At 41.9% G+C, this 144179-nt stretch overlaps 2 protein-coding genes across 2 annotated transcripts; both read right to left on the minus strand.

Moving 5' to 3' along the window:
- Positions 1-3428: 3428 nt before the first annotated feature.
- Positions 3429-6194, minus strand: LOC126412354 (myogenesis-regulating glycosidase-like). Its single transcript, XM_050081909.1, has 2 exons — positions 6069-6194; positions 3429-3653 (listed from the first exon to the last, which is right to left on the minus strand). The coding sequence occupies exons 1-2, from the start codon at positions 6169-6171 to the stop codon at positions 3457-3459; spliced, it is 300 nt and encodes a 99-aa protein (XP_049937866.1). The 5' UTR covers positions 6172-6194; the 3' UTR covers positions 3429-3456.
- A 356-nt stretch (positions 6195-6550) lies between these two features.
- On the minus strand, positions 6551-63347 carry LOC126413198 (myogenesis-regulating glycosidase-like). The gene is made up of 6 exons (XM_050083094.1): positions 63276-63347; positions 62026-62035; positions 24310-24441; positions 15807-16777; positions 8220-8654; positions 6551-6613 (listed from the first exon to the last, which is right to left on the minus strand). Exons 1-6 carry the CDS (start codon positions 63345-63347, stop codon positions 6551-6553), a joined length of 1683 nt encoding a protein of 560 aa, XP_049939051.1.
- Between the last annotated feature and the right edge of the window lie 80832 nt (positions 63348-144179).

The raw sequence follows: 144179 nt of genomic DNA on the forward strand, positions 1-144179 counted from the left end.
TTTTCATGTCCAAAGGAAATACATTGATGGTACTATAGTTCAATTCTTTTATCTTGGCGGTTCGCGCATGCCCGCCCAGACGCGGGAGATTGCTGCGTTGCCAGTTGTACGCGCCAAGAGATGCAGCGCCATAGTATAGTTCGCAGACTTACGTTTAGTGAGGAGCGCGCAGTTTACGAAGTAAAGCCACCACGGCCGCATTAACCCTTTCGCTGTTACAGAGACGTGCTCCCCGCATTCCGCGCTGTGCGCGATTTTGTCATCACTGCACTGCTCGCCTGTGCAGATACATGGTGTTTCGACTGCTTTCACACATTTTATCAATCGATTTTACAAACACTATTTGGCCCAAAAATTTGATTTTTACACATCTTCTTGACTGATACCTTCCCCCCATAAATGACTTAATTTTGTTTCGATGTTCAACGCAGTTATTGTGCAGCATTAGATGTAGTAAACCATTGCACGAAATTTTGAAGAGTTTGCAGAGATAAAAGTCCATAGCATATACTTTCCCTATAGTCGATTGTAGTTGCCACTAGTTGACTTTAAAATATCACGCAAAATACCGGCAAACACTGTTGGTATGACTATAAGTTACTCACGTTTCGTCGAAGTACAATAGGAAATAAACAATTACCGCTGTTCTTTATTGCGAAAAAGCTATTAGTGAGAATGATACAAACACCTTTCCTCGCTATCGCCTGAATTAGGAGACTTATTGCTTGTTTGGTTTAATTAATTAATAGAACATGAACAACTGGTATAAGGAATGCTTTTGTTCAATTACTTTATTTATGACTGAACGCTTCTAAAACTGAAGACACTCGTCCGTGCTCTGCACTGCAATCGAGCTCTGGTAACGTCGTTCTCTGTTCATCGGCTGGCTGTGTTTTGTGACCTCAGATGCGCAGAACGAACCTAAACTCGGCTGCTGTCGTAAATGACGCGCACTTTAGTTACAAAATGGGCTATGAGTTTTTTGTTGCAATGTTAGGTCGATCTTACGCACAGGCAATTTTTTTCTGGGTATTGTTAGGATATACGTTTCAGTCTGCATACACAGTGGTACATTTCTATCAGTCATTTTTAAGTTTTTCTATTCGTACTGAGACATGTTAAGATTTCTAGAGTGTAGAACAATTGTGTTCATGGCGAAACAGATAATTTTATTCTTTGAACAAATCATTCATATGTAAACATCGCGCCACTGTGGTAAGTAATTGGAAACAGGAGCAAATAAATTAGGAATGACAACACTGCATAGCGACACTTCTAAGAACGGAGAGAAAAACATGAAATATGTAACTAGCTTCAGTATTGTGAAAAGTTTCCCGATCCATGGGAACTGATTAAATAAACGATGTATATTCCTTTCTGGGGACAGAAAGGCCACCGCCTGTCCTAACTTATTTTCGGGTGAGGTACTTCTGTTTGTGGATTTTGGCACCTGTGCGCCGATGTTGGACGCGGTCCTGTCAGGCTGGTTGGGCCGCTGTTCTCCGTCACTTCGTACTCAAGCCAGTAAATTCGCCGTCCCCCACTCTGTGCGAATTACCCTTATGTGTAATATATTTGAATGTATTTAAACTTCCAACACTTCTCTGGAAAGAAGTAATTTATTGTTTTATTGTTGTATATCTTATTACTACTGTGATCTCGTGCTTAGGTCTCAGAGCTTAAGCATTCCGTCTTACTTTTAAGCCTACTTAAGTGAATTTGTTTCTTTGAGGGGTCTTTTTCTGTTAAACGATTAACTGATTAATCTTTGTATTAATTATACAGTCATTGTAACACTTAAACTGTCGCTGGTGTCCGGGGTGGGGTTCGCATTTATTACTCTAGTGTCGGTGCTTGGGAATTTACTTATTTGATGATCAGTCTTGAATGAATTATACGTCTGCGTGTTTTCCCTCGGCTTCCCGAGTTGGCTGTAGCGCAGGTGCCGTTGGCAGGACCGTGCTATTCATTATCGGCCGACGCAGCGGGCGTGCTCAGTGCGCGTCGCCTGCGTACGGGTGTGCGGCTTGGTGTTTCGCCTCCCGCCTCCTGCCTCTTTACAAGTTATTAGTCTTGTGGCATTCGCACTTAAGGCGAAATCGAGATGTCCGGTACTGTAAGCTATCGCGTCTGGCAGCCCAGCCCTGTCTTCTATTCCTACTTCATTTGAAGATCTTTCAAATCGTAATTGTGGATTACCGTATGATTTTAAAAGCTTTGTTAGCTTTGTTTCAAAATTGTTAGTGCCCAAAGAGCGTTCCAAATCTTTGTTGTAATCCTGGAACTGTAAATTTTAAGATATTGTCAAATGCTGAACTTGTAAAATTTTGAATAATGTTCCTGTTTGGAAAGTTGCTAAATTGCTAGCGCCAAAAGCGCCCTGAAGTTATTTGAATGGTAATCCTGAACTTGTAAATTTTTTTCTAAATAAGGACCTCCTTCCTTGCTCGAAGTTTATTATCTAAAAAGTGGTTTTAATATTGTTTGGATACTGTTCTTTCTACAATTTTAGTGAAGTCAGATAGGCCTGGTTGCAATCTTGCGGATGTCTAAAGGGCTCTCGAGCTGTATTTTTATGAATGTTAAACTTGATATTTTTTATGGGTCATTACTCGACCTGAAAGAGAAAAAAAAAGTTATTGTAAGTTTGGTCTTTTTGGTTCGCCGTCCTGAAATCAGTCTGACAGTTACTATTGATTTAGATTTTACTGATGTTTTTAAGTGTATCTTGTTAAATAAAGGATAGTTAACTATTGTGATGCACAACAAATGGCATTCGTCAAACTCAGCCTGCACCTTCCTCTTGCCTGTTAAGTTGTTGTAGTATCCTGGAGAGTCCACTGAGATTTCACAAGTGATTCTGGTAGATTATACTAAACAAAGCGAGTAAAACATTTGAAGAAACACAGTAGAATGTGAACTGGTACTCACTTTTGCTGAAATGAAATATGGAGGTAATCATGTGATGTTTTCCCCACACTTTCAGTCATATGTGTCTTCATTGTGTGATGTTGCACAAGAACTCGAATAAATACATGTGATAAACGTGGTTTTGATACAACGAACTGCTACCTACCATTCTAGTGGCCTACAACAATGTTTAACACTCCACTATCGTTGGCACGTGTGACACTGCTTGTGTAACATGCAAAAAACTTTAAAGATGAGCAAGAGAACTGTGCCCTGCAAGAACGATCAACCACTGTTAATGGGCGACACTTTTGTAAATACACATAGCTGACAGCTGGATTCCACGCTACAAGATAACAGACTCTTCATTTGGACCGAGTGGCAGCCTGAAAGTGGGTTGCATGGGTACATTTTATGAATAATCTGAACACATATATTAACCTAACATTCATTTCCAGCAGCCGTTATACAGGTTTATGGTAGCACAGTCCCGTCACAGAAATGACCAGCAGCGCTCATACTGCCTTCATATTACGCCAGCGCGAGCTAGGCGCTGACCCTGGTGAAGTAGGGCAGAGTGTTGAGCGGCACGGGGTAGCTGTGTAGCCAGGCCGGACCCTGAATGGTGGGGTGCTCGGGGTCCGCCTCATCGCGCCACATGCCCTTCGGCAGGTAGATGTCGCGGCTGAAGTTGTCGTGCCACACCACTGGCGCCACCAGAATGTCGTCGCCCAGCAGGAACTCTGCACGCAAAGGAAACACAGCGTCACCGCACAGCATATGCCTGTTGTCTAGCGTCTACGTTATGTACTGGATCTCTTCTTGTGCAACCCTAAACATTCTCGAGGATCTCATCTCCGCTGGTTGTATTTTTGTTGTCTTTTTTTACGCAACTATCGTTTCCATACAACAGTAATGTTATAGCCATAGTTTCATAAAATTTAATTTTTGTACCTTTTCAGGACGTATACACTACTGGCCATTACAATTGCTATACCAAGAACAAATGCAGATGATAAACGGGTATTCATTGGACAAATATATTATACTAGAACTCACATGTGATTACATTTTCACGCAATTCGGGTGCATAGATCCTGAGAAATAGGTACCCAGAACAACCACCTCTGGCCGGAATAACGGCCTTGATACGCCTGGGCATTGAGTCAAACAGAGCTTGGATGGCGTGTACAGGTACAGCTGCCCATGCAGCTTCAACACGATACCACAGTTCATCGAGAGTAGTGACTGGCGTATTGTGACGAGCCAGTTGCTGGGCCACCATTGACCAGACGTTTTCAATTGGTGAGAGATCTGGAGAATGTGCTGGCCAGGGCAGCAGTCGAACATTTTCTGTATCCAGAAAGGCCCGTACAGAACATGCAACAAGCGGTCGTACGTTATCCTGCTGAAATGTAGGGTTTCGCAGGGATAGAATGAAGGGTAGAGCCACGGGTCGTAACACATCTGAAATGTAACGTCCACTGTTCAAAGTGCCGTCAATGCGAACAAGAGGTGACCGAGACGTGTAACCAATGGCACCCCATACCATCACGCCGGGTGATACGCCAGTATGGCGATGACGAATACACACTTCCAATGTGCGTTCACTGCGATGACGCCAAACACGGATCCGACCATCATGATACTGTAAACAGAACCTGGATTCATTTGAATAAATGACATTTTGACATTCGTGCACCCAGGTTCGTCACTGAGTACACCATCGCAGGCGCTCGTGTCTGTGATGCAGCGTCAAGGGTAACCGCAGCCACGGTCTCCGAGCTGATAGTCCATGCTGCTGCAAACGTCGTCGAACTGTTCATGCACATGGTTGTTGTCTTGCAAACGTCCCCATTTGTTAACTGAGGGATCGAGACGTGGCTGCACGATCCAGTACATCCATGCGGATAAGATGTCTGTCATCTCGACTGCTAGTGATACGAGGCCGTAGGGATCAAGCACGGCGTTCCTATTACCCTCCTGTACCCACCGATTCCATATTCTGCTAACAGTCATTGGATCTCGAACAACGCGAGCAGCAATGTCGCCATACGATAAACCGCAGTCGCTATAGGCTACAATCCGACCTTTATCAAAGTTGGAAACGTGAAGGTACGCATTTCTCCTCCTTACACGAGGCATCACAACAACGTTTCACCAGGCAACGCAGGGCCAACTGCTGTTTGTGTATGAGAAATCGGTTGGAAAGTTTCCTCATGTCAGCAAGTTGTAGGTGTCGCCACCGGCGCCAACCTTCTGTGAATGCTCTGAAAAGCTAATCATTCGCATATCACAGCATCTTCTTCCTGTCAGTTAAATTTCGCGTCTGTAGCATGTCATCTTCGTGGTGTAGCAATTTTAATGGCCAGTAGTGTACTTAAGAGTTTCGTTCATTGTTTCACACACTGTTTGAAATTTGTACATTAATTTGGAAGGTGTAACTTTTTTTTAGACAACGAAATTTGAAGACTAGATTCTGTACGTATAGGCTTGTGCCAAGTTATTGCTAACTGGATATTGTCTTTCACTCAGTACTGGGCTGAGCCCAAGAAGCAAGTAGTCCAATCTCCAAAGAAAAAGTGAACATGGAATGACTCAAGTGGTCCAATGTGACCAATCAAGTTAATATTACATTATCATCTGAGAATTGCATAGATTAGTTTGTTTATCTAATTTAACTCCTGAATAATGGATAATTACATGATTACCAGTTTTTATGGGCATTCTCAGTACAAACGGTAGAATGGTTGTCACTAAATAGCAGCTCATTCGCGGTATGACGGTTTCGAAGCTAGGCCAATCTTGAGGAAATTGACTGAAAAGACTAGTCTCGCGGTGGGTTACGGAATATGCGGTGTGCGTAATAACCGGATCACCTCGCGAGAGTGTGAGCGGTCTCTGTTGCTGTACTGTATCCTGAGTACTGTTGAAGTTTTCCGCTAAAAAACATCTTTTCAAAGATAGTCTTCAATTCAGATTTAGAGTTATCTCAATTATGCACTAGTTTTTGGAGGAAACACGCTCTAATGGTTAGTTCTGAGACAGACCGTAACGCAGAGAGTCGAAAGTGGATTACTGACTGAACATGGTAAGATACGAACAAGTGTGCAAAATAAATGTATAGTAGGAACTGCACAGCAATCTGTCGGTCATACCTGAGTCGATTGTGAGTGCCGTGGGGTCCGTTGGGTCGATCCACCAGATTGGCCTGTTGACGGGAGTGCCGTCCTCAACGGCTTTCTTCATCAGCTCAACCATGAGCGGTGCGTACTGGATGTGCAGGTTGGTCAGGTTGCGGCAGATGTCCAGCGTCTGTAACGTAATCCACCATTACACTGTTACAGGGGGGAGCTACCCTGCTGAAATTAAATCCAATAGAGTGTTAATGAATGAGTAAACAACTTTTTGAAGATAATCGTGTACTGAACATATCTCTTGGGATAAAGAATCAGAATGCATAAATTACTCAGTGCAGAGAATATTATAATGACACTGTTTTCTTGAATCATACTGGAATTTGGATTCCCGTAACATGAACGTAGGCCTCGACGCAAAACATCTCTCTCGACATGTATCTAACTGTAATTTTAAGATTTCTGTGATTCTCTTGCACTGACTGTCCGAGAAATAATTTTTATCAACAAAGGGAGTCCACCAGCATTGATGAATGGTTGCTGAAGCAGATACACGACGTCCTGTGCTAAAAAACAAGAAGTGAGACATAAACGCAATGAGAACTAAAGGGAATCCGTTAGATTTCTGGTACAAATAAATCATACAAACATATAGGGTGACAATTCAACACCAAACCTAGGGATTACAGCTACGAACAACTGGAATTGGTACGATCACAAAGAAAATGTTGTTTGAAAGGCGAACCAGAGGTTGCGTTTCATTGGCAAAATACTTAGAAAATGTAACACACCTGCGTTTGTCTGTCCTCTTAGGGAATACTGCTGCGTGATATGGGATCTTTACCAGGCACAGTTCACGGAGGATATCAAAAAAGTTCAAAGAAGGGCAGCTTGCTTTCTGTTATCGCGAAATAGGGGAAAGAGTGTCACGGATATGCTACGCGTGTTAGGTGGCAAACATCAGTACAGAGGCGTTTTTCGTTGCGCACAGTTCGTTTCACACAGTTAAATCACGAACTTTCTCTCCTGAATGCGGAAATATTTTGTTGACTCTCAGATACATAGGAAGAAATGTTCATCTTCAGAAAATAACAGAAATCAAAGACCGAGTGGAAAGATTTTAGTGTTCCTCTTTCCCACGCACTTTGCTTGACTGGAACCTTAGGGAAAGAGTCTGAAGGTGATCTGATGATCGCCGTGCAAAGCACCCAAGTGTAGACTGCACAGAAGTGAGACGTACTTGTAGAGAGAGATGTAGATGTGTGGGTGGGCAGTTCGAAGACAGAACTACCAGGTATGAACTGCGTAGAAGACATACTTTTTAATAATAAACGATCTTCCCTTCTAATCTTAAGTTGTTATTATTTGATGAAGTGTTGCTTCGTGATAAAAAAAAGTAAACATGCTGTTTTCTCGCACGAATAAGTCGATAAACCGACTAATAAAACTATGCCGACGATTTCTGCTAATATCATTGCTGTCGCCAAGTTTCAGAGTATAAGAACCCTGACAATGGGAGCGTAGTTACAGGGACAGCTCCAAATCAAAACACTGTGCATCTGCACAGATATCTGTCTGACAGATAATCTTTTGTTGCAGGCAGTCCGTTAGCTTTGTCTTAATTCACGAGCTAATAAATGATTGTCTCCGCTATTTCGTGGATGAGTATCAGTCTACTTGAGAAAACGCAACTCTTTTTTTTTTTTTTAAAGACCTACAGGTAAGTTTAATACGATCACGCTAATTGAGATTACACGAGAAATTAAAAAGTACAAATGCTAACCGACCTCTTTGTTACGTTACGCCATTACTAATTAGAAAACGAATTACATCCGTAAATAGAAAATTATCAGCTACCTTCACCTGGCGCTGGTTTCCTGATAATCCCACACCTGACACGGACTATTTGTTTCCACAACTCGTAGTTTATGAGTGATCTCAGTCAATTGTATATTTATTGTCTCTTGCAAATTTTCTCTAAAAGAGGAATATCATTTTTCCATATATTGAAGCATATTGTTTGACTACTTGTAGATTTAGAATTCGTTTTGAAATACATGTCGATTAATTCTGCAGCTTAATGGGTAAATTCTTTGCAGGCTTCACATTGTATCAATGCTGTGAACATATATTTACTTTTCATGTGAATCGCGTAGATAGGAAGTTACTCACCTCGTTGTCGAAGTCCCAAGGCTTGACGTGGAAGCGTAAGGCAGGCATGAAGGTGACCACCTGCAGCCAGCGGATGTACAGGTCGTAGGTGGGGTAGCCGCCGTGGTTCTCGGCGCCGCCCACCTGCTCCGGCATCACGAAGGGGTGGCCGACCATGTTGAGCTGCAGCAGCTTGGGCACCAGCGTCTTGAAGCCGTTCTGGCTGCTCCACGCGGTGTCGACGACGTCCATGAGGAAGAAGTTGGGGAGGGGCTGGCTCTCCACGCTGGAGCGCAGCGTCACCATGGACCCGAACTGGGAGCCGGCGCTCGAGTACTCGTCCGAGAAGACCACGGGGCTCTTCTCCAGTGGAGTGATGTCTGCCGGCTGCGGCAGGTAGCTGGACTCGCCGTAGTCGAACATGAACGTGTCCACCCCTGTCTCATTGCGAAGTGCCTGAAAAGAGTTTAGGAATAAAATGCCGTACCTGGACAGATGGAGGAAATGGCACCTCTTGGTCCAAATAGAATTTAGGACTCCAAGTTAACATCCAGCAGTGGAGTAACAACTCTTTTTTATCAATAAAGGACATACGCTGATCACCCAGAACATAGTGACCACCAACGTACTGTCAGGCGATAGCAGCGGCACCTGGGGAGGAATGATTGCTAGTCAGACGCAGGCACAGTGCACGTAGCATCCATGAGCGCGCTGTGTGTGTGGAATGGGGAAGTTTGACCAAGGACAGATTCAGATTGTCTGGAGGCTCACCACGAGCGTTTCGGAAACTGCACAACGTGTCGGGTGTTCGAGGAGTGCAGCGGTGAGTATCTTCAACAAGTGGCGAAACCACGTCCAGGCGACGTGAAGCTGAGCAGCTACTGCTCTTTACAAGTTCCGGACATCATGAGCTGAGCAGATTGGTAAAACAGGATGGAAGTGAACTTTGGTGGAACTAACATCAGACTTAAATGCTGGGCAGAATGTAAATATTTCGGAATATACTCCTAAGATGGGCCTCCGCAGCCGACGACCGGCTCTTGTGCCACTGTTAACAGCACGACATCGGCAAGGGGCTGTCGGCACTGGAGGTTAACGCAGTAACAGAGCCTTGCATGGTCTGATGAATCCCGAAGCCTTCTGCATCATGCCGATGGCAGAGGCGAATCCGTCATCTTCCAGAGGAACAACTCCTAGACACCTGTACTGCGGGACAGAGACAAGGATGCGGCGGCTCCATTATGCTCTGGGGAACATTCACGTGGGTATCAGTTGGTGCAGTGGAACTCGTGCAAGGCGCCATGACGGCTGAGGAGTATAGTATGATGGTTGCAGACCACGTACACCCCTTGTTGATGATCATGTTTCGCGATAGCAGCGACATTTTTCAACCTGATAATGCGCCATATCACAAGGCCAGGAGTGACATGGAGTGATTCGAAGAACACAGTTGATGTGCTGGCCCTCCAACTCGCCATAAATGAATTCGATCGATCTTGGATGTGACTCGGCGTCAGAATTCATCTCCCCGCCCCCGGAATTTACGGAACTTGGCTGACTTGTGTATGTCGATGCGGTGTCAACTCCCTCCAGCTACTTACCGAGGCTTCATTTCTTCCATGCCATGGCGCGTTGCCGTTGGCATACGTTGGCTATTGGGAAGGTGGTCAAAATGTTCGGGGTGAACAGTGAACAAGGCACATATTATCTGCCGGCCGGAGTGGCCGAGAGGTTCTAGGCACTACAGTATGGAACCGCGCTACCGCTACGGTCGAAGGTTCGAATCCTTCCTCGGGCATGGATGTCCTTAGGTTAGTTAGGTTTAAGTAGTTCTAAGTTCTAGGGGACTGATGTCCTCAGCAGTTATGTCCCATAGTGCTCAGAGCCATTTGAACCGTTTGAACATGTTATCTGCAAATGCATAAGGCTTCTCACTGAAAGTAAAAACAGAATTTAGGTACCGATAACTGTTCTGTTCTAATCACAACCGCTCAACTGTTGATATATGTGGATGGAGTGCTGTACAGTAAATGTGTCTCTAAAATCGGAAAAGTGTCTCCTCTGACGTATTTTTCGCAATAATCGGAACCAGTGTAAAAAAAAAAAAAAAAAAAATGGTTCAAATGGCTCTGAGCACTATGTGACTTAACTTCTGAGGTCATCAGTCACCTAGAACTTAGAACTACTTAAACCTAACTAACCTAAGCACGCCATACACATCCATGCCCGAGGCAGGATTCGAACCTGCGACCGCAGCGGTCTCGCGGTTCCAGACTGTAGCTCCTAGAACCGCACGTCCACTCCGGCCGGCGAACCGCTGTAAAAAATACGAAAAAAACAGGATTTGCAACGGCACCGACATTCCTAGGAACGTCAGTCGCAGCTGGAAACAGGTGATAGTGCCAGTGCTCGCTCACCAAAGAAAAATCTCTATAAAAATATCTTAATTCTATGCGGTTTTATTGCGTGGTAATACCCGCTGTCTTGCAATGAAACAGAATTTAGAATATTCCGCACGATGTCGAAAAAAGTATCGCAACACAAAATAATCGCAATTAAATCACATAAAGATACAACAAATGAAGGCAGGAGTTCAAACTTAATGTATCAATAAATCTACATAGGACTCCACTTAGCTCACTAGTAGCTAGATTTTGGCTACTACGAGAGTATATGTTAACTTCTTGTGGTAACGGCTGGTTAAGTGTTTTATTGGACAATATAATTATTGTTGTTGACCATGTCCTCCAAAATACCATCTCTTTCCGATTATGAAGTCTTCTCGGGTTATCAGCTGAGTCAAGGCGCCGTTCTGCGGCAACGCTTCCACAAGTTTCCTACTTATGATCCTAAGGTGAAGTGTCGGGTTCGTGTCCTATCCAGGTCTTTCTAGCCGCTGGACCGCGGTTCCTCTGCCTCGTCTGCGTCGGCGCGCCTCTGGTAGGAGTTCAGCGCCACGTCGTGGTGGCGGTGAGGGTGGGGGAGGAAAATAGCGCCCGGTGGGGGTGGGGGCTCCCTGCCTGCCGACAGGTCCGGGCATAGCGTCCTGATGAGACTTGTTCATTCCATCCGCTGCCTTCCCTGTTTCACCTTGGAGAGTTCGCGTTGTATTTTTGTTGTCGCTGCCTCCCATGTGGTGGTAATCTGGAAACCGCTAATCTCGATTGACAAGATTATCCTAGACTCTTATCTCCACACCCTCATTAAATATCGAATCCCAGTACACGTTCGCCCTGCTCAGCTTTGTTTGTTCGAAATCAAACATATGGTTTTCGTTGAGACTGTATTCCTCCGCTGCAGATTTCTCCGTTTGGCTTAGGCGAACGTTCCTTACGTTTTCTGTGCAGCGCTGCGATATACATCGCTGCTTCTGGCCGATGCACTGTTTGCCACACTCCAAGCTGACTACGGCTATATGTATTCCTAGTTTGTGCTTCACTGAGCACAGCATGTTCTTCATTCTGGCCGATGAGCGAAGAACAATTTTTTAATTCCTGGCAATATTTGCCGTGGGTGTCCCAGGATATTGAAGGAATGGCAAGCACTTAGTGTCTTAGATACACACAGTGGCTACGGTCACTGCACCGACTTTTAGCCAGCGAAAACTTGTTATAAGGTGGCTTAACTTGCTGACAGAATTAGAGCTAACCTTGTGCAAGGAAACATTACACCACACAGTCCTGAAGGAGCGAACCAACAAGAATCATGAATTTACTCATAACACACGACAGAATAGCGAAACAATTAAACTGACAAAACTACACCCGCCATCGGGCAGTACGAGAGGAGGAGGAAAGATCACTGTCTTCAATACACCGGTGCCGGGGACAGGAAACCCGATCGCCGGAGGCCACAAGGCAGAAGAGACACTGGTTACGCAAACTTATTACTTAATGATTAAACCTTCCACTAACTTAACTTGCAATCATGCTCGAACAGGCAGTACACGACCTTCGATGGCAAGGATCCACACATCCGACCACGAACGCGTCGCCAGCGTACTCAACACGCCACGGTCACGCGGCAACACGCTCTGTCACCGGAGTTCACGTCTTCTCTGCAGCGTTGACGGGTAGTGACCGCTCCTTCATGTTAGGTGTTAGTGTTGAAACGGAGGACTTAAAGAAGCTTGTTAACGTCCCACCAAGGTGAAATGAACAGCAACTACTCGTGGGGCGATTCTGTATGCAACCAACCTGCGGGGAGCTCTCCCGTCAACTCGACCCGCTCGTTACACACAACCGACATACATCACGTGGCGACTCGGTACAACCGACCACGCCTGGTCCGCGCTGGCGAGCCACACTGCCCTCCCGTGTCCACCAGACTCTCTGCGCGCACCACACGATGTTACCACCGGTCAAAGATCTCACTTCCGCCATAGCAGTTTCCCGGAAGCAAAAACGCAGATATAGATAGCAGAGAGAAAAGACAACCAAGCATCCACTTAATGACAGAAAACATATCAAACAAACATGTCATGGGAAGGAAAACCAATGCAATCTAAACACAAGGTGTAGCACGAGTCGATATACGGCTCAGACTTCTTCACGAATTTCATCTCTCTTCTTCTCGCCAAAGAAGGCCAAACGAAGAAATCTGCGGAACACAGTCTCAAAGAAAACCAAATGTTTGAATTTGAACAAACAAAGCTGCTCTGTACGGCGAAAGTGTTCTGGGAATCTATCTTTAAGGCGGTTGTGGAGATAGGAGTCCATGATAACTTTGCCAACTGAGATAGCGGTTTCCAACCTCACGGGAGGCAGCGATACCAAAAATACGATAAGAACGCTCCGATGCGAAACAGGTGAAGCGAGCAGATGCACTGGACAGACCTCACCAGGACGCGACACCCAGACCCGCCAGCATGCAGGGAGCCCCAGCAACACCGGCCGCGACTCTCCCCTCCCCCCCACACACCCCCGCGACTCCCATACCAGAGGGGCGCCATTGACACTGCTGACGCAGACGAGGCTGAGGAACCTGCGGCCCAGTGGGTATAAAGACCACGACAGGGCACGAACCCGATACTTCGCCTGAAGATGACAAATAGGAAACATGTTGAAACGCTGCCGGCCGAGTTGGCCGAGCGGTTCTAGGCGCTACAGTCTGGGACCGCGAGACCGTTACGGTCGCAGGTTCGAATCCTCGGGCATGGATGTGTGTGATGTCCCTAGGTTAGCTAGGTTTAAGTAGTTGTAAGTTCTAGGGGACTGATGACCTCAGATGTTAAGTGCCATAGTGCTCAGAGCCATTTGAACCATTTTTTTTGTTGAAACGCTGCCACAGAACGACGCTTTGACTTGGCTGATAAGCAGAGAAAATTTCATCGTCGAGATTCGCCCAGAAAGTCTAATTTCGCATATAATCTCTTTTCAATTCGTAATTGCGGATTCGTTGGGTACAGTAACAAACAATTATCACGTCGTACAGTAAGACACGTAATTGTACCTGTGCTGTAGGAGTTGCATCTTCTACTGGCAGTCAAAATGCGTTAGGCCCCTGGATTAATCTCAGTTGCTGCTCAAATTGTGAATCAAAATCAGCAGTAACGTCGGACAAAGACTGCCGGTATAAGGATGCGCTCTCGTTCTTTCAATTGTCTTGTCAAACAGGTCGGAAGAGAGCAGATAGAATTCCGTGGTAATCCCTTGCTTTTGCGGAGGGAATCTACGCTTAAAAGGTGGAGGAATCAGCCCTGCTGAACGGCATGAGGATGCAGAACACAATGGGAAACACTGCATTAAAGACAGATAATGTATGTCCACAGGACATCTGGCCTGTAATTAAAAAAGTATTATGACGGGCGCTCCATTCGTGATTCCAAATTAGTCCGCCATTCATATCTCCGGGAGACGACTACCAAGGAAAAGGTAACCACGGGAAAAAGACTGAATAATCAACGAACAGGTAACAGTACAACTCTGAGCGTGGAATGTCCGGAATTGAACGTGGTGAGGAAACTAGAACACCTGAACAGCAAAATTCAAAGGCTCGGTCTGTATAAAATAGAGATCAGTGTAGTGTAACGGAGAATGAATGATGAGTTATGGATTGTGGGAACATTAGGAAAAGATGAGAACTGAAACGTTTGACATGTGGTGCCACATAAGGATGTTGAAAATTAGGCGGACTGCTAAGATAAGGGATGTTGAGGTTCTCCGCGGAATCGGCGAAGAAAGGACAAAAAGGACAAGGATAAGGGAAAGGACGACATGTATTAAGAGATCATGGAATAATTCCCCGTGGTACTAGAATGAGCTGTAGAGGGAGAACACTGTAGAGGAAGACAGACAGGGCCGCATCTCGCAAACATCTAAGGACGTAGGGCGCAGGCGTTATTCCTAGATGAAATTGGCACAAGAGACGAATTCACGGCGGGCCTCATCAAACCAGTAAGAAGACTGATGACAAAAATAACCACAACAGCGAGTCATATTGGGATGAAGACAGAGTTTATATAAATGAAGAAACAAAAAAAACAAATCTAAACGGCCCGCCACAGATTTCTTTAGAAGGATGATTTAACTCTCCACTACTAGAATCGTATTTTAGACTGCCCAAAATGGCAGCAGCGGTTCCTTAACATTCAAACTTTTCTCTAAATTATTTGCCTTTTTATCAGAATGCTTACACACAATGTTTCATTCAGCGTTTCTTGTATCTCTTTCGTTCAGTGCAGTAAACAACACACCTTTGTAGCAGTGTCAATTGTCTACTGCAGCGGAGTTGTCGACAATTCGGCCGTCTCCCCTCCACCAGGTAGTGGCCGTGCTGCCATGTTTGTTGCCGACCAGGTACCCGTCGGTACGTGAAGTAAAGGTATAAATAGAAGTGAACAGGAAAATTATGCAAACAAGAGCTATGAGTTAAGAGGCGAAACAAAGGTCTCCTGCACCAGTTGCTTCATAATTTTAAATATATACACACGTGTATGTATCTGGTTTCATTTGAAGTTTTATAACGCGCCAGAAAATGTACCTAAGTAACTAAAACGCATACTAAGCAATACTTGACTGATAATTTTCATTCATTTCTCCTTTTATATTGTATTCCAGATTGCTTAAGGTTCAGATCTTGAGGTACAAATCAAATTGCTGAGTGCCTGTTGCGAGTATTAAATTCCAGATATTGTAAATTCTCCTCATATGGAATATCGCCGATCGAAGTGGCCGAGCGATTCTAGGCGCTTCAGTCTGGAACCGCGCGACCGCTACGGTCGCAGGTTCGAATCCTGCTTCGGGCATGGACGTGTGTGATGTCCTTAGTTAGGTTTAAGTAGTTCTAAGTTCTAGGGGACTGATGACCTCAGAAGTTAAGTCCCATAGTGCTCAGAGCCATTTGAACCATTTCTTATGGAATATCACTCTATGCTAGCTAACTATATGAAGACCACATATTCTCAGTAGATGATCGTTTGTAGGACAGGACTGCTCTGAAGTACGATTTCTATAGAGTGTATGTCTAGACATTCTGAACAGTGAACTTTGTGATTGTATTTAAGGAACGGCAACAAGCTCCCCATATGATTGGTTGTATTCCAGGAGAGGCGTACACTGTAGCTCAATTCTATACCTTAGACAGTGGATTTAATACGAGTGTACTTACCGATAGTCGGCCCGTCCACCAAGCTACTGCATCTGGGTTGGTGAAGTCGACAATGCCGGCGTCGCCCTTCCACCAGGTAGTGGCCGTGCTGCCATTTTTGTTGCGGACCAGGTACCCGTTGGCTAGTGCCTCAGAGTAAAATGGCTCGCAGTCTTGGTTTACAAATGGGTGTATCCACAGCGAGACGGCCCATCCCAGTGCGTGCAGGTCATCCGTAAGCGCACGCATGTCGGGAAAGTTGGCCGTGTCGACTGTCAGACTGCCGTGGCAGGTCTCCCATATGCCGTTTATTTGGATGACACTGTATTCGAATCCGTGATCCATTATGTCGGCCACCCTGTCCCTCACGTTCTGCTCAGGTGACGACACTGTCCAGGTGGGATTTGTCACCACGCGTTCGTCTGGGATCGCCGTCGGTTTGCCCAGGTACTTCTGGACGGCGAACTCGTGCGCCTGCCTCACGTCGTCGAACCAGCACAGCTCGTACTCCAGCACGTTGTCGGGTCGATCCTCCGCATAGGGAGACTTGTTCTCGGCAACGAAGCACAACTGATTCTGCGTCTGATCGGTGTTCTGGTCGATGAAGAGAGGACTGTTCGAATGGACACGCACGAGTCTGCCGTCGGAGAAGAGCCAGTAGCGAGCGGCGATGGCGGCGTGGTCTCTCTTGTTGGTGACGTACGGGTAGCGGTCGATCACATTCTGCTCGATGGGCCACTTCTGGTAGGTCGATTCGATACCTCCGTAGACGTGGCTTCCTAGGTGGTACTGACACATGGTTTCCGCCGCTGCCGAAGAGTTGATCCACTGCTGGGCAGTGAGACACCGGCCCGTTCTGTCTTGGCGCCGAAAGACGATCTTTGAGCTCCGGAAGTGGAAAGAATCCCCATCGATTTGACTCTCGTGACGTGGAGCTGGAGACTGCTTGTCGCCGGTAGCTTCGGCGTATCCCACTTCCACCTCGCGGCCACCTACAAGATGCAAGTAACTAGTTCTTCAAATGGTTCAAATGGCTCTGAGCACTATGGGACTTAACATCTATGGTCATCAGTCCCCTAGAACTTAGAACTACTTAAACCTAACTAACCTAAGGACAGCACACAACACCCAGCCATCACGAGGCAGAGAAAATCCCTGACCCCGCCGGGAATCGAACCCGGGAACCCGGGCGTGGGAAGCGAGAACGCCACCGCACGACCACGAGATGCGGGCAAACTAGTTCTTATGAGTGAATTTAAGACAATAGTAGATATTTGAAAAACATTTCATAAATACCAAAGGTGTCCAAACACAGGAAATATGTAGCATGCTACATCACAAAAATTATTATAAAGTTATCTTCATCTTACTAGGAACAGAAACGTCAGTCAAAAGTTCTCAGTGTCAATATAGATGTGTACGTCAGCGTAATATCTTTGAATGATGACATGGTTGCGATAACCTCAGCAGACATTTCTCTATATCGTTGTTGGACTAACGTTCGAGCTACCACTGTCGTTCTCAAACATGCCATGTGTACTTATCAGTCACATGCCCATATTATATACTATTATAGTATCTGTACGCCCGTCCTTCGCATCAGCACTTAGAGTTGGTCCTTGGCATACTATCGCTACTTTGTGTTCCGTATTTCAATCGGTAGAAGCAGAGCCCTTAAAGGATCCATTTACCAATAAATTCGATTTTCCTACCCAGGAACTCAAATATAAATGAAACTTATCGAAAGGAGAGAAATTTCCTTAAGTTTTTAATACACTAATCAAAAACAGTAAATCTGTATATCATAAGCTGCGACATGGTCGAGGATTAAAACAATGATGCAGGAAGTTTCCGTGAATGATAACAAAACATTTGGTCCCTAGACTACCAGTTTCGGTCAGCAATGACCATCTTCAGATCTGCAGCTAAAATGGGAAGTGAAGTACTAGTCGGCAGAATGCATGTTAAAACAATAAAATAAGTCATAATTAAAAATGCTGCTTTCTTGGATGTGGAAATAAGCACTTTAAATATGATGAGGCATAACCGTTTTATAACATATCCTAATACAACAAAGGCATAGTGACATCGTCGCAAAATATACACAAAATCAGCTTTGCATCGCCACACATACTTAAAATATAGTGTAAACCAGGCCACAGTACCGGTGGAGTCACCTTGTTCACAGCCTACTGTTCATAAACAAACTGCATTACAATAGCCACAATATATACGAGGATTGTCCAGAAACTAAGTTGCGATCGGTCGGTAAATGGAAAACACAACGAAAATCAGAAACATTTTATTTGCAAGAGTTATCTACACTTTCCAGATACATCTGTACATAGCCGCCGCTACGACTTAGGCATTTGTCGGAGCGTCATTGAAGGCAACCGCCTGTACTTTTCCGATAGTTCTCTGCGCTGGTCTATAGTGGGTAGCCTGCGCCAAAGTCTTGTCTTCGTATCTAGCGTTTCATTTCAACAGAGATCATACACAGGACGATCCAATTAGGAGTGTGTTGTGGGTGATTGAACACTTCCCATCGAAAAGGCTGCAGCAGCCTCTTCACTGCCCCTGCAGAGTGCGGCTGAGAACCACCGTGAAGAAGGAAGTGCGTGGCAATTGTGTTAGGTGGGTTGCGAAGACTCTCAGCGGGCCCTCCTACTTGGCGGGAGACATCGTTGTTCTGGGCACCTTTACTCGTTCATAGTGCGCTCAAAACTGAAAAGAGCGTCTCGATGCAATCGACGGTCATACTAGAGACACTACCCGAAACATCCGTGCAAAGCTTCATCAGGTTTTCACTATGGTGTCCCTTTCGCGACCGATCGGAACCTAGTTTCTGGACAACCTTCGTATTTGTGTCTAAGCTGGTCAGATGATGCTGCTGTAAGTCTACACATACTCATGAGGTATAAATTTGTACGGAACGCAGAAAGGGTGTACAGTGGACTAGGCAAATTTGTAACTTATTACAGTGATAAACTGTAATAATTAAAAAGACGAATAAAGCTAAATTTAAAATTGTTAAAAGGAAATGGTTAAATGATAAAATATGATTCTGAGGCTCTCTTGTGGTCATTTTAGATACAAATAATGAGATAAACAAGAACAAACGTATGAGGATAGTAAAATAGTATAAAGTTGATAGATTAGCTACGGAAAAAATCGAAAAGGATGAAAATAAAAGAAGTCGGAAGAAAGTAACCACCATTATCCTAAAATCCGTATTTCCTAGCGATGTAAGTTCAATGTTAATTTGTGCTAGTAAAGATAAGATTGCAGCGCTTAATTTTTTCACTGACGTATGTCTGAAAATTCTTGTGACACTGAGGTAAAAAAAAAATTAACAGCGCCATGTATTGGTTCCCAGGCGTACTATGCTGTCAGAAAGTAAACATCCGAAACCACCAAGCTCTCCTCTCCGAACAGCTCAATTCCCGTCGCTCCCTCTCCCTCGACCTCGAACGCGCCTATGACCATGTGTGACATTCCGGTCTCCTCTTCAAGCTCCACACCTTCGCCCTTCCTCTTAACTACGTCCGTCTGATCGGGTCCTTTCTTTCCCAACGTCCTTCCTACGTCACCATCCGTAACACGGATTCCTACACATCCTTCCCCTCCGCCGGTGTGCCTCAAGGTGCCGCCGTCCTCATCCCCCATCCACCTTCTCGAGTACGCCAATGATACTGCCTTCCTTGCCCTCGCCCCCACCCTGCAACGCTTCCAACACCATCTCCAATCTCATTTTGACTGGTTCACCACTTGGTGCAACCAGTGGTTGCTCAAGGTCAATCCTTCCAAAACCCAGGGGGCAAAACCACCCCTTCCTTCCGGCTCCTATGTCACAATCTATGGCCGTCCTATCACCCTCACCCCCACGCTTGAGTACCTTGGCGTCACCCTTGACCGTCGCCTCTCCTGGACCACCCATCTCACGACAATCCAAGCCAAGGCACGCTCCCAACTCCATCTCCTCAAGCTCCTTTCTGGCTGTACATGGGGTCTGGAACCGTCCACCATCCTCCACACCTATAAATCCCTCATCAGCCCTACCCTCTGCTACGCCCACCCTGCCTGGATCTCCACTCCTCCCACCTTTTACAAATCCCTTCAAATCCTCGAACACCATGCTCTTCGCCTCGCCTATTGCATCCATCTCCCCTCCCCCACGCGGATCCTGTTGGACCTTATTCCGTTCCCCCACCTCCTCCTTTTCGTCGAATGGATACGGATCCTCTACACCTCCGGTAAACTCTATCCTCCTCAGCCACTTGTCTCTCCCATCCTCTCCTACCCCCACCTGCTGCCGCGCCTGTATTTCCACGTCCTGCTTGCTCTCCATCTCTCCACTCTCCTTACCCACTCCCAAGGTGGCTTCCGCCAGCTCCCCCTCCCTGATGATGCCCTCCTCCCATCCATTTACCCCTCCTATCAACTTTGATCCTCCTCTCCCACATCCTGTGTTTTTTTCCTCAGGGCACCCTCTCTCCCTTCTCTCTCCCTTCCTTCCCTCCTCCCTTCCTCCCCCACCTACTCCCCCCGGGCTTCCTGTACCCCCGTACCTTCATTCTTCCCCCCACCTCCCCTCCCAGTGGCATCTCTGTTCACCCCTCTCACGCCCCCTCCACTTTCTTCCCCTCTTGGCAGGTCCCCTGACTCGCACACGTTAAGTGGACATTCGCGCGCCGGAGATCATCGCCATCGGTTTCTTATGTGTGCCATTGTGTTTGTGCCTCAGTGTTTTTCGCCACCCACGCTCCATCGTTCACGTGTCGTCTCCATCATCAATGTCTGTGTTCAGACTTAACAGTTGCTTTGGTTGTCTTCGCGTGTGAACGGCTTCGTGTTTTTCGTTACTGTGTCTACTGTTTTTTGTCCCCCACTATGTTCTGTATATTTTGTGTCTCCATTATATTTCTTTTGAAAAACCTGTGGCTGAAGAGCAGCCTACTGTGCTGCTGCCAGCCCATCTTATTTAAGGTGTTAAATGAAAATAAAGGGGGAAAAAATCTGTCACTACTACACGACAGATGTAACACTCATCGTACATTATTTAAAACTGAATTTTAAAATGGGACGGTGTGTAGTTTACGCGAATTCAAGTTCCAACGGCCGATTTGAGACAGATAAACATTTGATCCAGCAGGTGGAATACACCCAGCTGTTGTTGGGGATGAATGTCGCAAAATATTTAAAATATTTCCCGAACGTAAGCAGGAAGAAAAAATACATTCGTGCGGTAAAACAGGTATCAGCTGGCTATGCACGAGGATTGGTGATTAGGCCATTGGAAACACTGTACGACTTTTGACGGATCGTTACAAAATTTATGGCCAAATACATGTCAAAAGGAAGGGAAAGAGATGTTATGCCTTAGTTGACCCCTTTCCAAATAATAGCCTAAGCTGGTAGTAGTGCCGTCGCGAGGCGTAAACCGAATCATCGGCGTGCAGGTTTTTATTTGCGGGGCAGCGAGGGGGACGCGGAGAGAGAGTGGAGCGAGGACGAGTGGACCATCACCGGATGGTGGACGATTGCGCCTTCTGCCTCGTGAAAGCGCTGTCAGCAGCTGGTCTGGCGACTTGCACGAAGTTTGACAACCGGCAAAGTGTATATCCTCTGTCAGGGCCTGTGGTACGGAAGAGTGTGCAGATGTGTTGTGTGAAGCCACCCTGGGTTACTCAAGCTCTTCGTGTTATGAGGTACCTTTGTACTTTCTGGATTCTGTGGTGGATGGCAACTAGGTGTATTGGGCCCACTGCCATACTGTATTCTTGTGCTTAAAGCACATGGAATGTTTCTATTTACTCTGACATCTCTACACATATTTTCTGAATCCAAATTCGGCTCACGTAATTGACGGATAGTTACTTGGATATGTACTTGTATGTTCACGGGGCCGCATTTCTAGTGAACAAGACAAGCACTGAACGGCCTTTATTATAGGAAAAGCTGTTGTGAGATATTAGTTACAGTACGTTTCAGATTTGATTCCCTTGTACATGCAGAATGAAGGAGGGCTATGCCATTGGAACACGCAGTGAACAAGGGAAGCTAACGTTGTTTACATTCTTATGTCTACGTTTACATCTACATCTACAACTATACTCTGTAAACCAATGTGAAGTGCATGGCAGAGGGAAGTCCGATTGTAACAGTTATAAGAGTTTCCTCCGATACCATTCACGTATGGAGTGCGGCAACAATTATTGTTTAAATGCCTCTATGCACGCTGTAATTTATCTAATTTTGTCCTCGCAATCCCTATATGAGCAACACATAGAGAGTTTTAGTATACTCCTAGAGTCATCATTTAAATCGGGTTCTTGGAACTCTGTAGTTTATATTATGAATACACAGTCAAACGTCTTAGATAGGTAATAGGGAACGCCAACCAACGTTAACCAAAATGTACTGTCTCTCTTCAAATCGTAATTTACTCACGTTTGTACGGAGCGTAGCCATGTATGGAAGTGAAACATGGACAACAACTAGTTTGGACAAGAAGAGAATAGAAGCTTTCGAAATGTGGTGCTACAGAAGAATGCTGAAGATTAGATGGGTACATCATATAACTAATGAGGAGGTATTGAATAGGATTGGGGAGAAGTTTGTGGCACAACTTGACTAGAAGAAGGGATCGGTTGGTAGGACATGTTCTGAGGCATCAAGGGATCACCAATTTAGTATTGGAGGGCAGCGTGGAGGGTAAAAATCGTAGAGGGAGACCAAGAGATGAATACACTAAACAGATTCAGAAGGATGTAGGTTGCAGTAGGTACTGGGAGATGAAGAAGTTTGCACAGGATAGAGTAGCATGGAGAGCTGCATCAAACCAGTCTCAGGACTGAAGACCACAACAACAACAAAAGTTGGATGTGTTGACAAGACAGTTTTTCATGGCTATCGTATCAATCACTGAGCAATTACATTCCCTGTATTTCGCTAGTTATCATAACAAAGGGAACTACATGACAAAAGTATTTTTTTCTTATTGCTCAAAATCGTCGTTTTTAATATAGGCTGATTTTTGCACTTAACCTTTCCCATCGAAGTATGATTTGCCAGCCTGTTTTAAACATCGAAAGTATACTGTTGCATCAGTTTCGTGCTTGCGAATGTGCTAGTATAACTAAAGAACATGTTAGCTGATACATATCATCTAAGTCAAGGAGGCTGGCAACTTGCGGCCCGTGGAAAATTTAAATTTTATTGCACGTAAAATCCGCAAAGGGGCATTCCATTAAGCGTCTTTCGTATCATATCCAATTACAGTAGGACTATCTCACTTCATTGATTCAACTATCTTTAGATTTTCATCTACACTCCCGTAAAGAAAAAAATTGTATGTTGGTCATACAATGTAAGCTTTCACGGCAGTTACTGACATCACTTAAAACTTTCGGGCTAATAGATCGTGGTCGATGTATAAAATTTCCTCCTAACGTTTCCTCTCAAAATGCAGGAGACTTCTTCGAGGTAAAGTGGCCAGTTTGTTTTATTTTCTTTAAAAAATATATTACAATTTCTTGCTTTTTTGGTTCACAAAACAAAAATTGGTCATGTGACATAAGGTAAAATTCTCTTTCAAAAATTCATTTCGCCTGCCGAAAAGGTTGGCCACTCCTGATCTAAGAGTTGCTTCATAGTCTGTTTCAAAGACATAAAGCACAACTGTAGTTTCTAATTTCGTCTTATGTGCTACCCTATTTGCTAGCAAACCTTTTTGAATAACTGAAAGATATATTGGCTAATGCTGTCTTACTGAATGTTACTCGCTGGGCTGTTGAATAACTAGAGATTAATGTTTTCTTAATTGAGTGTTAGTCATCAACTTACTGAAACAACTCTAGGATTAAGATTTGTTAAACAGTCAGCATCGTGATTGGAACACTGACTGTTTTGTTAGTCTGCCCTCCTCATTGTGACCTGTGAGTCCATGCCGAAATGGATTTTCTTCTGTTGAATTATGGTGATGTCAAATTTTGCTTGAAGCTTTCAGTAAATGTGATTATGGAAAATGTGAAACCCTAACTCAGTCAATTGCCCCAGCCTTTTATTCTAATGCCCCAGTATCCATGTACTATGTGAAAGAGAGTTTTTAAACGCGCCCAGTTATCGTACTACTCGTGTGAGGACGATGAACGAATTCTGAGAACGTTTACCTTACTTTCATTCCAAAATTTTGTATTTTGATGTTTAGCCACTTAATAAGTCATATTGGTGGGTTCATTCCGCCAGCCAGTTGCTTGATTAGAAAAAAAGTAGTATAAACTTCAGATCGTTCAACGCTGAATACTATGCACATTAATCAGAAGGACAGCAGTAATTATAGCAAAGAATTCCACTGGTACTAGACGCACACTGCTACTTTTGCCTCTTCTTCTAGTGGTTGATTACAGCACTGATCGTGTACTGTGAACGTCCTGTGTAGAAACTTTGACATATAACGGTAGCTAAGGATGGCTGCTCCGAGCAGGTGGCAAGACAGTCATCTGTTGGCGCGCCGCACACTCACCCCTGTGGCCCAGTATCAGGATTCGTCCGGTGGCCTCGTCGTAGCGGGTGCTGAGTCCAGTGGAGGATGCGGCTGGCGCCACCAGCAAAACACCCAGCAGCAGCAGCAGCAGCGTCGGGGTCGACCACATTGCTGCAGCAGACGAGCATACAGGCTAATTAACTGGTAGTCCCGCACCACTTCAACTGGCGACGACAAAACAGATGGCGCTGTAGGCACAGTCATAAATGCTATGGGGAAATAGTGCATTGCTTTTACTGTCAATGAGGAACAGTCTTGCGCTCTGACATAAGCTTTAACCTGTTTTATTCGTTTGCGGAATAAATTATTGCCAAATTTTAGATTAATCAACTTACGTTGAATCCGTAAAAACGTTCTTATATTTTTGCCCCAGTCTGCTTCTGATGCGCATAGATTGGCCTGATAACCTGCTACAACATTTTTAAATGCTAAGAACGCCTTATTTATCTTGGAAGCGTATTGGTATCAGACGCAGCGGTAAACACGACTTCTGATAGTAACTTATCTGTGCTGACTCCTTCAATGAAAGTTTACTCGGACAGCATGAAGTCTGTTAAAAGTGAAGTTAACGTTTCGAATGAGACGCTCGTGTATTTTTATTTGTTTCTATAAACGTCTATAGTACAATTAACAACACTAGTAAATCTTCATGTAAATACTGTTTCTCTTCCTTAATTTCTGCAGCGTTTTGCACACCTCATTAAGACACAGAGCAAGAAGGAAAGCAAACTCTACTGAGAAAACGTAATGTGCCACGAAAATTTGAAACTCTCACGGCTTTTGACAACAGCAAATAATCGAAAAAAGGGTTTTGCTTATTGAATTCTTCGGTAATCTGACAACCGTATGAGGTTAGTAACTCGCATATCGTTAATACTAATGTTTCAGTGTTTAGGTTCTTTTGAAATACCGTAATGCCAGATACCAAATGTGTGCTCCACAGTTGCAGAAAACCTTCGAATGCTGTTCTAGGTCAACAAACAATAATTTTGGTGTCTTGTCTAACATCTAAGTAGCCTACAATACTGTACAATGGAGATAATCGTCTGCTGTAGTTATCAGCTATAGTTTGGTAACATATACAATTTTCTAATCGCGTCCTCAGGTGTCACTACCTGCAAACAACCTTTTGACATTCGAAATCTAAAATTTTTTTGGTTGCTTCCTCAAAAAATGCATAGCAATCTTCAATGAAAGAATGGAGTAATCTTCGAACATTCAACTTTTAAATTTCATTGAAAAGTTTTCTGAAAAATTTGTTACAATGACGGAGGCAAATAAACTGATTTATGTAGTCTTCATTTACCTTGACCCTAACAACTACCAGGTTGGTTCAAATGGCTCTGAGCACTATGCGACTTAACTTCTGAGGTCATCAGTCGCTTAGAACTTAGAACTAATTAAACCTAACTAACCTAAGGACATCACACACATCCATGCCCGAGGCAGGACTCGAACCTGCGACCGTAGCGGTCGCGCGGTTGCAGACTGAAGCGCCCAGAACCGCAAGGTAAATACCAGGAAGAAACAGTTTCCAGTACATCTCTTCTCCGGAGGAATTGTGTTCAGTTATAAAATGTGCTTTACACCCTGTTGACTCTATTGGTTGCAAATATTTTGTGACATCTCCTGATGAAAATAGCAATTAGTAATGCACGCATTTTACTTTCACACAGAGTAATTTTTTTTCGTTGTACCTTTCTTCAGCCTTTCAGCTGCGTCGTCCAGAAGACTCATCCCGGCTTGCACCCGCCATTCGCCTAAAGGTATTGGTAACACCCCAGACACTGAAGCACCACCGGCCACCAATTCGGATGTGAACAAGGCTTTGCTTACCCGGACTACGTGGGTCACGACAAGGACGACAGACGGCAGTACAAGCGCCACCAGAGGTCCTCCGTGCCAGGGACCTATTTGCTCCACCGTGTCACGCGTGCGGAATTGGACCGGCACGAATTCCTCCGCGCTACGGCTATATAGAGCGACGCAAGCTTACACTTCGCCAGTTCGCTCCACCGGAGTTCTGGGCCACTGCATGCTCTTAGCAGCCCACCAGTCTGAGCCCGGTCGGTAGACACCACGGCGGGACCTGTGACTTTCCTGTGATATCCCAATACGTACCTGTCACCCAACTACGCCGAATGCTCAGTCTCCGTCTCACCGTTGGAGATTAGTAAATCAGAATGAGATTTTCATTCTGCAACGGAGAGTGCGCTGATATGAAACTTCCTGGCAGATTAAAACTGTGTGCCGCTCCGAGACTCGAACTCGGGACTTTTGCCTTTCGCGAGCAAGTGCTCTACCAACTGAGTTACCCAAGCACGACTCACGCCCCGTCCCGTGAAAATCTCATTTTGGAAACATCCCCCACGCTGTGGCTACGCCATGTCTCCGCAATATCCTTTTTTTCAGGAGTGCTAGTTCTGCAAGGTTCGCAGGAGAGCTTCTGTAAAGTTTGGAGGATAAGGGACGAGGTACTGGCAGAAGTAAAGCTGTGAGGAAGGGGCGTGAGTCGTGCTTGGCTAGCTCAGTTGGTAGAGCACTTGCCCGCGAAAGGCAAAGGTCCCGAGTTCGAGTCTCGGTCCGGCATACAGTTTTAATCTGCCAGGAAGTTTCATAGCACACCCTTCCAGTAAACGTGGATATAAACTAACAATATCACAGGATAGTACCTCCAGACAGTGCCTGGGGGCTTATCTGGAACCGCCACCAAGAAGAGTCAAAATGGACCCTACACGAGTGATATTAGTCATCGTTCACTGGATCTGGAACTGCAGCGAAGATTCCTGAGCAAGACAAGTAAACACTGCTCTTTATTGTCACAAACAGTCTTCGTACTCCTCGTAAGTAGAGTAAGTATCGTAAAACCCCTTTCAATAGATCATTGTAAATTGTTGCTACTATGTTTTACGAGCAATTTTTGGAATAGTTGTTGCGTAGCGTGTTTCGCTCTGTGGTGTGGCAGTACAGTTTCTGTGGGCAAGCAAACCACCACATAACGGCAATTATTTTCGTTGGTAGGGAATTCTTTTCCTGCCGCTTTTGTATGTTGGACGTCAAGTGAATTTGGTGAATACAGCACTTTCAGTATAGTCTCACAGCTTCTCAGTCTCCGGCATTCAACGTCTTGGGAGTATTACACTTCCGGTGATGACAATCGTTTTCTTCTGTCGAATATCCCGGCAGTGGGCGCAGTATTCTCTCAATGATTAGGAGAACGATGTCGGCGTGTAGCCCGCTTTTAACAACTGGGAACACATCGGCGACATGCAGAGTTGCGTCTTCACAATAGGAGAATGGAACTTCCTGCCTACCGAGCGAGGTGGCGCAGTGGGTAGACACTGGACTCGCATTCGGTAGGACGACGGTTCAATCCCGGGTCCGGCCATCCTGATTTAGGTTTTCCGTGATTTCCCTAAATCACTCCAGGCAAATCCTGGGATGGTTCCTCTAAAAGGGCTAGGCCGACTTCCTTCCCCATCCTTCCCTAATCCGATGAGACCGATGACCACGCTGTCTGGTCTCCTTCCCCAAACAACCAACCAACCAACTTCCTGCTGGGCTATTCCAGTGTGCAGGTGAGCGTTACTTGACAGTGAGCGAACAAACCTAGAACAACTGAGGTCGTATTTTGTTCAGGTTTCTGCGCAGTTATTGAACGAAGCTATCTCATATAACTGTGGTGACATTTTTTCCACTTGGATGTCCGTCCTTCATGATGTACCCTTTGAGCCGTGGCTGGCTCAGGCTATACGCTGGATTAAACCTCTATTGCGATCCTGTCTTAAGTCTCTCGTGGTTATCGCGATTATGCTGTTATCCCCTCTTTCCGCTGGTGGCAGCAGCGGTGTGTATCGATATTCGCACCTTGGTCTATCTTTGATGTGGCACTTATAGTTTCCGGCTAGGCGGTGTGCGATCAGTCGGTCGGTTGGCGTGGAGCTGGAGCGTGGAGCTGCTGGCGGTGTCTACGCGCTATCGGAGAGTGTAGTGCTGTTCACATTGCTACGAGGTCCGTGGCTCACAAATTCTGGACATGAAAGTTCAGTTTTGATTTAACCTACCAGCAAATCATGACTGTTCACATTGTGTCGTTTGGAGTTCGTTGTCGGCTGTTGGGATTTTCCCGCGAGCAACAATGTGGTTTTCAAGTTGGAAAATTCTAGCCATCATCCAGTGGATGGAGTATCACTGTATTTGGTTCATTGGATTGAAGTGAACCAGCGGGATCTTCTGCCTTGTGGCCGTGAACGTTCCGGTTACCTGCCCTGGGCGTTGTAAATTTCAGGCAGTGCAGTTTCCTCATCGTGTTGTTGCTGTCGAGCACGGTGTGTAGTTTGACAACTCCATGTATGATTGGTTGTGGGCGCCAATATCTTCTACGTTGTTCCGTTGAACTCCCTGTTGTGCCCTCGTCGGGTGAAGTGGAAGTTATCTTGTCGGTGGGTCCGCTGACTGTCGGTCGGTTGGGTTGTCGTCGGATCGTGAATGGTCGGCCCGGCTGCCTGTCTCATCGAAGCGAGAGTCAGTGTTTGAATTACAGGTCGACCCTTCTGTGTACTGCCGTATTTTTTTAAATTTGTTCTTGTTGTTGGTACTTGTATGGCTTCTAGCCGGTTTTGTGTTTTAAATTAGAGTTGTTTTGCTCTTAAGGCCTTCAGCCTCGTTTAAAGTACTGTTTCACATAAGCCCTTTGGCATTTAAAAAAATTGAAATCTTAAGTCTTTCACCTTCAGCCAATTCGAATTTAACTTGTTTACTTCAACCAATTGAATTTTTAAGTCTTCGGCCTTCAGCCGGTTTGAGTTTCAGTTGTTTGTTCTTAGGGCCGTCAGCCTAAATTAAAGAACTGTTTCACATAAGGACTTTAGTATTTTTTTTTTAAATTAATGTTTTGGAGTGTTCACCCTTCAGCCAATTTGAATTTAACTGGTTTACTTCAGCCTAACTAAAGAACTGTTTTAAGATAAGGCTTGCCTTTTAAATTTCTGATTATCTTGCGTTTTAAGTTATTGGCCTTCAGCCGTTTTTAAATTAAAGTGGCTTTCAGCCGGTAATGAAGTCTCAAAGAGTAAAGCTGAATGTTTAAAAAAATTTTGGGGGCTGTTGTGATAATTGATCAAATCATAAAGTAGTATGTTCGAGTGTAGCTGACAGTCCCTTATCTTGGCCCCTTCCCACTATTTATTCTATCTGTCCTGTCCTGCGGGTTAAGCAGGGCATTTCACTCTTGCTGGTCATGGCCAACACCCTCACTTTTGAAACCTCAGACAGAGGTTGCCGAAGTGGTTTCCGTCGTGGGAACGCTGCACCTTTGCGCTCCTTACAATGTGACTTCCAGTTCGGCCTAAAATCTATCTCTCGCATTTCGCTGTTCCGTACGGCGTTATACGTGAATGCTTGATCTTCATTCCCGAATATTTATTTTAGCAAGACCACAATGTCCCGTTCTTTCTCTTTCTGTTCAGCTGTCAACTAGGGAGGGAACAGCATTGTTAGTTGCCGGTCGTGCAACGATTTCGCCTCCGTTACACATTTCTGTCTATGTTGATGTGATGAAAGTTATTGCTTCCTTGGAGCTGGATCATCTTTCACACTCACGAGATCGCCATGATTAGAAGCTGTTCAACGTCCACTGACCTCAAACATAGCTTAAGGAAAACTTTCGAAGCGCATTCTCTTTTTCTCTGCTGTCGTAGGGAATCCAGATCGCTACAGTAGAAACAGATGTTATCTCTTCACAGAAACAGAAAGTTACCTCTTGGACTATGGATGCCTCCCATTTCTGTGATTATGGTGCCTTGTGGCCTGTTGTAATACAAAAAATGGTTCAAATGGCACTGAGCACTATGGGACTTAACATCTGAGGCCATCAGTCCCCTAGAACTTAGAACTACTTAAACCTAACTAACCTAAGGACATCACACACATCCATGCCCGAGGCAGGATTCGGACCTGCGACCGTAGCACGTAATACAGGTATCCACAGTATTTACTACTACAATTTCCGTTCCTTCCTTCGTCACTGTTGCTAAAACACTCCAGAAAAATACTATACACTTCCCGTAATTTTCATAGTTACTAGCAACAACGGCATCTCATTATCACTTAACAATATTCAACACTTGTAAATTACACTAATTTACCTATTTGTCTGCCACAAAATCCAAAAAACGTAAAAGCTCACCTGTAAGCACGCTGCCAACTGCTATGAAATACAGAACTGCAGATATTCCTTTGCCACTGCTGTCCTCTATATATACAGCTAAAATAATCAGTTGGCCTTTTTAATCGTTGCGATTCATGTTTGTTGCGCCAAATGTGTAATTATCTGTTAATAGTACAATGAGTGGTTTCTTATCAAATTAATTACAACTGTGACTATCGGCACATCATGTGGATCACGTGATATTAACATCGCAGCTATCAGCTGTCTTATCTCTTGCTCCAAGTCCATTCAAAGTAATTAAAGTTTATCGTAGTTGTTAACGCTAACATGTTATCTTAATCTGATTGTATGTAGCGTCGCAGCAATTGACCACTTTATCTCTTGCTTGAGAAAAGATTTCGAATTTGATTATACTCGTCAAAAAATAATTTTAGTTTCGTAAGTGAATTTTTGTTTTTGAGATCTGTCACATCTGAACACACTTTAATGTAACGGAATGTAGAATCATAATGGTATTCTATGTTGAGAAGGCCTTCAAAATATTATCTACTGCTGAAAGAAATTAATTTGTTATTGTGAGAAGTTGTAAACAATATTCAAATCGTACAGAACACTCAAGTTTTGGAAGTGTTGTGGTTCCGAGCTGCCCATTGAGCATATTCCATCTACGTCACAGAAAAGAAGACAAATCGTAGAACTGAGAGGAAATAATTCAAATTTTGAAGAGAAACTTGCTAGGATGCAGGAAGAAGTAGATGGAAAGAAAAAGGGTGTAGAAGATTTATTTTATGTTTATTACAATTACGTTCCTTCTTTTTCTCGCGAAAAGGATGAACAAGACTCTGCTGCAGGTGTTGACTTTACTGCAGAGGCGACAAGGCAAATAACGATATTTCAATTCCTTTTGTTTACAAAGGAAAAATGAATTTTAATGGGAATCAAAAGAACCAAATAAGCATAGACGAGTATTTGGTGATAACGTAATCGGAGAATACTGGATGTAGCAAAGGCTGTTAAAAATTAGGGTGATAATCCTAAGATAGAGGATATTTGTTCTTTGATGTTTGACGATGAACTCATAGAACTAATTGTGAAATACATAAAAGTTAAACAGGTTCCGTACAGAAACAGGATTGAAGTAGATCAGCAAAGAAACTACAGATCTACAAATCTGTATGAAATAAAAGAGGGAGTGCAGTCTCTGTCCGTACCAGAACCACAGAAATACTGCATATATGATTGTGTGTGACTAGTGATGCATTTGTATACCTGTAATGTTCCAGAGAAATGTGTGTTAAGTGTTAAATAGATTAATTGACTAAAAGTCAATTTGAAGCTTAACGTACCATTAATTTTTTATTTACACAATTCATGTATTTTTGTAGAGTTCCATTATACGAATACTCATGAAAGTAACGCATACTAGAACCCATAGTTGATGGGGATGTATAGTAACTTATTGTTCAGTTTGTTCATTGTACTAATATATTAATTTACTTTGAGAGAGGAGCAACGTTTATTTATTTACTTTTCCTGTTAAGTAATAAAAATCATTCTTCCTAGTAAGGGTTAATCTGCTAAGGGAACAACATGTAAGTAAAATGAAAGAGATTTTGTACAACGAACGATCACCGATAAGTAAAAGGCAGAAGTAAGTTCACGGGACCGCGCGGGATTAGACGAGTAGTCTAGGGCGTTGCAGTCATGGACTGTGCGGCTGGTCATGGCGGAGGTTCGAGTCCTCCCTCTGGCATGGGTGTGTGTGTTTGTCCTTAGGATAATTTAGGTTAAGTAGTGTGTAGGCTTGGGGACTGATGACCTTAGCGGTTAAGTCCCATAAGATTTCACACACATCTGAACATTTTGAATTTCACGGGAAACATCGCAGTAATACAAAATCCCTGTGGCATCCATAGTCAGGGCCAGGCAAAGGGTTCACTCACGGAGTAGTTATGAAAGTAAGAAAACGCGGAAAATTTTGATGAATGAAGAACCTTTTCACTCACTTCGATTACCAATGAAATAGATCGATACTAACGACCGACACATAAGGACCCGTTTCCAGCCAAAATTATGCTTCTTACTGTTAACTGTGCGTGCAGGCAGCATTCCGTTTCTGCATACGTTCTGGCAGTCCCCTGCAGTACTGGAAATGGCATCCGATGGATGATGCACCCCCTTTCTCGTGTGACGAACACTTATTTGGACGTTGCTTATCCCGATTTTTGCTGCGACAGTCATGCACCTTGGGTCCAACTTTTCCAAACTTGTAAAATTGCGGCAGATGGCATTGCTTCCTGATGTGGCTTGTGTGCCCATACCGATAACACTTGAATCCGGAGGAGAAATTGCGCTCGGTCGGTCTCCAAGTATGAATAGCAGTGACGTAATCTTCCAGTTGTGTGGCTATACTAATAGCAGCACTTAAATCGCCTGGGTTTTTCCATCCTGATGCTTCTGGAGACGCGAATAGAAGTACCCCACACAAACACACCTAGAACCCCATTCTCTGCCCCACACAGGAAGACTGTGTCAGTCTCTGCGTTTCATGTCACCTCATTAGTACCACATTGATCCTCCTAATCCCGTCCGAGAAGGACTCCACCGGTTTGTTATGTTTCTGCAACAACCTGTTGAGTTTTTCCCTAAAAGCCTTGCGCTGTATTGCGTAATGTACGTCAGTCAGTCATCAAGTGTTTGCGCCTTACTCAGTGTCTCATGGTGTGTAATGTACGTCTTTCTGTAAGCTATTAATAGTAACCTAGCCATATTTAAGGAAGTTTAATCCGACCGGTTCCTAAATTTGGCGGCAGTCCCCACATCACAAATAAAAACAGACACTTCCTCGGTCGTTTTCCCCATAAATGGAGCTATGAGGTTAGCTGCTTCGGGATCAAAGGAGGGGACGGGTTTATTCAACAATGCCTTGATCCCTCCCATAACAGATAGTGCTGGCCCACCATGGCTTGCAATGCTTCTCTGTGCCTTTGTAATGGAACTTTACTCCGTTTCTGTTTGAACGTAGCATCCAAAATGCGACTATCCGCCCATTCAGTGTTTCCACAGCCTCATACAAAGTGGCTGCACGAGTATCTGGCACTTGTGCAACCTCCATTTACCGTCATATAAGAAAAATACAAAAACTGTATCAACAACGCACAAACAAGAAACAAATTTTACTAACCCTTGTGTTTTATCATAGTCCAAAATGTTCAAATGTGTGTGAAAACTTATGGGACTTAGCTGCTAAGGTCATCAGTCCCTAAGCTGACGCACTACTTAACCTAAATTGTGCTAAGGACAAACACACACACCCATTCCCGAGGGAGGATTCGAACCTCCGCCGGGGTCAGCCGCACAGTACATGACTACAGCGGCACAGACCGCTCGCCTAATCCCGCACGGCCATCATGATCCCAAAGGCATTCTGTTTACTGCTGTGCCTCGTGGTCAAACCTTCTAGACGTACTACAAACAGCTCACACCATCTGAAGTGCTGATGAGTACAGAGGTGACCTGATTACTAGTAGATTAAAAACGGGCACCTACTCGTGGAGAATAAGAGAATGGAGAGTAGGGAAAGAGGAAGCAGAAATGACAAAGTTGAAAGGGAGAGGAACAATCTTCTGTCTAGTTTGGTAGTCACTGTAGCATGTCCAACTACCATTGATGCAGTTAACCGTGTTATTCTTGTGAAAAGTAGGACGATACCCCACAGCTGGTGGGGTGATCTTTGAAGTTTAATTAAGATAATTAGTGAAGAAGGCTGTCATGTCGTGTGGACTTGATTCAGTACAAGGGGTACTAATGTTGTGGCCTTTAAGGGGAGTAATGTAGAAGTATCAGCTCCAGTATCACGTGGGATTGTGGAGTCTGAGGTAGCTGTATTCCCAGAGTAAGAGTGGACGGTACCAGAGTGAATAAGCGCGTGGGCAGTGACGTGGGTGATTTAAGTGCAGTAGTAGTATCCACTCCACAGTGTGATAGTAGGTGTTGTTTAGAGGCCGTGGAGCCTCGACTCGATGTACGGAGAGGTACATGTGCCACTGATTTCTGCACAGCGCGCAGAGGAAATGCAAACGATGGTGCTATTGTGGGTACTAAGGAGAATGCAGGAGATGCTGTTGATCTCGATGTCTGTGTTACTGATGTTGTGAAAGAAACGACAAATACTAATGTATTTACCGTCTCAAGTGGGCCTGGACGTAATGTAAAGGAAGATGAAAAGTACAAGACGGATATGAGGATAAACTTTCTTTCCGAACATCATGCCATAGTTGACCGACACACTCTGAAACCTGTAGGGACGAAATCCCAGTGGGGGGAATCCAGTTACAAGAAAGGCCCCAGGAAGTTGTTGTGAGTTAGGAGAATTATCAGAAAGCCGAGAGCACTTCGGAAAGACTTCAGTTTTTATTAGCACTATAGCGAGCGAAATATGTGCGACTATCTATTGACATATTGAGTGTGGTAGTACTGTATGTAATTCATGTGCCTCGATAGGTCTGCGATGATGTTGTCAGGGAAACAATAAGCTGAACTGCTGTAGCAGGGACAGAGTTCCGAATGATGTTCCAAACCAACGGACTATAAATCCACCTTGTAGAGGCGCTGTGTATAAGAGCTTCACAACAGAACCGGGCCAAATGCTGTTAAGGAAGGTTTCTTCAGGATAATTCATTAAGAGCAAAATCAGAACACATGATGTTAAAGAAGGCTTTTTCAGAATAATTTATTAAGAACAAAACAGTTTTTCAGTATCATTCTTAATCGTAAGTGAAACTGATTGAATGTGCGCCATTGTGACGTGCGTGCTTGTATGAAATGTACTTCCTAGCATTTAATATGTATAAGACTATTCAGCAGGTTAGATGGGCTTGAAAGTGAGATGAAGTGTTCTGCTCATTGTCATGAGTACTAATGGACTGTTAATTAGGGCGACAATGATGTAATCTAATAGCTGTAAGAAAGGATCAAACGAACGGTAAATTTGACCCACCGAACTTTCTGTTCATGACATTTAGAATTTAGAGAGTAAACCGTTAAGTGAATATTGTACACTGATGTCCATGCATATTGTGATCTGTTGCAGAGCAGTCGAGGGTGGAGAACAGGGGGCCAGGTCTTTCAAAGAAAGGGAGAAATTTAGCGCTGCCACTACTTTTTGGCAAGCACAGGAGGGAAGCATTGCAGAAGCCACAAGCAGCCGGTGGCCACACAGAATGTTGGCATACGATTGCAGCAACATAGCTGTTGTCGTGAGGCAGACTAAACCCAGCGGCCATAAGCGCACAATGCGTGATCAATGAAAGAACATGCGTCTTTCCAGAATTTTGTTTCCGAAGTCTGATCCATTAAAAAATTATTACTTTTCTGTGACAATACCAGCGTTGCGATACCTACATTACTTACCAACGTCATGCATCACTGTATTATTAACGGACCAACAATTAAAGATTGTGCTGATGTCGAGACAATTGGTTCCATTATTAAGATAACTCCTTCTTCTCTCCTGTTTGCTAATCATATCGAACAAACAACATCCAATGACTTATCCAAAGGGAGGAAAAATTATAACAGATATTTACATGTGTCACCAAACATTACTATAAATTATAATAAATTTGTGAACATATTCCACACTTCATTTTTCAGTACACTGCATATTTTCTCTCATAGATAGCTTGGGTTGCAACCACATCTTTGTAATTCTGTCTAGGCCTAATTCTGCTAATCACTACATCAGTCTGCACTCCGTTACATTATCTATACCAAACTCATTACATTGAACAATGTCCGCAGCTCGTGGTCGTGCGGTAGCGTTCTCGCTTCCCACGCCCGGGTTCCCGGGTTCGATTCCCCGCGTGGTCAGGGATTTTCTCTGCCTCGTGATGACTGGGTGTTGTGTGATATCCTTAGGTTAGTTAGGTTTAAGTAGTTCTAGGTTCTAGGGGACTGATGACCATAGATGTTAAGTCCCATAGTGCTCAGAGCCATTTGAACCATTTGAACACATTGAACAACATACCCTGTACTACTATTTGACAGTAAGTATATGTTATGAATCTCATCAAACCTTTTTATATTATTCAGTGACTCATTCCTTTCCTCTCTTACACTGTAAGTAGTTGAAGCTATCCAAAACTATTCTAACGGTAATGCTTCATCGTTCCAATAATTGACATAGAAAACTCTGTTATATTCCAATAAGTGTCAACAGAAGGGATAAAAACATTATCACTTATTATGCAAGTCAGTATCAAATATCTAAGCAACAGATCCTAGCGAGAACCTGAGAAAATTCTGGTACTACGTAAAATAACTAACTGGCTCTAAGGCTTCTATGCAGACACACATGGACAATTATGGTGTGGCTGTAGAAGATAACAAAAGTAAAACTGACGTTTTAAATTTCGCATTTAAGAAGTCATTCAGGCAGGAGAATCGAGCAAGTATACTGTCCGTTTGGCCATCACACAGACTCCCGTCTGGAGGCCATAATAATGAGCATCCAGGGTGTAGAGAAACATCTAATAGAGTTGAAAGCAAATAAATCGCCAAATTCTGATGGAATCCCAATTCGGTTTTAAATAGAGTACTGCACAGTATTATCCCCTTAATTATCTTGCTTTTATTGAGAATCTCTCGTCCAACGCAAAGTACCAAGCGACTGGAAAAAAGCGCGTGTGACTCCCGTATATTAGGAAGGTAAAACAACAGACGAGCAAGATAGCACACCAGTATCTTTAACACCGATTTGCTAGAGAATCCTTGAACGTATTCCAGGTCGAATATAATTAATTTACTTTACAGGGAAAAAGCTTCTGTCCACAAATCACAATAGTCTTACAAATCACGCGAAATTCAGCTCGCCCTTCCCTCACATGAGATCCTGCGAACCATGGATGAAAGGAAACAGGCGGATTCCCTATTACTAGACTTTCATAAAGCATTTGACACTGTGCCACGATGCCGACTGTTAACGAAGGTACAAGGATATGGAATAAATTCTCAGGAATGTGAGTGGCTCGAAGACGTCTTGAATAATAGAACCCAGTATGTAGTTCTCGACAGCGAGCGTTCGTCAGAGACAAGGGCATCGTCATGTGTGCCCCAAGGAAGTGTGATAGGACTGCTATTATTTTCTATATATACAAATGATCTGCAGACAAGGTAAGTGGCAGTCTGCTGCCGTTTGTTAATGATGCTGTAGTGTATAGGAAGGTGCCGTCGTTTAGTGACTGTAGGGGCATACAACATTCTATCGCTCGAGCCTTGTCCCGCAGTTACGCAGGGTCAGCAATTGTTAATTGGATTTGGCGTGTTAATGTTGAAGGGATGGCCGGATGCCCTTCCTGCCGCCACCCCGCACCCCCTGGGACGGAATTAGTGTACCTCAACTGTTTGCGTCGAGTGTAATCCAGGGAATAGTGCGAAAGTGCTCAGATGTCTGCGAGCCGTGTAACTGAGGCGGAAGGAGCATGGGGACCAGCCCGGTACTCACCTAGCGGGATGTGAAACCGTCTAAAAACCACATACAGGCTGGCCGGCACATCGGCCCTCGTCGTTAATCCGCCGGGCGGATTCGATCCGGGGCCGGTGCGCCTACCCCAGTCCAGGAATCAGCGCGTTAGCGCTCTCGGCTAACCTGGCGGGTGAGGGGGATACAACATGACTTAGACAAAATTTCTAGTTGATTTGTGGAATAGCAGCTAGCTTTAAATGTAGAAGAATGTAAGCTAATGCTTATCCCTACGAAAACAAATCCATAATGTTCGAATACAGTGTGCTGCTCGACTATGTCATGTCTTTAAATATCTGGGTGTATCGTTGCAAAGCAATATGAATTCTAATGATCATGCAAGGAATGCAGTAGGGGAGGCGAATGGTCAACTTCAGTTTATTGGGAGAATTTTAGGGCAGTGTAGTTCATCTGTAAAGGACAACACATGTAGGATGATAGTGCGACCCACTGTTAAATACTGTTAGAGTACTTGGTCTCCAGACCAGGTCGGATTAAACGAAGACATCGAAACAGGTCAGAGATGGGTTGCGAGATTTACTACCAGTAGGTTCAAACACACAAGTATTATCGAGATGCTTCAAAAGTTCAGTTGGGTATCGCTGAAGTGAAAGCGACGTTCTTTTCAAGGAGTACTGTTAAGAATATTTGGAGAACAGGTGTTTGAAGTTAACTGCAGACTGGTTCTAGTGCCTCCAATATACATTTAGCGTAAGGACCAGGAAGATAAGAGATATTTGGCACGCTGGCGGCTACAGCCACCCACAGAGATGGGCTCTTAGCAAAGCACTGCAAGTGCCGCAAAGAGTATTTCACAACTTGCTCTGCACTGTACGGCAGACTGACGCCCTGATAATTAATTCCTGTTGATGGGAGTGTATTCTTCAGATTCTGCAGGTATCCAACGGACGTTATACGTGCACCTTTCTGTTAAACCCATATCTGTAATGATCGTGAAAAAATTTCGCTTCTGTCTCTGAAACGAGTGGCGTGGAAGGACATCCGACACACTGTCTCCCAGTTAACCATTGCATTTTTCAGAAGCCATGTAGGCATCCATGACAGATGATTTTCTACGCAAACCGAGAAACGGAGCCTTGATTGGAAACCCATGTCGGAGGGCGTCTGTTCTCTTTCGCGGAAAACGACAGGAATGGCTCACTGATTTTGCCTGTCTTGTGGATGGAGGCTGTACTGAGAGAGAAGAAGGATGCGAGTAGCCTAAAAAGGGCTGTATTTTGATTGGTTGTTCTAATGTTTTCAAGACCACACCATGTGGAATATTTTTGGAAATGCTAGGGAGCGACTGAGGAATTTTTATTCAGGCGAGTCAGATCGAGATTAAGGCTTCGGCTGTCAGTCGCATTAGATGGTGATTATGTGTTCCGATCTGGAGACACGGTCGTTGATCCTAGGACGAAAGAAGGAGGTCCACCATTCATGTGAATGCAGCGTTGCAAACTCCTATAGGTGAGGGTGAGCGTTTTGTATCTACAGCGGCTAAGGAATCTCTAAGGAGAATTTTCACTAACCGCAATGTGATCGTTCAAACAGCGGCAGGAAAATGCAGTTAGCTTCCATTAGTAACGTGGGTACACTCAATGCTCATCTTATCTTTGATGCTATCTTCTTACATATGCACCAAGACGATTCGTAGACGACATTATCCACAGTACACGGAGGTAGTCCTCATATATGCGAAGCATAGTAACCAGAACAGCAAGGTATCAAAATTAAATGGGTTGGATTTACTGCTCGGGAAATGCCACCTGGCACACTTTACTAGATACAAGATACTGCTGAAGCTATTTTTCTGATAATTAGCCAGTGTGCAGTGATGTGTGCTGGGTTTCATTCAGCTTATAGCAAGGATATGTTAATGAACTCCGTCGTAAAGTACAGATAGGAGCCAGTAGCTGGAGAGGTTTGGCGTGCACATATTGGGGCATCACCCTAAGATACCCTTACACCTATACAAATAGCAAGATAAAATATGTTGACTTGCTTTATGATTACACATCCACGTCAAGTCTATAAGTCTTCGACAGTATGAAATCAGCAGTACAGTAGATTTTCAAAGACTAAAAGAAATGCACCCATGTTCGTTAGTCAAATGATAGAGTATAGCAATCGTTTGTAATTTTCTTGCAGGTTTTATTCTGTTCATACTGCTCAAATGGCTCTGAGAACTATGGGACTTAACATCTGAGGTCATCAGTCCCCTAGAACTTAGAACTACTTAAGCCTAACTAACCTAAGGACATCACACACATCCATGCCCGAGGCAGGATTCGAACCTGCGACCGTATCAGTCGCGCGGTTCCCGACTGAAGCGCCTAGAACCGCTCGGCCACCGCTGCCAGCTGTTTGATTCGGCAGATTTAGATTTCGGATAGTGTCTAGCCTTTATCAGTGCATAATTTGATTGCATGGATGCATGTTCTAGTACAACAGACCCCCTGTTCTTCGGCCGTGTGTCACAGTTCGTTCAAGACCACTCATTGAGACGCTGGCGGAAGTAAAGGTGAGATGTTGATCGTAAGTCATCCCTGGTAACTCAATTGGTAAAGCACTTGCCTCCAAAAGAAAATGTTCACTGTTTCGGAATCAGGTCTGGCACAGAGCTTTAAGGTGCCAAGAAATTTCAAATCAGTTTATACTCCACTGCAGAGTGAGAATTCCTTCTAGAGCACCTTGACTGCATGACGCTTTGTCGAACCTTCTTCGTTTCTGAAATCCAGCGTAAGGAAATCAATGTAAGGATGCACAAACACCACTGAAACGTTAAAAATGGGCATTCCTGTTAAATGTCTTACATTGACTTGACCAGCCTCCACGCAAAAGTTTATTGGCCAATGCCACCTCTCATCTATTTTTTCTCCATGAAGGGGAAAACTTTGAAAGGCGCACCTCCTGCCTTTGTCCATTTCTCTAATGTACCCTTACGGACGTGCTTTTGCGTAAGTATATAAGTTATTTCCGCATAACCTGTTGACACAAACACATTAACAAGTTCGTTGTTCAATGAACACTTGCGGCATGAGATTATAAACCGTGAGAAAGATGAAGACGTTATCATAACGAGACTGCAATTCAGATTAAATCGACCTCTTAAAGCTCCAAATGTGTACTATCAACAACGATCTGCTGAAGATAAGAAAATCGATTTCAGCTGTGTACAACATTAAAATTGATAAATTTGTGGTCATATTTCCTGCGCCACAGGTTTTTAAGACGAAACACAACAGACAGGGACTGATTTCCGGAAATTCTCATGTGGTCTTTGATACTATCTTCTTGTATATGCACCAATATATTCGTAAATGATGACATTATCCACAGTACACGGTGATCGTCGTGATATATGCCAAGCACAATTACCAGAACTGAGCCTTGAACTACTAACAACAAGGTATTAAAATTAAATAGGGTGGATTTAGTGCCCGTGAAATGCGACCTTGCATTCTTTACTAGATACAGGGTGCACACCAAAGCTATTTTCCTGATAATTAGCCAGTGTGCAATGATGTGTTCTGGGTTTCATTCAGCTTATAGCAAGGATATGTTAACCAACTCCATCGTAAAGTACAGATGGGAGTCAGCAGCTGGAGATGTTTGGCGTCCACATATTGCGGCATCACCCTAAGAAACTCTTGCACCTGTACAAATAGCAAAATGAGATATGTCTTCGACAGTATTACATCAGCAGCACTGTAGGTTTCCAGAGATTAAAAGGAAGGTATCCATGTCCGGTATTCAAGCAAAATTGGCGATCCCCCTCTCTTTACGAGATGGAAATTCTTAAGTGGTCTATGTGTGTTGAGCATCGGATCCTCTATCAATCTCTCATTACAATAGAGGTTGCCCTTATCAACAAACACTATCTAGTTATGCTGGCTTAAGGTACCCAAACCCCTACTACCATAAAATGCCGGAAGAGACACAAGTAAGATGTTAACATAAGTTTCACAGAGGAGGCATAAGACAATTTACATCTCATCAAGATAATTATTGTTCATTATATATCTGGCAGAAAGTCCACATCCTCGAGTGACCTGAGAGTATCTACGCTGTAAGAACTGAATCTCTGCTGGCATGACTGGTACAAACTGTTAGTGTTCACAGATGGCACTAAAATGTCGTGCAATTGTGCCACGGTAGTTCTTTTTTTGTGATTAAACTCGTTGAGGACAACGCTTCTTGTTAACTATAGGAGCTCCAGCAGTATATGTTAAGATGGTCTCCAATTCTAACACATTCGATCAACAAGTATGCACTGACTTGACAAGTGCTCTACCGTCCTTAAGATGACAGCCAAGGGCACAACTGTAGATCCTGTTGTGCCCCAGATGAGTATTCAAGGTGGGCCTTAAACCATTGTCAAAACTCTTCTCTGGCAACGCCAGAAGCAGCGCAGAACGCTTCAACGACCAGCAGGTCAGCCAGAGAGACCGCCGATCGAGTAGCTGGGAACATGGAAGCAATTGCGAAACTCCGAACTGACCCAGTGATCAAGAAAGCGGACGTAGCCCTATGACATCACGGCAACAGGACACCGTCATAATAGTGACTGTACAGACCGTCGCAAGAAAGCGCAGATCTATCGTAAGAGTAATTATTCTGTTATCGCAGCAGAAAAGAGTGTCTGAAAGACTGTTGGGAAATCCTCAAGCGACCAAGAAAGCTTGCCAAACGGGAAAACCAAGATGTACGGTGTCACAGCTGCCTCACCATACCAGAACACAAGAGTGCGCCCAGCATAAATACTACTCCTATCCTGGTGGATTTCTATTCAGTTGTAGCGGTCCTGCCAAGAGGTGAGGCTTATATCGGTCGATCCTCTATTCGCCTTGTGGCCCTCGAACTTCCATGGAACCTGCTGGATCGACAGCCCCTGTGACTTGCTGCGCCCAATATCGATGCAAGACTGATGAGGTTCTGTGATTGTCACTATTCATCTGGGCTTCTGGAGCCCTGACCAGCGGGATCTATGAGTACATCGTCGTCCATCATTGTCGTTGTGAACCCTTTCGCTTCTATGAGCATACATGCACGCCTGGCAGGTAGACTGTCCAGACGGCTACAGGCATGCTTGTGCGCCAAGAAAAATAGAATGGCCAGACCGCTATGGGCAGTCATGTATCCCTCCAGGCAGGAAACCCTGATGGATGTGTGCGGGAGTAGGTAAACTTGCACAGTAGAATGGTGACTCTCTGTTGTCCGCACTTCTTTCTCAACGCCGTCGTTAACTGCTCTTTTTTATGTTAGAAAGCGCTTCAGCTTTCACCTACTCCTGTTTCCTTTCTGTTTGCGATTTGATTCAAAATATAAAATTTCATTTACTAACGTACACCAGACGAAACGCCGACAATCTTCGCCAGGAACTGTTCTCTTTCAAAAAAAAAAAAAAAAAAAAAAAAATTGTATCGCGAACTGTCTTGGTCCGATATAATGAAATTTTAATAGGTTACAGGAACTTAAGTTGCTATTGTAAATCTCGAGTTACTGAAATTTCCAGTCACATACAGAAAAGATCTTATCATTTTGTAAACCTTTTCTCAGCCCAAGATTAACTTATAACAGAATGCTTTTATTGGTTTTGAGCTTCCCTTTCGTGATTATCAAAAACTGCTACCACTGAGAGTGTACTGTGTGATACTGATTTTATAAAGAATATTATTGAACCGGGGTTGTATGAGTGCAGGAATGTGTGGTCAGCCGCCAGTGGACACAACCTGCAGCAGTCGTAGGCTTAGGTCAGCCACCCGCTGGCGAGGCACACAACACATTCATCCCTTTAGTCGGTCGAGCTGGTTTGAAGCCCGCCCCTAGCAGTCAAGCAAGGGTTAAAATTAAAAGATCTTTCCAGTAGGCTGAAAATATGAGCGCTAAGGTCCACAGAATTTGATTACAGAGTGGTGCACAAACTGGGTAAAAAGTATACTAATGCTGATAGTTACATTAGTTTCCAGATCGGAGAAAAAACGTTGTAGAGAGGCAAAGGACCCAAGTAGCAGACGCTAATTGTCAGGCACTCATACAATATTGTAGTGCCCGTGTAGTGAAGAAGTACTAAGTAATGTCCGTGGACATGTGTGGAGAATGACAAAGTGTGGACCATGCATGATGGTACCCACAACTTTCTGGGATAAGGTTTTAAAACAAGCACACGGCCATATGTTGGCAGGTCATGGCAAACATAAAGCAACTGATCGATTGCCAGCTGAGAAATATCGGTGTTGGACTAAGAAACGGTTCAAGCAATTCGTTATGAATTGCTGACGTTAGTGACCAACTAATTCTACTGCAGCATCTACCAGAAGCCTCAGTACTATTCAAAATCATGGAACTGTGTATTTAATGGGACAGCAGCGGGTAATCGTAGTATACTGTTTATAATAAACAGTTTCTCCATGTTCTTATGGATGACTCCAATTCCTGACCAACGAGCAAGTGCGTAACACAAGCAATGGTAAACAACTGGTTGCTCGTATTTGGCGTTCCACAAATTTTAATCACAGATCAGGGCAATAATATTATGTATGATGTGATGAAGGAGTTGTGTCAATTACTTCACATTTGAAAGTTGACATCAAGTCCTTTCTACCCTCAAACCAAGGGGAGGACAGAGAGAGCTCATTGGATGGATTCTAAGTTGATAACCCTTTATGCGAATAGTATTCACAACAACATAGGACTTGTACCTTAACAACATAACCACTGCATACAATTCTAAAGTGCACACAGTTACTGGCCTTTCGCTGTATGAGATAGTAAATGGTAGGAAAATGCCTCCACCTTCCACCACTCAACTTTCTCTCACATAAATGCAAGTGTTATGGAGGACCATTAAACTCCATATACAGATGTAATTTAATCACCATGATTCATACACTTGGGCACACATTCTCCCATAAGTTATTGGGGAGTAATATCGAACTGAACATCTTACGATCAACATGAGACCTATCAATGTAGATGGCGACAGATTTCAAAATACACCGTACAGTAGTATTAAGATGGTACATACACTCAAGCGAAAGTTCAATGAATGTCCAGAGATGATTTTAAAGCAGAGTTAGATACAATAAAATTTATTGCCTCAGCCAATGGCTACAATCCAGTTCTTATTGACCACATCTTGCACAGGAAACAAAAACGGAAAATTATACCCCTCCTCTATGCCCCACCTGCTTCCCCATCCACTGTCTGCAGGAAATGGTGTACTCTACCATTTCTAGGTAAGGTATCACAGACTATAGCCAAAGCACTGAAATCCTGCAAGTATAGGGTTTCCTACTATGTCAGGAACACTACAGCCCAGTGTGTTTTTAATAGCAAAGATAAGATCCAGTTATTAGCCAACAGTGGGGTATACAAAATCACCTGTTCTGATTGTGACAAATTTTACATTGGTCAGTCAGGCAGAGACATATCAACTAGGCTGGCTGAACATGAACGCAGCTGGAGGTTGCAGAATTCAGACTCTGCATTTGCTGAGCATGTACTGAGTGAGGGTCACAACTACCAGCCAGTGTCCCATGTACTTCACTTAGCAAACAAAGGCCACAAACTCAACCTGCTGGAAGCCCTGGAAATTAACAAACATCTTGCTCACAGTCCATATCTCATCTTAAATGACCAGACACAACTCAACACTTCCCCTCTCCTAAACTTCATATAATCATCTTTGTTGTTCATTACTTCCCACACCCTCTCTTCCTACATATTCCTATTTTCCTGTAGTCATTAAGTTGTTTTATTTGTTGCAGTTGTCGTTGTATTCCACATATGCTGTAGTTTCAATAGTTAAGGGTTTGCTTTTAACTTGTACTTGTACTACTGTCCATGTTTAACTCCCCTTGTAGTTGTCTCATCAAATACTGTTCATAGTTTACTTTGCTCATTTATTTAATGTAAACTGGTATACAGCCACTGCTTTGATTATAAAGTTAATGTTAAAATGCAGTACCACCACACTCTCAAACTGTAGGTTCCCTCAAACACCTCAATTTTCCTGCATTTATTAATTTCTGTTTATCGTATTGATATAGCTTAAGTTCTTCGTGTATTCTGTATTTACATTGACAACTGTCTCTTCTTTTTTAATTGGTTGTGTATCACTCTCCATGTTTCATACCTCTTGATGCAGCCTTGCCTAGTACTAAGGTTATCTTATTTCAATAGTTTTGTTTATCAATAGATACCGTTATGTAGGCATGTTGTTCTTATATTGTGCTAAAGGTTTTCCTGTCAACTCCATTGTTATTTATGTACTGTTCAGTTTTTACTATTTCATTGCAAAGATGTTACTCACTGTATGTTTCTACTTCACTCCAGATGTGTTACTTCTCTTCCAGTGTTGTCTGCTAACATTTAACTTCTTTGGTGAAAATCCTCAGTAAATGCCTGAAGATGGCCTTGTAAGCCGAAAACCGGTTAGCAATAAAAATAATATTGTAGAACAAAAGCAAACTGGTGCTTTTCATTTATTATTCAATGAATGTGTTTTGGTGCATATTTCGAAATAAAAACCTGCATTCAAGAAGTCTTACTTTCTGTAGCAAATGGTTCAAATGGCTTTGAGCAATATGGGACTTAACTTCTGAGGTCATCAGTTGCCTAGAACTTAGAGCTACTTAAACCTAAGGACATCACACACATCCATGCCCGAGGCAGGATTCGAACCTGCGACCGTAGCGGTCGCGCGGTTCCAGACTGTAGCGCCTAGAACCGCACGGCCTCACCGGCCGGCTACAGGAAACACATCCACCTCAGAAGTCACCTGTAATTCCTCTGTGTAGGAACTCCCTGCAGTTTCTTCACCTTCACTGTCCTATAAGTACGTTCACTGGTTTGTCTGTTGCACTTTGAAAACTGTAAATGTCTCTGTTCACGAGTCTTTCAGGTAAGATTTTTCAAATGGGGCTTTCTATTTTCAAATTCACACCAAATCACCTACAGTGAATTTCTGCTTGCATGGATCCCTCTTCTTCATGCCACTGTGTACTGCATTTAGCGGCTCATTTGCATGACCATCAATAGGTCTTATTTTAAATTTGTGATGTTTAGCTTGATTATGTTCCCACTAATTTGTGAGAGAATGTCTAGCCATAATCATGAGCCACAAGGACGAAACTGCATTCAGATACGGTTTTTATGGTACAGTTCAGACTCTCCACAATACTCATTCATATGGGAGAATATTGATTAGTGGTTTATTCTGTATCGCTCCATTACTGATTTCAAACACTTATTGTACATTTCCTTGAGACTTTTGAGTCTCACCTTCACCTACGATAGTAATAGAAACTGAAGAAATGAATTAACCTTTGTGCCATGGTTGGGACTTGAATCCAGGTCTCTTTGCTTACTAGGCAGGTGTGCTAGCCATTACTCCACAGTAGCAGTTTAGGTAAGATAGTTGCACGGACTATCCAAGTCGAATGCTCTCCCTAACAGAAATTCCAAGTCTCGTCTTCAGCTTATTTCCCTCTTTTTAAATCTGTTTTCGAGGCCCTGCGGTAATGGAAAAGCACCCTAGCTTTGGATATAATGGGGAAATCCTTCCTGTAAATCAGGTGCAGATGCAGGTGATCCACAGATCTGATAGAATTAAATTTTCCGTGAGTATCAAGTTTATCTGCAATAATGATAAAAGCTGAAGAAATGAATTAAAATTCTTGCCACAGCTGGGGCTTCAACAAAGGTCTCCTTGCTTACTAGGCAGGCATGGTACCCATTACATCACAATAGCAGTCCAGCTATGTATCAAGGAATGTTTAGTTATATCAAATCTACAGATCACCTACAAGCAGGATTTCCCCATTACGTCCAATTCTGGGGTGCTATTCCAAAACTGGAGAGCCTCAGCAATAGTGACGATTTAAGCAGGGGAAAATAAGCAGAAGACATAAATGAAATTTGTGTTAAGGAGGACACTGGTCCAGTGTAGTCAGTGGAGCTGTGTTAGCTACACTGCTACTGTGGTGTAATGGCTACCACACACATAACTAGTAAACAACAAGACTTGGGTTGAAGTCCCAGCTGTTGCACAAATTTTAATTCATTTTTTCAGCTTACAACATTATCGTACTTATTGTAGTCTCCATAGTCAGTTTGCAGGTTATCAAGACACCGATTGATCCTGGCCTGCAGCAGTTCTTCAGCACCTGGACAACTTTCTTTCCAGTCTTTGCCCTCACAGGCAGGACCCAGGAGAATTTGTGATATGTTTCTATGATCATTTACATACGTCTGAAAACTTTATTTGATCATGAATAGTTTCTCATATCCACCAGACTGGGCTGCCATAAATCAGCTAAATGTTGTACTGCGGTATGTGCACATGGGAATGTTCTGCAAGCAGTCCTTTGGAGCACTGTCTCCAAAATTATTATTCAATGAAGCGTCTTTCTCGAATCTCTAATACACGTGATATTTCCTTTGCGTGAACTACATTCTCTGTGGCAGTTAAACGTTCTGTATAGTCGTCATCGTTCCATGATTTCTTTGAGTACATTGTAATATATAAAGGGGAAATTTGGGTAAATTGATGAGGAGTCAAAGATGATGATTTCTAAATCTGTCCAATAACTCTACATATGCACAATGGTATCGCTTCCTTAGCGATCACTACAGGCTTGTCTGTTGGACTACATTTGCTTGGCCATTTTGTTTTCTTGAGAGCAGAGACTTGGAAGTGGGCGCTGCTTTTGAAACAGTTTTTCCTATGGTTTAAATAAGTGTTGTGTAAGTAATAGTTCTACATTAATGAATATAAGTTGTTTCCTCTTATGCCTTATAGATGTACTGATGCTTTAATGATGGTTTAGTGAAATTATTCTGTAAGATTTTGTCGATATTTAAGCCTGTATCCAGAATGTCAACTGCAGTTAAGGAGACCAATTATACAGATGCTAAGATCGTAAAGCCAGCCGGAGTAGCCGAGCGGCTCTAGGCGTTTCAGTCTTGAATCGTGCGACATCTACGGTCGCAGGTTCGTATCCTGCCTCCGGCACATATGTGTGTGATGTCCTTAGGTTAGTTAGGTTTAAGTAGTTCTAAGTTCTAGGGGACTGATGACCTGAGGTGTTAAGTCCCATAGCGCTCAGAGCCAATTTTTAAAATAGTAAATTCGTCATCTTACCCAGTTCTGTCCGTTGCCATGCTTCTAATTCCTTTGTGATAGTATATACTTATCGTTTTCATTACAGGATACATAATAAATATGGAGAACGTTCTATGTAAGGGAGACAGATCGACAGATATAGGGCAAGGAACTAAAGAAAGAGACAATGCAGCATGTACGAAATGGAAATCCTGTTAATTCCTCCAATAGGAAGTACAATTTCACTGAAGCTACTTTATGTAGCTATGTAAAAAAATATACTGCTGAAGTAGGCTCAGCACTCATTCATATTGAATATACTGAAAATCTCATTTTCAATTAATATTTTATCTGAAACTTCCTAGAAGATTAAAACTGCCGGACTGAGACACGATCTCGGGACCTTTGCGTTTCGCGGTAGCTCAGTTGGTAGAGCACTTGCCCACGAAAGGCAAAGGTCCCGAGTTTGAGTGTTGGTCTGGCATACAGCTTTAATCTGCCCGGAAGTTTCATATCAGCGCACATCCTGGAAATATTTTATCTCATAACTTTTCACTAAAAATAAAACAAAATCTTGTCATTTAATTTTCCGAAAATCTCATTGTTGACCTAATAATTTACACTACTTACTTTATTTCAGGAATTACCACAAAATGCAGGCAGGTTTAAAATACACTTTATAATGACCAATTCCAAGAATTGGAACAATATGTCATTGATTTGGACAGAATAAATTTTGGACGGACAAGGTCTGTCTTAACTCGAATTACCTATGGTTATGGTGAATTTCAGAATATATAACACAGATTTAACGAAGCTAAAAAGATGGCTGAAAAAGATTTTGGTTAAATGTCATGGAATGGTTAAAGTTTTCTTTCTGTAAAGCAGAACCGACATCAGTAGGTAGATTGGCTGCACTTAATAACGTGAATGTGGATGGATTTTTTAAAACATACAGAAAATAAGAACAAAATACAAACCTGAGCCCCATCAGACGTTTTATGTTGATGAGAACACGTATATATACGACAGGAACAAACGCCTGGACCGTAAATGATAACCTCCTCACCACAGCATCGATTGTTCCTCTATGCACAAGCCTCAGCGCACCACACTGCAGAAATGGGATGAACACTTTTATTGGCTTTGGATAAATAAGTGAAATTGTAGCACTTTCATGGTCAGCTCAACTTAATTGCAGCATTAACAAACTCAAGTGCACGAGGGACAGACATCAGGCGAGGTGGGTGCGCCTGAAAGTGCCGCAATACCAGTGGTAAGATTCCAATAATCAAAGTAAAGACTCTGAATTGAAATGCGCCTGTTGACGTAACCGTTAAAAATTTTTGTAAACAGTAGCAGTAATACTTTGTAAAGTGTACATTAAACGAAATTAGATATATATGTTATGTAATTACTCCTCCTGGGAGTACACAAGACAATCTTGGCGACGAATAAAGGTCTCAGTACCCCGACAGGTCAAGACTTTGAAGTACAAAAACGGTGCAAATAGTATAATGCATTGTATACTGATGTCCACTGTATGGATCACGTTAGTATACAGTGTGGGAGGGCGGAAGGAGCAGGTTTGTTCGTTCTTTAAATGGCCTACACATATAAATAAATATTTGTAATTATTCTTATCCGCGCCATTCTCGTACAGTATGGAGATATGATCATATCTGAGTAAGCTAACAGAAACTGAAAACTGTACTATCAATTATTTTATATACCTCGATTGGTGTTCCATCGATTTCGGTGTCTATCAGTCTTTTGATCTGGTGCGATGAAGACATATGTACTTGCACTCCCCCAGTATTGTCTTAATTGAAAGTTATAACAAGCGGAGATCGCAAGTTTTTCTCTTTCCATCGAGCTACGTTGTAAACTCTACATCCCGATGTGACGAGGACTTGCATTTTTAAATAGACATTTTCGGAAAGCACGTAAATACGTGGAGTGTACAGCCGAAGCAGCCATGCCGGCATTGTTGTACGTTGCTGGGGAGTCGAGGTAAATATCAAGCCTTACCCGAAACTCAAAGGAATTATCTTCAACCAGTTGCAGACGCGCAATAACGTTTCTTAATCCGCGCGCATCCATTCCTGCCTGCGTTTCTGGATTTAAATTTTCTGGTGCGACTAAACGTGCATTAGCATAGCTACATCAGACGTGAACAGTTAACGTTACCTCTCTTCCTAACAGTTACACAAGACATGAAATGTGACTGCAAGTGGCCCTAAAGGTGTGAATAGAGGCGTGGCGTCTGAAAATGACTTTGAAGTAGTTGTAGAAGTAGACGACTGAATTCCTCGTAGTCCTTGTCATATACTCATTCTCTCATTATCACTGGCTCTTACCCTCCTCCACATTCCCTTTCACTTTATTCCTCCTCCATGGCACTGTCTCCTTCTATTACCAGTGTTCTGCTCTCCTAGACTCTTTTGTAAGCTATGTTCTGTCACTGTCAGCTATGATCCATTGCCACTGTGTCCCTCTCTCACACACACTGTCTCCTTCGCTCTTTCTATAGTACAAGCACTGTGTATTTACGAGTGTGTATTTATTACTTTTCCGTTTCATTGCCACTGCAACTGTCGTCTTCTCTCTCAGCATAAAAAAAGCGCGAATATGCTCGCATGCCAAGCATTTTGGGAAAAATTTTAAATGTGTTTAGGAAAGTAGAATGAGGCAGCTGGTACAACACTTCTTACTCAGAGACTTTTGAATGGATATAAACAAATTTGCCTTTTTTCTGCTCCGACGGGAGCATTTTCTCGCTGGATTTTTGTTTCCTTGTCCTGCATGGCGTGTAACACTTTTGAAAGGAAATGTATTGGTCAGTAAAATTTAGATAGTTTCCTTACGTGAAACTGAAATAAGCAAAACTAACTTTACACCTCTGAACGGATTTTACATACAAAAAAGTTTTGCAAGTGCTTCAGTACTATAACTTGGGGTCCCAGGTTATAACGGACACACTAAACAGAATATTTCCGCCTGGTACGTCACTTTATAAACTACGTTTTCGCTTCACACTGAATTTTACGTGCGTATTTTCCATGTACAAGTAGGGTAAATTTGAACCTATGTGTCTCGGAAATGGATAAAAATATGGAGAAAGTTTTCATTGCTGTTCGAGATCGGTATCTTAGGAATGAAACGTAAAAATTGCAGTCATTTGCCGTGCGTAGCCGTCTCAGAATTCGCAACAGTGTTACTGTACACACGAAACAAGTTGTGTGTGGTGTTTCTCGATCACGGACGAAGAGTTTTGAAAACGGGGGTGGCCTAGAGAGTAAACCGTTAAAATTTGGGCACTCAGCAACGCTTATTTATTATTTAGATTTTGCCTCTTACTAGATTTTACTTACAAAGTAGGGTTACTTTGAACCTGTGTCTGTCGCATGCATACGGATAAATATTTTGTGACTAAAGCTAGTGCGGATTTGTAACTCATTTCTAAGTAGGGTGTGTATGAGGGCTCACTGTTGTAAAATAAGTTGTTTAGGAAGAGTCACTGCTGTGTAATAGGAACAATTTCCCCAATATGTGGTACTTCAGGCTTCAGAATGATAAAAGTGCGTCTGCCGAGCTCCTTTCTTTTGAACTTTTCAGGTGGTGTGGCATTGTCAGTCCTTGTTTGAGTAAAGATACTGTATCTTTGATTTGCTTTCGTTTCTCATATACATGAATAGGAACTGGGCATTAGTGGCATACAGAGGCTGTTTATTGGCTGAGCCATGCCAGTATATCTTCAAAGTAATGATAGATGGCATCATTGCGCAATTTATGCACCGGTATCTGTTTAGAAGTTCTTGGATATAGTCACATGAATTGGGATTCGATTACAAGATGATACATTTGACCATCAACAGAAACTATACGTAGTAACCGACTAGTCCTGCGATGATACTGAAAACCAGAAGATGAAGAAAAACAACGCAGCATTACTTCCCGTATCATACGTGCTGTATTTGTCGGACGCTCAGGTTGCAGGAAGCCGATTGTTGTTCTATCGTACTGGTCTGGAGCCGCTCCAAGCATTTGTTTTGTTTTTCAAAAACATTACTTCAGCCGAAATATCAGCTATTCTAGGAGATTTAGCATGACATCAACGAAGTGATGTACCAGGCTTTTAGCGGTATTCCACTGTCTGGGAAAGTAAAGCCAACATCTTATATATACTTGATGATGTCGCAGTGGAAAGGCACGTCGTGATTTGTAAATATTCCTATTTTGACCGCCATATGAAAGTCGATTCCTTCTATTTGAACCACACGTACTTCAGGATACTGAAGCAGTTGGTGAGGGATAACGCGGATCTTATTATCGCTTTCATACAGAACAGTATGAATTCAGAATATATTACCCAAGTGCATGAGGAAACAGACATGCCATTCAACGAATTCGTTACCGTATGTGTGGATTGCTGGAATAATTCACGGCATTGATTTCTGGCTATTTATAAAATGAAGAAAGCGAGCCCGCATCTCGTGGTCGTGCGGTAGCGTTCTCGCTTCCCACGCCCGGGTTCCCGGGTTCGATTCCCGGCAGGATCAGGGATTTTCTCTGCCTCGTGATGGCTGGGTGTTGTGTGCTGTCCTTAGGTTAGTTAGGTTTAAGTAGTTCTAAGTTCTAGGGGACTAATGAACATAGCTGTTAAGTGCCATAGTGCTCAGATCCAAGAAACTGAATGACAGCCAACGTAGAGGAAACTAACAGGAGATTCCGCATAAAAGGTAACGTGCAATTACGTAACCGAATCAGTATATTGTGGGCTATGAATAAATTAGCACGTGTGTAGTGCATTCATTTCCATGGCATGAAGCAAAAGCCAGACATACGTTTATACATCGACAGGAAAAATGAACGCAAGATCAACGGAATTCTATAGTGGTGTCAAAGCAGGTATTGTGAAAGGTGAATTGCAGTTGGAGCAGATGCATGACAGAATACAGTGAAACGATTCATGTATCGAAGAGATCGGCACTAGGTTAGCAGAAATGGATAGCATTGTCAAGGCAGCAGCTACCAATGGCGAGACATTTGATTCCAAGGTGGCAAGGCAGAATGACAGAATCCAGCGACATGAGGCATGTGTATAGGGAAAATTTGAAGCACTCAACAGAACTCTCAATGTGCGATTAACAGAACTAGACGGTGTTATCAAACGAATGGCTGTGAAAATCAAGTTGTATGAATCCCTGATGAGGAATCGAATGAAGGAGTCCACCGAAATGAGTCCGAGAGAACACACGGAATTGCGGGTTCGTAGAACATTTTCGGTTATTAACTCACATATGCATTTCTACATCTACAAGGATACCCTGAAAATCACATTTAAGTGCCTGGAAGAGGGTTCATAAAACCACCTTCACAATTCTCTATTATTCCAATCTTGTATTGTGCGCGGAAGGAACGAACACCTATATCTTTCCGTACGAGTTCTGATTTCCCATATTTTATCACAGTGATCGTTTTTCCCTATGTAGGTCGGTGTCAACAAAATGTTTTCGCATTCAGAGGAGAAATATGGTTATTGGAATTTCGTGAGAAGATTCCGTCGCAACGAAAAACGCCTTTCTTTTAATGGTGATCAGTCCAAATCCTGTACCATTTCAGTGACACTCTCTCCAATATTTCGCGATTATTCAAAACTTGCTGCCATTCTTTAAACTATATCGACGTACTACGTCGGTCCTATCTGGTAAGGACCTCACACCTCGCATCAGTATTCTAAAAGAGGACGGAGAAGCGTAGTTTAGGCATTCTCCTTAATAGATCCGTTACATTTTCTGAGTGTCCTGCCAATAAAACGCAGTCTTTGGTTAGCCTTCCCCACAACATTTTGTATGTGTTCCTTACAATTTAAGTTGTTTGCAATTGTAATTCCGAGGTATTTAGTTAAATTTACGGCTTTTAGATTTGATTGATTTATCGCGTAACCGAAGTTTAACGAATTCCTTTTAGCACTCATGTGGATGACCTCACACTTTTCGTTATTTAGGGTCGACTGCCAATTTTCGCACCATTGATTTTCTAAATCGTTTTGCAATTTTTTTAAATCGTTTGATGACTTTACTAGTCGATAAACGACGGCGTCATCTGATCACAACCTAAGACGGCTGGTTATATTGTCTCCCAAATCGTTTATATACATAATGAACAGCAAAGGGCCTATAACACTACCTTGGGGAACGCCAGAAATCACTTTGTTTTGCTCGATGACTTTTCGTCAGTTACTAGGAATTCTGACCTCTCTGACAGGAAATCACAAATCCAGTCACATAAAAAAAATGGCTCTGAGCACTATGCGACTTAACTTCTGAGGTCATCAGTCGCCTAGAACTTAGAACTAATTAAACCTAACTAACCTAGGGACATCACACACTTCCATGCCCGAGGCAGGATTCGAACCTGCGACCGTAGCGGTCGCTCGGTTCCAGACTGTAGCTCCTAGAACCGCCCGGCCACTCCGGCCGGCCCAGTCACATAGATGATACTCCATAAGCACGCATTTTCACTATAAGCCACTTGTGTGGTACAGTGTCAAAAGTCTTTCGGAAATCCAGAAATACGGAATCGATCTGAAATCCCTTGTCAATAGCACTCAACACTTCATGCGAATAAAGAGTTAGTTGTGTTTCACAAGAGCAATGCTTTCTAAACTCATGTTGACTGTGTGTCAATAGACAGGTTTCTTCGAAGTAATTCATAATGTTCGAACACAATATATGTTCCAAAATCCTTCTGAATATTGACGTTAATGATATATGCCCAAAATTAAGTGGATTTCTCCTACTACCTTTCTTAAATATTGGTGTGACCTGTGCAACTTTTCAGTTCTTGGGTACGGATCTTTCGTCGAGCGAACGGTCGTATATGAGTGTTAAGTATGGAGCTAATGCGTCAGCATACTCTGAAAAGAACCTAGTTAGTATACAGTCTGGACCAGAATACTTGCTTTTATTAAGTGATGTAAGTTGCTTCGCTACTCCGAGGATGTTTACTTCTACGTTACTCATATTGGCAGCTGTTCGTGATTCGAGTTATGGAATATTTACTTCGTCGTATTTTGTGAAGGCATTTCGGAAGGCTGTGTTTATTAATACTCTTTGGCAGCACTATCTTCGATAGTATCTCCATTGCTATCACGCAGGGAAGGCAATGATTGTTTCTTGCAATTAACATACTTCACACGACCAGAATCTCTTTGGATGTAAAACGTTGACTTTAGCTGCTAAGGTTCAGTGACGGTGTCAGAATTATATTACAACAAATAAGCCTCGGTCATAAATATTAAGTCAAAATTGACCAAGTTTCGACGCTACTATGAGCGACATCTTCAGAATTAAACTAATTGTTCTAAAACGTATTAGGTATATAATACATTAATAAAATGAAAGATTGTACTGACTGGAAAAAGATGCAATACTTAAAAGTCACATTTAAAAAAATCTAAGCCGGAAAGGCGACGTCATTAATGGTTGTAAATAAGATGGCGAGCCGCTAAGGGCTGCTCGTACTTGAATGAAGAAGGGTTGCGGCTCGCCATCTTATTTACAACTACAATCCCAAAGAAATCAGGTGTTGACAGATGTGAAAATTACCGAACTATCAGGTTAATAAGTCACAGCTGCAAAATACTAACGCCAATTCTTTACAGACGAATGGGAAAACTGGTAGAAGCCGACTTCGGCGAAGATCAGTTTGGATTTTGCAGAAATGTTGGAACACGTGAGACAATACTGACCCTACGACTTATCTTAGAAAATAGATTAAGGAAAGGCAATCATACATTTCTAGCATTTGTAGACTTAGAGAAAGCTTTCGACAATGTTGACTGGAATACTCTCTTTCAAATTCTAAAGGTGGCAGGGGTAAAATACAGGGAGCGAAAGGCTATTTACAGTTTGTACAGAAACCAGATGGCAGTTATAAGAGTCGAGGAGCATGAAAGGGAAGCAGCGGTTGGGAAGGGAGTGAGACAGGGTTGTAGCCTGTCCCCGATGTTATTCAATCTCTATATTGAGCAAGCAGTAAAGGAAACAAAAGAAAAATTCGGAGTAGGTAATAAAGTCCATGGAGAAGAAATAAAAACAATGAGGTTCGCTGATGACATTGTAATTCTGTCAGAGACAGCAAAGGACTTGGAAGAGCAGATGACCAGAATGGACAGTGTCTTGATAGGAGGATATAAGATGAACATGAACAAAAGCAAAACGAGGATAATGGAATGTAGTCGAATTAAGTCGGGTGATGCTGAGGGTATTAGATTAGGAAATGAGACACTTAAAGTAGTAAAGGAGTTTTGCTATTTGGGGAGCAAAATAACTGATGCTGGTCGAAGTAGAGAGGATATAAAATGTAGACTGGCAACGGCAAGGAAAGCGTTTCTGAAGAAGAGAAATTTGTTAACATCGAGTATAGATTTAAGTGTCAGGAAGTCGTTTGTGAAAGTATTTGTATGGAGTGTAGCCATGTATGGAAGTGAAACATGGACGATAAATAGTTTGGACAAGAAGAGAATAGAAGCTTTCGAAATGTGGTGCTACAGAAGAATGCTGAAGATTAGATGGGTAGATCACATAACTAATGAGGAGGTATTGAATAGGATTGGGGAGAAGAGGAGTTTGTGGCACAACTTGACAAGAAGAAGGGACTGGTTGGTAGGACATGTTCTCAGGCATCAAGGGACCACCAATTTAGTATTGGAGGGCAGCGTGGAGGGTAAAAATCGTAGAGGGAGACCAAGATATGAATACACTAAGCAGATTCAGAAGGAAGTAGGTTGCAGTAAGTACTGGGAGATGAAGAAGCTTGCACAGGATAAAGTAGAGCTGCATCAAACTAGTCTCAGGACTGAAGACAACAACAACAACAATTAATGACGTCGCCTTTCCGGCTTAGATTTTTTTTAAATGTGACTTGTAAGTACTGCATCTTTTTTCCAGTCAGTACAAACTTTAATTTTGTTAATGTATTATATATCTAATATGTTTTAGAACAGTTAGTTTAATTCTGAAGACGATGCTCATAGTAGCGTAGAAACCTGGTCAATTTTGACTTAATATTTGTGACCGATGGCTTATTTGTGCTAATATAACTCTTTGGATGTTCTTCCAGGTTTCGAGACAAAGTTTCGTTGTGGAAACTGTTATAAGTACCTCGCATTGAAGTCTGACTAAATTTCGAGGTTCTGTAAAAGATTGTCAATCTTGGGCAATTTGCATCTGTTTAAATTTGCCATGTTTGTTTAGTTGTTTCTGAAAAAAAAATCGGCTATACATTGTGTTATATACATAGTTTTTACATTTCATCATTGTTATGATAACCTAAGTATTTACATTTTAAAATATATTAACACCCCGGATTTGCGTATTTCTTATTCTGTACATATACATTTTCACATGGCACTTAGATTTCTTTACAAAAGTATTCTACAAAAATTTACGCATACACTGTACAGAAATTATACATTTATGATTGTTAATATTATGTACATTTCTTCTGATTATATGTCACGAAAGATATTTCAGTTTTCACATTATCATTTTTGTCACATTTTGCTCTTGGATGTTACCCTTTTGAATGTTTATATGTCATCAGACTGTATTCACTCTCATCTTTAACATTACAGAGGTTATCATTTTTTCAATCTAATCTTCCGGTAATGATAAAATATTTGCATACAACATTACAACATGACTTGCGTAAGTTTTGTGTTCATACATCACACTTGACGGGCGAGTATCCATAGTGACAGATGCTGGGGAAGAAATCTTCCTAACATGATGAGTCGTGCGTGGCTCGTGTTCATGCCATTTATTGTTTGTCATCTTCTTTTACAGTACTGCCGCCTCGTTTTCTTATTACATTTACTGGCGTCACTAACTTCTGCCTTACTTGCCCATGAGTGGCACTTATCGGTAAGTGCACTGTCGTACCTTCTTTGGAACGATAGTGTTTCCGGACCGTCGTGTGTCTGGAAGTAAGTAGGAGACGGACCAGCAGTGCAGTCGGGCACGGAGCAGCGGTCGGCGACGAAGGAGCGTTGGGGCACAGCACCAGTGAAGTGTGGACAGCCAGTACTCGCCGATCGCTGGCGACACATATGCACTGTCCGACTGAAGAAGGCTGGAGCAGGAACGACCATTGGTTGGTTGTTCGGTCCGTCGTCTCATCGGACGACGTGTGTTTGGTCTTTTGACAGTGTCCAGGTGTAAGCAGTCGGTTGGTTGGCGAAGAACAGCGAGGAAGTCTCTATGGCGCGAAGTCAAGCCGGAGCCGCTGGCGGTGTGCATGTGCAGTTGGAGTTGTGAGGCACTTCTTGCGAGGGTTACGAAGTTCGTCGCCCACCCATCTTGGACACAAAAGTTGAGTGCTCACTTAACCTACTTTCAAGCCTCATCTGCTATCACATCTCTTCGTTTGATCCTGGTTGTCACTTTCTGGAGATTCCTGCAGAGCAACAACATGTGTGCATTGAAGTTGGCTGGAGTTGCAGTCGTTTTACTATGTGGTGTTTAACTTAATTTAATTCATTCCTTTATTAATCGCGTGTACCAGTGGTATCTTCTGCCTTGTGGCCGTTGATGTTTCGGTTACCTGCCCTGGGCGTTGATGTAATTTTCGGCTGTGCATTTTCCTCATCATGTTGATGCCGTCCAGCATGGCATGTAGTTCGACAGCTGAGGTGTGTTGGTAGTTTTGGGCGTTTATTCTGACTTGGCTGGATTGGGCACCAGTATCCAGAACATTGTGTTGTTGACATCTTGTAGTCGTTTTGCCGGTCAGGTGGAGCAGAACTGATCTTGTTGGTTGGTTAGTAAGCTTCATTTCGGTTGGGTTGCCTTCCGATTAAGAGGTTGTCAGTCTGGCTGCCTCTCTGACCTAAACGTGTTCGTGTTACTTTCCCAGGCTGACACTTGGAACCTTCTGAGCGCCGCTTCTTGTGTTTTACTTAGTGATTTCCTTTTCAGTCTTAAGTGCTCTGTGTGACCCTCAGTCGAGTTTTAGCTTATTAAAATTGCATGGCTTCTCTTCTTAGGCCTTAAGCTGTAAAAAAATTGTTTCTTGTTTGGTATGTGGTCTTCAACCGAGTTTCAGCTTTTCAAAATTAAAATTGAAAATTGCTTGTGACTAGATCTAAAGCCGTAAATTTGTTTCAAGTTGGTATGTGGCCTTCAGCCGAGGTTTCAGCCTGTTCAAATCAAAAGTTGAAAAATTTTGCCAAGGCCGTAATCCGTAAAAAATGTTTTCTGGTTTTATGTGCCTTCAGCTGTGTTTTCCAGCTTAAACAAAAAAACTGGATATTTCTTTGTCTGAGCTTTAAGCCGTGAGATTGTTTGGGTTTCGTATGTGGCATTCAGCCAAGAGGTATGTGAAGCATTTTAGGATAAAGCCTTTAGCCTATCTTAGTTGAAATTTTGAAGCTCTTTCCTTTAGGCCTTAAGCTGTAAAATTGTTTTTCGCGTGGTGTGTGGCGTTCAGAGGAGTTTTAATCTCTCGTAAATTAAAAATTCAAAATCTTTGTCTTGCCCTTAAGTCATAAGATGGTTATTCTTTAGTACGAGACCTTCAGCCTTTTCAAATTGAAAGCTCTTCTTCCTTGGTCTTATGAAATTAAATTGTTCTGTTGATATGCGACCCTCAGCCGAGTTTTCAGCCTATTTAGATTAAACTTTGAAGATCTTTGTCTCGGCCTTAAGCCGTAACACTGTTCTAGATTAATGTGAGGCCTTCAGCCGAGTTCTATGGAAAAAATTTAATCTAAGGCTTTCAGCCTATTTATATTGAAGATAAAAAAAAATTTCTAAAGAAGTGAAACCACCAGAAGAACTCCTGTACCTCATTTCCTTGCTTAGGCCTTGTGCCTTGGATTTTCGATGTGGCCTTTAGCTGATCTAAATTAAATCAAAGAAGGTCTTTCGTTCAAACTTCGAGGGTTTTGATTCTTGCTTGTGTGATTATGTGTTTTAAGAAATAAAGTTTACATGCAGAGTGCAGCTGACAGTAACTTATTTTGGCCCCTTTCCACAAATATAACCGCATCCACTCTGTCCTACTAGCCCAAGGATTTCACATGAAATCCCGATAAGCCTGCATGACTGCATTTAGCTACGTCTCAGACAAGTTTACTAGGATGTTTCTACTGGTCTATTTGATACATTAAAGACAGGAAGAAGCATTCATTTTTACTCTAGTACTGCAATGCTTCGTTTATCACCAAGGAACTATCGAGTCCATCATTTCACGACTGTCAACTCATGTTAATCCATTTACTTCATGATTATTCTGATATTACAATACTGTGTTATACAAAAGTCATCATTGACTGTAAACAGTGTACTTATACTTCCTTTTGCTGCATTATATCACACTTTTGTATTCTGTTGTGCATGAATATATCTCTACGAGAATTGTGCCATTGAAAAAGTGTAAAACGATGTTGAGACAACTTGTGTTCATGCGCAAATGTCCTGCTTGGCGCTTTTCTCAATCGCATGGACTTGTAATGCTTGGTCCGATCCGTTTTTAGTATGTACCCCAAGACCTAAGTTCAACATTTTCATACACCTGGCTTAGTGCAGCTTTTCATGCACACATTCTCACCATCACACTCACACATATTTTTACTCAGATAATTACTTATTTTCGGTGCAGCCCTTATGCTCTGGTACAAAACACCTATTGTATCAAGGACATGACCCGTTTGCTGGAAGGACACTTAAATATTAACTTCAAACTACGTGAATAGTTGCTCACTGGCTACTAATCCATCACACTTCCAATATTCAATTTCCATCAGTATGCAGTTCAGTCTTTCTCAGTGTTTTTATGACTTGTAAGAGCACACATGTTTGTACTGCAGTTGTCGTTTTCACTTACCTTTCTGCACCTGAAAAGAAAAGTGTTGTCATACATGGGGCACAATCCTATCTCTCATACTATATTCAAGAATAGTTTGTATTTCTTCATTCCTCATGTAATTATCCCCTTTCATGTAGCTTGTAAATACCCACTTGAGTAAATGTAAATAGCTTGTGCATAGTATCACAGTGTGTAGCTAGTTTTCTGTAGATAGCATTTACTTTGTCCTCCGTATATTAGCTTAGTTCTCCTGAATTTCTCAATCTTAGTTTTGTTCTGTAATATAGACGTTTTATTTCCTTAGCAGTTAACTTATATTACAGAGTTATCTCTAAGTGTAGACTAATTGGCATTTCTTTGCTAATGTACGAGTGTCGTCTGGCAGCAGTCTGTCAGCTTACACTGTGCTGTGCACATGTGCAGAGGTTGCCAACCTTAAAGCTGGCTACTGCATGTGTGCAGTTCTGTCCTGACTGCTCTACTCCACTTCCATGCACCGCATCTCAATCACACAATTACTGTTGTTGAAACAGTGTAGTATCACATTAAATAATTTCTCACACACAGTGAGGATAATGTTTTCTGAGCTTCTATGGCTCGTAAACACACAATTAAAATCTTATATAACTAAAACTTACATTCTGATAAGGCAACACACATGAAATAGCAAAATGAAATCTTTCCTAAATACCAAACATCAATTAATAAGTATATTCAATCTCTTATATACATTTATAGACATTGCTCCAACTCATGGTTGACCAGTGTCAAATTCTGTGTAGCACAAAGAAACTCATGTAAATCTCTGTATGGGTATAGCCCTTTTTCCTTATCACTTATAGGCTTCTGGGTGAGGGATTTTTGACATAACAAATGGCCCAGTGTACAGCAGTTGTCACTTGTGAATAGCTTTTGCCCCCACATGCAAAGGCAGTGTACTTACAGCTATCTTCATGTAGTGCAATTTGCCAGTACAAGGCTCAGAGATCTATTATGATGAGGTACTTAACGTTATGGAATTTTAGAAGTTGTTGCTCCACACACTACCATCTGATTTGCTAACTGCTAAAATGGGGCTACAGTGTGGGAATAATGATGGTTGTATTATTTCTCCATTTCGCATTCTATTGATCTTTCCTGACACCCTCATTCTTGGCTGATGGAATGGGATAAGACGAAAAGCAGGTTTCATGTTGGTACACCTCCATTTTGTATTTGTATCCTTTGATTATGCCAGGGCGTCACTTGATACTCACTGCCTCACTTACCTTATTGTGCATGATGTCAGGGCCGATCTCCACTTCCTGTGATTGCCCAGTGCCCGGTGTGTTAACAAACATGATGGTAGGATAGAATTGTATTTGAAAGCCAGTAATGTGTTTTGGTTTGCTTTCTCTTGTATTTGACTTAACTAGGTTTAATGAATATTGTTGGTTGTTCATGAAGAAATGACACTTCTCCTTATCAATGTCAATTTCTGCTTGGTGCTTCCTAAAGGTGTCCATGACTATAAGGCACTTTACTGCTAGCCTTTCAATCACAAAAAAAGGTATTGTGAAGAGAAGCTATCAATTTGAATAGCAATCCATTACTGCAATTTTGCGCCTTTAGTCTTACATCCTACAGCTGTTTCGGTTTACAGTCTTGGACTGGGAGCGTTGGTATGTGACCTCGCTTTTGTGACTGATCAAACAAACCCTGTAAAACTATATTTATGGTAGCTCTAGTGTCCAGTAATGTGGGGACTCTTAAAGTATTTGTGCATTGATTACTGCCTGAGTAATATCTTCTTGATACAGGTCTTTTTCAGATACCACGGCTGCTGTATCTAATAAAACTGCTTTTAACTCGTTCCATGCCCTCACCTCTATTACTGGTCATTGAATGGGGACCTATTGAGACCAGTTAGAGTTTTCCGAATTACTCTGAGAACTAACTTCCTCGTTAGGGTAACCTCAACTACGCGCAAATTATGCATCTGGTTTTGCCAGTTAGTATCTGCGTGGCTCTTGATTCGAAATTTCGTAGGTCCTGCCAGCTATCCGAAATGTAGTTTTGATTCCACTGGTACAGTCAGGCGATAGTGGATTATTGGGTCGCCCTTGCTAGTGGCAGTTCGGGTCATTGTCCCCAGTCAGCAGTGCACTGTACGCTTGCTGACTATAGCCTATCTGGCCATTAATCCTGACGGATTGAAATTCTGTCCTTAGTGATTTTTATATCCTCACTTCAGTTTTTGTCCCTTTCCGTTACCCAGTTGGTTCCCATTGGTATTGTTGCGAGGGGGGGATTTCGCTGCCAACTGTAATGGTTGATATTGCCATTCCCGCTGTGTTGTTGTTTAGTTCTTGTGAGGACTGCCTGCACGCTGTCATTTTGTGGTTGTGCACGTTTGTCTTCGTAGATAAGATCAATGGACTAGAGACTGAAAGGAAATTCTCTAAATCGCACTCCGGAGTGTTGATTAATTTCTCATGTATGTTAGCTGGTAGTCAGCTTTTCAAAATTTTTACGACATCTACGTGGATTCTCCAGTGATAGGTTTTATTTCGATACATTTCGAAGTATCTTCTGAGTCTGCAGTGTTCGCTGCAGAATGGCGCGGATTAAATATTTTGCGCCTCAGTCTCTCTTGTACTGCGATGGACCTGAATTTGTCAAGGAATGTCGTTTCCAACTGTTCGTAGGCGTGACATTTTTCTGTCATGTCTGTGACCCACAGAAAGCCGTCACCCTGGGTATAACCTACCACATAGCCTATCTTCTGCACTTCAGTCCAGTTCCTTGGCAAAACGTTCCGGAAGGCTCTTACGAACACGACTTGGTTTGTTCCCTAACCTTCGAAACAAAAAATCGGAAACTGACTGTGTTCACATCTTGTGACAAATCAGTGAGAAATTGTGTTTTTAGACCTTTTCCCATACTTACAAGCTTATCCGATAACTCAATTGAAAGATCAGCACGCAAATCTTTTGCCAAGTCATTGAACTGGTGTATTATGTCAGTTTTGAAAGCATCAGAAGTTTGGTTTTGTTGTTCCAGAAATTCCTTTTGTGTATCAATGCTTTGTTTGACTTTTTGTTTTTGCTCTTCCTTAAACTCATTCTTAAAATCAGTAAATCTTTATTTAAATAAATCTTTTGCCAAGTCATTGAACTGGTGTATTATGTCAGTTTTGAAAGCATCAGAAGTTTGGTTTTGTTGTTCCAGAAATTCCTTTTGTGTATCAATGCTTTGTTTGACTTTTTGTTTTTGCTCTTCCTTAAACTCATTCTTAAAATCAGTAAATCTTTATTTAAATAAATATTGTAACATTTGCGCGTGATCGGTGTTTCCGATGTGCGCAATGCACCCTTTTAAAGCAGGTTTGCATAAGTCGTAAGTGTGGCAAGCAAAAAATGACTTAATAAGACCGCGCTGTCGTGTTACATTTTCACCAAGGAAAAAGTACTCCCTGAAAAATATTGTGACCCTTTCATCATCGTATAATTACGAATGATAATGTTACCATCATTTTTGCCCATGTGAACTGAAAAATGTAACTGATCGTAGTCACTGCGTCCGACATTTTCAGTTTCGATTTCATTTGTTGCCACGTTCATGTCGGCGAAATCTCGTACCTGGCTATCCGCCAATGGACTAGCAACAATGTTCCTAGCTTTTAAACCAAGAAACCTTTATAGTTTATATTTTATCACAAATAATCATTTATAATGATGTTTCGATGTAATTTAATTATAACGCACTTTTTAATATACTTCTTGTGTTTACCTAATCATAGACGTCTTTCTGATTAGCTAGCAATGATGTCACACTCAGGATGGTGGGCGCGAGCAAGCCTATTTAATAACCGTCCCTCTTTGTCCGATTAGCAGTTATTCCAGCGACGAGGGTCGGCCCAACTTGCTCCTCGGAGTCCACCCACCGATCTGCGTATATTTATTTATTACTATATTTTGCTACATGTACTTACTATTATAACGATCCCTCTATCTGGTAAGATGTTTTCTCAGAGTCTGAAGATGGTTCTTAAATAGAATCGAAACCGGTCATAGTAAAAATTTGCGATCAAGACTGTTTTTAATTTTTAAATTTTAATTTTAAGATCGCTGATAATGCTTTTAAAACAAAATTATAAAATTTTACAATTTAGGTGAGGTTTGAATTCACGACCTTCCATGCAACAGTCTAGCATCATAACCGCAACACCACACTGACAATACCAATAATGTGAAGTATCTATTACAAAAAAAGAGTTTGATAATTGAATGTGATATTTAAATAACTGCCGTGATGGTATTAGATATCAGCTTCTCCAATGCATTAAGTTTAGACCACAATCGGCAAACGCAATTACCTTTCTGTAAGTGGCGTGCGTTAAGGAAGTAAATGGATTCATAAATGTTGATGAGTCTTTCATTATTTAGATAGCAAACCGAGTTTGGCGAAATAATAAAACTTTGATGCGATCTTCAAATGATATTTTCTGTACTGAAAATCACGTATCGTGAGAGAACGTTGCGTCATAATTACTTTTAAATATCACATTTGTCAGATACTTCAAAACCTGAAGTTCTCCTATCTTAGTTTACTTCGTGATTGAGAGTGTTGGGATCAGATTAGCAAAAGTGATTTAGCAGTTGCGTAAATCGGCCGTGCGTGTCTTTCTAGAAACTGAAATAAAGAGACGTTGAAACGAAGAGGCGCTTCCAAGCGGAGCTTCTACGAACATCAGTTGGAAACATGTCTGTTTTCGCAGCCTCTTGCACTTAATTATCTAGCACTGTAGCTCTGCAAGCCAGTACAGGCTTTAAGTTGAAAATCTAGCTGTAGATGTGGGTAAAGTATGTTTATGAATGATTTTCATCCTTTAGTAAAGTATTTATTGGACTAGTGCCTCATTACAAACATTTATGAGGACAGTATAGACACAAAACGTCTTCACATCAATCCACAGGAAACTCCAGTTGTGGACAAATTTCGTATTTCCAGTAACTGAAAACTGGTGCGGACATACCTTACGACCGTGGTTATGATGTCATGGCGGTTCCAGACGATTGCCTCCATTGCTTCCTATTAGACCACCCAAATACACAAGAAGACTATGAAATGGTTCTCATTTTTGGGAAATTAGTTTTTGGGTGTTTATTGTTTAACAGTGTTGGTTGGACACAGTCATATTGTAGGCACATACTAAGCCCCTAAGGTCGAAGAAGTATGTGGTATATGCATACTTAGAAAGGCTCACATGAAGACTTAGACATTCAGCTAAAAGTGTTAATGAATGGATAAAAATAGTAAAACTTCATTTTAATCCAGCATCATGAACTTTTATTCACTACACATACAAATAAGAACAGTTTCAAATTTTTAATGGTTGCACCATGTCAGTTGTAATAAGGCATTAACAAAAAAAAAAAAAAAAAAAAGAGAAAAAAGAAAAAGGAGAGAGAGAGAGAGAGAGAGAGAGAGAGGTTGAGCATTGAGAAGACAAGATCGAATGACACTGTAAACTTTGTATATGTATAGGCCCTTGGTGGGTTTGGAAATCGTTAGAGCTGCAATTCCGTGTGCAGAGTAGAACAGTAGCGTTTCTCGTCATAGTATTCCTACCATACCTGGTAGGGAAAATAAATGTCACATATTGAATAATCACCACAAAAGACATGGAGATGCCACATACTTGCTTGAGACAGTGTTATCACTATCTCAACGATTTTAAAAGGAGCTTCATTGTGGGTCCCCATTGGGCTCACTAGTCAAATGGTGAGCAGTAGGGTAAGGGCGGCATGAGTGCAATTTTGATATCCTATTTATATTAAATTAATATGCAAATTAATTAGATTCAACAACTAATTACCCCCTGACCATGCCTATACCCACCCCCACGCCTGGATGACGTCATGTGTTTTCCTCAGCCTGCACTTGGGTCCCCATAATCTCACTCCCACAGCCCCTTTTCCTTCACCCCATCCCACACTTAACCTATGGATGAGAATTTTGCTTTTCGCTGGCAGTTTCAAATTTCTGCGGTAATTTGGAATTTTAATGTGAATTTCTTTTTCCCAGGGCTATGCTGACGTCACATCCCCCCCCCCCCCCCACCCTGGAATCAGTGGGAAATTAAAAATTGTGATGCCCTTTCTGGTGACGAAGCCACGTCCTTATGGACGAAAAGCCCATGTTCACCCCCCCCCCCCCCCCAAAAAAACGTGGAAACTACCCATATGCATATACTTTAGCTAATTTCGTGGGGAAGATGAATTAAAGATCCATCATCATTACTTAATTAATCATGAAAACCGACCCTAATTACGCATCTGCATGCACAGTAGTGCACGAGCATTGTCTAATATCACAATAAAGCTCAAAAATTGACAGTACCATTCAACTGGATTTTCCTGCTGGGAAAAAGTTTACAACACTACACAGAACTAGTGGCAGATGCACTGAAACTCTACCCTTCTTCTACAAGCTGATGGGAAAAAATGCTGAAGTGGGAACTACTATCTTTATTTTTTTTGTCAGGAAATGTGTTCAACTGACAAGATTCTAGTGCTGGATAGAGAGGAGTTTAATAAGTTTAATAACATATAGCTGAGGACTCTCCATATCACTGTTTGCAGATTTCGCTACAGACATCTCCTCAACAATCACCCCGCACTCCAAGTAATCAAAGACAATACACATTACCACAAGTGATGGAAAATCCTTCATTGCTCTAATTACACACTGAAATTATTGTGAAATAAAACAGGACTCATAATCAACACATCATAATGCAACGCATGTACTGGGTACTGGAAAAACTCTTCATAATAACATAGCTACCGCAAAAACTGAAACCAGAAGATTGCAGCAAGGGAGCTGCTGAAGCTGTTTCCTTCTCAATGGGCAGTCACGAACTAACCAACTTGAAGGCAATCTTACCCTCCCACTCAACCAACCCAAATTCCTCCCTCTCCTCACCGTAGGTACAGACAGAGGCCTGTTCTGTCTTGCCGCTGATGGTCCACAAAGAGTGACATTGATATAATGTCTCCAGTTTACAAAAATCAGTCTCATACAGACAAAAGTCAAGAACAAGACACTAAATTGAGAGAACTCTACAGATTGCTTTTTCAAACGTCTGCCTAAACAGCCTACTTATTTTACAAATTGTTTTTGGCAGTGGGCAATAATGATTTGATAAAAATTTTTGTGGCGAGCATGGGGGTATGTAAGTAGGCTGTTTAGTTTTTTTATGTTGGTAACACCACGTAGCGCTCTGTATGAAAATCACTGACTGTGCTGTGTGCAGTCTGTGGCTGGATGGCATTGTTGAAATATTTGCTATTGTAGTGTTGGGCAGTTGGATGTGAACAGCGCATAACGTTGTGCAGTTGGAGGTGAGCCGCCAGCAGTGGTGTATGTGGAGAGAAAGATGGCAGAATTTTGAGAGCGGACGATCTGGACGTGTGTCTGCCAGAAAAAGGAAATTTGTAAGACTGGATGTCATGAATTGATGTATATATATTATGACTTTTGACCATTATTAAGGTAAATACGTTGTTTATTCTCTATCAAAAATCTTTCATTTGCTGACTATACCTATCAGTAGTTAGTGCCTTCCATAGTAAGAATCTTGTCTTTAGCTGGCAGTATTCGCGCTCGCTGTATTGCAGTAGTTCGAGTAACGAAGATTTTTGTGAGCTAAGTGATTCATGAATGGTATAAGTTATTGGCAGTCAAGGCCATTCTTTTGTAGGGATGATTGAAAGTTAGATTGCGTTACGCTAAAAATTTTTTGTGTGGCAGTTTATTGCTGATCAGAATAAGTAAAGAGAGAAATGTCTGAGCACATTCAGTTTTGCTCAGCTGTTTGAAAATCAGATAACGTAATAGGTTTACTAGCATTGTCAATCATAATTTTCCAAAGGGGACATTTCAAGTTTTATAAGTTTTATAAGTAAAATCACCTCCCCCCCCCCCATGAACCATGGACCTTGCCGTTGGTGGGGAGGCTTGCGTGCCTCAGCGATACAGATAGCCGTACCGTAGGTGCAACCACAACGGAGGGGTATCTGTTGAGAGGCCAGACAAACGTGTGGTTCCTGAAGAGGGGCAGCAGCCTTTTCAGTAGTTGCAAGGGCAACAGTCTGGATGATTGACTGATCTGGCCTTGTAACAATAACCAAAACGGCCTTGCTGTGCTGGTACTGCGAACGGCTGAAAGCAAGGGGAAACTACAGCCGTAATTTTTCCCGAGGGCATGCAGCTTTACTGTATGATTACATGATGATGGCGTCCTCTTGGGTAAAATATTCCGGAGGTAAAATAGTCCCCCATTCGGATCTCCGGGCGGGGACTACTCAAGAGGATGTCGTTATCAGGAAAAAGAAAACTGGCGTTCTACGGATCGGAGCGTGGAATGTCAGATCCCTTAATCGGGCAGGTAGGTTAGAAAATTTAAAAAGGGAAATGGATAGGTTGAAGTTAGATATAGTGGGAGTTAGTGAAGTTCGGTGGCAGGAGGAACAAGACTTCTGGTCAGGTGACTACAGGGTTATAAACACAAAATCAAATAAGGGTAATGCAGGAGTAGGTTTAATAATGAATAGGAAAATAGGAATGCGGGTAAGCTACTACAAACAGCATAGTGAACGCATTATTGTGGCCAAGATAGATACGAAGCCCACGCCTACTACAGTAGTACAAGTTTATATGCCAACTAGCTCTGCAGATGACGAAGAAATTGAAGAAATGTATGATGAAATAAAAGAAATTATTCAGATTGTGAAGGGAGACGAAAATTTAATAGTCATGGGTGACTGGAATTCGAGTGTAGGAAATGGGAGAGAAGGAAACATAGTAGGTGAATATGGATTGGGGGACAGAAATGAAAGAGGAAGCCGCCTGGTAGAATTTTGCACAGAGCACAACATAATCATAACTAACACTTGGTTTAAGAATCATGAAAGAAGGTTGTATACATGGAAGAACCCTGGAGATACTAAAAGGTATCAGATAGATTATATAATGGTAAGACAGAGATTTAGGAGCCAGGTTTTAAATTGTAAGACATTTCCAGGGGCAGATGTGGACTCTGACCACAATCTATTGGTTATGACCTGTAGATTAAAACTGAAGAAACTGCAAAAAGGTGGGAATTTAAGGAGATGGGACCTGGATAAACTAAAAGAACCAGAGGTTGTACAGAGATTCAGGGAGAGCATAAGGGAGCAATTGACAGGGATGGGGGAAATAAATACAGTAGAAGAAGAATGGGTAGCTTTGAGGGATGAAGTAGTGAAGGCAGCAGAGGATCAAGTAGGTAAGAAGACGAGGGCTAGTAGAAATCCTTGGGTAACAGAAGAAATATTGAATTTACTTGATGAAAGGAGAAAATATAAAAATGCAATAAGTGAAACAGGCAAAAAGGAATACAAACGTCTCAAAAATGAGATCGACAGGAAGTGCAAAATGGCTAAGCAGGGATGGCTAGAGGACAAATGTAAGGATGTAGAGGCCTATCTCACTAGGGGTAAGATAGATACCGCCTATAGGAAAATTAAAGAGACCTTTGGAGATAAGAGAACGGCTTGTATGAATATCAAGAGCTCAGATGGAAACCCAGTTCTAAGCAAAGAAGGGAAAGCAGAAAGGTGGAAGGAGTATATAGAGGGTCTATACAAGGGCGATGTACTTGAGGACAATATTATGGAAATGGAAGAGGATGTAGATGAAGATGAAATGGGAGATATGATACTGCGTGAAGAGTTTGACAGAGCACTGAAAGACCTGAGTCGAAACAAGGCCCCCGGAGTAGACAATATTCCATTGGAACTACTGACGGCCGTGGGAGAACCAGTCCTGACAAAACTCTACCATCTGGTGAGCAAGATGTATGAAACAGGCGAAATACCCTCAGACTTCAAGAAGAATATAATAATTCCAATCCCAAAGAAAGCAGGTGTTGACAGATGTGAAAATTACCGAACTATCAGCTTAATAAGTCACAGCTGCAAAATACTAACACGAATTCTTTACAGACGAATGGAAAAACTAGTAGAAGCCAACCTCGGGGAAGATCAGTTTGGATTCCGTAGAAACACTGGAACACGTGAGGCAATACTGACCTTACGACTTATCTTACAAGAAAGATTAAGGAAAGGCAAACCTACGTTTCTAGCATTTGTAGACTTAGAGAAAGCTTTTGACAATGTTGACTGGAATACTCTCTTTCAAATTCTAAAGGTGGCAGGGGTAAAATACAGGGAGCGAAAGGCTATTTACAATTTGTACAGAAACCAGATGGCAGTTATAAGAGTCGAGGGACATGAAAGGGAAGCAGTGGTTGGGAAGGGAGTAAGACAGGGTTGTAGCCTCTCCCCGATGTTGTTCAATCCGTATATTGAGCAAGCAGTAAAGGAAACAAAAGAAAAATTCGGAGTAGGTATTAAAATTCATGGAGAAGAAATAAAAACTTTGAGGTTCGCCGATGACATTGTAATTCTGTCAGAGACAGCAAAGGACTTGGAAGAGCAGTTGAATGGAATGGACAGTGTCTTGAAAGGAGGATATAAGATGAACATCAACAAAAGCAAAACAAGGATAATGGAATGTAGTTTAATTAAGTCGGGTGATGCTGAGGGAATTAGATTAGGAAATGAGGCACTTAAAGTAGTAAAGGAGTTTTGCTATTTGGGGAGCAAAATAACTGATGATGGTCGAAGTAGAGAGGATATAAAATGTAGGCTGGCAATGGCAAGGAAAGCGTTTCTGAAGAAGAGAAATTTGTTAACATCCAGTATTGATTTAAGTGTCAGGAAGTCATTTCTGAAAGTATTCGTATGGAGTGTAGCCATGTATGGAAGTGAAACATGGACGATAAATAGTTTGGACAAGAAGAGAATAGAAGCTTTCGAAATGTGGTGCTACAGAAGAATGCTGAAGATTAGATGGGTAGATCACATAACTAATGAGGAAGTATTGAATAGGATTGGGGAGAAGAGAAGTTTGTGGCACAACTTGACCAGAAGAAGGGATCGGTTGGTAGGACATGTTCTGAGGCATCAAGGGATCACCAGTTTAGTATTGGAGGGCAGCGTGGAGGGTAAAAATCGTAGAGGGAGACCAAGAGATGAATACACTAAGCAGATTCAGAAGGATGTAGGTTGCAGTAGGTACTGGGAGATGAAAAAGCTTGCACAGGATAGAGTAGCATGGAGAGCTGCATCAAACCAGTCTCAGGACTGAAGACCACAACAACAACAACAAGTAAAATCAGTAAAGTTTTTCATTCGACTGCAGGATGTCATTCACATCTCATTATTTTGCGACGTCCAACTAACTGCATCGCAGTCGATAACAAATGACCAGACTGCAGAGACATGTCCACCCTGCATGAAATTGGGAAAGAAACTTCCACCAATTTGCTGCAAAACTACCGAGCAACGCAGAATGTCATCATTATTTTGAACCCATTACCAGAGTAAAGATAAAGCGAGAATTAAAGCTCTGAAGAAGAAAATCTATGTTAGGCAGTGTCTCTTGAATTGAAATCAGTGTCTGTAAATAAAATGACAAGCACATGTGGGTTACAGACCTTTCTGACACATTAAATAACATTACAGAATACAACATTTCACGCAATTTGCTCATATGTCGGGAAAAAAGACAATCAATTTATATTCAACAATAACATGCTGTAAATCAAGAGGATGCTACTGTTTTCTACACTACGGCAGATCCCATTTTACCAATGCAGTGCTAAATCACTCTGGAGTTTACGAAACAAATTGTGAGAGCCTGTTTTGTAATAGCACCTCCCACAAAATTTTACTCCATGTCTCCTCCATTACATGGAAAAGAGTTACCACCTGTGTGCTTACATTTCACATTTCTGATGCATAGCGCACCTCTACCGATGTGTATGTTTCTAACATAAAGCAGACGCTTGCACTCTAGTTGTGTAAGCAGTTTAAACATCACACCTTGTTTCACACGATCAACTCACATATGGGGAAAAAACTCTATCATTTCTGGGTTCCACAATAAGCTATAATTCAAACAGTATCTACTGTATAATTATAGTTTACAAAGTGTGAAATAACACAGAACTTGTAGTAACTCCCTTTTTTAAAACATGCTTTCGTGAGGATAATAATAAAAAGTCATGATTCCATGAGAATAGATACAGCCAATTTCTATTAGTTTTATGAGCAAAATTGGTGTAGTTTTGAGAAACATATCTCCATACAAACTGTAACCAGTTCTACTAGTCTTTGTAATAGATCCTCCTATGAAATTTTACCGACACTCTCTCTTTTGATATCTCGGAAAACAAATACCATCTGCATGTTGCGATTGAGCATATCACATGTACACGTATCGCTCCAGTGGAGCATGTGGCTAGTGCTTACACAGATCCGTGTAATATTTTGTCAACTGCACTGGAGGATGACCATATCCAGAAAACTATCAATCACAGGAGAGGGTTTCTTCATAAGCAGTTTAATACATTGTTTTTTTTTTCAGCTATAACACATCCAAGCACTGTACAGCTACATCTTTGTACATCTCCATACACTTAGTTTTTCTAATATGATATTGAGGTCTGTGTCAGCTGCTAAAAAGCTGAATATCGCTAGGTGTAAATTCTGCAGCTCCCTCAACTCACAGGTTGGTAGAAGAAAACGCAAAGGCGATGTTTCTCACTGACAAAAGTGTGGAGAACATGGCCACATATGGAAACTGGAAGAGTTTGTGGCAGACATCTTCCACGGCAATGTGGTAGCGTATATCTGTGTGTTCCATTTAGAAGAGAGTAGTTTACTCATTTTACAGTCATGTACATGACTACTGTTCCAGCATAGACCATCGGCAGAAGGTGCCGAGATATTACAAATGAAAAGAGGCACTGTTATCTTATTGGTGAAAAAATAAAAATAAAACATGTGGCTATCATCGCAGCATATGGAACTAGGACAATTCTGCAGCACTGAGGAACGCTTCCAAACAGCTGTCTGAAGGTGAGGACCTCTACATTTAATCCCTTGCACCACAGTGACAAGTAGCAGATATCTAGCTTCCTACAAGGGTCCCACCATCTCAACCAGGTGACGTCACTAAATCATTATGTGGTATCAACAGCATGCCAGTGGACGGACAGGATAAGAAAGACACTGTTGATACGGGACGATGTACAGTAGAACACACTGCAATTGATAGTGCGATCAATTTATTCAGTTTTACCAGGTGTTCCGTAATTTCAACACCAGCTAATGTCACAGTAGATTGCTTCCCAATTTTTGCATCACCTCTAAATCACGCCTCCACTACTCTGTAAGTATATTACTAGATTCTAAATGCATATAAATGACTGCGCAATACGTGCATTCGGCCATATGTATCAGCCTACCAGTTGTTCTCTAATTTCAACACCAGCCAGTGACATATCAGAATGCTTACGTGGGAGTAAGCACTACGATCAGTAGCCAAAAGAGATGTAACAGTCTTATTGCTGTTTACAGTAGCATCACCACAGCTCTTGTAGCATTCCCTTTGCACAAATAAATCCTGTCTGGTGTTAGGCGCTTTTCCTCATGTGTAGGATAATACAGCAATTTCGTACTAATACCATATCTCTCGAGTACACTCGCATCACACAATCAAAAGTGATATATGTGACATTGGTCCACTCTCCTACCGAACACTCTAGGGAATGGCTTAAGTCTGATAAACGCTTTCATTCTTCTCCTTAGTACTTAAGGATTAACACTGTTTGTGAGAACCAGCCATAATTCGGTAGTATCTGTATTCAGCCGCATATGTGACAACACAGTTATGGATTGGGATATATACGTTATGCCTGCTTTAATATAGCACCTCTGTGTAATACCTGCGTCGACCTTGTTGGAGTATGTGTTACGAAAACCCATTTAGTTTACGGTGTACGGGGGATTGTTAAAAGCGAATGCAGCCAGAACATAATTTTTAACTTTTCTCTGTCTTGAGTGTCCGGGTACTTCCAACCCACATTAGTTCCCCGTTTTCGTGGTACTTTTTCTCTAATTTTATGTATTCTTAGTCGGTTTCAGTAACTCTGCAAGTTTTTCCGCGTTTCTACATCTCTTGTCGTATTGTCCTTATCTGACGTAATTAAACCAGCTTTTCCTCGATTTTTAGCGATTTTATGCTGTTTTTCATGTTTTTTTACGTTTTTTCGTATGTATATGGCCATATTGCCAATATATCAACACATTATTTAAACTTTTATGAGGATATTTGTGTGTCCTATACACCAGCCTTCTGAAAAGTCATAAGAATTCCCCTCTTCCTGACGATCTACATGCATGAGTTATGGATAGGAAGATTGTGAAAAGTATAGTACCACTCGCCTCATACGTAGATGTCCCAGCAAGTGGTGCAGATTGGAGACTGGTATTAGGGAAACAAATGTGTGTAGCGCTATGGCACATCAGAGATATTAAACTTCCTGGCATATTAAATCTGTGTGCCCGACCGACACTCGAACTTGGGACCTTTGCCTTTCGCGGGCAAGTGCTCTACCACCTGAGCTACCGAAGCACGACTCACGCCCGGTCCTCACAGCTTTACTTCTGCCAGTATCTCGTCTCCTACCTTCCAAATTTTACAGAAGCTCGCCTGCGAACCTTGCAGAACTGGCACTCCAGAAAGAAAGGATACTGCGGAGACATGGCTTAGCTAAAGCCTTGGGAATGTTTCCAGAATGAGATTCTCACTCTGCAGCGGAGTGTGCCCTGATATGAGACTTCCTGGCAGAGTCGTGCTTCGGTAGCTCAGATGGCTCTGGCTCTGAGCACTATGGGACTTAACATCTGTGGTCATCAGTCCCCTAGAACTTAGAACTACTTAAACCTAACTAACCTAAGGACATCACACACATCCATGCCCGAGGCAGAATTCGAACCTGCGACCATAGCAGTCCCGCGGTGTCGGACTGAGCGCCTGAACCGCTAGACCACCGCGGCCGGCTAGCTCAGACGGTAGAGCACTTGCCCGCGAAAGGTAAAGGTCCCGATTTCGAGTCTCGGTCGGGCACACAGTTTTAATCTGCCAGGAATTTTCATATCAGCGCACACTCCGCTGCAGAGTGGGAATCTCATTCTGGAAACATCCCCCAGGCTGTGGCTAAGCCATGTCTCCGCAGTATCCTTTCTTTCTGGAGTGGTAGTTCTGCAAGGTTCGCAGGAGAGCTTCTGTAAAGTTTGGAAGGTAGGAGACGAGATACTGGCAGAAGTAAAGCTGTGAGGACCGGGCGTGAGTCGCGCTTCGATAGCTCAGATGGTAGACCACTTACCCGCGAAAGGCAAAGGTCCCGAGTTCGAGTCTCGGTCGGGCACACAGTTTCAATCTGCCAAGAAATTTCATATCAGCGCACACTCCGCTGCAGAGTGAAAATCTCATTCTGGAAACATCCCCCAGGCTGTGGCTAAGCCATGTCTCCGCAGTATCCTTTCTTTCTGGAGTGGTAGTTCTGCAAGGTTCGCAGGAGAGCTTCTGTAAAGTTTGGAAGGTAGGGGACGAGATACTGGCAGAAGTAAAGCTGTGAGGACCGGGCGTGAGTCGTGCTTCGATAGCTCAGATGGTAGAGCACTTGCCCGCGAAAGGCAAAGGTCCCGAGTTCGAGTCTCGGTCGGGCACACAGTTTTAATCTGCCAAGAAGTTTCATATCAGCGCACAGTCCGCTGCAGAGTGAAAATCTTATTCTGGATCATTGTCTGCAGACACATGTAGCGATGCACTTGATAGAAACTCACAGTCCACCACAATTATACACGTTCATCTGACTTCCACTCTACCATGTAGGGATATACAACGGGGAGTTGACATGGGTACGGAGTTGATTTCATCTGCTGCTCTGATATTTTTTTCCCATAAATATGTGCTCTTATTGCTTACCAGATGGGCTTCGCTACTTTTGTTTACACATTACAACTCTGATACGTCACCTTAACCATGTCACGACACCTACAAACTGTAGATTTCGGGTATTTTTTTTTTACCCTTGTAATAGGTTATTCATTAGTTGACACTGTGTGACTGCACGTACCATCATGAACTGTGAGAGATACCCCTCCCCGTACCTATACAGTGTGCACCCCCAGCAATGTAATATATAGATGAACAGTTACCAAGTCACGCATTCGAACTGCAACCGACAACCACTGAAAGCTCTACATATAGAGACAACACATGCATATTACCAGTCACGAAGTCTCAATTTCAATCACTTGTACATTATTTTCGACAGTGCTACAGCCCCGCAAATAGAGAAAAACTCGTCGCAAAATGATTCGGTAGGTAATGTAAGCACATTTAAATTCATCCTGCTAAAGGACCTAATATCTTCGATGCAACTTATGTTACCAATATTTCGTAGCAATATTGTCTAATTTCTCCAGTAATAATAAAAAACCATACCATTTTCTGCGCCTATCACCCTCCTTTTATAATCTTACAGATACACATTGATGGCACATAATCTTTCCATTCCACTATTTTGTGTGCTAGATGTCCGTCAGGTGGAGGGCAAAAATCCTACGTGAGTATTATTCTGGTGTACAGTACAGTGCCACACTTTAGTCAGACGGTATACTACTGTACCTGAATGCACCCAGTCACTCACAGACAAATATTCCACTGATGCAATGCATTTGCTCTATTTTTTGTATGTCTATGTCGATGCAAGTGTCATGGATGGCTGTCATAGACCTCAACCACTATTTCTGATGGGTCCACAGTCCATTATATCTGGAACAGTGTTTAGAAGATGACCCACAACGCTGTACATCCAGGATAGGCTTCAAAGGTGGATCTTAACTGTTTGTTATAGCACCATAACACTCTCATGTCTACTATACACCAAGAAGAGTTGCTACCTCCATGCCATGCACACATCTGGCGAAATCTTGTGCTTTTGAATTGGTGCTGTGCGTAAGACTAGTGTTGCAGGGAGGATTGGAGAAGGACAATGTGGGAGAGATCTATCAATCTCCGACTTTATCCTACAAATGTGAGAATAATCTGTGACGCCCATCCACACGTCGATAGATAGCCAGTCGTAATCGTAAATTCGGCGCTATGATCAATGGGCTGGAAGTATGTAAATATCCTAATTCCATTTGAATAGGACGCTGTCTGGTATACTTTGGTGTATATGGCCAAATGGTCATGCTACAAGGTCATCTATCAGCCTTCGCAATCTAGTATACTGTACATGCAGAGTAGTGGAGGGGTGATTTAGCGATGAGGCAGATATTCGGAAGCATTCTACCATGTCATTGGCTGGCTTTGAAATTATGGAACAACTGGTATACTTTGATGCATATGGCTAAATGCACATACTGCACAGTAATCTATCGGCATTCACAATCCAGTATATGGTACTTGCAGAGTAGTTGGGGGGGGGGGGGGGGGTGATTTAGCGATGATGCAGAAATTGGGAAGCAATCTGCTGTGTCATTGGCTGGCACTGAAATTACGGAACAACTGGTAAAATTGCATAAATTGAGCGCACTATTAACTAGAGTGTGTTATACTGTACATTGTCCTATATCAACAATGTCTTTCTCTTCCCATCCGCCCACTGGTATGCTGTTCATTACCATATAATGATTGGCGGACATCACTTGGTCGGTTGAGACAGTGGGACTCTTGGAGGAGCACTCGATGTCTGCTAAGTGTCACTATACAGCATGGGATTTAATGTAGAGTTCATAACTTCAGACAGCTGTTTGGAAGGATTCCTGAAAACTGCAGACTCGTCCTGTTTCCATATGCTATGATGCTCTCCACATGTTTTTTTAACCAATAAGATAACAGTACCTCTTTTTTATTTCTATTACCTCGCACTTGTTGTGAACAGCACCTTCTGGCGATGGTCAACTCCAAAACAGTTATCATGTACATGACTGCAAAATGAGGAAACAATGCCTTTTCAAACAGAATACTGAGACATCAGCTCTTGCTGTTGTGGAATATGAGATTAATTGTATAGGAATCACCTTTGGATAGCTGTTGGGAACGCTCAAAAATGTTGCAAACTCTTCCAGATCCCACATGTTGCCATTCTTTCACATTTTTGTCAGTGACAAACATCGCCCTTACATTTTATTACTACCAACTTGTGGGCTGCGGAGCTGAAAACCTTACACCATATGACGCTCAGCTTTCTGCGATAGCCAAAGGATCAAAATGTGTTTGTGTCGGTTTGTGGTAGCAGCTGAAACAAAATATATGGCCGTGACACTGCTTGGATGTGCTACAGCCAAAGAAACAATGTCCTAAAGTGCTTATGGAGGACCAATACAGGAACGCTCTCTTGAGGTTGATAGACTGCTGGATATGGTCTTACTCCAGTACAGTCGACAAAATATTATGCAGATCTGTGCAAGTGACGTCGAACACTGAGCATGTGCTCCAATAGAGCAATGCATATACATGTAAAATGTTTGACGTCAACATGAAGATGCATATTTTTTCGATATGTCAAAAAGATGTGATAAAATCTTATAGGAGGTTTTATTAAAAGGAGTGATATAACTCATTAAAAGTTTGGGTGTTGATAGTTCTCTCAAAACTAAACCAACTTTTCTCATAAAGCAAACAGAGATCGACCGTACCTTTTCTCATAGAACCATACTGTTTTTATTAATATTGTCATGAATATGTGTTTAAAAAATCGGTGATACCTCAAGTTCTGTGTTATTTCATACCTCATAACCTATAATTATAAAGTAGACACCACATGTATTATAGCTCACTGTGGAACATAGAAATGATAGTGTTTCTTTCCGACATGTGATTAGGTTGTGTGAAACATGCTGTGTCGACCAAACTGCTTACAAACTAGAACGCAAGAATCTGCTGTATGAAAGAAACTTTACAGACCTTTTGGACAAAAATCCAAAGCCAGGATAGTCCTCATTTTTCTCGGTTTTGTTCTGAGGGATGCTGGCATGTAGCTTTAGTCAGCGTTGATAACTCTGACCACCCAGCTATGTGCTCATTGAGGATACATTGTACTGAGGACTCAGCAACTGGATTGGTGGGAGGCTGCTCTGGTACCCAAGGCTGCTTTAGGTGGAGGACTTCCTGTTTACCAAGCAGCAGACATTTGAAAAAGCAGTCTGGTGAGTTCTCCCGAATTTAGTTGTTGTAGTTCCAAGGGGGCGGGGGGGGGGGGGGGGGGAATCCCATCTTCCTGAGAAGTCGTTTAACAGATTGCATGAAGCATCTTCTTCTTGTCGTTTGTGTATGTGTCACTGATTCTTGTAGACTGGAGACAGTATACCAATGCCACCAGAAGGATTTCTTCTTGGACCGTCAGCAGCAAGACAGAACAGGTCTCTGTCCCTATCAATGGTGAGGAGAGAGAGTGATATGCATTGGTAGAGTGGTACGGTAAGACTTCCTCAAGATGGTTAGCTAGTGATAGCCCATTGAGGAGGTCACAGCAGCAGCTACAGCCCATCAACAATCTTCTGGGGTCAGTTTTTGCGGTAGTTTTTTCCCAATCCCCAGCGCATTTGCTGCATTATGACCAATTGATTATGAGTACTGCATTTTTTTTCAAGACGGTTTTGATGTTTTATTAGAGCAGTGAAGCGTGGTAGCACCTATTGGCTTTGATTACCTGGACTGCAGGTGATTGTCGAGCAGGGGTTTGCAGCAAACTTTGATGTCAGACAGTGATAGATAGAGTCCTCAGCTGTATGCATGTAGGTAATACACTTATTAAACTCTTCTCTGCCCAACACCGAAATCTCGTCAGTTTACCACATTTCTCACCAAAAAATAAATGAAAATAGATAGTTCCTCCCACTCCAATCTTCTTACCTGCGAGCTTGTAGGTGAGTGGTATAGTTTGAGTGCATCTGCCATTAGTTTCAAGTCGTATTATGAAATTTTTTACCAACAGGATGTCATCAGTTGTATGGTATAATCAATATTTGAGCTGTATCACGGTTTTAAGCAATTCCTTCATAGCGCTATGCAAATAGGTATGTCACTACAGCCGATCTTTATAATTGATTATGTAATTTGCATCGATCTTTACTTCAGCTTACTAGCGAAAATAAATAAGGTACATTAACTTAACCTTCCTCTACTGCATCTGGGTATTTTCCATGTGTTGGTGGGTGAACTTCTACTTTCTGTCCATAAGGACCAGGGTTCGAGTCCTAGAAAGTGCATCACCAGTATTAATTGCCCACTAATTTCTTAGTAGGTGGGGGCGGGGGAGGGGGGGGGGGTAGTACGTCAGCACAGCCCTGGGACAAAGAAATTCCCACCAGAATTCCAAATTCTCTCCAAAATTCGAAACTGCAGTCGAAATTCGAAATTCCCACCATTAGGGTAGGTGGGGGAAGGGGAGTGGTGGGGAGGTGGTAAGGTTTTGTAACCTACATGCAGGCTAAGGAAAACACATGACGTCGTGTGGGGATAAGGGGTGATGTGGCCAGGTGTAATTAATTAGTCAGTTTAATTAATTCATATATCAATTTGATATCAAAATTGGGATTGTGCTCGTGCCACCCTCACCCTACTACTATCGTGTAACATTCAGTTTTTTGGTGCTTCTGATGTGAAAGTTCCCCAGTGTTTTACAGCATGGAAACGTGAGGATAGGTATGCTGTTCTCAAGGTTCTGAGTGGCTACAACTGACCGCCACAGGGGAGGATCACTATTCTGTACACCAAGGACTCCAGATCATAGCCCGCCATCCAAGAAGAGGTATTGAGCTCCCTGCAGTATTCATCCCACACCATTGGTCGGGACCTGTCAGCTGTCGGTTATTTCCACCCCCTACCTACTTTGTTGCTTACATCACAAGCAGCTGCGTGTGGGGTGGATCTGTGACCAGGACGTGTGGACTGTTGATGAACAGAATCACACTGGGTTCAGTGATGAATCATAGTTCTGCACTAACCTGAATGACCATCATCGTCTAGTTTAGCAGTGACTTGGGAAGATATTCCATTCTTCTAACGTTTTATAGAGACGCTACTTGTTACTGCTGGCGTCATTATGTGCGTGACATGACTCCAGGCTGCGGCTAGTAGTGATCGAGGGAAGTCTGACGACTCAACGGTACAGCAGCGGCATCTTGCATTCTCATGTGCAAAATTCCATGTGACAGTATTGTGGTGCCATTTTTCAACAGGACACGTGGTATGTGTCTCTATGAACTGTCTCCTGTGGCCATCAAAACATCCAGGTCTGTCTGCAATAGAACATTCGGCACCAGTTGCGATGCAACTCCATCTCACTTCCAGTGTCCGGTATGTCAGGGCCAGTTACAAAACTAGTGCGCCAAATTACCCCAGGACAGGATTCAACAGCTTTGTAATACCCTTTGCAGCTGAATCACTGCATGCGTCCAGGTCAGATGGGTTGTTAGTCATACTGAGAAATTGGCTCATATTGCCAACTTCCTTGTGTTTGACTTGGTTTTTTAATCATTGAAATAAAATCACATACCCTCTCAACACGTGAAGTTCCATTTCCTCTCCTCTTTCCCTTCTACGTGCACCACTTTTTTTGTCAGTCAGTGTTGTTCGATACCCATCTCCTTCATCACCAAGACAAATTTAAGGAGATTTATGGAGAGATTCTTATGTAGATATTAAGAACTTAGAACGTTTCTTTAATATCTTACCCCCTGCAATACCAACGCATTTTCAGTTACATATATTACTAGCAGGGATACTTTACGCCTATGCAAAAATTTTTAAATATTGTTGCATTATTTTAACAACTTTTTTGTAACGAGGTAGTGATGTCTAACTAGGGTACACTCAGCACACTCTTCGCTAGACAAGTGCACCTTTCATAACATGTACTACCAATAGATACACTTTAGGCCCACCTAAAATTATTTGAAAAAAACATAAATTTAGTTAATTGTTGCTGTCGTTTAGTCACAATATGCTTTTTAAACAGGTATTGATGAATAAATATGGTCCTCAACCTGGTAATATTCAAAATGACATTCTTTGTGAAACATTACATCTACAACTAAGACTTACGTTTTAGGGGTTCATTCTAGGTGAAAGATGTAAAACAAGTATGTAATCTGGTAGAAGACATCATTAAAGACAGTAAATATCTTTCACAAAATTTTAAAATCTGTGTTACCTGAGTAAATTAGAATACCTTGACAAGGTGGACACAGGGTACCCGTTGCCCTTCCCGACCCCTCTGGTGTAATAATATAAATCGGCTGTGTATTTATTACTGTGAAGCCGCCTGTTATAAATGTTAGGTCTTACACTATACCTGTCAGACAATTTTAGGTGTTGTAAGTGACAGCATATTAAAAAAAATCGGATGGGACGAAAAAGATTTTCATACTCTGAAAGAATAATCTGTTTTAAATCGAAAATTAAAAACAGGCATTTTATTTTTTTTATTTTTTTATTTTTTGTCATCAGTCTTTTGACTGGTTTGATGTGGCCCGACACGAATTCCTCTCGAGTACCAACCTTGCAAAGGTACTCTCGCGTTCTCGTTCACTTCAATACGGTACCAGGACGTTTAAGTACTACCGCTGTAATGACGGAAGATTCGCGATTCGGAATGTCAGAACTGTGTTGTAAGTAGCGGCAGGAACACCACCACAAAATTACGCAGCACTAACACTCCAAACCCTCGACTCTCGGAGATAAATTTTAATCGTGTTCAACCTCATGGTAAAGTATCGAACTATTTTTCTCCGAATCATTCAGTTTGTGGGGAAAGCAGTGAGAAGAATTACTTTTGGAAACCTTTCATCGCCGGCCGGAGTGACCGAGCGGTTCTAGGCACTACAGTCTGGAACCGTGCGACCGCTACGGTCGCAGGTTCGAATCCTGCCTCGGGCATGGATGTGTGTGATGTCCTTAGGTTAATTAGGTTTAAGTAGTTCTAAGTTCTAGGGGACTGATGACCACAGCAGCCATTTGAACCATGTTTGAACCAAACCTTTCATCAGACGAAGCCTGTTATAACAATAAAGTATTTCGCTTAATAAAACGGTCGCCATCCCAAATCGGGCACAGTGTCTGCACAAAAAGATGAAGTCGATTTTCGACACTGAATAAATAACTACTTTCACATACTACGTAATTTAAACACAACCACTTAATTTCTATTTACTACGGTCACTTGGCAGTAACTACTATTAATCCCACTTCCTGTTACTTACGGAATTTATTACCACTTCAGTAAATATTTAAAGAAGACACACATATGTTTCAACAAGGATACAAAAAAATACCAAAGTTATAGCTATCATTCATGTGATTAAAACTATTATTTAATACGGCTAAATTTCATTTCTTTAGGACTATTACTTGTAAGCGTTTTACTAACACCAATATTTGTCTGGCTTTCTTTGACATTGAGAAGCAACACGAACAATTACTGTTAAGATTGTTGCTGTTAAACAATTATGTTACTTTACTTTCAGCAATGCTATTGAAAACTTATCCTCATGGTCAAGCAAAGCGTTGGTCCTTAAACTGATACGTGCAAACTTTAGTATTTAATAATGATATTCAGAATTTACTACCAAAACAGAACTATTGCCAGTAATTCACTATTATTCAAGCTTCAATAAACATCAGGATACTCGGAATAAATTCGTTTAGGTAAGGACCCTACTGAGGTGAATGAAACAGGAAAATTACAGTTAAACATAAAGGTACAGTAGTGGACAAAACGAGCGAGACCCTTCACCTTTTCGTTATGATGACCCGCACAGCTTTTGAAGTCTGCTACACAGCATAAGAGGCAAGGAGACGAAGTGCTACCAACATACTATGCACAGGCGTGAAATTGAAAAACTATCCGAACTATGTCAGACTGTTTTCAATCTTGTGTAACGCTGTATTAATGCTGATTAGTGTATTAAACACAACACGTAAATATAAGATATAAATGATAGAAGAAACGCTAATTAGTATGAACTGTACTAATAAAAATGAATTTCAGCTTATCGAGATAACATAACTGTTTTAGTAATACAAAGTACCCCAGATCGTTACGAATTAGCAACATAATATGTGCATTCGGCCGCGAAACGGTCTGTGTCAACGTTCAGACAAGTCATACTCGATTACCGTTGCTGACCTACCATGAAAGTGTGCATATTTAGCAATGTGTGAAGATTCATAACGAAATTCAGTTAAAAATCGTTCAGTGCCACACTTAAATCAGTTCATATTGCCGTTCTGCGCCAATCATGAAGAACACGTCCGAGGCCAAAACCCAGTCTTGAAGGTGGAATCGGGCCTCTAGTGCTTGACCAACGTAATACGTGTTTACCACTTGTAGGGTAGCTACCGACTCTTTCTGAGCCACTTGCGCGCCAATTCTCACTCGCGCGCCCCACCACCTTTTCCATTCCACCACAGAAAGGAGTTCCGTTCCATGTATGACCCCTACACCTTTTCAATTTACACTTCTGCTTACAAAAACCCTAATTATGAACCACCTACAAATGCGTGACAGCATATACCTACAAAATCGACACAATTAATTATAGTTGTACTTGAAATATTACATAATTATTTACAAAATATGTTGTAATATATTTCTTCCTCCTACGTCAAAGAGGTTGTTTTAAACTGATAAGCTACTTACTCTCGTTATAGTATTTGCTTAATTTTTCAAAATTATTACGGAACATAAAATTTTTAAATATACAGATTAACGGCAGTATTATATTTACAATAGCATTACAACCTCTTCATCTCAGAGTAGCACTTGCAACCTACGTGCTCAGTTATTTGCTGTATGTATTCCAATATCTGTCTTCCTCTACAGTTTTTGCCCTCTACTGTTCCCTCTAGTACCATGGAAGTCATTCCATCATGTGTTAACAGGTGTCCTATCATCCTGTCCCTTCTCCTTCTCAGTGTTTTCCATACATTCCTATCCTCTTCGATTCTGTGCAGAACCTCTTCATTCCTTACCTTATCGGCCCACCTAACTTTCAACATTCGTCCGTAGCACCACATCTCAAATGCTTCGATTCTCTTCTGTTCCGATTTTCCCACAGTCCATGTTTCACTACCATAGAATGCTATACTCCAGACGTACGTTCTCAGAAATTTCTTTCTCAAATTAAGGCCTATGTTCGATACTAGTAGACTTCCCTTAGCCAGGAATACCCTGTTTGCCATTGCTAGTTTGCTTTTTATGTCCTCCTTGCTCCATCTGTCATTGGTTATCTTACTTCCTAGGTAGCTGAATTCTTTAACTTCATCTACTTCGTGACCATCAATCCTGATGTTCAGTTTCTTGCTTTTCTCATTTCTGCTACTTCTCATTACTTTTGTCTTTCTTCGATTTACTCTCAATCCATATTCGGTACTCATTATAATATTCATTCTATTTATCAGATCATGTAATTCTTCTTCACTTTCACTCAGGATAGCAACGTCATCAGCGAATTGTATAATTGATATCCTTTTACCTTGAATTTTAATTCTACTCCTGAACCTTTCTTTTATTTCCATCAATGCTTCTTCGATGTACGGATTGAAAGGAAAAGACTACATTCCTGTCTTACACCCTTTTTAATCCGAGTACTTCGTTTTTGGCAGTCCACTCTTATTATTCCCACTTGGCTCTTGTACATATTGTATATTACCCGTCTCTCCCTGTAGCTTACCCCTATTTTTCTCAGAATTTCAAACATCCTGCACCGCTTTACATTGTTGAATGCTTTTTCCAGTTCGACAAATCCTGTGAACGTGTCTGGATTTTTTTTAGTCTTGCTTCCATTATCAACCACAACGTCAGATTTTCCTCTCTCATGCCTTTATATTTTCTAAAGCCAAAATGATCGTCACCTAGCGCATTCTCAATTTTCTTTTCCATTCTTCTTTATATTATTCTTGCGAGCAACTTGGGTGAATGAGCTGTTAAGCTGATTGTACAATAATTCTCGCCTCGTCAACTCTTGTTGCCTTTGGAATTCTGTGGACAGTTTTCCGAAAGTCAGATTGTATGTCGCTACATTCTACACACCAACGTGAATAGTCGTTTTGTTGCCACTTCCTCCAGTGATTTTAAAAATTCTGATGGAATGTTATCTGTCCCTTCTGCTCTATTTGCTCTTAACTTCAAAGCTCTTTTAAATTCTGATTCTAACTCTGGATCCCATATGTCTTCTAAATCGACTCCTGTTTCCTTTTCTATCACATCATGCAAGTCTTCCCCCCCCCCCCCCCCCCCCCCCACAGAGGCTTTCTGTGTATTCTTTCCATCTATCCCCTCTCTCCTCTGTATTTATCAGTGGAATTCCCGTTGCACTCTTAATGCTACCACCCTTGCGTTTAATGTCACGAAAGGCTGTTTCACTTTCGGGTATGCTGAGTCTGTCCTGACAATCATTTCTTTTTGTATCTCTTCGCATTTTTCATGCAGCCATTTCCTCTCAGCTTCCTTGCACTTCCTACTTATTTAATACCTCAGCGACTTGTATTTCTGTATTCCTGTGTTTCTGAAACACTTTTGTACCTTCTCCTTTCATCAATCAAATGAAGTATTTTTTCTGTTACCCATGGTTTCTTCACATTTACCTTCTTTGTACCTATGTTTTGCTTCCCAACTTCTGTGATGGCCCTTTTTAGAGATGTCCATTCCTCTTCAACTGTACTGCCTACTGAGCTTTTCCTTATTGCTGGATCTATAGCCTTAGAGAACTTCAAGCGTATCTCGTCATTCCTTGGTACTTCAGTATCCCTCTAATTTTCGTATTGATTCTTCCTGACTAATGTCTTAAACTTCAGCCTACTCTTTACCACTACTGTATTGTGATCTGAGTCTATATCTGCTCATGGGTAAGCTTACAATCCAGTATCTGATTTCGGAATCTCTGTCTGACCATAATGTAATCTAACTGAAATCTTCCCGTATCACCCAGCCTTTCCCAAGTATACCTCATCCTCTTGTGTTTCTTGAACAGAGTATTCGTTATTACTAGCTGAAACTTGTTACAGAACTCAGTCTTTCTCCTCTCTCATTCCTTGTCCCAAGCCCATATTCTCCTGTAACCTTTTCTTCTAATCCTTACCATACAACTGCATTTGATATCTACTGCTGGAGATAGATTTCTTCTAGACTTAAGTTACTCTTGCTTTTCCTCTAATCTCACTCTTTCAGCTTCCATGGCATCACCGCCTTGGTCTGTTCTTGTTCCTTGGAATCTAACAGCGTGTTGTCGTGGTCCATCTGCCTATGTATTCGCTTGGCTGACTTTCATTTCCTTTACAGTCATTATTGTACATCGCAGTCCACTACGTTCCTTAAGCCCTTTGTTACTTTTCTTGACCACAGAACAAGAACACTTACTAATTACGCGTTGAGAAACACCAAATTTTTTAATAATTTTCGTATCGAAAGTCCACGCCTCGTTGAAGACACTGTCCTACGCTATGTTTTGAATCCGTTTAGCCCAACAGGAGCTTTCAAACGATATTTACAGTTCTATCAATTTTTTTGGAGCCCTCCAAAACGTTGTCTTCAGTTTCCCTGTATAAATTTATCATTGATTGTCACGACCATTATCGCAACTAAAGTATCTCGTGACTGGATACGTGAACAAAAATGTCCGAAAAATGGCTATGTGACAGTAAATCATTGTCTTCCTGAGTTATTTCAGCCGCGAATCCCCGTAAGCATCGCCGGGCAGGGTAGCCGTCCGGTCTAGGGGCGCATTGTCACGGTTCGCGCCGCTACCCCCGTCGGAGGTTCGAGTCATCCGTCGGGAATGGGTCTGTGTGTTGTCCTGTGTGTAGTTTAAGTAGTGCGTAAGCCAAGAGATCGATGACCTCAGCAGTTTGGTCCCATAGGAACTCACCACACATTTCCAATTTCCTCATAAGTATAATTAAGATGAAGACAATATTTTAGGTTACGATATACGTAAAGTGTAAAAAGAAACACTTTCAGTCACAAATATTTTTGCTTCACACAGCGCAATTTGGTGTCTGCGGGTCAGTCATCAGATGTCATTTACTTTTAATATCTTTCTTGCTGTTGAGTGAGAAAATAGCATAGAAAAATGCATTTTACTTTCTGTTAAATTTTGAAAATCATTTATCAACGAAAATAAAACAATAGAAAGAGTATGAGCATGTGTGAGAAAGCAAGGAACAACTGGGTGGAAATAACTTTCCTTGATGTTACATTCGTGTCCAGTACCGAGAACTGTAGTCCACAATGACACATCACTATACCGGAAACTTTACATATTTATTTGTCGATCAAAGCACTTTGCAGATATCGAAAAAATTGTTTCCGTCCATGCCACGGGGCGCACACGGGTTCTACCTCAGCAGTGATAAAATATTAAATGTCTAAATAAGGGCCACAACGTAGCTTCGACCCGCGAGACAGAGTTAAGAATATCGCCAGCACTATATAAAACACAAATGCCTTGCCAAAACTCTGTAACTTCCAGAAGACTTTCAGATCCGGCCACTAGACTAAAAAACGATCACCGTAGACATGTGAGTTCAGCGTCCTCATAAATACCGAAACAGTCTGGAGTCAGAAAAGAGAAGTACACATACGAAACCACCAGGCTTTAACTTTCCACTGGAAGGTACGACATTTATTGCCTTTAACTAATCCTCGTGAAGACCGCCTCCTTCGTCACACAACGTCCCGAGCTAGCGGTCGCTTCCTGCAGAACAGGTATACACCCGCTAAATTACAGCACTTGCCATGGAAGCTGACAGACGACAAAGCCAAGACCCACAATCGAGATGAACACGCAGCCTGTGGGTCACAGTACAGTGCATGTTAAAGAAGAAGCATTAAGAAAATTATTGAGGGAAGCATACTGTTGGGCCAATGCATATTAAAAGTCATCCACAACAGGAAGAAGACCCGTCGCTAAAGTAACTGCCGCCGTATTACGCACGACAGCAGCTTCATCTGGAGTACGACTGTACTATCACGGACAATTACAGCTGCAAATGACTTGCCAGTGCAGCAGACTCATTCTTTGGACAATGTATACCGCTCGGCTGAAACTTTAATTCTAAGCCGATGTTAATTATAAGGAGCAGTCAAATGAAATCATGACACATGCAAAAAAAAGTATTTAAACTGTTTATTATTCCAAAAGTAATTCGGCACATCTATCCCACAGTCAGCCAAGACTGTCAATGCCTTTATGGAAAAACGTTTGCAGTTGCCTACAAAAGCATGATTTTACCCACAGCACAACGACGCCCGCAAATTGGCGGGATAGTTTCGAGTTCGCTATTGTAGTTTCTCTGGGAAGCTGTTACACTTCCTCCATACAGTCTCGATCTCTCTCGAGGTGGTTTCCATGTTTTGATGTCGTGGAGAAAAAACATTTGTGGCCGTCGATTTGCATTTGGTCGAAGAGATTCACGCCTGGGTACAATCATGATTCCATGAAGGCATTGTCAGTCTTGTCTCTCAGCAGTCGGATAAATGTATTAAAAGTTATGGCGATTCCCTTTCAAATAATAAACAGAGTACTCATTTTTATCATTTGTCTCTTCCTCATTTAACGGCCCCTTATAATACTAAGAAGCGAATGAAATGTGAAACACTGGTAAAGTCGGCAAGATAGGTGCCTTATGATACTAAAGTACTTGTTACCAGTATTCTGGCAAAGTGCATAGAATCTGTACAGGAAAGCACATGCAAGTTTCCTAGTGAGATCAGTTCCTTATTAAGTAGACGTGACAGCAATCATACAAAATTCAGCACTCCATTAGATTGCTATTGTTCATCTGAAAATGTAGCAGGTATGCTCAGGGAACTAACATGGAAATCTTTGGGTTAACAGCCACGTGTTTCTCGTGTAAACTTCATGGGTACGTTTAAGCACCTAGTCTTTCAAAGATGACTTTTACAATTGTGTGATAGTCCGCCCCCGGTAGCTGAGTAGTTAACAGTTGGCCTTTGGCTGTGCTGCGGTGAGGACGCGCTGTTTGTGTTCCTGCCGCGGAGCGAGCGCTCGTGTTGTTTACATCGTACTCAGCCGTTTCGTGCGTGCCGTACTCAGCATATAGATCACTATGGCGCACCAATACAAAAAATCTACGCTCAACTTTACGTTCCGCAACGAATTTGCACGGCCCAAAGCACTCGAAGTCGAACGATTTCTACGAGAAGAAGTTAAAATCCCGGCGACCGACATTCTCGGCATTCACTTGTCCATTGTGAGTAGTATTGTATATGTCAAGATCATCAACGACGCAACATGTGAACGGATCCTTCGGGAAACGAAACAGGGCCTCCGTTTCTGCCATGCTGATGGCAATGTGGGGACTGTGCACGTCGATTATTCTGGCATGGGACTCCGCACGATCAGACTTTTCGAACTTCCTTTCGAGCTGCCGGCGGAGGACGTCGTGACAGCGCTGCGCCCCTACGGCACGGTCCATGATCATATTGCGGAAAAATGGACGCAATTCCAGACATATCCTGTGCTGAACGGAGTCCGCCAGGTCCGAATAGAACTTAAAACACATGTACCTTCATATCTGAATATTGGTGGATGCCGTGCCATCGTCATTTACGATGGGCAACCGAAGACCTGCTCTGGTTGTGGGAAGGAAGGACACCTCAGATCCGAATGTATCCAACGTCGCATCACTCAACTGCCGCCGGCTGACGCGGACCCGCCATCGCAGCCGACGCTGCTTCCCGTGACTTACGCAGCAGCCCTCACGACAGCTACCACTTCACCACGACAGCCGACATCCACTGTTGGGTCGCGGCCCCATCCTCCAATGCAGGGCGATGACGACACACCCGTTCCACAAGCTACGCATTCAACTCCGATGCCGCCGCCCCCGTCGACGGATAACTACATACATGACGATAGCATGGCAGTAGACTCGCTTATTGTTCCTACGGCTGCCTTTGTGCCGGAACGTCGTGAATCTTTGCCATCATCTGACACAGAAGGACACACCAGGAAGCAACGCTCTCTGAAACGACGGAAGCGGAGGCGTAGAGCAACTTCCGAACGGGATGCGACACAGCTTCCAGAGGACGACGACTCCACCTTCAATGACGACGCTACCACAGAGGCAGGCGCCATTTGCTGCAGTTTGGCACCACCGAACGGAACTGAGGACAAACCACACATATCTACAGTGGCAAAATCGGATGCCGATATGCAGGACAGATGCTGCCCACCACCTTCTGGAATGCAAGCACCCATGCCGTGTCCTGAGGAAGCTAGGGAAGCCGATCTTGCTTTGAGTTCCCGACGTGGGCGGATGACGACGACGAGGACGGCACCATGCAAGTTACGCCAACAGGGCCCACGCCATTGGCGCCGGCTCTCTAGAAAGGAGTGCAGGTGAGGTTTGGGGGGGATGTGGAGGTGTCAATACAGTCAGAAGCGTCATAGGTAATTCCAGTCATAATGGATAACTTAACACCTGCGGTTCGGCAACATGCTTATTGTATCGCCACGCTTAACCTCAACACGATACGAACGGCAGTGAAGCTCCAGTTGCTGCGTGAGATGCTTCGTGCTTCGGATGTTGACATTGCCCTGTTGCAGGAAGTGTATATAGCGGCCCTCCCCGTTTTCTACGGTTATGTGACATATATGTCACTGGAGGACCAAAATGGCAGCGGTACGGCAATACTAGTGCGCGACGGAATTGCCATCGAAGACGTGACTTGTCTTCCGTCAGGAAGGGGGCTGGCGATCACAGCACTGGGCACGCGCTTCATTAACATTTACGCTCCATCACGCACTGACCAACGCCGCGAATGATCGCTGTTCTACTCCGAGGATATCGCCCCCCTCTTTATCAGCCTCGTCGATCAATATATCTTCGGCGGCTTTAACTGTGTGCTCCACCCCAAAGACCAAGTCCCACATTCCTCGAGTTGTCAAGAACTTCGGCTCCTGGTTCGAGATCTGCTTCTCACCGACACGTGGGAGACAGTGCACGGTGACCGTCCCGGGCCGACATACTTTACTAGTCACTCAGCCAGTCGCCTAGACTGCATTTATGTCTCACGAGCTCTAGCGCCGGGAGTATTGGACGCCGAACGTTGGCCGCTTGCCTTCTCCGATCATAGCGCTTTCGTATGCACACTCACTCTACAGCAGCAGCGGATATGGCGCAGCCGAGGACCCTGGAAGCTGAATGTGGCACATCTCCAAGCCCCGGAATGCCGTCAGATTATCGCCAACACATGGATGGATTGCGAACGTCGTCTTTCCCGATACCCTTCGACTCTAGCATGGTGGGTGGAATTTGCCAAACCAGCGTTTCGGCGTGTGCTAACACAATTCGGAAAAGATATCGCAGCTTGGCATCGTCACACATTGGACTTTTATTACACGATGCTCCGCGAATTCGCCAGCCAACCACCATCTCCAAACCGACAAATGGAAAGCCGCCGAATTAAAGGTAAAATATTATCTCTTACGAGGGAACGTTTGGAGGGGGTCGTCGTGCGATCGCGACTTCAAGACCCAGCGGAAGGAGAAGACTCGTCTACGCATCACATCGTGAACGACAGCCGCCGACAGCAGCTGATCACGGACCTAGTCTTGCCAGGTGGTAGGGTCGTAATGACCCAAGCGGCGGTTACGGAAGCCTTTGCAGATCACTATCGCCGGTTTTACGACGAGGTGAATACAGAGGAAGCGGACGATCACGACATACTGCTGCACGTGTCGCACACCCTCGACAATGCAGCAGCGGCGACGCTGTTAGCCGGACTTACACGGGACGACATCGAGGACGCGCTTGACAAGGGAGCACTGAACAAATCTCCCGGGTCAGACGGACTGCCGCTCGAGTTTTATCGGACTTTCCGCGATCTAATGATGCCCCGATGGATCATCATGTACCAAGAACTGATGATCTCCGGTTCCCACGTGCCACCTGCATTCGTGGAAGGACTCCTTATACCGGTACACAAGCCTTCCAGAGGTCGGACGGTCGAGGACTACAGGCCAATTACAATGCTAAACTCGGACTATAAAATCTTCGCCCGACTACTCGCCAGCCGCACAAAGAAGGTTCTGCCCCTACTCCTCTCCATGGAGCAAACGACACAGGGCGGAGTGACCAACATGCAAATGGCAACCAGCGAATGCAGGGATTTAATAGCCATCGCCACATCCTGTCGCCTTCGAGCTGCTCTGATCTCCGTTGATTTCGACCACGCCTTCGACAGAGTTCACCACAAGTTCCTTCTGTCCGTTATGGCCCGCATGGGCTTCCCGCCTGACTTTCTCGACATCTTTCAGCGACTTTTCCGTGGAGCTGTATCCCGTGTATTGGTGACTGGACGGATTGCTGGTCCCTTTCCGATCGGACGGTCAGTTTGCCAAGGATGCCCACTCTCCATGATCCTTTACGCGATCGCACTCGAACCACTTGCCGGAGGGTTGAAAAACAGGCTCTCGGGCATGTCATTGAGGTATCACACCTTTTACTGCAGGATCTATGCTGATGACCTTCTATTACTTGTCCGATCTGGTGACGAGATACGCTCGGTGATACAATGGATCAATCGCTATGGATTGGCAGCGGGCAGCCTCATGAATGTGGCCAAGTCGGCAGCGATGCCCATTGGGAGAGGTCTACAGGAGGACGCTTTAGCCCCACTCCCACTAGTCAACAAGATCCGGTTCTTGGGCATAACATTTACACACGATGTGCGCCGCACGGCTCCCATGAACTATGCACGATTACTACAGGCAATATGCACAGAAGTTCGCCGGAACCTACTTCGACGGATGGACCTCCTCCAGCGTGTGGAATACCTCGACCTTCACGTGGCGACTACATCTACATCTACAATTATACTCCGCAAGCCACCCAACGGTGTGTGGCGGAGGGCACTTTACGTGCCACTGTCATTACCTCCCTTTCCTGTTCCAGTCGCGTATGGTTCGCGGGAAGCAATATATTCGATACCTCATCCAGAAACGCACCCTCTCGAAACCTGGCGAGCAAGCTACACCGCGATGCAGAGCGCCTATCTTGCAGAGTCTGCCACTTGAGTTTGCTAAACATCTCCGTAACGCTATCACGGTTACCAAATAACCCTGTGTCGAAACGCGCCGCTCTTCTTTGGATCTTCTCTATCTCCTCCGTCAACCCGATCTGGTACGGATCCCACACTGATGAGCAATACTCAAGTACAGGTCGAACGAGTGTTTTGTAAGCCATCTCCTTTGTTGATGGACTACATTTTGTAAGGACTCTCCCAATGAATCTCAACCTGGTACCCGCCTTACCAACAATTAATTTTATCTCATCATTCCACTACAAATCGTTCGGTACGCATACTCCCAGATATTTTACAGAAGTAACTGCTACCAGTGTTTGTTCCGCTATCATATAATCATACAATAAAGGATCCACGTGGCCCAGGTCCTACCGCTATCGACAGCGATGGCCTACAGACTGCAAGCAGCGTTTGGATATTCAAAGTCCGCTACGAAACACTCACTCTCCCTCCGCGTGATGGCGGACTGGGACTTACAAACGTACGAGCGAGAGCTACAGCGTTATGCTTGTGCACCATGATGAAATTGTGGACCCACAAAGATGCTTCCCTTACGGGATGTCTGTTAGAGGAATTGCTGCCGGCGTCTCTTCTGCCACCTGTCACGGTCGCGCACATTACACCCTCACTCTCGCACCTCTCGACATTTATTCTTGAGTATAGTTACGTGCACCCAGACCTTCCCAACACTCGCACTCCCAAGGCGAGAGACGTTTACAGACTGCTGCTAAGGTCCATCCCTCACAATGTGATTGAGAGGAAGAGCCCTACGACCCTATGGCCTGCAGTGTGGAGAGCGGTCCAGAAGCCGTTCCTCCCCACGCGGGTACGAGCCGCGTGGTACCAGGTGGTGAACGGGAAGGTTGTAACACGACAAAGGCTGCACACTATTGCGATGACGGATTTCCCCCTTTGTCCACGTTGCCACCTCGTGGATACTGACGAACACCGTTTAATATGTGGATCGGCGTTAGAGGTATGGCTGCTAGTGCAGAAGATCCTCGCCTGCTACCTACGCATCGCGCCTCGCACAATTGAGCCACGGCTCCTCCTTGTCCAGAGGATACTTATTTCCCACCTGCGAAGACTCACGCTCTCACATGGTTTAAAGGCATGTTCATATACTACCTCTTTCGAGATGATGAGAAGATGGTACAGGATTATTGGCAATTTCCCCAAGACAGTCATAGCACACTTGAGTGTACACCCCGATACCGACAACTATTTGGGAACTATTTGTGCAGTGTCTTCGATAACCCCCGTCCCAGTTGGGGAGTACCGGGCAGAGGATGACCGCCGCAATGGAGCTCCAAACGCTCTGAAATGTTGTACCACTTTGGAACATGGCATCTGTATGCCGATGGGCCATGCACATGGAATGGCGTGCGGGATTTGGTTACATTTATTCACTGTCATCACACTATTAGTTTCAATTCTATTTCATTGCTTAGGAGGAACTCTTTTTCTGTTGTTGCTACGGATGTACATTCTAATTTTGTTTGTCGTAACTGAAAGACGCCTTTTCCATATAAAACAAACAGTTGGCAGAGAAAATAATTTACAATTTAAAAAAATAAAAAAAAACAAATAAAAAAACACAAAAAGAGAAAAAAACAAAAAAGTTTAGAAGACAGCACAATCTCGTGGTGCTCCGAGGTTCCTTAAAATAAAAAAAATAAAAAATAAAAGAAAGTTTTTAGAGCACTTGCCCAAAAAAAAAAGTGGTCAGTGCGACAGAATGTCAATCATAAGAGCCCGGGTTCGATTCCCAGATGGGTTGGATACTTTCTCCGCTCAGGGACTGGGTGTTGTGTTGTCCTAATCATCATCATTTCATCCACAACGAGGCGCAAGTCGCCGAAGTGGCGACAGCTTGGAAGACTTGCACTCGGCGAACGGTCTATCCGACGGGAGGCGCTAGTCACACGACATTTTTATTAACCGTGTGATTACTATTTTATGCCCCGCGAGGAGACCATTTCAATACAATATATGGCAAGGGTTATAGACCTTTTCCACGACATTATCCTTCTTATATACAAAACGCTGCAGTGACATTCGCTCCCAATAGAGAACATTCCTTTCTGTCCTATTCAGACTCATAGAACCTACCTCTAAAAATTTTTTATCTATGGCACAAAGATAGCTTATGAGTTCCCTCAGAACATGAGAGAACAGAGACACATTTACATCTTAAAATATACTGTCTCAGTCTCATAGATACTGTGCCTTGCATGTTTATTTACTTTCACTGGGTGACCGTCATGTGCAGCCGTTTTTGATCAAGTTAAAATTGAAGTACTCTTGTTCAGTACCAGGAGTTTCCTTGCTGTCTTAGTGTCCTGGACCTCGAAAACTGCTTTACAACTCTACCCTATTCGGTTGTTTACCGTATTCAGTACCTCTCTACTTAAAATAGACGTCCCTAATCCACTGAATGGCTGTCTTCTTCTTTTTCCTCAACTTTATCCGGCGTGTTTAAGCAGCCTGCATGTTAACTACCTGACTTGACAATGTCAGCAGTAGAGAGTGCTCAAAAGCCATTTCTGGTGGGAACGATTGCTAATTGTTTGCAGTTTTTTAAAGTAACGACGAAGGTGGCTATAAGACCTGTATTCACGCAGTCGATGTGGGAAAAAGTCTAAGTACAACATCAAAATGGTATTTTATAAACCTGTTACTCCACTGTGAAGTACTTCGACCTCTGCTATTAAGCAGTTGTGGTGAGGAGGAACGAGTGACAAACAAATGGTACGTGCGAATGTTTAAAAGCTGTACTTTCAGATGGTCATAATTGTATACTATCATAATTTTGGCCCCTATTTTCGACAGGATCGGCTTAGGGGGCTGATATCGAAATAGTATACGCTTTTTTCTCCTTGAAACATGAGGTCAACGTGAGGTCAGCTCCAAATGGATTGAACACCGCATGCTGCGCACTAGCTGCATAACAATTTACCAACCATACATAACCAACTACGAACAGCACAAGATCCATAAAGCTACTTTGGTTCCTCGACTTTTGTTGTGTGAAGATCTACCTTGACTGTTCGTGCGGTCCGCAGTATTCATCCATATTTTATAATTACGGTAGCAAATGATTAAGCTTCTTGCCTCAGTTTGTGAATTTTAATTTATCAATTTTTTGAAAGGAACTCAGAGATTTCAAATATCACCTTAGCACTCCTTCCCCCCCCCCCCCCCTCCCCGCTTCGTTATAAATTCTTCTAATACCTTTTCACCTTTGTCGAGATCTGTGTATTTTTTCCTTCTTTTTCGAAGAGACTGTCCAATGAAGTCTGAAATCTTTTCCTGATTTCAGATATTGCATTTATTGCTTCCTCCTTGACCTTATTTATCGGAAAAGTACGCGCTCAGATGTTTTTGATTTGATGTGGAATTTAGTTTTCTATGTCAACTTTCGACGACACTCGTGGACCTGTGCCGCTGGTTAAAAACTTTCCAGATTTCAATTAGTATGACAGGATTTTGTATCCATTTATTGACCATATACTCTGCTGTTCTCACTACCTCTTCTCTACGGGGCTTTTCCCGAATTATAACCATCGACGATTCGTTAACACTGTCCAATAGAAGACGTGCCACTGTTGCAAGCATGTGGCCAAAAAAATTCGAACTTCTTCTCTATCCCTGTATTCCTCCGTTAATCCCAGTTCTTGTATTTGCATTCACAGATATTGGATGAAGTCAAAATTGCAGCCGGATACGGGTCTTTCGTGGAACATTGTTTGTATAGCTTTAATTATAGCCATATCGAAGCCTACCACTGCGGTTTTCAACGACCACCCAAGTATTTATTTTTAATCCAGAAAAATGTCATTCATATGTATTTTGAACTTTCTGTGTGAGAAAGCAAATAGAAATAGGAAATACCTAGGTCTATTTTTCTCTTCTTCCAATGTCAACGTGTACAACACTCAAATGTCCCGTCTGTAATAACAATTCCATTTTCCACACAGAATTTTATCTTCTTCTTCACATCCGATCACCAGCATTCTTTCATCAGCAACGGACCCATCGTGAGTTTTCAAGAAAACCATTACCTTCAGCCAAACGTCTTTGCTCAATTGAATCTCCGAACTAATGCCCAGTCCTGACAGCTTTCTTTCTTGATTTGCAGAATGCAATCTTCGAGCTCTCTTAATCTTGCATATTTTAGACGAAATCTAAATCTTTACGCTTCAGATCTAGAAATACGACTTTGAAAATCTGACAAAAAGGCACTGTCTTTTCTTTGTGATCTGTTTTCCTACAATCATGCAATCGTTGCTTCATTTGCAAATCTGATCCGTCAGATGGGCATGACAGTTACTGTTCAGCTATGACCTGCTATTTGCAACTTACAAACGGCAGCCAGTTCCTACACTCAACTCATTTGCTGTGCTGTCAGGAGTGATGAATATCCTTGAGAAGACACTGTTCTCGTTCTTTCCATTACTCACAGTGTGTAGAAGTCAAGCAGCTTAGGCCTACGAAACTATAAGGAAGCAACGACTGTTGGCGAGGAGAATGTGACACACCCGCTGCTGATGAACAACTGTCGTCGGAAAACCCATGGTGAAAAACTGCTTAGTCGGAAGTCCTACGGTACTTGCAGCACCTAAAAGAGTGCAGCGCTACTCTTAATTGAAGTTGGTGAATTTGACCATGAGTTAAGTAATGTTGGCCGCTTACCTTAGGGGCAGAGGAAGAGGGATAAATATCCCGACCACTGTGATTTTACGAGGTAGAGGACGTTAGTGGGGGAATGTTTTATTTTATGTCTTCCTGTACTGACAACTCACAGGCGTGTGCACTGACAACTCACAGGCGTGAATTCGCAAAAGCACATTACAGAGATGACCATTTTCAAATGCGGTCCATTTTTCTAGCAAGGAATTTGAAATTAATTAAGGTGTATATATTACAACGCAAAGAGCAGAATAAAAATAACATTTAAAAAATTAGCAAACGTCTGTGGCCGTACGTCATATTGCATAATGCTTTTAAAAATGAGTACAGTTATTATCATTAAACAACTAATCATCTGCTCACAAAGACGAAATAACAACTCTTCGTCAGCCAGTTATAGTGTCGGCAGTCTGTGATCGCTCTACGGTGCCAGTAAAGTGAAACATAGAATAGTCGACGTGAAGTCTTCCCAGTGGTGCCGACTTTTAACGGTCAGTATTCTGGGCCAGTGGCTAACCCCGTGTCCTTAGTCTACCAAGACTACATATGCGAACCAAGGTGCCACTCCATTACACCAGCACGGCTCTTGAGGAAAAATATTTGAAGACACTCATGTAAAGAATATCTGCATTTGTAGAGGGACGTGAAATTGAAGCGTCACCCTTCCACCAGTGTCAGCCCAGTTTGCAGGTGAATATAAGTGTAATTTAATTTTTTGTTTATGTATTTTTGTAATATTTGTAATGGTTGTGAATTGTCTAAAGTTTTGTATTTATTTTTTATGTTTCATGTACGGAGAGGGCGGCGCAACGAACGGAGACAGCATCTTCGCTGCCGGGACCAGAGAGAAAATTGCTGGCCACTATACGTCGCGGGTCGACAGCCAAAGAGCAACAGAAGATCCTGAAACCGAGTTGTTGCGTCGTGCTTCTAAAAATTGAAAATTAAGAATTTGTAATGTTTGTACAACAATGACGTCATAGAAAGTTTAATCATGTTGTAAATGTTCAGTCCTATCTTGTCAAGGCTCAGGTTCACGTCTGTATGTAGGAAGATAATAAACTAGTGGATGCTACTAAAGTTTAAATACGTGTACCGAGAATTTATTTATGAAGAATTATGTTAAGTAATTTATTTGACAAGATTATTAATTTTTGACAACGTTCATCGCGAGTTTGAGTCTTGAAAGTCTATTCAATGTGGTTCTAATATCTACTAAAGCAGATAACTTGCATTAATATAATTTCTGAGGAGAAACGAACGACATCTAAATTGAAAAGTTTGCGCAAAGCAATTGGACTGAGTGACGTAATTCTGCGCATACCACTCAAATGATGATGTACAGTTTCGTTCAAGAACCATTCAGAGACAATTTAAAAAGAGTTTAAATAATTTTGAAGTGTGTTGTAACTGACGTAGGTGACGAAGTCTGCACATGGTCATATGTCCAAAGAAAATCATTTATACAAAACTTACGTCGTTACACTACACCGTGGCGACCTTGTAAACTGGACTTGTGTGTAACTAAGGCACACAGGTACGAAACAATTTAAACATCAAGAGTCCTTCGGAAGTGAACGCGAGTTTCGTGGAGCCTTCACCACTCAGCGGCGACTTCGCGGGTGTGGGCATCTGACGGAGCGCAGCCAAGCAGTACGGTCACGCAGTTATTCCACGAGAAGGCGCATCTGTTGGGCAGCAGCTGAACGCTGCAAACCCCGACAACCTTTTCTCCCTAAACTAACAGGCCCAGTACGTCAGCTGGGGGGCGTTCCTCCGGCTGGTATTAGAGGTGTTGCTGAGGGCTTCGCCTGTCTACGGTGCGGCCGGGCGTGGTTGCAGCCAGTAACATCTCCGGTGTTCGACTCAGCGTCCTGCCGGTTGCGGAAGCGGAGTCGCAGCTTCTCAGCGGCTGCATAGACGGCTGTTACTTCTGCAGCCCATAGCAGCACACTGATCATCGAGATCTACAAACTAAAATATTAGTGTCTGGTGAGTCTGTTTTAAGTTGGAAGTGGAGTGTTGTGTATTGGGAGTGTGCTTTAATAGGATTGTTGATTACAAGTCTGCGTGTGTAACTAGTTAATATCTTACAATAATGTCGGGAAGTGAAATGTCAGACGAAGAGCAATCTGTGTCCGATAGGAGCATGAGATCCCTTTTTCGGGCGATCGCTAAATTAAAACAATATATCGAAGAATCTATTGCTAGATTAAAAGAGGAATTAAAACAGTCTAACGAAGAATCTACTGCTAGATTAAAAGAGGAATTAAAACAATCTAACCAAGAATCTAGGGCTAGATTAAAAGAGGAACTTAAAGGGGAGCTAACAAAATCGACAGACAGGTTACAGGAACATCTTAATGAAACCAGTCGAGAATTACGTGATAAAATAGAGGCTTCTAAAGTTGAAATGCAGGAAAAACTAGTAGGACTTAGTATTAAGATTGCTGATAATTGTAAGAGGTTAGAAGAACATATCCAGGAATCGCGTGAGGAAAAAGCTCGCATGCGAAATGATATTACTGACTTAACCAAGAGACTAGATAATGTCAATGTCTTAGTTGTAAATGAAATAGAGAAAAATAACGATAAGTTACGAGATGAATTTTCTATGCAAACAGAAACTGTTCGTAGAGAATTATTAGAATCTACTAAAGAGGTTTCTACCAAACCTGTAGAGATTTCTTCAATAGATAATGTAGAATTAGAGACATTAACTCATCAAGTAGAAAAAAATCATACTGAAATAGAAAACATGAAATTTTTAATTACCGAAATATGCAGTAACCTTGAGACTTCCAAAGATAATAACATTGACGAAGGTACAGAGCGTTCACATCGTGAACATAGTGAAGAATCGATATTAGCTAACCGTGTATCCAATACAGAAATGCGAATACAGGAAATTACTAAACGGTTATCGGAATTAGATAATAATGAAAACATTTCAAGTACTAGAGGTAATAACGTAATCAGAGACAACAGTCGCATCGTGTTTGCTAGCTCGGACGACAACAATACAAATAAGCAAATCACGGCAAGCAAATCCGACGCAACTCCGTCTCTGCAGTCTAAACAAAATCCAACTATGTCTCTCGCATAATGTTGGGATGATGTAACGAAAAATTCAAATGTAGCAAGTCGATTTCCTGTATTCAAACCAGGAGGCGAACTTCACCCTATAATCTTTATAAAAGCTTTTGAAACTTCATTATCTCCTAAATGGAGTAATGAAAAACGGATTCAATTTGTAATAGGACATTTAAAAGCAGAAGCTGCGGAATGGGCAGTACTGCATAGAACTGAATTTAGGGACTGGAATGGTTTCGTTAAGCAGTTTAAACAAAATTATTGGTCAAGAGGAAAAAACAACACTTAACTTTAGAGTTGTTAGACCCTCCTCCTTATTATAAACGGTGGAGAGGTTATAGGAATTATTTCAAATGGCATTTAAACCATGCTAAATTAGTTGAAGAACCAATTATTGAAAGTCAGCTAATACGAGTCCTAATTAGTAGATTACCGTATTATGTAAAGGAAAGAAAAATGTTATTCTACGAATTGTCCATCCGAACAGGAAAAGGAAGACCTTGTATTAGCACGATCTCATCCTAAAAGTTCGAAGATCAATAAGGAATGTAGAAAATTCTTCTTTATCTTTGAAGGTCCATGTGTTGTTCATAAAACTGTACATCCCAAAGCGTTACTTCTTATGGAACCTTCATCAGGTGTAATTAAAGGATTATATAGTGTCGATCAAATTAAACCCTTCATTCGTAAATAAGTTAATATTTAGTATATGTCACATACGGAAGAGCGTTCATAGTTTGTTCATGTGAAGTTTTTCGTGATAGTTACGTGTTATTTTAAAGAAATTACAGGAAGTTCAAACAAGTGTTCTACAATAATCTACCATTACTTCAAAAGGAGAATGATATCTAAAAGGGGATTTATATGGAAGAAATTTTGTTATTAGGTCAGAAGGAATTTTGTATATTTTATATTTACTCGGATAGTAGGAACCAAAGGGGATGGTTAATAATTTTAGGGACCATGGGCGTCCAGAGCTATATGGCTCACGAGAACATAGCAGAGTGCCTTTAATAGAAATTTGTAATAGTGTTAATACAGAACACACCAAACGGGGCTCTCTCGCTTGTTTCTCCTAAATAAATTGCCATTACCCAACGAAGTGTCTGAAGGTAAAGAAAGCCGTGCCGAGATTCTAAAGAAAGTTTTGCTTGATTTCTTCTTGACCTCAGGCATAAATAAAGCATTAGGGAAAAGAACGATGTAAAGTAAATAGCACTATTAGTTATTGTGAGAAACTTATTAGTAATAACTTTTTTGGGAAGAATAACTCTAGTAAATGAATAAAACGGAAACTAAACTATCACAATTTGAACGCTCTGTCCTAATGTAACTGTGGTGTCACCGCCAGACACCACACTTGCTAGGTGGTAGCCTTTAAATCGGCCGCGGTCCGTTAGTCGGACCCGCGTGTCGCCACTATCAGTGATTGCAGACAGAGCGCCGCCACACGGCAGGTCTAAAGAGACTTCCTAGCACTCGCCCCAGTTGTACAGCCGACTTTGCTAGCGATGGTTCACTGACAAATTACGCTCTCATTTGCCGAGACAATAGTTAGCATAGCCTTCAGCTACGTCATTTGCTACGACTTAACAAGGCGCCATTATCATTTGCTATTTATCTTGTGATGCATGTACCGTCAGACCGATGTTCACCAATTATGGATTAAAGTTAAGTATTCCAGAAGCTACGTACTTTTTTTACTAGACTCAACTCCTTTAACTGTTCCAGACCTCACGCCAGCCTGCGTGAGCTTAAACGCGTGCCTTTCGGCTGTCTCATAGTGGCTTGGCTGTCTTGCTAAGTCACAACAATAACAACGTTAAAGAACGTACTAAATTATTATTCACTAGCAACTACTAAATGAAAAGGAGTAATCTCCATATATTCGGCTATGAATTATCATAATAGCACAATCAAAAGTAAAAGACAGATAGTCACAACAATATTGTCATAAAAGGATTCAATATATCTAAGAGCAAGGACTTTAGATTACGGAAAATGTGAGAAAAATGTATAATATTAACAGTTAAAGATTGTATATAGAAGAAGTTTTATTTTCGGTTAAAACCTTACAAACTGAGCTTGTGGGTGGGGTATGTAGTCGGACGTGAAATTGAAGCGTCACCCATCCACCAGTGTCAGCCCAGTTTGCAGGTGAATATAAGTGTAATTTAGTTTTTTGTTTATGTATTTTTGTAATATTTGTAATGGTTGTGAATTGTCTAAAGTTTTGTATTTATTTTTTATGTTTCATGTACGGAGAGGGCGGCGCAACGAACGGAGACAGCATCTTCGCTGCCGGGACCAGAGAGAAAATTGCTGGCCACTATACGTCGCGGGTCGACAGCCAAAGAGCAACAGAAGATCCTGAAACCGAGTTGTTGCGTCGTGCTTCTAAAAATTGAAAATTAAGAATTTGTAATGTTTGTACAACAATGACGTCATAGAAAGTTTAATCATGTTGTAAATGTTCAGTCCTATCTTGTCAAGGCTCAGGTTCACGTCTGTATGTAGGAAGATAATAAACTAGTGGATGCTACTAAAGTTTAAATACGTGTACCGAGAATTTATTTATGAAGAATTATGTTAAGTAATTTATTTGACAAGATTATTAATTTTTGACAACGTTCATCGCGAGTTTGAGTCTTGAAAGTCTATTCAATGTGGTTCTAATATCTACTAAAGCAGATAACTTGCATTAATATAATTTCTGAGGAGAAACAAACGACATCTAAATTGAAAAGTTTGCGCAAACCAATTGGACTGAGTGACGTAATTCTGCGCATACCACTCAAATGATGTTGTACAGTTTCGTTCAAGAACCATTCAGAGACAATTTAAAAAGAGTTTAAATAATTTTGAAGTGTGTTGTAACCGACGTAGGTGACGAAGTCTGCACATGGTCATATTTCCAAAGAAAATCATTTATACAAAACTTACGTCGTTACACTACACATTTCAGATAATAAATCTCGAAGACTTAAGTTTTTAGAAGTTTTAAATATTCTAAATGAACACGTTCAACAACTGCACTTTAATATCAATCCATTACAATCAAATGTTGCCATATAATTAACTTAAAAATACATGAAGCAGAATGGCAATCGCTAATCAAATGTGCAAATACGTTTTCCCTTTCTGGTTATCATTACATTACTCAGCCTACTACTTTACAAATATAGATTCGCAGATTTGTTATCGAAACAGTTACAGGGAAGAGTGATGCACCTTGTAACCCTTTTCGTGTGGTAACGATCTCTGCACTTTATAGTCAGCCCAGAAACAGAACAACAAAATTCGACGGACATGGTTGGCAAGGTTGCATCGATGATCAAATCTTACCAGTCGTTAATTGAATAATAACATTATCAGTACTGTCTGAAATGACGACAGGTGCGTACTGACGCCAAAGACGATGTCACCTTCTTCATATAATCACATTTAATGATACGCGAAAATCCCTACCACGATTGAAACTATGTAATAAAACAATAGCAAGTGATAGGAAAACGTAATGATATTCAATCTAGTCTGTGATTACCTCGACTTGTAAAGAACCTTTAAAGCAGCCAGAAAAAGGAAGAGAGAATTCTTTTCAAATGGCTTAAAATTTGCGAAAATTCAAGAAAACAACAAGTTTATATCCGATTAGAAAGAACAGGCAACGGAGAGCAGTAAAACTCATACATTCTTTGAGACTTGTTAGATTGAGGATTATTCGACATAAGTATGATTTTTATTATGTGACACGTAAACCAATTCAAAACGCAACGGATTCACACCTTTACAATACTCAAAACTTCATTTGTGTTTTTATATTGTCAAATTAATTAAATAAGACTAACGTAAGAAAATATACGTGTTGAGAACACACGCTAGTCAAACTGCACATACTACTTACAACAGAATTCTAAAAACATATCAGCACGTTTAGGCATTGACACCATAAGAATTGATTTATGTACAAGATAAATTAATTTCTACGATAAATTCTCCTTAACGCTTGTGCCCGAAGCTACTACTGTAAACAGTCAGTTGACTTTGGACTTATTTCAAAGACCCAATCTTTGCTGAAGTAAAAGACAGTTGAAAGTAAATGTTCCTGAGATCAGTTTCATGTATACTTGTCATAAAGCTTGTGCAAAGCTGATGTGTGAAGAAATAGAATGATACCAATTATCGTCTAAAGTCACTGAAGTAGGAAGTGAGAACAAATGGACGGTTTTTTTTAAAGAAAAAGAACCTGTGTATATAGTAGAATTCCCAGTGTGTCGGCCAGCAGTTGCTCGTCCGCCCCAGGTGAGTGCACCGCCAGTTGCGAGCCGCGATTCAGATTCAAAAACATCACACAACGTTGTGTGCCTCTCTGGGCATACCACTCACTTTAGCTATGACGATAGTGCGGGAAGAAGTAGCAGAAACATGCGTAATGGGGTCAGTCTCACAAGGAAGAAATACATGTTTCAAAACCGAGGGGAAAAACATGTGCATTATGATAACTTGGGATTCAACGACAAGCATTTTACCATCATTCAGCATTTCCAGAACTATTGAGACAGTGGCAATACAATGCATCCAAAAAGTTGGCTTGCACATTATGATAGATCTAGAATAAATGGGATTCAGGAGCTATGGGAATCTCTTTGAATCGTTAGTCAAGAAGAATCAGTTCTTGGACAAGTCTTGCAGCGCAAATAAAATAATCCATTTCTGCTACATGAAGTTATAATTAAGCTATCAATAGGTACTTGCAAGGAGGTGCAGAGATAAATTGAGGCATTCAAAAGCATTCGCTGAAAGCTAGAGCTCGCATATGAAGTACACAACGCATGAGAAAAGAGAAGGAATGCTATGACTATGGACACTTCCACGAGACATCAAATAAAACCAATGATAGAAAGAATAACAATAGAAATGAATCAATATAAGAACACCGTTATATCTGACCAGAAGCAGAAGTAACACCATATGAGAGAAGAAACAAATGCAATGATTTTCACGTTCAACGACAATCGACATTTTGATCGAAACTGTCGAGAACAGGATAGGAGACATCAACAGCCGGAAACTCTAGAGATACCGCCTCCGGATCTGTCAAAGGAACATCGTTATTAAAATCCGTAACGCAACTGACAGAATGTGGCTACTGACTCAAATAGGGTATTTTCTCTTTCTTGTCTAATAGTTGTTGTTAAACGAGAATTTATAGTCTTAGTATGTGGTCGAATTTAACTAGAAAAGGTGTGTCATCCTAGCATTAAAATGACTAATTAATTATCGTGTCAGTCAGTCAGAAAGAATCTGGGTCTGATGAATTATCTCTGTACATGCTTACTGATACTATTGCGTTGATAAAGAAAGTGATATGATGTGTTGCAGACTCAACAGAGAAATTTCTGTGATTGAGCTAAAGTCACAAGGTAATTTGGAGCAGTGCTCCTCATATTCTGTCGTTCTTATGATCTGTTAGCTTCGGAAAATTTTTTTATCTCAGCGTTTGTATTTGAGAAAAGGTAATCAATCCCTATGGAAGACATGAGTATATATTTGTCGAAGGTATGTGACCACAGGTGTATAATTATGATTTTTTATTTCTTATCAACACAATGATGTGACAAGAATCACACTTAATCTATTCACTTAAGTTCGGTGTAAATTTGTAATTTGTTGTTGTTTGCATGTGTGAGAGAAAGTTCGAAAGTCGTGCAGCTGATACATCAGGCTCTGTATTGACTAAAGGTAACATTCGACTCCAGGGAGGTTTCAATGGTTTCACAGCGTACCTGGTTCAAGATATTGAAATTTTATGTTCCTGCGCCGTCTCCTTTTATTTAGAGGAATGTTAGAATAAGCAGGATGTACATAAGTGGTGATGTTATAAGTTACACTTATTTCTTAAGAGATGGTGGTGAATACGTGGGCAGCTACGTATATGCTGCTGCCTGTTCGATAACAGGTTTCGCTGGTTCATAATATGTCCACTAAACCACAAACACTCGTGCAAATTTCTCATTTTCCACACATGAGGTCAGACTTTGTACTTCTAGATCATTTTTTATCGATTGTAAGTAATTTATAAGCATCTGCATTCATGCAATTTTTTAATTTTTTATTAGGTCTTAGTGAATTCATTTAGGCAGTCTTATTCTTGCCTTTTTTAATGTAAAATGTTGCGTATAAAGTTTATTGTAAATTAGTTGTCCACCTGCTTAGCTGAATCGTAACGTGCTTGCCTCTCATGCAGTGGGCCTAGGTTAGGTTTCCGGCTGGGTTGGAGATTTTCTCTGCTCTTGGACTGGGTGTTGTGTTGTCCTCATCATCATTTTAGCATCACAGGCACCCGAGTCGCCCAATGTGACATCGACTGAAATAAGACTTGCACTCGGAAGCCGAACTTCCCCGGATGGGTCCTCCCGGCCAGCAGTACCATACGATCATTTAATTTTTGTAAATTACTTGCCAATATGGCATGTATGAGGTATTAGCAGACTTGCAGCCACTTCATTGCTTCACAGACATGTGACAGGCACATTTGGCTTGATGGACATGGGCAGGTATTTTGGCAACAGAGCAGGGGGTGCATGAGAACGCAGTTCATTACTGGCCATTGACACACATTTCAAGTAGCTTGCAGCAGCTTCCCCAATAAGGGGGGACTCCGAAACGTGTGGCCTCGCTACCCGAAATCAATAAGAGAGGGAGAATCTCATCGGTGACAGACATTCCAGTGAGAGGATCCAGTGTTAACAAACAATCGAGGCAGCAACTGTGACACGAGCCGAATGCAATTCTGTGCTATGAAATAATCTCTAAAACACACCCGTTTTTCTCCTTGCTAGAATATCCCCCTTGTATCGAATTTGAAAATGGAACCAATCCGGACTAACTGATTACACGTACACTTTGCTCATCATAGCGCCATGAATATTTTATTGTCTATCTCTTGAGCTAATCAAAAACGAGAAGGTCACTTACAGAAGTACATCATAAGCAAGTTGCTATCAGAAAGCGAATATGTTGAGCCAATGCGGCTGTTTCCCAAACTGTAATAATTGTAACTCCAGGACGTTGCATTGCAAGTCCTGGAATCCACTGCAAGCCCAGTCGCTCCACTGCATCTTCCATTAACAGGAAGGAAGGATGTCTATTACTGCCCACAACTGTCTCATACCCAAAGATACAACTGTGAGGAGATCCTTGTTCTGCTCACAAGTTCTGAACAATACATCTGCAATTCCAGATCCGCTTCGCTGGTCATTTAAGTGAAGGCGACACCTAAAGTGAATTGAGCGAATTATTAGTGTGAAACGTGTGATGCTTTCTTAGTGTTACAGTCGCGCTGAGCTTGAGGTTTTCAGTGTGCTCTTGCTATCCCTTACATGCTGTATCTATAAATTTTGCAATTTCAACTTGATAAAAACTTCAACAATATAGTTGTATTTTCCTGGTACATGTTCTTGTGTTTTGATGTTTGATGGAATTCACATCATTTTAGAACACTGTGATTTACAGCTAGTACATGTACTATCATGCGCAAAAGTATCCCAATGACCTGAATTGTGATCCGCCTGATTTGCATGCAAGCAACATCACGTAGCTGTCTAGCGGGTCCTCTAATCACTTTGCGGCACAGTCGTTCGACTATACAAAATGGACACCACGAGAGACCACTAGAGAACACTGTTCTTTAAGGCAATCAGTTCAATGTAACATCACACCATGATACTGCAAAAACTAGAAAAACACGTAATTAAAGATGAGTTAGTCCCTAACGCTTGTACAGGTTACAATGATTTTCGAAAGCGTTACTATCTCTTTACAATCAAAACAACTAACTATGGTACATAAACTATGTAGCGATCCTTAAACAAAGTAAATGTTTGCATGAAAAAGATATTCTGAGACAATGTCTGGACTAATAAAGGTCTATGACAGTTCGAAGTAATTTTCCTCTGTATAAGGTTTTCCCGCATCTGCTAAATGTCCCAGTGACGATTGGTTTTTCCATAAACTGATCGTCAAAGGAACTAGTTAAAGAAAACGCGATACACAGCGGTAAACGCTCTATACAAACCACAATATTATTGGAGTATAATCGGTAAGGTCACTGTACTAATTATTCATGAATAATTGTTTGCCCAAATGTTTGAACTATAAATGGCATGACGAAATTTTTTGCTCTCGATCTGGACAGAAACCTAGCAGACGTAGCCACTATTAACTAAAATACACTTTCGCATCTGCCTGGGACTTGATCAAGGCAACTACCGTCAATGCTGCTAGCTGCAAAGAGACGAGAAATATATAGGTTTTCGCCAGTATTAGTTAACACATCTGAACTTGAAACGAAATGGCCAAATTATTTCTACTGCATCAAAACCATTATCGCGCCGTTAACTAACCACGAAAGACGTTTAATATACTCTCCTTCACAAGTAACCAAGTATGCATGTGCTGAAAATTGGAATGCTATGATTTAAAATGTAGTGACGGGATTTTCTACCCAGCACGTTATCGGATTGTTAACTAAATAAAATCAGATGTTAGACATCGAATTTATTTCCCAGCAGCTTGCTGTATTAATATGAGATGAGGGTACAATTTGTTTTGCTTGCCTGGGAAGCGAAACCTGTGCATACTGTCGCTGTTTCCCATCCATAAACAGACGTTAAGTATCAACTGCTTGCTCACCAGTAGTGATATGCTCCATGTTTCACTACAAATAACTGTACCCATCGTTACTGTTGAATATTCATGAACAGACATTAAATATTCAAATTTTTTCAGTGGTGGGCCAGTGTGCACATGCTAAGGCGTCAAATGAAATTATGAATAAGTTTTTGCTGGTTAGGATTGCAACCCAGATACGTTCCATTCCTATAGATCCGAATTCGAATTCCAGTCGAGGACCAAAAATTGCAACGTCTCAAGTTAAAATTAAATATGAACACTGTAAACGAAATAACCGTTACAGAAGTAAATGAAATAAACTTTTTAGTGCTAGTTTACTGGCGACAGAGTTTGTGCCTTCGCTGGCTACCGCCTTTGTTATCGCGCCATTTAAACCGGCTCTGCGCTGTTGGTAGTGAAGGAATATTGTGTTTAATGCGGAATCTGAACCACTGTAGGACCTAACATTCTGGACTTGGCGTTACCATAGGTGAATTAGATCTTTTCATGAATGTTAAAATTGGACTCCATGAGTGAAAATCGAACCTATACCCCGCAAACATTAAACTACGATCAACCCAGCAGACCACTGCAACTCACAGTTGACAACGTCCTGATTGTGTTGATGTGTCCGACGATGCGCCTAGAAGCTGTGAAAAAATCCGGCTCTCTCGATTAACTGGTTAATTACCTGTTAGTTTCTAATGCGGGTATTATTCTAATATCATGACTGCGTGTTATAAGGACCATTCTAGTCTTCATAGCACCGATTTGATGCCAATATGAAATTTTTTCTATGACAACTAATGTGTGAGGTTATCACATAATTCGATGATTACTGTCATGATTGCTGTTATTATCTTCATTATGCTGATACTACACATGTGATTGAAGGAAAGGTATACGCTTTTTGATCATTTTTAGAACCATCTGCGCCGGCCGCTGTGGTCGAGCGGCTCTAGGCGCTTCAGTGTGGAACAGCGCTGCTGCTACGCTCGGAGGTTCGAATCCTGCCTCGGGCATGGATGTGTGTGACGTCCTTAGGTTAGTTAGGTTTAAGAAGTTCTAAGTCTAGTGCTTAGAGCCATTTGAACCATTTTTGAGAACCATCTGCCCAAATATATTAATTATGTAGTTCCTTCCATGTATTGTAAATACTTTTCGATTTAATGTCGAAAATCACCAATTCTGCGTTAATCGCAATAAAAATAAATTAGTTGTAGAAACCTTTATTTGAGAGTAGAAATCGTGTGCTTTTCTTTCTTTATTCGCTCTTAGCAACGATGCTTGTAAAATGCGAAATCTGGAGGTAAAACACTATTCAAAATGCAGGGATATTAATGTCTACAGTTAAATGTCAAGTGTATGCTTTACAGATGACTTGGTCAGACTGTTGTGAATCATATGGGAGTTACATTGCTGCTGATTAATATCTCCCTCAATTTTGTTGTCGTGTTTAATAAACTACCGAAAAGACCACATGCAGTATGCAATATATCAATAAAAATTGATTACAACGTTTCATGATAACGGTATAACAAGTCTGTCGTCTTAAGGCAAAATAACCCAAAACATTACGAGTTAGCAAGAGAAAGCTAAAAAAATCATTCAGTGACAAACTTAAGTCACTATTATTGACAGATGCAGAATAAAAGGGATTAACATGTGTCCAATTCTGTAAATGTTGTGTCTATACATCCACGGACTAGAGAATATTGGTACCGATATAATGGCAGAGAGGTTTTCATTCGATATCTTTACTGATAGTTGATCTGCCTTCGAGATTCTATTTTACAGAGGAGGACAAAGCATTGTCGCCACCAGTATGTGAATCGACAGCATGCGCTGTTTGGAATTTGATGTCCAAACTCTTTACCCATACCCTAGCAGCCATCTGCAACAAACCTTGCCTCCATGTTGCCTCAATCGAAGTTAAACAGCGACACAAATAGCGAAACCAGCTGCAGCTTCTGTTGAAACTAGCTTCCTGGAATCAAAATTATTCATTTGATACCGTCTATATCATCCTCTAAGGGAGAATCATTCAGGATATTTAATGAGAATGATAAGATATTAGTGAGTGAATTTAGAAGGAAACTTTTGCACCAGTCCAAGAAGTAATTCGAAGACTACATTGCTGTCAAATGTGTGCTGCAATGTTGCCAATTCTCCATTACACTGGTGACAGGCAGAAGACGCCTGCTAAGGCGAAAAGTCTCTTCAGCTTGTAACCATAGGACAAGTTCGCGCAACACAGACGTGGCAATGCCGGCGTTGGCGCTAGCGCCGGTTGCTACCACTTCGATGGGCACCTGAATTAACAAACGTAAAGGCCAATGAGCTACCGCTTGCAACTTGAACATCAGATATAAATATCGGGGGAATAATTTACGGGGCCCTCCTTTTAAGTAGCTGTCGTAGCAATTTGTTACTATGTCTTATAAGAACTGCAAACTAAAAAAAAAACTTCTCCATAAGCGACTAGGTTGAGTAGTATCGCCTGACGCCGTTAACAGAATGAGTAAATAATATTCTTTTTGATATTAAGTACGTGAAAATAATTTTTATTACGTAGGATTTCTTTGGCACTACTGCTGACACACAATAAAGCAGATGAAACCACAACATGAGACTGATTAAAACATGCGAACATCAACAAAAACATTTCATGAACTGCGAATAACACATTATTTCATCTACATCTATATTTCACAAGCCACATCGAGGTGTGTGATACAGCGCACTATATATACCGCTATCAATTCCCCATTTGTCTACTCCAGGCGCGAATATTTCACCGGAAGAACGATTGCTAGTAAACCTCTGTGTGCGCAAGAATCTCTCTAATTTTAACCCCATGGTCTTTCCGCGTGGTGTAAGTAGGAGGAATCCATATATTAGCTGACTATTCATGTGTCGTAAGCTCTCGGTATTATACAGCTGTGCATACCGCCATCTGGGATCCCTGTCTGCAACTAAAAGTGACTAAGGATCTCTCTGAAGCTTTTATTGCTTACTAAAGAACTGTGTAACGAACTGGTGTTGCTCTTATTTGGCTTTCAGAGTGATGAGTAGCTTTCAAGTACTTGTCAAACGATTGATTTGTAAGCTATCAGTTAGCGCACCTGAACTTGAAACTAAATGACGAAATTTTTTGTCCTAAATCAAGACCCTTATATCCCTGTTAACTAATCACAAAAGACGTTTAATATACTTTCCTTCAGAAGTAGCCACGTAAGCATGTGTTGAAAATTGCAATGATGTGATCTAAAATTTCGTGACAGTGTTTTGTACCCAGCACGTTATCGGATGGGTAACTAAGTAAAATAAAATGTTAAATATCGAATGCACCAGCAGCGAGATTTATGAATGTGTAATAACGATACACTCATTTTCGGCCCAGGAAACGAACCCGGCACCTACTGTCGCCCTTATCCATACATAAACAGATCTAAACTATTAACTGCTTGCTCACCAGTAGTAAGAGGCTCACATATTTGACTGGAATTAATGGCAGCTATCGTTATTGTATCTGTGTATTGAGCAAGCAGTAAAGGAAACAAAAGAAAATTTCGGAGTAGGTATTGAAATCCATGGAGAAGAAATAAAAACTTTGAGGTTCACCGATGACATTCTAATTCTGTCAGAGACAGCAAAGGACTTGGAAGAGCAGTTGAATGAAATGGACAGTGTCTTGAAAGGAGGATATAAGATGAACATCAAGAAGAGCAAAAGGAGGATAATGGAATGTAATCGAATTAACTCTGGTTATGCTGAGAGAATGAGACACTTAAAGTAGTAAAGGAGTTTTGCTATTTGGGGAACAAAATAACTGATGATGGTCGAAGTAGAGAGGATATAAAATGTAGACTGGCAATGGCAAGGAAAGCGTTTCTGAAGAAAAGAAATTTGTTAACATTGAGTAAGATTTAAGTGTCAGGAAGTCGTTTCTAAAAGTGTTTGTATGGAGTCTAGCCATGCATGGAAGTGAAAAATGGACGATAAATGGTTTGGACAAGAAGAGAATAGAAGCTTTCGAAATGTGGTGCTACAGAAGAATGCTGTGAATTAGGTGTGTAGATCACATAACTAATGAGGAGGTATTGAATAGAATTGGGGAGAAGATAAGTTTGTGGCACAACTTGACTAGAAGAAGGGATCTGTTGGTAGGACATGTTCTGAGGCATCAAGGGATTACCAATTTAGTATTGGAGGGCAGCGTGGAAGGTAAAAATTGTAGAGGGAGGCCAAGAGATGAATACACTAAGCAGATTCAGAAGGATGTAGGTTGCAGTAGGTACAGGGAGATGAAGACGCTTGCATAGGATGGAGAGCTGCATCAAACCAGTCTCAGGACTGAAGGACACAACAACAACAACAAAAACATCGTTATTGTTCACAATTCATGAAGGGACATTGAAAATGAAAAATTTTTTTCGCTGTTCTTCGGTGTGCACATACTATGGCTTACAAGGACATTATAAATATTTTTGTACTGGACCAGGATTCCAACCCATATACGTTCCATTCATAGAGAACCGAATTCGAACTCTACTCCATCACCAACAATTTTCTATGCCTCAAATTTACGTTAAATATGAGCCCTGTGAACGTAATGCCCATTGTGTCATTAAATGAAAAAACATTTTTAGTTCATGCTTACCCGAACAGAATTTCTATCTTCTGTGACTACAGCCTTTCTTGTGGCGCAATTTAAACAGGCTCTGACCCTGTTGCTGGCGAAGGGATATGGTTTTTATGCGGAATGTGAACTATGGTGTAACATAATATTCTTCACTTGGCGTTACCAGAGATGTAGTAGATCCGTTAGTGAGTGTTAAAAATCAACAACCTATGTGAGAATCGAAACCACACCACGCAATTATCAAACTAGGATCCACAACTATAACATAACAGTAATTTCGTGTGCAATGGATACATTCTGACTGCAGAATTTAAGAATGTAAGGCTCTGCATCAATTCCGGTTCAGGTAGTGCAGCATCATACACCAGCAGCGTGCCCGTGATGCCAACTGCTTTGTTCTTTTCACTTGATTCTGTAATCACTGAAATAAAATCGCATATCTTCCAACATGAGAGGTTTCATTTCGTTCCTCCATTCCTGCTGGGAGATTTGTTTCCTTATTGATCAGCTCTTTTCCTTCCTGCCAGCGAAATGTGACAAAATGTGGCCTGTAATAGATCCACAGCCATATATTTTGATGTTGTTGCAGGTGAAGGAATTTAGTTTCCTCTTAAAACGTCTTAAGCAACAACGTTCTCTGATTTCCCAAAAATGAAATACTCGTTGTCGAGGTAGGAAGAGTTTTAAACCAAAGTCCCCAAAGTCTGGGGCAGGTTCATCTCTTCGTCTGATGGCTATGTGTAAGCACGTATCCTAAGAGGCATCCCAAGGTGTGTTCGTATATCTGTAAAAATCATTAGTTGAAGCAGAGTCTAGCACTTGTAGATACGGTACTGCTAGAAATACAGTAGTATTATATACTGAAAGCTGACTTCATCTTGAATCTGAAGGGTATTTATAATACGGAAACTACTGGAGATTAAATGTGCTTGAGCCGGCCGTGGTGGCCGAGCGGTTCTAGGCGCTACAGTCTGCAACCGCGAGACCGCTACGGTCGCAGGTTCGAATCCTGCCTCGGGCATGGATGTGTGTGATGTCCTTAAGTTAGTTAGGTTTAAGTAGTTGTAAGTTGTAGGGGACTGATGACCTCAGGAGTTAAGTCCCATAGTGCTCAGAGCCATTGAATCATTTTAAATGTTCTTGATTTCCTCCACAGAGCATTCGAAGGCGTATACACACAATACTACAAATAATGTAAACGATAAAAGTAGCTTTGTCCATATAAACTAATAACTCGCTGTTTACATCAAATTAAAAAATAATTGTAATGGTAGCATTAGTATATCATTCTAAGAGTTTTCGAACCTAGCGCTTTAGCCATTACGCTAACCCGACAATAGCTCAAGAACTTGTTACAGACGTGTATGCCGTGCTTTAGCGAGAGCATCATAACCTGAATCACTATATGAATCTAAATGTTGCTTTAAATCTCTCAAAACGATTTCATTATTACTATGTATGAAGATTAGAGACAAAATAATTGCCATGATACTCAAAATAATACTTAAGAGGAACTTATTTATGAAATATTTTTCGTAGCAGGTAGACGGGAATGAATGTGACTTCTAAGGCGAAGAAAGTGCTGACCCGCTTGTATGGCACTTCGTTTCCTCTTACCTTGTCACTAGGTTCTTACCTGCAACGTCTCAGCTCACGAAATTCGATAGAGGTCGCATTCTTGGGCTTTATGAAGATGGATACTGTATCAGCGCCATTTCCCGTGCCATAGGATGTAGCAAATCTACGATTGATCTCTGGATAAAGAGGATGCCGTTGAAGGCCACGTCAACCGCCGTCGTCGCCCTGGGCGTCCAAGGACTACCACGGAGTATCAAGACAATGGTATGTTCCAATGCAGTGATGGCGACCCATTCAGGACCAGCACAGAAATAAGGAACATCCTTCAGCTGAGCGTGAGCAGGTCGACCATACGACGACGTCTCAACTAGAAGGGAAGGTATGGACGAAAATCTGCGGTTATGGAAATGTTGAAAGAACAACATGGGACTGCCAGGTTGAACTTCGCTCTGGAGTACGGGAATAAGTCACTTTCATACTGGGAGCAAGTTATATTTACGGATGGGAAGGTGTTTTCTACTGAGCCAAATAGTTCTGTCCTTGTATAACGTCCACGTGGAGCGAGATTTGACAGAATCTATGTTCATCAGAGGCAAAGGTGTGGGCGAACTTCTGTCACAGTTTGGGGATGGATATCAGCAGATGGTTGTAGCTTTTGTGGTAACTGGACCGTCCGCTTGCTAGTCATTACTACTGCCAAATAATGGAGAATATAATGCTTCCTTCTGTTCGTCAGAGGTTTTCGGGAGGCAGTATAATATTCCAACATGACCGTTCCCCAGTCCATACAGTGAATTGTGTAAAACAATGGTTACAAATGAATTGAGACATCGATCCCTTGGACTGGCCTCCAAAAAGGTGGTTCGAAGGCTCTGATCACTATGGGGCTTAACATCTCAGGTCATCAGTCCCCTAGAACTTAGAACTACTTAAATGTAACTAACCTAAGGACATCACACACATCCCTGCCCGAGGCATGATTCCAACTTGCGAACATAGCGGTCGCGCGGTTATAGACTGAAGCGCCTAGAACGGCTCGGCCACACCGGCCAGCCGATTGTCCTCCAAAAGGTACTGACATCAAACCTGTAGAGCACGTATGGGTAGAGATGGAGAAAATTATTGGGTGTAGAAGATCTGCACCAACAACCAATGCATCGCTGTCCGAAGTAGTTCATGATTCATGGGAAGAGCTGTCGCAGAATAATACTTTCATCTGGAAACTTGTTGCCTCTGTTCCCCGGCGACTAAATGGTTTTGTAGAGGAGAATGGAAACTGGACACGATACTGAATCCATTGTGTCATTAGGGAGGAAACATTATGTCAAAAGAAAGTTTTGTTTACCGTTCGATTACTCTTATTGAGCATTTACGTTACTATGAAAAAAAAAGGGAAATGTGTTTGTCTTAAACTTCTTTCAAATGAAGGTGTAATACAACTAAATCGAAAACGATTGATCATCACCAGCTCAGACATTTAATTGATAGAAGAAAACCATAATACAAACATAACTCAATAAGTTTATTTCACTCTTTTTCAGTCATTCAAAGGACTATTGATTTTAAATTATTTTGTGATCATTGATCAGGAAGATCAAGACGACTATGGGAGCAATATTTTTTTTCACATGGCAAATGACATCAAATCCGATGAAAGTGAAAGAATTAATTTTGTTTAACGTCAATGAGAGGGCAGATTACTTTGATTTATTTGTGCGGGCAGGTCTCCAGCACATACGGGAGCATAAAAGAGTAACTATTTTTATTTAATACTGAGTGGAAAACACAATACCGAAAGCAGATAATCAGAAAAGTGCGAGTATGACTCGAACTATGTGAGTTCTGTACAAACACAATTACGTTCTTAGATAACAGTAATTCCTTTTGCTTAATGTCCTGGTGCAAGTTTTTGTATTTGACACACCACTTCGATGACTTGTGTGTCCCTAAACTACACCGGTCATCCAAGCTGGGAGTTAAATGGGTAAACCGAAACACGCGATGTTTCTGGCCAATCGTTACATCATTGAGAGGTGAACACTAGGTAAAAACGAAGACTGAAAAATTCATAGTACAAAGGAGATTCGATCCTGTGACTTTTCTAATTGCAGGCGCGCACTTTACCGCTAAATCAGCAGGCCCAATAACTCGGAGCCATATTCGTCAGTAGCTTTTATGGAGTACCTTTGCGATTATCAGAGCGTTTGACTTACCAGGCTGTATCTTTCGAGAGAAGTAACTTTGGAGCTTAAATTTATTTACACAGCCACGGGACTTTAGATCTTAGCACGTGGCACAAATATCTACTACATATCTTTACATGTCCTGAGAACAAGAGGTCTTAGCAGCGGAAAGACAGGCAGATGGATAACATATGGTAAAGAAAACGTATTTTTTCGTGCCATATCATTACAAATCAACGATTTTCGGATTTATTCCGTTACTTGTACTTTATTACTTTAGGTATCTGCACACACTGATAAATTCCAAACTTTTGTGGTAGTTCTGTGGCGCTCCTGTATGAATGTGGACTGAACATAGACAATGAGCATTTCGCAGCCGAATTTACGTGATCTGTTGTTAATAATGAGCGTATGGCATTGCTGGCTTGGAGACCCTTCGCGGGGCGGTTCGGCCGCTGCTCCACAAGTCCTTTAACGCCACTACGGCGACTTGCGAGTGAATGATGACGAAAGACACACAACACCCAGTCATCTCGAGGCAGAGAAAATCCCTGACCCCGCCGGGAATCGAACCCGGGACCCAGTGTGCGGGAGGCGAGAATGCTACCCCAAGACCACGAGCCCCGGACATCTGTTGATAATCCTTAACGACCTGGGGTGCTTTGAATTAATCAGACAGACGTTTTTAGTACCTTTATCGTGATAAGTTGTATTTCATTTTCCTGCATACTAAATATGGACTTTGGTTACTTCTGTAAACGACACATAGTCTCCCCTATAACTCGTCGCATGAACGACAAAATAGATTTAGAACTACGTTACCACGGGATAGTAAAGCTACAGAAATCACTCAGCAGAAGAATGGGCAGTGCACCTGAAAGTAGACCAACTGGATTATACACAAAGTATGCGAAAGAACTTGCTCCTTTCCTAACATCATTTTACCGTAGAGGCGCTGATGAGCCATCCTAATGATTGGAAAAAAGCACAGGTTACTCTCATTTCCAGGAAGGGTCGTCGGAAGCATGCACAAAACTGTAAGTCTACATTTCTGACGTCGGTCTGTTGTACAACTTCATAACATGTTTAATGCTCGCGCATTAAACAAGTTTCGGAGTTCCAAAATCTACTCTGTAAGAGTCAACACGATTTCCATAAACAAGGATCGTGTGCAACTCAGAACGCTCCGTCCGCCCACGAGATTCCAGAAAACAGTGGACGCAGGTGACCAGGTAGACGCCATATTCCTTGCCTTCTTATAGTCTTTATTTCTTACAATCGTTTGACCAATGCTTAAATACTGCTCATCATTCTGAGATCCGTACCAGGTAGGATAGCCAAAATAGAGAAGATCCAAGTAATCCTTTAGTTACTGGATTATTTAGTAAGCACAAAAGCGTCTGAGAGTTGCTCATTAATTCCAGGTGAAGACGCTGCAAATGAGGCGTTAGCAGGCGTCTTCTGCCTGTCACCAGTGTAATGGAGAATTGGCAACATTGCAGCACACATTTGACAGCAATGTGGCCTTCGAATTACTTCTTGGACTGGTGCAAATGTTTCCTTCTAAATTCACTCACTAATATCTTATCATTCTCATTAAATATCCTGAATGATTCTCCCTTAGAGGATGATATAGAAGGTATCAAATGAGTAATTTTGATTCCAGGAAGCTCGATTCAACAGAAACTGCATTTGGTTTCGCTATTTACGTCGCTGTTTAGCTGACGAATCTACGATTGGGGCGACAAGGAGGCAAGGTTTCTTGCAGATGGCTGCTAGCGTATAGGTAAGGTGTTTGGACATGAAATTGCAGACTGTGCATGCTGTCGGTTCAAATACTGTTGGCAACAATACTTTTTCCTTCTCTGTAAAATATAATCTCGAAGGCAGATCAACTATCAGTAAAGACATCGAATGAAAACCTCTCCGCCATTATATCGGTACCTCTATTCTCTAGTCCGTGGATGTATAGACACAACATTTACAGAACTGCACACATGTTAATCCCTTTTATTCTGTTTCTGTCAATAATATTGACTTAAGCGTGGCACTATATGATTTTTTAAACTTTCTCTTGCTAATTCGTAATGATTTGGGGTATTTTGCCTTAAGAACGAAGACTTTTTTGTACCGTTATCGTGATAAGTTGTAATCAATTTTTGTTGCTATATTGCAAAGTGCATATGATCTTTTCGGTAGTTTATTAAACACTACACACAAAAATGAGAGCGATATTAATCAGCAGAAATGTAACTCCCATATGCTTCACAACAGTCTGACCAAGTCATCTGTGAAGCATACACTTGAAATTTAACGGCAGACATTAGGATCCCAGCATTTTGAATAGTGTTTTACCTCCAGATTTCGCGTTTTACAAGCATCGTTGCTAAGCGCAAATAAATAAAGAATAGCAACACGATTTCTGCTCTCAAATTAATTTAATTTTAATGTGATTAACGAAGAATTGGAGATTTCCGACATTAAATCGAAAAGTATTCCCAATACATGGAAGCAACTACGTGATTAATATATTTGGGCAGATGGCTCTAAAAATGATCAATGAACATATTCCTTACCTTCAATCACATGTGTAGTATCAGCATAATGAAGACAATAATACCAATCATGACAGTAATCATCGAAGTATGTGGTAACCTAACATGCTGCAGTTGTATTTCCCGAACTAAAAGATTAGTTGTCACAGAAAAAAATTTCATATTGGCATGAAATCGGAGCTATGAAGACTAGAATGGTCCTTATATCACGCACTCAAGAGATTAGAATAATACCTGCATCAGAAACTAGCAGGTAATTATACGAGAATTAAAAAATATTATAAACCATCCAAAGATTGTTTTGCGAGCGGACCTATGGAATTCATGTACCACCGTCTCCATGATTATTATTCAATAACTCATCTTTCTCGAAGTTTTAAATGCGTCATATTATTTCGTTCGTTTGAGCTGTATTCCCTGTGGCAGCTGATGCTCTGACTACTTGTAGAGGTTACATGATTTCGTTGAGATCATTGTAGTATATTTAGGGGAAGATCGTATAGGATGACAAGGAATCTAAAATGACGAGTTCTGAATTCCTCCAATAATTCTACTGATGGTGCTACTTGCACTATGTTACTCCTTCTTTGTCCTGCTCTAAGGGCTTGTCTGTTCAAGTGGACTCGCTTGGTTATTTTATTTTGTTGAGAACAGTTGCCTGGAAGTAAAGGCTGTTCTTATAACAATTTTTCGTACAGTTTACGTAAGTCTCATGCAAGTAATAGTTTTGTATTAATGAAAATTAACTCTTTTCTCTTAAGCCTTATAGACTTAATTATGCTTTATAAGCAGTTTAATGAAATTATTCTGTAAGACTTCATGCATGTTTAAGTGTGTATCCAAAATGTCGACAGCGGTTAAGATGAAGAGCTATGAAGAGGCTACAATTCTGAATTCGTTATCTTACCCGCCTCTCTCTGTTGCCATACCTGTCATTCCTTTGTTATAGTACAGTCGTGTCATTTTCATTACTAGCTACGTAAGAACCACGTGGAAAGTGTATATAAGGGAGACATAGAAATGCAGCAAGGAACCAAAGAAAGAGACAATGGAGCATATATGAAATGGAAATCCTGTTAATACCACCGCTGGTAACTTCAACCACCCTGAAGCTACTTTATGTCGCTATGTAAAAAACTGGCGAACTAAACGCTGCTTTTATTTATATCTAAATATATATGAAAATCTCATTTCACATTAATATTTTATCTATTTGCTTTTCAGTAAAAAATTAGAATAAAATCTTTATCATTTAATTTTTCGAAAAACTAACTGTTGATCTAGTAATTCACATCACGATGTTCAGCTGTCCCCATGAATGTACCACCACTGCTGATCTCTAGTGGCAAATGAAGGAAAATAATCGTTTCCTTCATTGAGAGGGTAACAAATGTCAGCCTTACTTACTGTTGTTTGTGCCGCAGATTGGTTTAAACATCCATTTTTAATGTATGCGAAGGTTCAAATGCAATCATATATCATGCCGCTCGACCACGTCGATATCTTTCAGTTGGCCAAGAATCTGGCAGGACGAATTCTGAGAGCCTTGTAAAATGGCTGGAGCACTTCGTGACACAAGTAAGAGAGAAATCCAATCCATTTTTATGGTTATAATACTTCATATCTCACTTTGGAAGCCACTAACCTCTGCAGAGATAATTCCATAATTCTTCTAGGCTTCTAATCTCACATACGTCACTGAATGCAAGAGTTGGATGTCTCACTTTACGGACCTCTGCAGACTGCCTACAGCAGAGCTTGTACTGATTACCTTGCTAATCATCCAGGCCAAGTGGTAACAGTACAGATCATTGCAAGATCGTTAAACACTGCCTTGGCAAAGCTGCATCTTCAAATAATGCGGTCTTTATAGACACAGGAACTGAGCCATTAAATTCACAAATATCTCGTGACAAGACTTCGAGCCGTCACTAATAATGGACAATGTCACAAATGAAATTCTGTCCGAAACAGATGCTCTGCCTCGGATATTAGCAAACCAAATTGCAGAATTTGATGAACTACCAGGGCCTTCATCTGACTCTATGAATACATCTGTTTTACCTCCTTTATCGCAAGTGCAACCTTTACCTGAGCCTTCATCTGACACTACACTACTTGTATTTGATCTTCATTACCCCACGTAGAACCTCATTTGTTATCAATGCCCTTGCCTGTCTCTAACTCCAAACCTCCCTCTGCTTTATCTCCGTTACCTCAAGCTGCACCAAAAGGAGATCCAAGTAAAAGAAGTATGCCATCTCTACACATAACCAACACATCGGGGAAAATAGCTCTGGATGGAAAGAGTCAAAGAAAAGAAGACAATGAGATGAAGAAACAAGAAAGATAAATAAAGAAAGATAAAAAATTAAAACATAATGCGATTTCTAAAGTAAAAAAATAACAAAGGTCCTAAAAGTAAACTAGCGTCTTTGGAATGAAACAGAGATATGATTCTAGAACACTCTTCTGCGACTTATCTTCAAACTCATCCAACGAAACTAAGTACACCGGCATGGATTGAGATTAAGCCGATGAAAGAGACTGCATCTCCCATGGTGAGGTTGGAAAGACAGGAATAAGGAATCAATGCTGTCGATGCCAAGAGTGGGCTCACGCTTAGTGTACAGGCTTAAATTATAGGGATACAAAAGAGAACTGTTATATTTGTGACTTCTCAAATGGCTGGTTCAAATGGCTCTGAGCACTATGGGACTTAACATCTGTGGTCATCAGTCCCCTAGAACTTAGAACAACTTAAACCTAACTAACCTAAGGACATCACACACATCCATGCCCGAGGCAGGATTCGAACCTGCGACCGTATCGGTCGCGCGGTTCCAGACTGTAGCGCCTAGAACCGCACGGCCACTCCGGCCGGCTGTAAGAGTTTCAATCTAAAGGGCATACATGAAGTAATAATTTTTCCACAAATAAACCATTTGACTTCAGAGTAAAGCACAGAAAAATGACATTGTACCTTAATGTCATCTACTTATCTAGCTATCCCCTACTACAGAGGTAATGTCTTCATGTTTCCATGCTGTATTTCCTACTGTTCCGGATTTTTAATCGTCCTTTTGGAGCTATGTCTTGTCAGTGGGTGTTAGTCATGCGTAATTATTCATCATATGTTATCTTCTCTTTAGGCAAATACTTTTTGGCGTTCGATGCTTTTAGGACAATTAGTTCAACTAAACTGGGTTTTCGTTCAGAATCCATATCTCCAACATGTATGGTGTCCTGGGGTCATTTGTTAAACGTATAGGTAGAATTCCCAGCATCATGGTCGATCTCAGCTGATCTCATACATTGTATGTAACTCGCTAGCAATGTGTTTGATGAAGTCAGTGATACTATATTTATTTTCTTCTCCTTCTCCTCTTCTACTATCCCCATCTGCCACCGCATGTGAGAGGTGTTTAATACTTTCTGTTAGCAGCTTACATGTTTCAGAGAAAGACTGCTCCTTCTCCAACTGCCCATATTTTTACAGCTGTAATTTTCGGCGAACAGCCTTGCGCACCTCAACGACCTTACGTTTTGTCGAGATGCTGCTGCATACTAACTGACTTGCAGATTGAATTCATCTTACATTATCTGTGGTCAGGGGATGTTCTTTTTAACCCTTCTATCTTAGATTCATATCGATGGACTCCTTCATTAGATTCCCCGTCAGCGATTCACACGACTCGACTTTCACGCCGTCCAATTCCATAAATCGCACATTGAGACTTGTGTTGACTGCTTCAGTTTTTCCCTATAGGCATGCCTCATCTCGCTAGATTCTGTCATTCAGCTGTTCCACCTTAAATTCATACGTCTCGCCGTTCATAGCTGCTACTTGATAATCTTAACCTTGTTTTGAGTGCTTCGACGTATGTCTCACTTCGCTGCATTCTCTTATTCACCTGTTTCACCTTAGACTGACCTTCAGCAGCAGCTGCCTTGAAACAGCTATCCAATTCCGTTAATCTTGCGTTGATTGCCTCTATTTTCTTGTCGACATATGAACGAATGTTTGGCTTGTGCTTCATGCCATGAAAATGAATGCTCTGCACACGTACGAATTTATCCATAGCCCGCAATATACTGAATCATTTGCGTAATGGTATATCATCTTGTATGCAGGATCTCTTGGAAGTTTTGGCTGTATCGACTCTCATTCAATTTCCTCGTTTTATCAATAAACAGAAAGCTGTAGTGTGAGTTATTCCAGCAATCCCCACATAAGGTAACGAATTCGTTGAATGACATGTTTGTTCCCAAATGCACTTGGTAAATATGTTATGAACTCATATTGCTCTGTACGAAAGCGATAATGAGGTTTGCATTATCCCTCACCAACTGCTTCAGAATCCTGGAGTATGTCTGGCTCAAATAAAAAAACATCGACTTTCATATGGTGCCCGAAACAGGAATATTTCCGTATCTCAACCTGCCTTTTCGCTGCAATATCATCGAATACGAATATGATGTTGGCTTTACTTTTTCAGGTTGCAAAATATCGCTGAACGTCTGGTTCCTTCCTTCATTGACGCCATACAAAATTTCGTGCGAAAGCTGATATCTGGGGTGAAATAATGTTTTTGAAAATCAATACAAGTGCTTATAGCGTTTCCCATCATTGTGTATTAACACTGACAGAGCAACACGTCCGTCTGCATTCTGAATGCGCCACAAATACAGCACATATGTTATCAGGAAGTAATGCTACGTTGTTTTTTATCTTCTGCTTTCCACTGTCATAGGAGGACGAATCGGTTATTACGTACAGTGTCTGTTAACAGTCAAGTGTACTCATCTGAAATCGTATGAGTGTGCATGTTGTCTATATCCAAGCACTTTTAAACAGGTACCGGTGCATAAATTGCGCAATAGTACAAATATCATTATTTTGAAGATACTCTAGCGTGAGTCAACCAATAAACAACATCCGTATATCATTAACGCCCAGTTTCTAGTCTTGTCTATGGGATAAAAAAAGTAAGTTATAGATACGTTTACTCAAACAAGGACTGACAATTTAAATAAAAGGAGCTCGGCAGAAGTACGCCTCACCACACATTTCAGAAATTGATCCTATTATAACAGTGACCCTTCGTTGACATCTTATTGAACAGTGACTCCTCATAGAAATCTTACTTAGGCAGAAATAAGCCAAAAGCCCTCAACAGCATTAATCATAAAATGTTTATCGGTACACATGCGACAGCTTGCGTACCTAATGTGTTACAAAACGCTAAGTATAAAAATGGGTTCCGGTGCTCATAATTCGTTGTTCTATTGGGGATGAAAAGGTAGAGTCAAGTATTTTGGAGACCCGTTGGATTATGGGTCATTTGTATACCCAACAGAAGGATAGTCTTAGCGTCACTATCCTAATGTACAGGGTGAAAGGATGAATATTACACAAATCCTCCTGCTTCGGCAAGTGGAGCAAATCGATTAGTTCTTTTTTCATTTCATGAGATCCGTGGTGGGCTTGATAGAACTTATGGAGGCAGCATTAGTTTCTCGGAAAACAATAGGTTTTTTCCTAAATTTTCGCTGTCACCGACGGACCAAAATCGAGCGGTAGATTACAATACGGTAGTGCAGAGCAAACTGTTGAAATTTTTACGATATCTTCCTAAGATCCCGATCTCGAAAAAAGTTAAAAAAAGTTTCTTGATATTTTTATCCATTACCAAGTTACAGAGGTTCAAGTTATCCCACTTCTACAATTAAAATCCGGTGTGAGGTAAAATCTAAATAATAAATAACCACAGCAAATTGCCCAAATTTTAACGGTTTATTCCCTAAGCATTTACCTAGGAGAGCCATCTCCCCGTTTACAAACGTCTTTATCCGTTATCGAGAAGCAGCACAAAACTTCTTTATGCATAACAAAACCGAGTTGCTGATTCCGAGAAGGCTACGTACGGCAAACGACTTAAGATACCGATCTATAACAAGCTTTAAAATTTTCTTAGTGTTTTTGTCTGTTTCGGTGAGAGACAGGTTCACATTTATGCTACTTGCACACCGAAAGTACGTACGTAAAATCCGATGTGAAGCGAAAACGTAGCTTATAAAGTTACGTAGCATGGGGCAATATGCTGTAAAGTGTTTCCTTTGCCATCTGGGAACCCTATGCTGTACTACTAAAGCACATACAAAGGTTTTTTGCGTGTAAAATACGGCATGAGCGGTAAAATTACTTTTTCGCTATTCCAGTTTCACGTGAGTTAACTATGTAAACTTTACTGACCAGTACATTTCTTTTCAGAAGAGTTACATAGAAAGGTGCGGCAGGGAAAATTAGGAAACCAGAAGAAATCCGTCCCATCTGAGCACAAAAAAGACAAATGAGTTCCTCTTTATTTAAAATTCCCTGACTCAAAAGTGGGGTACCAGCAGCCTCATTCTGTCTTCCTCAACACATTCACAATTTTTATCAAAAAGTTTAGCGTGCGAACATATTTGCGCTTTCCTACGATGAGAGAGAAGATGACAATGGCGGTGGTAATGAGACGGAAAAGTAATAAATACTGGAAGGTAGCAGATAGTGGCTGTATTACAGAACGTGCGCAGGAGACAATGACAGTTTGAGAGAACGAGAGGAACGCAGTGGTAGTGGAACATAGTTGAAAGTGACGGAACAATGCTAAGAAAAGAGTGGAGACAGTGCTAGTGTGGAGGAGTAAAGAGAAAGGAGAAGTGGGAGAGAGTGAGAACCAGTTATAATGAGAGACATTTTGTATTACAGTAAGAACTAGGAAGTGAGAGATAGTAACGGTGAAAAGAGACAGCGGCAGTGCGATTGAAGAGCGATATTATGAACAGTGAGAGAGAGAAAAATGGAGACAGTGGCAGAAAGAGGAAACTGTAGTAGTAGCATCGATCTAAGGGGACTGTGGCTGTCATCCAAGAAACAATAAGAGAGAGAGGCGCACAAAGAGATAATTGCAATCTTTTAAATAAACATGAAAATTTTTGTGCTCCGATAGTAGTATTTTTCCGCTGGTTGAGGCAATGAAAATGAAATTTTGAAATAAATTTCTGATTTGTTGGAACAATTTCCATGCCAAATCCTCACATAGATTAGTACAGCTCAAACCAGCTCCTATGCTTAATATAGTTAGAATCTGCTCGATTACTGAATCTGCAGCATAAACTGACAGAGAAATATTACCAATCTGATGGATGAATGAAACAACTGAAACGTCCCCTTAGTAAGCCACATAACGGTCGCTGAGCGCACCCACTTTCCAAATGAAAGGTAACCTGATAAAAACTAATCATTTAATCATCATCATCATTTAAGACTGATTATGCCTTTCAGCGTTCAGTCTGGAGAATAGCCCCCTTATAAAATTCCTCCATGATCACCTATTCAGTCCTAACATTGGTGCCTCTTCTGATGTTAAATCTATTACTTCAAAATCATTCTTAACCGAATTCAGGTACCTTCTCCTTGGTCTGCCCCCACTCCTCCTACCCTCTACTGCTGAACCCATGAGTCTCTTGGGCAACATTGCTTCTCCCATGCGTGTAACATGACCCCACCATCTAAGCCTGTTCGCCCTGACTATTACATCTATAGAGTTCATTCCCAGTTTTTCTTTGATTTTATCATTGTGGACACCCTCCTGCCATTGTTCCCATCTACTAGTTCCTGCAATCATTCTAGGTACTTTCATATCCGTAACCTCAACCTTGTTGATAAGGTAATCTGAATCCACCCAGCTTTCGCTCCCATACAACAAAGTTGGTCGAAAGATTGAACGGTGCACAGATAACTTAGTCTTGGTACTGACTTCCTTCTTGCAGAAGAGAGTAGATCGTAGCTGAGCGCTCACTGCATTAGCTTTGCTACACCTCGCTTCCAGTTCTTTCACTATGTTACCATCCTGTGAGAATATGCATCCTAAGTACTTGAAACCGTCCACCTGTTCTTACTTTGTTCCTCCTATTTGGCACTCAATCCGTTTATATCTCTTTTCCACTGACATTACTTTCGTTTTGGAGATGCTAATCTTCATACCATAGTCCTTACATTTCTGATCTAGCTCAGAAATATTACTTTGCAAACTTTCAATCGAATCTGCCATCACAACTAAGTCATCCGCATATGCAAGACTGCTTATTTTGTGTTCACATATCTTAATCTCACCCAGCCAGTCTATTGTTTTCAACATATGATCCATAAATAATATGAACAACAGTGGTGACAGGTTGCAGCCTTGTCTTACCCCTGAAACTACTCTGAACCATGAACTCAGTTTACTGTCAACTCTAACTGCTGCCTGACTATCCATGTAAAGACCTTTAATTGCTTGCAAAAGTTTGCCTCCTATTCCATAATCTCGTAGAACAGACAACAACTTCCTCCTAGGAACCCGGTCATATGCCTTTTCTAGATCTATAAAGCATAGATACAATTCCCTGTTCCACTCATAACACTTCTCCATTATTTGCCATAAGCTAAAGATCTGGTCCTGACAACCTCTAAGAGGCCTAAACCCACACTGATTTTCATCCAGTTGGTCCTCAACTAATACACGCACTTTCCTTTCAACAATACCTGAGAAGATTTTACCAACAACGCCGATTAAAGAGATACCTCTGTAGTTGTTACAATCTTTTCTGTTTCCATGTTTAAAGATTGGTGTGATTACTACTTTAGTCCAGTCTGATGGAAACTGTCCAGACTCCCAGGCCATTTCAGTTATCCTATGCAGCCATTTAAGACCTGACATTCCACTGCATTTGATGAGTTCCGGCTTAATTTCATCAACTCCAGCTGCTTTATTGCACTGCAATCTATTGACCATTTTCTCCACTTCCTCAAATGTGATCCTACTTCCATCATCATTCCTATCCCAATCTACCTCGAAATCTGAAACATTACTGATCGTATTTTCACCTACATTGAGCAACTCTTCAAAATATTCCCTCCATCTGCCCAAGGCATCCACATGATTCACCAGCAGTTTTCCTGACCTGTCCAAATTACTTGTGATTTCCTTCTTACCCCCCTTTCGAAGACTGCTAATTACACTCTAGAATTACACTCATCGTCTGCAACCTGTTTCCAAAGTCTTCCCAAGATTTCTTCTTGGATGCTGCAATTAATCCACCTCTACATAATAAAACAATCGCTGAGAAAACAACAACATCCTACCCCCCGCATCGGTGAGCAGAATAAAAATAGAGAAACGACATGTGCTTGTCGTCATCACTTCTAAAAACATAGCACTATCTAAAATATAACAGCGTAGCCAATTTCAATACCAGAATAATGCACTCTTTCTCTTCAGCTGAGCGGCAGCAGAAATCATCATACAACAGCATGGCCTCTTCCAGATAGGCGCTGCCTATCCATACAAACTCACGTAAAACAATTCAGCGCCGACGCTCACAATAACATGCAGCACCACTTAGGACTTCCCACGTCTGACCACAGCAGACAGACGGACTGCGTAAAATTGCCTCTTCTTCTTCCTTTCAAATTCTACGTGTTCACTTATCACGACCCGCCCTGGACGTTCATAGACCCAATTACAGACCCCAAAGAACACACGTAAAACTTAAGTGCTTCCCATGTAGCAGAGATGCATATCAAAACAGGTAAACGTGCGATCGTAAAATAAAGGCAAAGAGATCTCCTAGAAACAACGCGAAAAATTCAAATGAAGGGTGGTTGAAGAAACAGACACCTTACAGCTACAAGACCAATGTGATTGGGCTGTTTCGTCCACTCGGTCGTGACGACGACTACACAGTCACATTAGCATTCAGGGAATTTTGTACAAAACTTATGTAGCTCTTAAGCTTATGTTAATTTATAAACATTTACATACAATAGGGCATATGAGAAGACTTAAATAAGATCAGAGTTCTGCGTCCATATCTGCCACACTGCGTTCATATATTTCTACATTCCACAATGTCTCATAGAATCAGTTGACATGCAGTTGCCACCGTAGTTGACACTCTGCTGCATGTAGTATTGCGTATCTTATACACATTAGATTTTTAAATGTCTGCTGTTGTTGACGTGAGCATTCTCGGTAGTTAAATATTTTAATCGTTCCAGGCAAGCCTCCTACTGTGAATATACGACCTCCAAGTATTACCCAGAAGAGTCCACATTTCCATGGTACAAAGCAGAAATCATCTAGTCGAACCCCCACACTCGCGAGTAATATCACTCTGGCATCACTAAATAGCAAATTTTCTAAAACCACCAGATAGAACTTTCTGTCCAATATCATACCCACACTGAAGAGTTTCCAGCTGTCATTGTTGAAACTGTAGCTACCGTTAAACAACATAATTAACGTGTCATGCGACTTCATCTCACCTGCTATGCGCCTTGGCATCTTCCCCTTTGACGATTCTCTCATGACTGGATGAACTATTTATCGATTACTGCTAAAATATATATTATTTGCAACCGTTCTTGCAACTTCTAAGAAGTATATTACTTTTTATTTCGGTATAAAATGGGTATACGCTGAGCTTTATTGGCAGGTCATCCGCAGAAATACATGAGGCTATGATCCTACGCAGAGAGGTGGTGCTATTTGTTAACACATCTGAGGGCAGTGGACGTGTATTTCAATATATGACCGCTGACGCATCTTTGAATACAGCTATTACATCGCTCTTAGGGAAAAACAGTGACAGCAAAACTTTTTGATGTACTCAAGAAATCGGCTTAACCAAGATGTTCTGGATATTCCCGGGTATGTTATGAAGCTTTGGCTGGAGAACTATGGTGTCTAAGAAAAATACAAAGATCATGCTACTGCCTGTTACCTGTTTAAATCGTTGAAAACAAAAAATATCTGTAAAGTGCTTTTGGAAATTTATAGGAAACGTACTGAAAGACATCGCGGTTTGAATGCTGTAGACTATTATTTATTTATTCCATAGCTTATACCTTTCCTGAATGATACGGTCATTTCTGAAAGGGCCTTACTCCAAATTTTGGCAAAACGAGTTAAGAACGGTACCAGATTCTATACACACTGATACCCCTTTCGGCATGAAAAGGACTTTTTTCCAGGTATTGTAAATGTGTTTTTGCGACTTCGGTATAGCGACGTCAGTTTTGAAACTGCTTTACTCCTTGAATAATATACCCTTTCAATGGAGATCATCTAATCAAATGCCTAATGCACTATGCGTTACGTTTAGCTTTCGTTGTTCCACTTAATACTGCTAAACTGTGTGCATAACATGAAAAATGATGAATCTGTAATGCATGTATACCATGAAGACATTGTGAAGAAAGGAGCAAATGAAATGTGCTTCTTCCGATTTGACCATGTGAAAGAAAATGTACCAGGAAATGACAAAGACCTGCGTTTGTTTTCTGACAGTTGCATTAGGCAAAATAAGAATCATTGTAAGATTTTAATATGTCCATCTTTGGTAAACAGTAAACATTTTGATAAAGTGGAACAGTGTTTTCCCATTCGTCGACATTCGTATAACGTACAAGACACGAAATGTTCCCATGGTGAAATAGGTAGCCAGAGTAGTTCATAGACTTTACATGGAGACGTAATACTGTAAAATCATTCCAAGTGCTTCCAAAGATCGTAAGCTCACCACAAAACTAGCAGAAACTAAACATACTCACAACTTCTCTAAGTTGTAGCCAACATACCCTAAAAACTCTTGTCGAAGAAACCAAACAAAGGCATGATCCAAACTGCCAGAAAGTCAGAGGTCAACGACGTTCCTTCATGTATTTTGTACATAATACAAATAAGTTACAGCTAGGTATTGCGGCATAATTCGATCTTTTATTTCTGGAAATGTCTGTTGTTTTTCATTCTGTCTTATAAGACTGGAATGTTTCGAATACATGCTCGTTTCCCATGAGGGCAATCAAGCATTACCTATCCATATATATTAACTATGGGCCACTTTAATCCTACATTTCATCAGCAACATGAATGTGACATGAATCAGATTCGGACGTCTACTTCTATAACTACTTCAAAGACATTGTCAAGTGCTAGGCCACATACACACGTTTAGAATCAGTTGCTGGCCGGTGTGGCCGAGCGGTTCTAGGCGCTTCAGTCTGGAACTGCGCGACCGCTACGGGTGCAGGTTCGAATCCTGCCTCGGGCATGGATGTGTGTGATGTCCTTATGTTAGTTAGGTTTAAGTAGTTCTATGTCTAGGAGACTGATGACCTGAGATGTTAAGTCCCATAGTGCTCAGAGCCATTTGAACCATTTTAGAATCACTTTCAGTCACGTTGTCTGCGTTGGCACTGACAGTACTCCTGTGGGAAAGTAGTTAAGAGTTTGTGAGCTGTTGGATTTCCAATGGTGGCTGCTGCAGTTGCAGCGGTACTGGATAGTCGGAAGCCATGTGGGCAGTTGCTGCTATGGCCGTGTGGGCAATAGTATATTGATCACTTGAGTTTCCTCATCCAGCAGTTCCGCTTCACAGAATCAGAGGTGCGCACTCTCCTGGAATAAAAAACGAATATAAGAATAAACGATTATATTTATAAGTGACAACATTAACAGTAATACTATTAATAGATATTTACTTTCAAATCTATCAGTCTTGTTCTTGTTATTACGCCTGATGTCACTGGCTGGCTTCTACTGATGCTTCATGGTAATCCTTCCACTATGACACACGAAATTCGAATAAGGGGGCTTGCGCAACTGGATTAATAATACGATAATGGAGAGTGCAACGGAGAACTCGATTCCCACTGTTACAGGGTTCCTAGTCGCCCAGAAGGGTGCCTTGGGGAGAGGGGCGAATTGGCAGGACGAGAATAGCTCTGGGTGACCATGAATATAACTCGCACAGATACCATTGACTGCTTGGGGGAACAGGGAGAGGGGGCTGAGGAATGATCTTGAATATAAGTAGCCCAAGTTCGTAAAGTGACACCAGAAGTGACGCTGAGATATGATAGTTGGTGGCAGGAATACACCCTTGACAACTATTGAAGTTATCCACGTATACGTGAAAAAGGGAGAAAAAGAAAGATCTGAGAATTCCAATAATCTGGAATGTTCATAAGGAAAGAGTTTCGTTATTGAAGGTGATATTTTAATTAACTGCTGTGATAATATCAGATATCAGCTTGTCAGTGTCTTACGTTAAGGCCACAACAGTCAAATGCAATTACCTTTCTAAGTGACACGTGATAAGGAAGCATATGGATTAAAAGATGCTGAAGAGCTCATCATTGCTAAGATAGCAAACTGAGTTCGGCGAAATGATAAAACTTTAATGCGTTCATCAAGAGATATTTCCTGTGCTGAAAATCCACTCTCGTGATGAAATATTGCGTCACAAGTATTTTTAAACATTATCTTTGTCAGATACTGCAGAATCTGATTTTCTCGTATCTTACAAGGGAACCTCCCCATCGCACCCCCCTCAGAATTAGTTATGAGTTGGTACAGTGGATAGGCCTTGAAAAACTGAACACAGGTCAATCGAGAAAACAGGAAGGAGTTGTGTGGAACTACGAAAAAATAGCAAAATATACAAACTGAGTACTCCATGTGTAAGATAGGCAACATCCATGGAGGTGTAAACCCATGAGCGTCTTTGTCCCGTGGTTAGCGTGTGCAGCTGCGGGACGATAGGTCCTTGGTTCAGGTCTTCCCTTGGGAGAAAATTTTAATTTTTTATTTTCAGACAATTATCAAAGTTCAGGCACTCACATATAATCAACTTCGCTCTCCAAAATTCCAGGACATGTTCAGATTTGCTTGGACATATGCAGGATTTGACTGTCTTGTACACGGAAAAATTTGAAAACGGTAAAAACATATGTTTTGACAGAGCACAGACAAAAGTGTGCGACTGTGAAACTGTTGCATTCATTTGTTGCAGTTTATGTGACAGACTCTAATGTTTTCACACTTTTTTGGGAGTGATTATCACATCCACAAGAAAACCTAAATGGGGCAAGGTAGAAGAATCTTTTTACCCATTCACCAAGTGTACAAGTTAGATGGGTCGACAACATATTCCTCTCATGTGACGCACATGCCGTCACCAGTGTCGTATAGAATATATCAGACGTGTTTTCCTGTGGAGGAATCGGTTGACCTATGACCTTGCAATCAAATGTTTTCGGTTTCCATTGGACAGGCACGTCCTTTCGGCTACTAATCGCACGGTTTTGCGGTGTGGTCGCAAAACACAGACACTAAACTTATTACACTGAACAGAGACGTCAATGAACGAACGGACAGATCATAACTTTGCAAAAATAAAGAAAGTAAACTTTTCACTCTAGGGAAGATTTGAACCAACAACCTCTCTTTTCGCAGTTGCTCTCGCTAACAACGGGACCACGGCGCTCCTGAACTCGGAGTCTCCTAGATGTTGCCTATCTTCCACATGCACTACTCAGTTTGTATATTTTGCTTGGTTTTTTCATAGTTCCACACAACATCTTCCTGTTCTCTCGATTGATCTGTGTCCAGTTTTTCAAGGCCTATCCACTGTGCCAACTTATAACTAAATCTGAGGGGGGTGCGATGGGGAGGTTCCCTTGTTAGTTCACTTCGTTGTTCAGTGTACTACGATCAGATTAGCAAAACTCCTTTAACAGTCGAGTAAATCGGTCGTGCGTGCCTTTCTAGAAACTGAAAGACATTTGCAAGAAGAGGCCCTTGCCAAGAGGAACTTGTCCTACTATCGGTTGGAAACTTGGCTGTTTTTCCATCCTCGCGCATTTAATTATCTTTCATTGGCGCTCTGGAAAGCAGTAGAAGCTCGAAGTTAAAACTGTAGCTCCTGTCGTGGGTGGTGTATGTTCCTGAATGTTTTTTCATCCTATAATAACGCATTTATTGTATTATTCACTCAGTACAGTGATTTGTAAGGACAGCACAGTTGCAAACTATCTTCACATCAATCAGTAGGAAATTCCGATTTAGGAGAAATTTCTTATTTCCACTTACTGGAAACTGTTGCGGACACACTTTGCCACAGTGTTTGTGGTGTCATGTGAGATTCTGGTGATTTCCTCTGATGTTTCTTATTGAGTAATCCATATACCAAGGAGGACTCTTTAATGATTCGTAATAAGACTATGAAACGGTGCTCATTTTTGGGAACTTATTATTTAACTACATTGATAGTAAACGGTAAGTTAATAAGCATATACTAAGCCCCATAGGGTCAAAGCAGTATAGTATCTGTATACCTATAATGGCTCAAATGCAGACCTACAGACAATCAGTTTCAACAATGGATAACAATAGTAGAGCTCCAATTTAATCTTCTTGCACGAACTTATATTCGCTAAATATCTAAACAAGAATACACTGGCCAACAAAAAAAGTTGAACATAAACAACACATTGTCGGAAGCCAATGCAACTTTGTATATGTACAGGCCTTCGGTGGGTTTGTAAATCGTTAGAGATGCAGTTCTGTGTGTAGAGTAGAACATTCGCGTTTAGAATTTTTGCCATACCTGGTAGGAAAACAAAGTGGTGTGAACTGCGTAACATATTGAAACTTCCAGACAGATTACAACTGCGTGTCGGACCGAGGCTCGAACTCGGGATCTTTTCCTTTCGCGGGTAAGTGCTCTACCGACTGAGCTACGCAAGCATGGCTCACGGCCCGTCCTCACAGCTTCAATTCTGCAGTACCTCGTCTCCTTCCAAAGCTGCGAGGACGGGCCGTGAGTCGTGCTTGGGTAGCTCAGTCGGTAGAGCACTTACCCGCGATAGGAAAAAATCCCGAGTTCGAGTCTAGGTTCGACGCAGAGTTTTAATCTTCCATGAAGTTTCATATCAGCGTACACTCCAGGCAGAGCGAAAATCTCATTCTGTAAACTTCTCCCAGGCTGTGGCAAAACCATGTCTCCGCAATATCGTTTCTTCCAGGAGTGCTATTCTGCACGGTTCGAAGAACTTCTTTGAATTTTGGAAGGTAGGAGGCGAGCACTAGCGGAATAGAAGCTGTGAGGACTAGTCACGAGGTGTGCTTCGGTAGCTCAGTAGGTAGAGCAATTGCCGCGAAAGACAAAAAGGTCTCGAGTTCGAGTCTCAGTCTGGCACACACTTTTAATCTGTCAGGAAGTTTCATGTCAGCGTACACTCCACTGCAAAGCGAAAATCTCATCAAGCGTAACATACTGAGTGACTACTATAAAGGAAACGGAGATGCCGCATACTCGTGTGCGACAGTGTTACCACGATTTTGAAAAGAGCTTCATTGTGGGTCTCCATTTGGATCGCTGATCGAATCGTGTAGCATCCAGTTTTTTGGGCTTCCAATGTGACAGCCCCGATGCTTGACAGCATAGAAACGTGAGCGTAGGGATAATATTTATCAAGGTTCAGATCGACTGCGTCTGACTCACATGGGAGGATCGCTATACTGTACACAAAGCGCATCGTAAACACTTCTTCTCTGCATCCGTGTCGGCCTCTATGGCCGAGCGGTTCTAGGCGCTACAGTCTGGAACAGGATGACCGCTACGGTCGCAGGTTCGAATCCTGCCTCGGGCATGGATGTGTGTGATGTCTTTAGGTTAGTTAGGTTTAAGTAGTTCTAAGTTCTAGGGGACTGATGACCTCAGAAGTAAAGTCCCATAGTGCTCAGAGCCGTTTGACCCATTCTGCACCCGGCATCCAAGGACAGGAAATGAACTCCCTGCAACATTCTGTGTCATCCCACACCATTGGTAGTGGTCGAGCAGCTGTCAGATTAGGAAGTTACCGTCCCATACTTATGCTGCCGCTTACATCACAACACAAGCGGCTGAGTGTGGAGCGGTGCCGTGACCAGGACGTGTGGGCCGCTGATGAATCGAGTCACACAGAGTTCATCGATGAAATGCAGTTCCTCATTGCCTCGAATGACTACCGTCGTCCAGTATAGCGGTGAAATGGCAATAAATCCTATTCTTCTAATGTTATACGGAGGAAAAACTTGTTACTGCTGGCGTCATAGTCTGTGGGTCATGACTCCAGCTGACGGCTGGAAGTGACTGAGGAAAATGTGATGACTAAATTGTATGTCACAGGCATCTTGAATTTCCATGTGTTATCTCTCGTGGGACAGTATCGTGGTGCGAGGACACATGGCATGTGTCTCTATGAACTGTCTGCGTGATCTTGAATACTTTCGTGGAAATCAAAATACCCAGATCTGTCTCCAATAGAACACCTGGGACGTCGAAACCATCCCACTTACAGTGTCCAGGATATGAAGGACCACTTGCAATAGTAGTGGGCCAGCCTGACACAGGATAGGATACATCGGCTTTGTGACACCGTTCACTTCCGAATCACTGCTGTAGCCTGGCCAGATGGATTGCTATGCCATACTGAGAAGTGGGCACATATTGCCAACTTTTATAAATTTAATTTTATTGTGTAATCACTGCTAATATCACATATCCTCTGAACATGTGAAGTTTCATATCATCTCCTGGTTTCCTTCCGTGTGTTTCACTTCTTTTGTCAGGCAGTGTGGATTGGAAGCAATCTCCTTCATCACAAAGTAATTTAAGGTGACTTATTGATTTTCATACATCTATTAACTGAAAACTCTTTTTCAATGTATTAACCCTTGAAATGCCAAGGATTTTCAGTGACGCGTATTACCTATGCTCACCATGAAAATGCTATTGTTAAGTGTTGTTACCTTACGTTAATAACGTACCTTTTACAGAGGTACTGGTGTGTAACTATGGTCCAGAACCTGAAAATATTTTTTTTAAGGACACTCTCAGACATACCAGTGTACTACTGTGAGGGTAGGGGAGGGAGAGGTGTACCTTATGACCAGCACAAAAAATATTTCCAAAAACGCAATTTCCTTACTGTGGTTGACCTTTACTCACAACATCCTCTCTAAAGAGATATTCATGTGTAAAGATAGTCATATGTAAATATGGTCCTGCAGGTGAAAATACTGAATACAACATCCTCATCACATTTACTACTAAAACTTACATTTCTCGGTTAAGGTTATTCGAAAAATTTGAATCAGCTATGGAATCTGGTAGAAGACTTCATTAAAAATAATAACTATTTTTAATTACCGGACTAGATTACAATGTCTTCAGAAGGCGGGCATAGAGTATCCCTCCCCCGTGATACTGAGAAGGTTAATATAAATCGGCTGTGTATTTACTACTGTGACGCTAACTGTTACAAATATTAGGTCCTAGACTATATATGTTAGACAATTTTAGGTGTGATATGTGACAACAGACAAGCAAAATTCGGAAACGAAATTGGAAATTTTTGGTAAGGCCTTAAGCGACCAGACTGCTGAGGTCATCGGTCCCTAAGCTTACACACTACTTAATCTAGCTTAAACTAACTTACGCTAAGGACGACACACACACCCATGCCCGAGGAGGGACTCGAACCTCCGACAGGGGCAGCTGCCCAGATCGGATATGAAAGAAACGATTGCCGTACTACGAAAAGAGTAAATTGTTTCACTTCTCAAATCACCAACAGGAATTTGCTATCTACTGCTTCCTCTAGACCTATGTTTCTCTTGCATTACTTCTAACCTGACACACTCAGCTTGCACGGCCTCATCGCCTTGGTCTCTTCTTGTTGCTTGGAAACCAGCAGAGTTTTGTCTTGGTCCATCTGCCTGTCTGTTCGCTTGGCTGAATTTCATTTCCGTTGCATTCATAATTACACCTCGCACTCTACTCTGTTCCCTAAACTTTTGTTGTTTTCGTCTCCCTCTGTGTAATCCAGAACATGCATCTCTAATTACTCGTTAGGGAACAGAAAATTTTAAAGGATTTTCGTATCGAATGTCCACATCTCGTTCATGTAAGTTCAATCTAATGATACATGCTGCTTGTGACCTATGTTTTTCGGACTCCTCGGAAACTTTGTTTTGATTTTATGTAACGCACCAAAGCCAAAGCCACATTTACATTTACTTCGTTTGATCCCACCAAATCGTTATCTCCAATTTCTTGTTGAAAGTCACGACCATCAACACAACTAAAATTCTTCGACTCTGGATGGGTCAAGAAAAATTTCCTAACAGTGACTACGCAACGATAATTCATTTTCTCCCTCAATTATTTCAGCAGCGGGTTCTGGTAGCCATTTTAATATAAAAATAATGTTGTTAGTTAGGATATACGTAAAATGTAAAATATAACACTTTAAATCGCAAACATTTGCCCTTCTCTATGTTACACTGCGCATTTTGGTCTCTGTGGATCAGTCATCACAGTTCATTTACATTTCATATCTACCTTACTGCTGAATGAGATAACATCATAGAAAAACGCATTGCAGTTTCTGCTGAAGTTCTAAAAATCATGTATCGATAAAATGAAAGAACAGGAAGAAAAATGAGCATGTGTGAGAAACTGAACTAAAAAATTTGGAAGTAGCGTTCCTTGACGTTTCGTTCATGCCCAGTATTGAGAAGTGCAGTCCATAATTGCACATAACTAAGCCGAAGTCGCACTTATTTATATGTCGATGAAAACACTTTGGAGATACTGAAAAATTCCTTCCGTCTGTGGCGCGGGGCGGACAGGGATTCAAGCTCCGCACTGCTGCAGTGTTAAATGTCTACATAAGGGTCGCACCGTCGCTTTGACCCGCGATCCATGGTTAAGAATATCACCACTCCTATATGAAGCCCAGGTGCCCTGCAAAACCGAATTACTTTCATAAGACTCCAGACCACTAGACTACCAAACGAGCACCCAGTCAAGGCAGTACAAAGTCTCCAACTGTTATCTAGGAATCCCGCAAAATGCGGTAACGGTCTGACGTCAGACAACAGTAGGACACACACAAAAACACAACAGTTCAAGTTTCCACTGGAAGAACGGTACTTATTGCCTTCAATTAGTCCTAGCAAGACCACCTCCTACATCAGACAACACTTCCAGACAGGGGCCGCTTCCTGCAGGCCACGTATACGCACGCTAAATTGCAGTACTTGCCTCGAAAGCTGGCACATAACAAAACCAGTATGCACAATCGTGCCCGGTAATAAACTTGACAACTATAATACGTTGAAACAGCTATCTTGTAAGTGATTGAAAACTATTTTGCAAATGTTGTAAGTCGATGCGCTGAAAATATCAGGTATCTTGCACAGTATAAAAACAAATATGTAACGTGAGTGATGCAAAACGTGTGGAGTACCAGAGACCGCAGCTGAATTACATTTCTTTAGTGAATACCTGTATTTGTTAAAACGAAAATTTATTAATTCACCGCTTTCACGGGCGTAAAAGACAAAATGACAGTTCCTAAGCACTACATGCGAAATATTTTGCTAAGCCTTTTAGAAATAATGAAATCCTTTTATATCCACAATGTCTGCTTTTACGCAAAGTAAGCATCCACATTTTATGATTGCGGCGTAATCCAAACAATATGTGACGTAGTGTATTAGAAAACGTTGATTATAGAGAAAGCTCCTGTAGTTGGTTGGATATTAATATTCCTTCGTCTTAAAATCTTTATTCTTTTATCTAGTTTTACTTCTAAACACCAACATTCAACCAAACTTTTAACTCACGGTAGTATCTCTGCAAGGACTGTGAAATAGTACACTTTTACAACTGAGATTTTCGTCGGTTTGCCTAATCTGTAGGCTGCAAAACAATACTCTTGAGTTGTATGGAGTTCGCTGCTTTTTTTTTTTTTTTGTCATCAG

Source organism: Schistocerca serialis, chromosome 7 (assembly GCF_023864345.2).
Source record: "Schistocerca serialis cubense isolate TAMUIC-IGC-003099 chromosome 7, iqSchSeri2.2, whole genome shotgun sequence".
NCBI lineage: Eukaryota > Metazoa > Arthropoda > Insecta > Orthoptera > Acrididae > Schistocerca > Schistocerca serialis.

What these genes read in the sequence shown, in the direction of transcription:
- LOC126412354 (XM_050081909.1), bottom strand. Translation starts at nt 6,171, where the DNA reads ATGGTTGAGCTGATGAAGAAAGCCGTTGAGGACGGCACTCCCGTCAAC. An exon ending in GGCACTCACAATCGACTCAG is followed by an intron (nt 3,654 to 6,068) that starts GTATGACCGACA and finishes CTTTGCGTGCAG; the next exon opens with AGTTCCTGCTGGGCGACGAC.
- LOC126413198 (XM_050083094.1), bottom strand. Translation starts at nt 63,347, where the DNA reads ATGTTTGTTAACACACCGGGCACTGGGCAATCACAGGAAGTGGAGATC. An exon ending in CCTGATACTGGGCCACAGGG is followed by an intron (nt 16,778 to 24,309) that starts GTGAGTGTGCGG and finishes TGCATCTTGTAG; the next exon opens with GTGGCCGCGAGGTGGAAGTG. An exon ending in GGTGGACGGGCCGACTATCG is followed by an intron (nt 8,655 to 15,806) that starts GTAAGTACACTC and finishes AACTCTTTTCAG; the next exon opens with GCACTTCGCAATGAGACAGG.